This window comes from Tauraco erythrolophus, chromosome Z (genome assembly GCF_009769465.1).
Source record: "Tauraco erythrolophus isolate bTauEry1 chromosome Z, bTauEry1.pri, whole genome shotgun sequence".
Taxonomy (NCBI): domain Eukaryota; kingdom Metazoa; phylum Chordata; class Aves; order Musophagiformes; family Musophagidae; genus Tauraco; species Tauraco erythrolophus.
The window spans coordinates 54,630,961-54,775,139 of record NC_141496.1 but is presented as its reverse complement, the minus strand read 5'-3'; the positions used below and the strand labels follow the sequence as shown (position 1 = coordinate 54,775,139).

Genomic DNA, 144,179 nt, shown 5'->3' with positions numbered 1-144,179 from the left:
TCTAATATAAATGTGTTGCTATTTCCATTCTGCTGTGCTTGATTTTCAGTATTAAAGTGTTCCTATGATTCATTAATACCATGTCTAAAATATATTCCAGCTAAAATGTTTAGGAATACTTTCATGATATATGTTAGTTTATACAGCCATATCTTGAACATGAGAATAGTAACTACTTAGTCTCGAGGCGTGTAAAGATCCAAGAGAAATTACCCACAGTACCTGTAACTGGAGTTCTCTTAAAGGTCATAACCCTCTATAGATCCACACTTACCCTTCTTCCTCCTCTTGGGACTTGGAATACATTAGGCTTAGGATGGATTGTTTAGTTCTCTTTAGACCGTAAAGAAACTGATGAAGAATAAGTCACATGGTGCTCTCTGTAAGGCTTGTACATAACTTAGAATATATAAGTCAGCCTGACAGATGGCCAGAAATAAGCTTTCCAGCAATGTGATTCAAATATTGTACTAAAAGTAATCATGATCTTCAAGTTATTTCAGTTATGTAAAAGAAGTTTAATTTGTTTCTATTCTTATAGCATCTACCAATACTCTTCTTTTAAGGATATGAGAGTTGGCTTGGCTAATAAACAATACCACTATCTTTGGCTGAAGTATCGAACAAACAAAAAACCCCCAGAAAATATTCTTCTTGTTTTTTAATGAAAGTATTGCAATAAAAATTGCTGTAGAATCTTCTGGTTCTCAATTATGACAATGATGCAACACTTTAGTTACCATCCCAGATGGGGCTTTCATGCGTTCTATGCAAAAGATTGCTACTTTACCTGATGTCTCCAATATTGAGTGCATGAATGTAAAGGGCTGGTTTGAAGTTACAGCTGTCAGTATAGATAGCAGTTGCTATATTATTACTCTGATTTCATCCTGAATATATAAAAACGCCTACTTTTTCACAAAGATTTTTCCCTTCTTTGTTATACTTTCAGTTATTTATTTCAGCATCACATAGTATTAAAATGCTTCCATAGAAAAGGTCACTCTTTTTCCTTTCAAAACATTTCTTTGCAGTTTCTGTTCCCAGAGGTATACATAGAATCAACAATCGATAAGAGAACATCACATAACACTCTGACTTACCTTTGAGGAATATCATTTAGGTCAACACATTTTATCAGGGAAAGACTTTTGCAGCCAATCATTTTCCTTTTAATGACATTTTCTAATCACTAGGTAAATTTTCCTTGAATAGCAATAATACAGCTCAGTTACTCAGTTTGATGCATTTTAACGGGAAAAAAAAAACACTTAAAGACTTCATTCTGATAAATCCTTTTTCCTGATTGCAACCTATTTTTTATGAATTGACGTGCTCCCTTGTTAGAATTCTAGGCATTCCTGAAAAGGATAGAGACTTGGTATCCCAAAGGATGGCTTAGTAAGTTTCCACTGCACCGTATAACCAGCAAAACACTAACAGAACCCTAATAGTGGTATCCTGGATTCTCTTACCATCTCTGAAATCTTTAGTGGAGAAAGCCAAATCCATACAGTTCTGCTATTTAAGATCAAATATATATTTTTAAAAACACTGTTCAAAGTTCAGGAAGGCTTTCTGTTGATCATGATGACTCATCTTTCAAAGCTGTCACAAAATAGCATAGAAAAGCTTCTTCAAAAGGCATGGTCATGTGTTGCTCTGAACAAGGTCACTGCTCATAGGCCACTGTCAAAACCAAATCTAAATGCCACATAAAATAGTTAACCTTATCATTTTCTCAATTTGCTGGAAGACGTAGAAGAAACAGAACAAACTGTGATTTTGGAATCGTTCGTTGTGAGGACATGTGTAGAGGTTATTGATTTCTATGTAATAAGAAAAAATAATTTTAAAATATGCATTCATCAATCACTGTCATACTTGGCAATCTCTGTAATCTACCTCCTGCTTTCCAACGTGGTATGGACAAGTATTGCTCTCCATGGAGGCATATATGAAAGCCGTTTAAGAGAAGAATAATCTTTGCAAACTATCTGCTCAGTTTCTGTACTGTAGACAAAAAACTTTGTTGAAATAACATCATATTTGTACAGTGCATCATGCCCTCAAAACTCTGATGACACCAGCTGTGAGGTTGTACATCCAGTCATATGCATCATCATAGAATCATAGAATGGTTTGGGTTGGAAAGGACCTTAAAGATCATCTAGTTCCAGCCCTCCCATCCACTAGATCAGGTTGCTCAAAACCTCATCCAACCTGGCCTTGAACACTTCCAGGGATTGGGCAGCCACAACTTCTCTGGGCAACCTGTGCCAGTGTCTCACCACTCTCACAGTGAAGAATTTCTTCCTTAGATCTAATCTAAATCTACCCTCTTTCAGTTTAAAGTCATTGCCCTTTGTCCTATCACTACACGCCCTTGTAAAAAGTCCCTCTCCAGCTTTCCTGTAGGCCCCCTTTAAGAACTGGAAGGCTGCAATAAGATCACCCCGGAACCTTCTCTTGTCCGGGCTGAGCAGCCCCTACTCTCTCAGCCTGTCTTCATAGCAGAGGTGCTCCAGCCCTCGGATCATCTTTGTGGCCCTCCTCTCGACCTGCTCCAGCAGCTTCGTATCCTTCTGATGCTGGAGGCCCCAGAACTGAACGCAGTACTGCAGGTGGGGTGTTATGAGAGCAGAGTAGAGGGGCAGAATCCCCTCCCTCGACCTGCTGGCCACGCTTCTTTGGATGCAGCCCAGGATATGGTTGGCTTTCTGGGCTGCCAGTGCGCATTGCCGGCTCATGTTGAGCTTCTCATCCACCAGCACTCCCAAGTCCTCTCCTTCCGGGCTGCTCTCAACCCATTCTCCACCCAGCATGTACTTGTGCTTGGGATTGCCCCAACCCGTGTGCAGGACTTTGCACTTGGCCTTGTTGAACTTCATGAGGTTGTCACAGGCCCACCTCTCCAGCCTGTCAAGGTCCCTCTGGATGACATCCCTTCCCTCCACTGTATCCACAACACCACACAGCTTGGTGTCATCTGCAAACTTGCTGAGGGTGCACTCAATCCCACTGTCCATGTCGCCAACAAAGATGTTACATATCACCGGCCCCAGTAGTGACCCCTGAGGAACACCACTCGTCACTGGCCTCCACTTGGACATTGAACCATTGACCACAACTCTTTGAGTGCGACCATCCAGCCAGTTTCTTATCTGCCAAGTATTCTGTCTGACAAATCCATGTCTCTATAATTTAGAGACAAGGATGTCATGTGGGACAGTGTCAAATGCGTTGCACGAGGCCAGGTAGATGATGTCAGTTGCTGTTCCCTTATCCACCAACATTGTAACCCCGTTGTAGAAAGCCATCAGATTTGTAAGGCATGATTTTCCCTTATTGAAACCATGTTGGCTGTCACCTATTACCTATTTATTTTCCATGTGCCTTAGTATAGTTTCCAGGAGCATTGGCATACTTTTCATAGGTTCATCTTATTATTCAATGCAGAAAAAGAAAGCATAGTCAATATTTTATTTGCTCTTCATTATTCAGAGCATAGTCCTGTGCTTAGGATTCATCCTTCACACTTTCCATTGCATTAAAAAAAGGTTAATTGCCTGATGAGCATTTCTATGCCAGTTACAAGCTTATGTAAAGAATGTAAAGAAACTCTAACATGGAGTGTTTTATTTGCTTCATTTATTTCAGTTTTTCTCACATAGCGTGTAGTCACTTAGTGGAAGAAAAGATTAAAGATGCTGGGTACAGCAAACAGGAAGAACAACAGTCATCAACACTTTGTTATGCAGTAGGACAGATAAGAGAGGGGATGGCTGGGGCTGAAAATAATGTAGGTTTAGTTCTGGAAGGTCAGCTGGTGCTGTCCTTGTGAAGGAGTTTCACAGAGGAACAAGATCACCCAAGCAGCACAGAGCACCAGCGGGAGATCACATACCCAGATGTAACTCCAAATCTTCACTTCGTGACTTGGTACTCCACTGAGCCTGTGTTGTGCTAAGCGTAGTCTAGAGAAGCCTAAAAGTTACTGTAGGTACTTGATCTCGAGTAAAATTTTACTGCTGGATAAACTTACTTTCCTGCTTTTTTTTTTTTTTTAATTGTGAAAACTTGCTCAGAGACTTTGTATTGTGGTGTCTTTGTGCCAGGACATCAAGGCTCCTTGCAGATATGAAAGAGCCCAAGATGCTCACCCAGTGGCTGGTAAGCTGCTAGGCAAAAGTAGAGGGGGTGACTCAAAAAAAATGTACAGAGCAATCAAGCTACAAATAACCTGTGACAACTGATCTGCAACATTTTTTTTTTTTGCTTCAAAAATTATCTTAACAACCCGTTGATAGTATGAGAAAAGACAGCTTACTTGTACCACGGTGACTGAGCTTCCTTTTTTTCAATTCCAGACTGTGCATGCTACAAGTTCAGCACAACGCAGGCCGCACACGTAAACCTTAGTGCTACCATAAAGCATTCTCTGATATATCTAAGTGAGATTAACAGTGCCCTGCTGGTGGTAACTAACACGTCAATTCATGTTTGGGTGCAATATCTAACAAAACACATTTAAAAAAATTAGGAGAGGCACAGGAAACTGTCTAGACCAGAGAAATAGACTTGATGCCATTGCTAGTGCTATCAGGGTCAGTACAGATTTCTTTTATCTGAATTTGGTGGAAATCAGAAGAAAATCACAGGAATCAGTTGAAAAGATCATGGCTACCTAAAAACATTGAGCAAGGAGCCTCTAAGAAGAGATTCAGACATTAGCTGATGTCTTTTGCAAATATGCTTATTGTGAGCATTTCCTTTTGGGAGAAATAGACACCAAAAAATGGATGCATGTTATAACGGACCTCTGGTTAGTCGGATGGCTTCTGCGAGAAGAGGTTTTCCAGACAGACTTTTGGAAGATGCAGAGCTACCACAGGGTCATGATGCTAACTCCCAACCTGACCGGTTACCTGTTAAAGGAAGGATGAGCGAGTGCCTTTTTGTTCCATGATGTGTGCATATGCATTATGATCTGCACTTGGAAACCATATAGAGAAGTGAGAATGCTATGCAGGCTGGTTTTCTGGCCCTGAGTTTGATAATGTACATGTGGAAATTCAAAGCATTTGATCAATTATGTTTGCAGAGAGCTCAAAGGCAGTCTCAAATCCGTCTGAAGAATGAAGAAAGCATGAGAGTAAACCTGATGCACCTTTCTGACTACTCCTCAGTTTAAATCATGTCTCTCCCTTCTGGGAGCTCTTCCAAACTTGTAACTTCTGATGGAGAAAGGCAATTATTCAAGGAGATCAAGCATGGCAAAAGTGGTGACGAGGGAGGAATGTTTCAGCTTTTCTTCACTACTTTTAAACTTTTCTTGTTCTGTGGAGGCAAGCAATGGCAGCATCGTCTCAAAGGAAGGTTTTCTAATACTGGCTGCCTGGGCTATGTTTGTAGAAGTCAGAAAGGAAGCACAGCAAAAAGAAAGAAAGAAAGAAAATGTCTTGAAAGGGTAGGCTTCCCCTCCTCCTTTTACAGGTGCAACTTAAGAAGCAAATACAGAAATTATCTTTTATGTGTGGCAAAAGGCACTCAGTAGCAGAAAAAGGTTTGTCCTGAGTGAAAATGTGCTTCTTTGTGATCAGAGGATGACAAACTGAAAAGAGAGTACAGAATAAATATATCTTTTGAGAGGCGATATTTTCAAAGCACACTCTGTTGGCCATAATGTCTAGGACAAATGGCTCTGGATTTGTACCATGAACAGAATCAGCCTGCAAAGGTGGCAGTGATATGAAACTGACATTGTAAGATATGCTCTCATAAGTGATTCAGTTCTGTTTACAAGATAAATCTTATTTTAATGCAAAGAAATCCACGGACAACCCTATTGTGTTCTAAGGCAATGATGCAAGGGAATCTAAATGATGCAATCTAAATGATGCAAGGGAAAAATGTGTGTCATATTGATAACTTGGTGCTGTGTTAAAGGCCGTTAAAATATTCAACTAAAGGTGGTTGAAAAGTGGCTTGAAAAATGTCACCCTAGACACAATTCTTCGGTTACTCTAGGAACTTTGACATAGTTTGTTTATTGTGGGCAAAGAACATAAGGAAGGCACAATGACAACATCAAATTAATCTTAACATATTTGTGTTAGCATAAAGGACCCCTTGCCCTTCCCCCAACAACATGTCTGCCTCTTCAACTTGGCCTCTTAAAAGACGAACAAAATTACATTTGGTGCATTGCACCTTGTGGAATTAAACAAGCCTAAAGAAAACTGCTCCAGCATCTGTCTTCTTTCAAGCAGATTGTCAACAAGGGGAGGGGGGAAGGGAAGAAGGGGAAACTTTGCAAGGATGTTTTAAACCCTCCAGATAAACTGTCGCTTTGAGCCTTGACAGCTCAAGAACTTGACACATGCGTCTGCTCCCAGGAGGCCGTCCCCTGCACGCTTGGCAAGCTGATCACGGCTGCTGAGCTGTGACGCCACAGAGCTTGCCTGACCTGACATAATGGGCAGCTATTTACTGCAAACAAGGTAGATGGAAGAACATATACTTAAATGATGCTCTGGTGTGAGAAGGAATCCACTAGAGCCCCCAGTCAATCTTCAGTTTTTGGGTTTTTTTTTCTTTCTTCTCCTTTTTCTGGGATCGTTTATTCTTTCCCTGAGGAGCAGGTGACTGTGGCACAGCACTAAGCCTCTCCTCCCTTGATCAATAGAGTGGGTTAAAGAAACAATTGCAGAACAATAAGCAGAAAGAGAAAATGAACTTTGGATAACAACACCATCAGTTTGCTCTGCTCATTTTTCACCTGTTACCAAGAAAAGTGAAAACACAAGCCCCTGGAGAGCCTGCAAGAATGCTGTCAGCTTGATTTTAACGTGCAAGCACGATCACACTTGATTGGTGAAGAGCAGATGTCAAAAGCTAGGGTGAACCCTGCAAATATTGTGTCTATTACATGAATTGAACTGCATCTGGTGCCAAGTACTTCTTGCACGCTACACTTTCATTCACCTGTGAATGTATTAAGGAAGATGTGCCCTACATTTCTGCCTCCCATTGTGGCAAACAAGGTGGCAGGTTCAGGAAAACTCTAGCTTCTTCTTTTAGCATGCCAGCTGCATAGTACAGGCAGCATTCTCCACTGATGTAAAACACTAACAGCATTGATCCCATATGCTGGTTTAAATCAGCTGAAAGAGTCATCATGCTTGGCAAATGCAAGCATACACACAAACATAGTGATTAAACAAAGTTTAGACCTGTATGACATTGGTATAGGTTCAGCAAAAATCCACTGTATGTTTCCTGACCCTTTTTGTTTTTATGATGTTAATAAATTTCATTGTTCTACCTAAATAACTTTGGTTTTTAGAATAATTATCAAGAGATCTGTACAAAAGTTGTTCTTTCATGTATTTACTAAAGAAGATTCTGATTTTACAGCTAATTTTGGTAACTGCTTGCATTCGTATAAGGCCCATTAACTTTAGCATATTTGAATACACATCCAAGCACTTGCCTTGGCTGTGAGTGAAAAAGCAGAAGTGAAGTGGTCTGATGGGCTGCAGTCTTTCAATTCTACAAAACACAGAATTTTATACTGCAGGTGTGCTGATTTCAGAATATTTAACCGAAGACACTATCAAAAGTAATGCACTTCCATTATAATCTCCACATGTATATAGCATTTTATACATGCTGCTCCTTAAAATATTTATTACTACCTTGATGCATTCTTCAGACCTAGATCCTCTGAAGCCTTATTAAAATCTTGAGCTAATGTGCATAATTTAGATTCTAATTATGAAGTAGGAAAGGGCACTATTTACTGATTATCTCTATTAGAAAATCCTCATTACGCAGGCATCTCAATAGTGGATATATTTGAAAAGCCAGATCCCATACCATTTACTGCAAGAGAGCCGAGTCTAGAACCACGTTCACCTGTCCTGTGGACAGGAAACTGAAGAAGTGATGCAGTGGTGGCTTCATACCATAACCTAGAGATATGCCACAAGGCATTATTGATCCCATGGGCAGCTAAGGTACAACTGCTCCAGCCTCCTCTATCTTGACATAAACCCTCTGCTTGTTTTACATCCACAATTTCAGTGGGCATTAGTCAGGATCCCTGTGTATTTTAGGACAAAATTTACCTATGGAAGACCTAAAATGAATAGCACAAAATATCGTAAGTTTATTTGATATGCGCGCATAGATTAGGTGCATTTTTGTGCATGGAAGAGCTGGCCTCTGCAAACACCACACGTCGTACAACCTCATCAAATTAATCTAAAAGATTTTCCATTCCTGTAAATCGACTAGAGGATAAATGGACAAATTTGGCTTTCCACGAACACCAAATACACACTTGCATTTACACACAGACAAAGCAAAACTGAAATACAGTTGTAGATAGATTTGTAGTTATCTAACATGCACCATCATCCATCTGCATGTTGGTATGACATACCTATCATGGGCATCCAAAGGATACTATCAAGTAGTATGCAAATGGTGGTTTGGAAATGCAAAATAGTGTTTGATCAGCAGCTATAGCATATATGACTGACATATAGGGACTGACAGCAGTATGAGATTGTATTCCTCAGTACCATAGAGAAGAATATGTATATTTTTTTATACTGGAAAACATACATTGTTGCCTCTACTTTTGTCACAATTACTGTGATACAACTGAAGCATACACTGAAAGCCCCTTGAATAAACATCATGCTTTTCCATATCCTCTGTGAAGCAAAGTCAGTATACTTCAACATAATAATAAATAACAATGCATGGATTTTTTTCAATAGATGGATGGCGAATTGAATGATGAGCTGTATCATGCATTAGTGAACTTCCCTAAAGGCATCACAGTTCCCGCAAATGGTAGTTTATGGAATACTTTGAGAAAAATTTTGCTTTGAATGAATTTAGTCTTCCTTCCAATTTTTAGCATAAGGATTTCCACTTATCTTCAGGACTTAACTAATTACCATGCATACAAACAAAGAATAACTGAAAAAAATTGTTGTAATGAAGTTTAAGTTAGGATGTTCACCACCTTTACAAGAAATACCACTATTGTCTATTTTTGTTTTCCTGGGTTTTGATTGAAAATAGGATCCATTTCACTATGAAGAGATAGCAGATTCTAAAGCCATAGTCACCAAGCTGTACTGAATTTTATCTTCCTAGCACAGAGGAGTATTTCCAGCTTCATAATGAAACACAGAAAGGTTGTTGACTACAGACTCACCCATTGTTGCCAATGTTTCCCACACTGCCCTAATTACATTGGGAGAATTAGCCAGAAAATTAAAAACATCTGCAGGCGGAAGTCTGTACGTTTGTTTCATACTGTTTGTACTAACACTGTAGAGTTACTTCAGTTTCAGGAATGTTTGAAAATAACTCCCTCACTGTTCATACAAGGGCTGTATAGAACAAAAATCTCCCACAAATATGGAACAAAACATCCACTGACAGATTTTTTCAGTGATGCCAGGCAATACTCCTCCTTTGTATAATGACACAACACATGACAGAAACATAAGTCGATACATATATGATCAAACTTCTGAAGGGTTAATTAGTAAGGTCAACTCTAGGATGACACCAATACTTTCAGAAGTATCTGAAAGGGATCTAAAGGGGAAAAAATAATAATAAAAATTGTTCTATACCCCATTACAATGCTTACACGTACAAAAGACGAAGCTGAAGAATCAACAAGAACAGCAATTCAGCTGCTTGTGCTAAGGTTACGTCAAAGGAGCTGCTCCTTCCCTCATTCGGATGACTTGCTGTTCCTTTCCTCCTCCCTTCCTTACTTGCTCAAGTGTGGTGTCTTTAATGCTTTTACTTGACCTTAGTCTTCCTAATAATAAAAACGGTTTTCCTTTCCATAGATATGCAGACATATACATTTTTATACCAGGAGACTGCACTAGTTGGTAGACAACTCTATTCTTCAATGAAGTGTGAAACTCATGGCTCTCCCTTTGATAGCTACTTGGCACTCTTCAAGCAGGAATGTATTTCTAACTGGGTCTTCCTTTCTCATCAGTTTGCACACTAAAATTACTCATCACAAACATCTATACAGTCTAATTATATGCAGCTTATTACTGGCTTTTGACTGCGACTAGAAATTATAACAAATACTTTATTAGTGACTTTAGAAGTGACCGCAGGTTTGTGCTGATGGGTCTCCACTTTCCAAATGGGCAAACTGTATCAATAGGTACTGAAGAAAAAATTTCTTACTCTTTGACTGAACTGTGAAGATAACTCCCCATTGACATTATTTAATTTTTTTATTATTTGCTTTTGATTATCTACTACTTAATGTGCAAATGTTTCCACCTTTTTTCTAGAGCTATCCGCCCTTGCAGGAGACCTGACTATTTCACATATTGCATGCTGTGCACTATGGCCAAGCACATCAAGGCATCCAAAGGGGAAAGTGCGTGAAGCTTGAAATCAGAGGGAAACAATGGATTCTCATTGTTGCACTTTTCCTGGGGATTTGTGGAAAAACAGGTAAAAGAATTTTGCAGTCTGCAAATGCAAAAAGAGACAGTCTAAAGACTATCACGTCTGCCAGTAAAACTCTTACTCACTTTTGCTGCTGCACAACCAAACAAGTCCTGGCACCAAACTGTTCAAGGCTCAGAGAGGAGAATGACTTCCCACAGCCACCACCATCAAAAGCAGGCTCCATGCTGGCCAGACCCACCCCTCCTGAAATAGCAAGAGCCAATGGGACAACCTCCATCTGGTGTCCTATGGACTTGAGGTCATGATGCTTCCCCAAGTCCAGGTATGAAACATTGCTCCACATCAGAGAGGAGGGCAACAAACCCATGACCAGGCATCATTTCTCATGAGCCAATGTACCACTGGAGCATGTTATGTGAGAAGAGCTGGGCTAGAAATCTAGAGAAAGGAAGTTGTACCTGGCTACAGTTCTGGCTAGAAGAGGTGCCCCCCTTTCCTTGACTCACAGAGAAGAGCAGAGCTGAGTCTCCCTTCCGTGTATTTCCTTTCAGTTAACTTGAACTCCTTCTAGCCAGTTTGACTTTTTGTGGGGATCCTATTCTTATGTGGCTTTCTGCATTGTGAGGAGGAGATAGTGCTTTACTTTGTACTGAGGATTTCCAGAAGGAGCAAGATATCAAGTCCTTTTGTGGCTTTCACTCTAAATTGCCACCATCATACACAATGTCAGTGGTAGAGGAGGAAGTGAATTCAGATCACTTAAACTGGTGACACAACTCTTTTATCACAAGTTGCTAAAGCAAATACTTGTGGGATAGAGCCACCCATGGGAATATTTATTTACGAAAATAAATGACTTGTTTTTCCTGAATTTGCCTGAGTTTTCTTTATGAGACATTGTATTTGGATGAGATCTTTGGGGACAACTTTCTCCAGGAAATACCCCCTCTTATGTTTAGGTCTTAAGCTAGTAATAGGTAATAGGATCCAGAAGATGACAGTGGGATATTTAAAACCAAGTTTCTAATTAGGAGAATAACACATGAAATGTGTTAATCATACCAGTCTAGTACGACAGCAACAGACAATGTATAAATGGAAGAGTATGACTGGTTCAATACTCACTCAACCTGTGTGTTCATAGATGTTACCTATGCTCCCCCTAATGACGATTCACAGGTGTACTTACATTCTTGTGTCAAGGCCTCAGACTTTCTCCTTTAGAAATCTGGACTCTTACAAACTCCCTTTTTAGCCACCTCCTTTGAATGCAGTCCAGAAGCAAGGAACTGACATGGGTGTCTTTTCAGAAAAACTAAGGTTACGATTATGCAATCTATATACTGAGCCAGCTTCGGAGATGACGTCCTTTAGGAAACTGACTGATTGATGTCTGTATTAGCCCAGATCCAGCATCTGCATCCAAAGGCAAAGCTATGCCGGTGTTCCTTCTGTCTCTGCACTTGGTCACGTGCATGTGGGGGCATCTGCTTTGTGCAGGGACTACAGCGTCCTCTGTGGAAAGCTGTGAGGCAGAATAACAAATGTGTACGTGATTTTGTCAGCATCCTCACAGAAAAGCACAGGATAGTTAATACGTTGTACCTTGAATCCAGGAATCACCCACACTTGTATTCTGCAGAGCTGGAAGCCAGCTGCCTAACTGTGGTAACTAACTGTGGGAACCAAAATCTACTGACCTCCTCTATCACCTCATTCAGGCAATTACACTTCCAAGCTGAATTTGGAGATACTTCAAATCTAGAGAAGAGCCAGATCAGCTTTAATTAAACACACTCTTTGAACTGCTGCAAGGAGCCAGTACATCTGGAGGGCTCCAAAAGAAGGGGAAAAAATGGAACAGAAAAGTCAAGGTTGGGACATGGGTGTCCTGAGTAAAAGTCTGTCCAAAGGCAACATCCCTTGCTCGTTCTGTGGTAATCTCCAGCCATAACTGTTGAGTCCTATAGACGTGGTCTTCAGGTTCTTAAACCTTCATCCTGCGTTCTTACTGGCTGCATTTCTACTGCTTACACAAAAGCAGGGTTTATGTTAATACCCAGATACTTAAAAAAAAAAAAAGTGTAGTGATCAGTATCTATCATCTTTCCAACTGCCTTGTCACTACATCAATTAATACAATTGAGCAAAAAATGTCACAAGCCCAGTGGAAAAACCTTTACACAGCCTTTCAGGGGGAAGTTTACTTCCAGCTTTTTTCCCTTGCATTAGCTCCTGTCATCCACAGAACAACAGAACCCAGTGGTGTCAATTATATTTGATTGACTGAGTAAAGCACACACACAAATAAGCGAAAACAATGGACACAAAAATCTATATATGACTCCCCTTGTCAGTGAGAATGCCTGTCTTCTCCATTTTCATGCTGCACGGTGTCCTGCTGCTACAGGCTTAAATGTTTCCTTCAGCCCCCAAACTATCACCAATTAAGTTAGCAGGGTCTTCAAAGGTGTCAAATGACTCCCTGGGCAATTGGCTGTAACTGCTGTTCAATAAATGAGGTCTAATTTATCAGTTTAACTTCACTTTTAAAAACCTAATGTCTCCCGGTAACGTGTGCCATTTGCCCACAGTGTGAAGAGAGGCCTGCCACATCGCATTTTGAAAGTTGTGTGAGCTCTTGTTAGCAATCACACCTTTTTTCTGTCATACCTTTCCTCCCCTTTTGAAAGATGCATTTGAATAAAATACTCTTGAGCGGCACAGACTTGCGCACTATGGTACCTCAATAAACAATTCCTAGAAAAACAAATAGAAAGAATTAAACACAGTTCAGTGCTGGTTTTGGTATAGGAGGGTTTGATTACAGCTTAAAACACACCCCCTCATTACTTTTCCTGAAATCCTTTTACTTTGACCCCACATGGAAACAGTGGAAACTAACTTACTGGGGCTTTTTTGAGTGTTGGAGATGCAGTAAATCTGTGGCCAGCGTAGGAGATGCTCTGGCAGAGGACACACTCTTCAAGGAACAAGGTGCAGGGTAGGGTTGTACCTCACTATGGGCACTCTAAAAGTATCAGGCAGACATAGATCCAAAAGGCCAGAAAAGTAGGATATAAATTTGAGAGATCACTATTAAAATATATAGGCAGAAAACTGTGCCTCAAAGAAAACAGCATGCAAAATATTTATGATTAAAAATTAATTGTTCTGTGATATAATATACTTAATTTGTTTGTGTCCTGGAAGGCAAGTGGATGGAATGAAGAGATGTGGAAAAGCGTGGGTGGAAAAGACAACACAGAATTAGTGGATATAAACTCATGTTGCAGAAAAGTAGTACTTATTTGGGATTCAAAGTTACAATATGCTTTTGATACAGGTAAAGCTTGGGCTAGGAACTAAACTATTGCTTTTCAATATGATGATTAATATATGTTAGGAGTAATGGAAATTCTGATAATGTGAAGCAGCTTTAATTGCTTATTTGAGTAATACTGACACGTTACTTTAATGTTCTTTTTTAATATAGATGCCAAGCTACTCCTGTGAGCAACATAGGATTTGAAATCTACGGAAAAAAACACACATACTACACCACATGCTGGTCACACCATAAGATGGGGATTAATTTATTTTCTGTGTAACTTTCTTAACTTGGCTGCCTCTGTAACACACCTGATCTTAACCTGGAACCATTTTCTTATATAACTTTAGAACCTTAAATCAACATTGAAGTTGGTTACATCATTAATATTAGCATGGCACATAGGAAACATTTTAGACCCTAAGCTTGCAAACAGGGTAAGAAGAAACAGTCTGGCAAAAGCCCAGGACACTGCATTTCCACATTCAGAAAGAAGACACCATTGGAAAAGAGCTCTAAAAGACCCTTGAAAAAAGAAGGTTGAGAAGTAGAGTCTGTGGATGAAAGTGAAAGGGTAGTGCGCAAGTTACATAACTAACAATTACAAATCCGCATATAAAGAGCCGTGTTCTGTAACATCAGAGTGAATCAAAAGAGTATAGGAACTCCACCTCAAAGACACATTGAAGGGACATGAGTAGAGGGGATTGACTTTATAATCCACTCATCTTCCTGGAAATTTTTCTCAATACCTGTAGACTTCATTCTTCTTTAACAGACACTAAAATTTTACACGCCACGTATATCTTCATGAAGTCCCAGCAAGTTTTCATATGATGTTGTTGTACAATATTTCTGGTCTACTATATCATCATTGTTTTTTCTTCTCGTACATGATTGAGGACTATATTTTGATCTATGATCACTGCTCTTTCTCCTTCTCTCTCTCATTTTCAAGTACAAAGCCTCTCACTTGCTGGAGAGATTTTTACCAGTACCTGTGTTATTAATCCAGCAGTTTTTACAATTAAGTTTCCTTTGTTTTTATTACTGTAACCCTTGTTATTTGATTGTTCCTGTAGAACACTCAGACCCCTTTCTGCTGACAGTTCCTGTCAGCTCTGCACCTTGGACAACTGTCACAACTTTTTGTGCAAAATTGCGAAGTAATATCACTCCCCACGGTGACCTCTTAGAAACTCCGCCTGTAGCCTTCGAGCAGGTGTTTAATCTCCTGTTCAAAATAACCTGCTGCCACCTCATTTTTAGCCAGTTACCATCTACTTCACAGTTTTTATGTTAATTTCTACCTTAACTGATTATTTTACATGTTAGAGGGTATCATATGCTTTACTGAAGTCCACGTATATTTGTTTCACCTTCTCTGTGAAATGAATTACCGAAGAATGGTATCGAGCTTTGGGAGAGTAAGTTGCTTGAATCACTTGTTTTCTCCTAGCTGTAAACCACTATTTATGAACTTGCAAAGTTGATTGTGGTATTACAGTTTTCTCATAAACCCTTACTGCCTGACTTGTGAACTTATACACCAGAGCTTTCACAATTTTCAGATAGAGATTATGGAATATGGAACTCAAGGAGTTAAATGTAAATTTGAGTTTTACTTTTGTCTTGGATATGATCCCTTCATTCATTGTCCCTTTGTGTTATGCCAATACCTCCATCCTACATTTTGTTCTTACTAATAAGGAGGAATAAGTCGAAAAAAGAAGATCGTCTGTAGTTTCACTGTGCAGTATTTTCCTGGGTACAATGGAATGCATCTGCCACCAGAGGTTATCTCTGCAGAAGGAAATACAACCCCTAGGTATGTAAAATAGGCAAATGTAGTGCTTTCAGTACAAAGACTGTGATAGAACAGATTCTAGATTTAGTTACAGGCAAGCATGACAATATTAAGCCCCATGTAGTGATTCTAGTTTTTAAAATAAGAGCCACACCCAGGGATAACAAATCTGTGATTACTGTTCCCATTTCTGGGATTAACAAGATAAACAGAAATGTTCTGGCATCGTAAGTATTGCCTCTATAAGTACGTGATCATCCAACAGCTTTGTGGAACTGTAAAGAACCTATGCTGTTGCTCCAGTTAAAGGCTCAAGAGAAGGAACCCTACAACTTAGGTGTTTTAAAAAGAATCCAAAAATAAACCAAATTAAAGGGAAAAAAAGCCTAAATCTAGATTTATCTCAAATCTACTTGTGCTCTGCCTGAACCAGACACAGCTTCCAATTATTCAATGAGCAGCTGAGACGATACTATTCACATTAAAGGTGGGTAATAGAGCTTATACTCATGCTGCCCCTGTAAAACTACATCAGAACGCAGCTGTACAGCATCCAATCTGAAAATTAGTGTGGGAAGTCAAACCCCAGAAAATTTAAAAATAGTAAAGCCAAATAGCTGGTTATTGGAACAACATTAACAAATAGCTATAGGAACTGGAGTATCTGGCTACAAAGTCAATTCGAAATTGAAAAAAAAAAAAGGATATTCAGAAACATCTATGTACAGTGAAGTACTTTTTCATTCCTCACCTCTCTGAATCCTAGACAGGTGGCTGATTAACTTCCTACTGCTTCTTGACAAACTTTTCTCTCCCAGCAATGCCTTGACAGACAGGTGTAGCTCTTCCTTAGTCTCAGGGAGAGAAATGATGCTAGCACGTAACAGCAGACAGTGCAAAGTCTATCTGAAAAACATGACTCATGGAAGCAGAAAACAATGACATGTAAAAAGACAACTTCAGCTTTTTTTTTTTTCCTTCTGCCTACTGTTTATTCAAGTTTTGTTTGGAGCTTGTTTTTCTTCGCTGAGTCTATGATTAAACCTATAATGGTGTTCAGGTGAGATTAGCTCTGCTCAGAGCTGGAGCAAGGCAAGAAACCCTCCTCTGCGTGGTAGGAGAAGAGAGACAGTGTCAGCAGTGACAAGGTAGGCAGTAAACATCTGGGTGAGGAATTAAAACAACTCATAGACTCCGGGTAGTAACAGAAGCCACCATAGCAATGACCTTTCATGAGAAGCTTGAGAGGGCTTACTGGTATTGCCAGTGACACAGCCAGAGTAGAAGTGGTTTATTTAAGAAACACAGGCCCTATCTAGTGCACTTTTCAAAAAACAATTACAACATTAAAGAATTTAGTGGTATTAAGATATTTTTGTTCCTGATTAATCAGAGTCAAAAGATGTGTTGCATTAACAAAGCTGTGCAAAAGAGTTTACAGCTGGGATGATGTTTGCAATGCCTGTGTTCCTAACACGTGAAAAGTGCGATTTTTAAAGTACAATCAGAATAAATAATCGTAAGTTTCTATATAACTGTCACACTCAGCTTAAAGCTATTAGTTAGCACACATGAGGATTTATCCAAATGACATGACCCTTCTGACCTGCTTCCACAGCATATCTTCTCCTCACTTAATGTCCTACCCTGCTTTTCCTCCAGAGCGCTACTGAACTTCCCCCGTTTGACTGTTTTCAGAGATAAGAGAGCACTTTTTTTTCCCAATTAGCCCTATACTCTGTCGATAGCAGCACTTCCGACGACTCTGGCTGTACGTTCTGCACCCACCATTGTTATGTGTCCATTGGTATCACCCCAGTTTCGGTGGTAGCGTTGAGAGAGCTACTGGAAATGACCTTTTTTTAATCAACGCCTACATACCTGTCGTGCTGTGGACTATTGCCCTCTGGAGTTCAAATCTGGGATGAGCGTTTTCTCAACATAAAATGTCATTCCTGCTGAGGCAGAAGACTTGATATTACTTGCCTCTTTTCTCTCCATTCAGTGAGTTTACAACTAAGCAGGGTTTTTTCTGGCTTTCATTCAGCCTGCCTACGTGTATAGAGAGCACAGAAATATTTGCTGCTTGCCAACGCATCTTTGCTTTAGGGCCAAGCCAGCAGTGGAGCTAATCTTGGTTCATTACATCACTAATGCTTATCTCGACTTCAGAACTATTTCAAAGAAGTTTAGAAATCTTCAGCATTTTTGGGCATCGGTGGTTTCTTGTTCCCATACATTGCCATTAATTATGGAAATTACTGTTCCAGCCCCAATAATTAGTCCAAGCTATGATAGGAGAGGGAAAAAAAAAAAAAGATAAGAAACTCACCTAACCTTTTGCAGCAAGCATTTAAAGAAAAATTATAGGAAATCAAGCTGGAAAAAAAGTAAGAACCCCTACAGTTCTACTGTATTCTGTGGGAATTTGACTGTTCAGATCCAGCAGTTTTTGTTAAGAATTCAAAGCTGCTCACACAATTTAATTGGTAAAAGCTCTGGTCTAGAAATACAAATTCAAGAAAGAGTGAGATTTCAGTTACTCATACTTGCCAGTGAAAGAGGGAATAGAAAGGATAAAGTGGAAGGAAAGGAAAATACAAGTAGCAGAGTTTATTATAATGCTTACGCTCAGCCCCGTAGGCTGCTTCTGTGGTTTGCAGAGACTACAAGGGAACACTATGGTCCAGAGGATGAACTGTCACCTGCAGTGGATGTGCCAGTGAAATCAATGGAACACCAAGTCCTTTACACATTTCTTACTGAGATATGGATGTCTGTGATGTGTGCATTATGTTAAGCAGCAGTGAAGTAATGAAACAATACATTTTCCTGCTGTATTTTCCTTGTGTTCAATTTAGTGTAAATGAAGTAGAGTACAGACACAGAAGACTGATAACTGAGACATTTATCAAGGCAAGCTAGGCTTCTGAAAACCCTAAAACTTTCTGCATAAAAATATTTACTGATGGATCCTGGTCTATCACATTTTCCTATGTCTTATGCAATCATGCTCTGTAAGTATGTGTAATGTTTATCTGTCTATTCCCTTATAATAGCATTTGAGCACTTGATTGCACAGAGTTACAGGAGATGCAGGGAGAGTGGTCTGAAAGAGAGTTAAACTCCTCAAGGTTTCATGAAAACAGGTGCCAAGGCAGGGCACGGAGAACTATAAATAATTCGACCGGGGAAATGGCTGTGTCAGACCCTTTTCTTTTTAGACTTCTAAGTAAATCAACCATGAGACACAAATCCATAGGACATCAAACTCCTGAAGTTCCCTTCATCCCCAAATTACCTGTTTTTAAGTAAAAGTTTTGTAGGAAAGTGCCATCCTTAGTCCAGGTTTAGAAATACGCTCAGAATATTCACTTAATACATTCAGAATATGGATACCCAGATTTAGCTGCAGGCTGCCCTCCCAGACCTGGAGACACATCCCTTCTCATTCCTTTCATTGGACCTAGCTATCAGAACTAACTTTCATTTGTTTTGGTTTTGGTAAGACTGGCTGGTAGTGAAATTAGACAACGTGCAGCCTGCACCATCAGGGGTCTGTAGGAGTGTGGGCGTGAGGGAGGTGAAATATCTGACGGTGTTCCTTTGGGAGAACAATTTAGGCAGCAATCCAGCTGCCATTGGCATATGCAAGAAGCTCCACTGAACCAAATGAGACCATTCACAAACAGGCAAGTCAGCAGGACATAGGTGTCTGAACGGCATTGGAAAATCTGTCCATTAAAGCCACTGATAAGGAATATTTCACTTGACAAGAGCAACATAATATAATCCTTGCTTTACCGTTGTGCCTGAATAAAATTGCAGGCGGCCAGTGTTGTTAGTACAGTTCCTAATGAAGATATACAGAGCTCTATTTTTGGAGAGTCTGTAACAGGCCTCGTGACAGCCCATGGAGATTTATACTGCAGGATGTCCTTAGATATCTACTGGTTTCCCTCCCACAAAGGTATTCCACGGTCCTACAGACTTCGTTCTGATGTACCTCAGGAGAGAAGGCTGCTTATTAACTGGTCTAGTGTGAAGTGTTAACTGATGGCCTCGCGTTACATTTTGTCACACATTAAGCTTTATACAGTCACTTAAAAAATCAAATCCATACCTATTTATTCTGAATTCTTTATAGTTATTTTAGCAATACTAACAGGAACATTTCTTGGCTTAACACCAAAAAAATCAGACTTTAAAGAAGCTGAAATACTAATCAATGATTCTTTAGGCTGGCTTGGTTTTTTTACTATATTAAAAAAGTTCTGCAAATGCTTGAATCCCCCAAAGCCTGCTGAAAAAAATGAAATCTTCTTCTCCCAGACCACAGTGTGGTGAAATAAATTAGTATAATGATTTATGTTTACGGTTTTAGTCAATTCTGATAGAGATTATAGAGACAAAATGACAAACTGCCTTAGAGGTAAACTTAAATCATGTCAGCCAATCTTTAGTTTTTCCTTACTCTAATTGCTCCTCTTGTTCATTTATCTTCCTAGGCAATCTTTAGAAGAAATACTAGTTCAATCAGTGCATGTGCAAACCACCAGAGATAAAAAGTTTAGCCTAATTTGTCTCACTAAATTGTAATGCCTCTAGTAAACAAATCTTAGTTTGAAAAGAAACCAAGAAAATCTACATACACGCCCTCCAAAAAATATTTCCTTCCTCTTTGCTACACAGTGTTGCTGATGTTTTATAAACTTTACCTTTTGATGCAAGCAAAACAGAAACATATGCACAATGTGCTTTTGCCGTTACCTGAGGTAGTTGCTTTCAACAATCCATGATAGCTTTGAAGCACAAGTAATTGGCATTATTATCAAAAAGTAAAACAAATAATTAAATGGCAGAATAAAACACCATATTACAACAGTTGTGCAGTATATAATCAAAAGAGATTAATTTTACTTTCTTATTCTATGATTTTGAAGCCAATAGAGTTTTGCTGCTTACAGCATGCAGAATTTCTTAACTTCATGTAGCTTTATTGCTGTTAATCTTATCTTCCTCTCACTCAAGTGAACAGTTTTGCCACTCACTTTGAGAGAAGTAGGTTCAATCCATTAAGCTCTGCTTCCACAAATGTATATCCTTTTTCAGCGGAAGTGCTTGGCATGAAAAAATATGCAAACGTGTGAATCTTTACAGAATAGATGCATAAGACAATGAATGATCACTGGATTGAAAGCATCCCTGCTATAAATTAATTCAAATCATTCATTTGATTTCTGGAAAGTTAAGATTCCTGAATGCAGACTGCATCTTCTGAAAAAATCCGCAGCTCTTATTCTCCAACAGCATGCAGTGGCTCATTTTTAGAGGACTATTTCAATGGCTACACTTTGTCGCCTTTGTAAAGAGTCCTATCAATGGGACAAATCTCATTAAAGGGAATTTTGCCCTTATAAGGTTCTCAGGATTCAGACTTTCTGGGCATCTCAGATTAGAATCTGATTTCCAGAGCTAGCTTTTCAAAATACACGTGTGTGTCATTACTTGTATAACTAATCCCAACAACTTGAATCAGACCATACATGTGAGAAAATGAGCATATATTTTCAAAAGCTTGCAGAATTGGGCCCTAATCCTTCATTTTTTGCAAATCATCAGGATCCCATCAGATTTTATGTCTAGCAATTTTTGTTATATATCACTGCATAAAGCTTGATCCTGTGGCTCATGCTCTACAGGGAGGAGAGACATTTTTAAACAAAAAATTACAGCAGTATCTATAATAAAGTCGTTGGCTGAGATATCTTGTTATTAGACAGCACGCTTGCCAAATACATATGCACTGGGTGGAAAATATGCTTTCTTTCTAATTAAGAAATTAGAGAGTAAAGATAAAAGTAGAGCATCTCCATTTCTGGACAACAGAGACATAACTCATGTCAGACGCTGCAATTCTTATCACTTTCTCATTATGCACATTTATCATGGTCATTCATCTACTTATCAGGTCTGCATGATGGTACAAACATCAAAAAAGCACAAACAGCCATATGACCTCTAAAGAAGCATGACTTTGGGCCTGACCTTTGAAAATATATCAAAAATACATCATGTGCTGTCTCATAGACAGCAAAAGGTTAGAACTTTAAAGATTAAAGACAAGCCTGCAGTATATATACATAAAATCTCTATTATCAACATATTTTTCATGGCCTATGTTTCTTTTTGGCTGTCCTACATTTCTCATTGCCCTGCCTGGGGACTTAGTTTCTCAAATGTTTTAAATCGCCACGGTTCCCTACTAAAGCTAGTTGCAGCTGTGCCAGTTCACACAAACTGAGGATCACGCCCACCCTCACTTCTGAAAAAGAGTTGGTCTGGTCTGCATCCTGTTGTTCCAGGGCTTTAAAAAGACCTGACTATGCTCTTATGTATTGTCTCTGCACATCTGGGAACAGCACAACTACACCAGTGAGAAATCAGAAGCAGGTCCTCTTCACGTCACCTCAACACTGGTGGACGCACAACTGGCTTTTTCTTTTTTTTTTTTTTGTGTGTGTCTTGCAGAGTCTTTACACAGAGGCTTGTAGCCTGACTACAGGATGATGTGATAAAAAATAAAGGTTTCTCTCTTTTAACTTTGTCAAGTGATAGCACATTCAATGAATCAGAACAATATCATCTAAGAAAACCTAACTCCACTCCCAGAGCACGTCAACAGGCTGATTTTTATAGCTCTTCTTTGTAAGGATGGCTGTCAGAAGAGCAATACGTACAGTATAATTAGGAAATACCACTCTGAGACATGTTGACTGCTGTTACTGGAAACTGGTGCAAAACAGAGCAAGCTGGTGTCCTTGCATCCATCTCATATACCCTTTCGCCATCCCCTGGGGGATATTAAAGGTGAATGAGGGCAGCCTGCCTCCTTATCCTGTAAGGTACAGTGAAGACAACACTGCATAGTAGAAATGACTGTAACAGATAACTGCCCGCCCCCTCTGGAGATGGTCCTCACATCTCCTCAGGGTCTCATCTTGGGAGCTGGCAGCCAAAAGAGCGTGCTGGGTACAGGTGGTTCACATGGGCACCCAGGAACTTTCTCATATGTTGTTTCTGAGTACCTTTGTGCAAGTTTATCTGAATGAGAAATTAAAAACAGAATACCTCCCAACGCTTCCTCTTCCCATGAAATTAAAAAAATATGAGCAAGGCACTTGACATGCACCCAGACTCTATTTTCAGTACAAACAAGGACACACAGTGGTTATGGGACTTCAGACATGTTACTTTAGCTTTCTAGGTGTGAATTACAGAGGGTTGAACTGGGAGTGGAAAACAATCTATGCAGCCTTTTTGTGAGCTGCTTAAGAACAGATCAGAACTTTACAAGATAATAGGTAATTTAAATTGTATGATGAATAGTTGATTTAGTTTATTCAAAAAAATGTCTGCCTACCTACTGCTTTTGCTGTAACTGCCGTATGACTTGACATGCTGTGTCATACCTTCACTGAATGGCTTCAGCATCATACTCATATTGAGCACCTGAAAAACTATATGGAGCTGGGAGATGATCAGACAAGGGCAGGCAAGAACCCAGCCTTCAGCACTGCTCTAAGTCCCAGGCACTGCAGAAATACATGCATCCTGGCTGCTTTAATGGTAAACAAAGCAGTTGCACTAGTACTTAGCTATATGGATGGTGGTGGTTGTGGTTCTACAAGCAACAGTTCCAGATGAGAACAAAGCCAGTGGGAGCTGCAGCTTAGATTTGTGCCACTTTGATGGGGTCACCTGAAGGCTCAATTTGACACTAAACATACAGCTTACACTAAACATTAGCGTCCCTAATACCCATGCTGAGGGCCGTTAAATGATATGGGATGTCTGACCCATAAAGGAGAGACAAGGATGAAACAACCAACTTGAAGAAAGAAAGATGGCAAAGTAGTGGTCTTGGAAATCACCAAGAAAGGGTAGAGAAAGCCCTTTCTCGTTGATCTGAGATTCACAGGACAGGACTTGTCGACATCCAGTTTATCAGTTTATCAGTTTAACAGTGCTGCCCTGCAGGAACAGTCTTTCTGTGAAAGGCCATATTCAACCTCCAGAGTTATTAAAATGCAGACCATTTTCCTGAGAGTGACAGCAAAAGTCTACATAACACTGATCATACTTTTGCTGTGGGATGTTCACCAGGATGTGACTATAATGCGTGTAAAATAGGCCACCAATGACCTGCCTGAGAATAAGGCTATCAGTGGCAAGAGAAGGTGCACTACAAAAAACCCATGCGAAAGAATATCTGTGTTTCTGTCACTGACCCCTTGAGCCCACTCAGCCCATAGCTCCCATTTTCAGTGAACTCTTGCTGAAGCTCTGCAAGGATTTACAACTTTAGCACAGGATAATCAATTCCAATACTGAAGCACTGAAACTATCCAAACAAAAACAAACTGACAGTCACAAAGAGATAAGGTGCATATTTGAAAGCTGTACACTGAAGTTACCAGAACCAGATAGAGTAGTGGCATTGCATCACCAAGCAGAGTTAAAACGCACGGGCAGAAGACAGATAACTAATGGAAAGAGCAGAAGCAGATTAAAACTGAAAGAAGACAGGCTAACCATCACTGTTTCACAGACTGAAGGCTGGGCAAACTGTTAAAGACGCTGATCCTTTTACGCTACTCCACATGTGCATATGATGATCCCGAAGCCTAGGGGGGAAAAAACAAAACATCCCTACACTGCTGAAATTATAATGCAGCAGTAAGTTTTCCTCTTTGCCCATGTTTTTTAAGTTTTGGCTATATTGCCAGAGCATATCACGTTCAGTCTATTGAATTTTACAGAAAACACTGAGCAGCTTAACAGAAAAGTCCGATAAATTATGCACAACATATTCTGAGGAAGTTTAATGAAGAAAAGTATGCTTTAACGTTTAATTCAAAGCAGTTTTTAAAGGAAGACTTATGGTCCCAAATGCCTTTAAGTGGGTCTTTCAGTCTCAGAATGGAAAATATAATGCAATATGATTGCATAATCTGACTTCAGTGGTGGTATTAGGAAGACCTGCTGGTATTAAATATGAAACCTTTTGTGAATGTCAAATCTAATTTTTGGGGATTCATTTACTACTATATTTGCACTACTGCAAGGCATAGGTTGCATTTCTGAGTTTTCTATTCCTAAGAAATTTACCTTTCCGGAAGGTTAGGCCTCAGGATAATCTAACTTGTCATTAAGAGGATAGTCTTATAAGTAATCAATTAAAAAAGGAAGAGAGTGAAAACTGCCTGGTAACAGACTTGTTTCATAGACATGCAAAACAGGACAACTGAAATAAACTAGTATCTCCTGCAGCTTTGTACAGCAGTAAAACTAACTGTACAAGAAGATGCACATACTGAGGAAAGGTTCACGATTGTTCTAGGAAGATCATTGGCAACATTTAATAAATCAGAACAAGATCTGTTTCAGTATAAAAATTTAAACACACAAAATTAACACCTAGAGATTGCTATAGGAATATATAAAACATAGAATTTAAAAATAAGTGCTGTCTTGATCAGTGACGGAAGCCCTCAGTTGTTGCGGGCTGCAAAATGGCTTAAGCAGTATAGACAAAGCATCATGGGGCAATAGATCACAGTAATAACATTTGCAATAAACAATAACAGAACAAAGCAGACATCTATAAAAATCCCATGAGGAATTTGCCTTATCCATAATTTTTCTTTACATTTGAGAAACTGTGTCAGGAAAGGCCATTACAGCCAATGGCACCAATTAATTTCTGCAACTTTTAATGACATCTTTCTGGGTAAAAACCTCAGATAATACCCCAGGCTCATGATTGATAGAAGCCTGTGTTTGATTTGTACCAGACTGTTGATTTTTTTAGTATTTTTAAAGAGTCCCAGTGCAGCCAATCAAGCAATCAACATGAAATACTCAGATCTTCTCTTGTAAAGTACAAGAAAATACAAAGACAATGGGACTTTCTTTGTAGTGTTGACAGAGTATTGGTGATTTTATTTCAGTAGCTCTCCAGGTGATGGATTACACGAATTTTTATTCCAGAAGAAAATGATAGTCAAAAAAGAAATCTTTGAATCTCATGCCATTCTGGATATTATTTTACCCTTAAAAGGAGAGTTGCAATGCAGAGGAAATAAAACCAATTGATTCTGAGGGGTGAAATATAAGAATATACTGATTTCATGTCTGGTTTTCTGGTCTTCAGCTAACCAACGGGTTTCAAGCATATGATAAAATCTCTCACAGATAAACATTTGGAGAATTTAGAAAATGCAAACACAATTCCCTCTTTTTTTCAGAGGAGTTTAGGAACATCATTCTCCTATACTTTGAGATCAATTGCAGAATTAAACAGAGACTGAAAACAGAGATAAGTAGCTCTATTTCTCTCTCTGACGAGCTTCCTACACCCATCAGAATGAATCCTGATGGGATTCGCCATCAGGGTCCCCGTCTCTGTAGCACTTCAGACATATAGAACCACTGTGATATTAAAATAAATAAATAAATAGAGAAATACACAAATAAATAAATAGATAAATAAATAAATGAATGAATGAATGAATGAAATCCTTCAGTGAAGCCAGGGAAAATCATGTATTCGTGGATTAATTCTACAGTGCAACTGGGCACGCAGGAACAACATTCATGCAGGTATCTCTGTCTGTGAGTTCGAGCCCTGGGGGGTGGGTGACACATGGATATCACAGCGTGTAGCACGGACCAAAACTCAGCAGTGAAAGTGACGGGGGCTCGTGTGCTTAGCTACCTGCTGAGCATGAGATGCTGTAATCACCTCGTGCCATTCTCATGGATAGCCGGGATACGTCGGACAGTCCCGTGAACTCTGGTTTATTGCGCTGGCGTCATCCCGCACGCCTGGTAAAGGGCCGTGGAGAGAAGCTGTTGCTTAGCTGCAGATCTCATACCCTCGTAAGAGTGCCAGTGGAAATTAGACTCCCAATCTCCGAGACTTTTGATGGAGGCTTGGATGCGCGTCCTGCACAACTGCTCAGGCACTTCCCTGAGTCTGCGGTGACCTGTCTGTGCCTGTTGGTGCCTGCCTCTGCATGCCTTTTTAATTGCTCTAGATGGGATGCGTATCCGCATGGAGACTACGCCACAGGATGATTTTTCTGAGGCTTAGCTCTCAGGACAGCCTAACAGCAACTTTTCTAGTTACAAACTCAAATTACTGAGATTAGTGGCTTTGACATTTGATGATTGTTAATGGTATGTAAATAAGCAATGGGAGAATGGGTTTCATACATGAAACTGCTTTGAAGGGCTCCAATAAGATATATTTAAGTGATTTATTTGAAATATTTTCTGAATGCAAGATAGTTTTGAAATATTATAAATAAGAAGACAAGTACCATCTAAATTTGATCTTCTAATGAGCAGCGAATAACAGATCAGAGTAATGATCCTTGCTGCGTTGTGTTTCTCAAGATTAATACTGTTACCTTGTGAGGTGATAGTTATTTTATTCCCTTCTTGCTGCTGATTAAGAACCTGAACTGTCGGTGCAAATGGTAATAAGCTATTTAGCTAAGTGCTCTCACCTGGCTTGTACCAGCTCACGGAAATGGGCTAATCCTAGCCAATTTAGTACATTAGTGGGGAGTTCAGAACTGTAAATCCTATGAAGCTGATATATCTCATTCCCTCCGAGCTTTGTATACACAGTTTTAGAATTACCCCTCTTTTAAAAGACCTCTCTGCTACATTATCCTGATTTTAATCAGAACTCCAAAGCTCTTGCAAATGAAAATACCTCTCACCAAACTCTAACTTTCTTTTACTGTGCTAGTTCATAAAAACAAAGGAATCTTGTCCATCAGTCCTTCTCTGCCTTAAAAAAAAAGTTGCAGTCATCTCTCCATGAGCAAGCAAATATTTCCATGTTTCCCTTGGACAAAATAATTTACTCTGACAGTCTTATAGTGACTACTTCTTTCATTCTAGGAAATCCTTGCTATATTATGTATTATAGGGTTCATATCTGTTACCATTGCCTACCATATGGTTATCATGTAATGATGGTTGCACTAAAGGTTAAAATTTGACTCTTCTAATATGTATTCTGCAAGAATCTTCAAGTCCTTCTTATCCCAAGGATTGCTCCTCTCGATTCCTTAGCGCCATCTCTTTGAAGAATAATTATCTACCATAGAAAAATAGTGTCTGCTCTCGTGTAGATCTGATACAACAAATTCCAAGACTAGGAGCATTAAAAAATAATTATGTTTAATTTTATTGGCACAGCTACTGAAAAGAACAGCTGAGGAACTGCAGTGCAGATATTAATTACTGTGTAAAGATCAGGAAAGAGATTTTGGAAAAAATGCCACGAGATTTTGGATGCAAGCATCCTATTTTTCCCCCCTGCTGCCTTTGTGAACTACTGGGAATACTCAAAATAAAAAGTGAAATATGTCATGGATGACTCAAGTAAGCATGCGTTTGTTTTGTGAAAAGACGGGTGTTTCATCCCAGAGCCTAATTCAGTAGATTTATCTGCTACAATTACAGCGCTTTGATCACTCCAGAATAGGTGGTGTAGTGCGGGGTGTAGCTGTCCTTTTCCAATTCACTCTCCTTATCAGGATACATGTCTGTTGATTTGTGGGAAGCTGGCTGTTTTTCGTTCCTGACAAACTCCAGTGATTAAAATGTAGTGGCTTGCTCTTGTTCCCCTGATAAAGGTGACAGCTGCAGAGTTTCCAGTGTTAGTGGATATGGTCCATGCAGATTGCTTTTTAATGAAAGCAATATATTATCTTACCTAGAGACCCTGCAGCCTTACCTTGTTAATGTATTCTGGCTTGGCACCACATTCATCTATAAATTAGTTGTATTAAACACGCTTCTTACTATTTATCCAGTCTCTAAAGAGTTAGGGTTTTTTTTTAGTTTATTTTGTTTGCAACTTCACTTCGCACCTCCTCCAGCCCCAGCAGCATCGTACACACAATGAACAGTAACGCAGATTTTTCATAAAAATATCTAGCATTAAGTAACATAGTCACAGACACCTCCATACTTGATGACTTGATAATCCTTCACATTTAGACATTAAAATATGAACTAAAGGCTATGGAATCAGCAACACTTGATTATACAAGTTATACAAGTTATATCTGCAAAGGTTTTCCCCTTCACTGCAATTTTAAAATAAAAACGAAATAACTTATGAAACAAAACATTTAACAACAACATAAAACAAGGTTGAGCTAAACAAAGTTGTGTTTCAATTTTTGTAGCCATATCTCTTTCAAATTGCCTGAAATAAGGCAGATTGAAAATTCCAGCTGCATTTTATCCTTTAACAAAATCTTGCAGGTCTCCAGAACACTCAAATGCCAAATTAATTATCACCATGAATGGTCTGTTCTTCAGATACAAGCAGTGCCTTCACTGTCAATGATTTATATTACTTCCACCAACCTTCATCTTGAACTAAATTTCAAAAAAGGACTGGAATATCACTTAGGGACTAACTTTTACTCTTCTTGTACTAGAAGAATTTTTCTAGCAAAAGATAAATATTTTAACTCAATTTCTCTCATAAAATGTACATGAAAGTATGGAAGTTTAATTGCATTCCTGTTGTTTATTCCTAAATTATCATGAGAATTTAGTACATTGATATAATTCAAAGGTGATCATTACATTATTCTTAAAGATCTATTATATCTATCATAATAATCATAAAAAAGTTTCAATAATCCAGAAATATGTACATGTGAGATACTAACTACTTTGAAAATGTTTTATAAATCTTAAAAATTAAATATGCTACAGTCAGTACAAAGACTTTTTCAGTGGAAGATATTCTGCATCTTGTACTTGAAACATCAGAATTTAACTCCTTTAGAGCGCCTGTGTGTCTCTGCTCCATTTGTATCTTTGTTAACAATGCATGTACAGTAGGAGAGATAAGTAAGGGATTAGTAAAGGATTAAAGGAAAGCCTTTAGTTTACATATGCTCTGAATACTGCCTCTGCAGTTAATTTTTTGAATTTTTACATTTTGTCAGAAAGATAACAAAATACCATACCTGTTTACTTCCTCCATCTGAACTAGCACCCTGCTTGTCTTCTCATTTCCTTAGAAGTTGCTCTTTGACTGTCTAGGTGTTTTATAAAAGTAAGAATACTCCTTAATTTCTCTTAGCAGCAGCTTTGATGCTAAAAAAATTGTGTTACTTTCTTTTCTGTCTTGCTTTTGTTCGCATTGTAAATTTTAAAGTCACCTGGACCTGTGAAGTTTTCTTGTTTCAAGGGAATAAGCAGTCATCTATTGGTTGAATACCTAGCACCCATTGAGCTGGTGACTGCAGAGATAAAGACGGAGGAAGAAAGCATGTAAACCTGTAGTTCTGAGTAGGGCCATCAAGCCTTCTGGTCGCTTAACCCGGAAATACCAATTCGCAGCTTGGGTGGGAACTGCACTTTCTCATGCTCCCTTTTCTCTGGCAAAGTTTGTTTCTAAAGATAGGTTAACTTTTCCTCCCTGACAAATATGTGAGATGTAATAAAGGTGTAAGCACACCTCATGCAATGTTGTACTAATTATCTCACATTCCCTCCAAAGCTCTTTGAAATCAACAAAAAGGCTCCAGCTTCCTAAGTTGTTTCAGACACGTGTGTTTGTTCCCTGTCAATAGAGGTAATTTTATTTTTGTTTTCTTTCTTTTCTTTATAACTATCTAAAGTCCTGATTATATTGTGTTGACATCTGAATCATATGTATAGTAAATAACTGAGGTCATAATTAGAGATTTAGCGCTTTAGCTGATAAATTAATATCGTGGGTGAAGTTGAGTCCCTACAGAAGCCAGTTTGATTTTTGTTCTTGCCAGAAGCAGGACCATGAATTCACACAGGTACAAAACTGAAGAGCACCAATTTAAGGCTGTGTTTATGCCCTCTGTAGGGATCTAAGAAGGCTGCCGGCATGTTCTATACATCGCCATTCAACCCCTTAGGACTCAAGCTGATTATCTGAATGAGTGCCTGTCTTAGCAGAATTGGTTCTAATAAAGGGGAAAACATTTGACATGAAATTTTGTTTTAAGCATTGGGTACCCTTACAAGATGGTTCTCTCTACTTCGTATAATAGTATTAGCATCACTGTCATTGCATTGCCGTATATTGTGGCGAGTTCGTGATAAATTATGTATTTCATTACAGTAAATTCTTATTTTTTGATGGTTTTCACAAATAAAAACCTCAGTAACTGATCAGTGAAAAAGCTTGCAAAATTATTTATTATGAAATGTAAAATTTGATACCCATGTAGAAAGAGATCCAATGAAGTACCTGCATTCTCATCTCACTAGGAGATATCACGGACCATGATTAACTTAGTTTTCTACATCTTGCCTTTGTTATGCGTACATAGCCCCTTGAACACACAGCCTTGAATGCTTAAGACGTATTCCATCCCCTTTTCTTTCATCAGGTGCAACTCAGGGGCACAAAGCCGCCAAATGAAACAAAAACCTCTGAATCTCCCCAGCTTGCAGCAGCATCCTGTGCAGCAGGGAAAGGCCATAGCCAGGCTCTGTATCATTTCTGTTCTTGGTCCCAGATAAAGCTAGAAAGGTGAGGAGGAAACGCGATGCAGCAAAGACAGATGATATGACTCCACCATCAGGAGAGAGAAGGGAGAAGTAGAAGAGCTCAAAAGGAAGAAAAAGAATTTTCATTTTGTCCTCATTAATCTTTTAGACAACAGTACAGATCCACAAAACGTATGCAAGCAAACCCACAGAGTGCTGATTGCAGCATTTGTTCTTCATATATAAGCAACCATTGCTTTGCAAATTGGTTCCTTCGATATATTTTCCCATAAATAATCTGTTTAAAGCAAACATTAGATACACTCTATGGGTTGTTCTCCACTATCTTTTTTTTTATATCACTGTTGCACAAAGAGATTTTGATTGACAAAATAACATCCTGGTATTAAACAGGCAGAAATGCCATCTCATAAATCACAACAGAAAGAAAAGAGATTATCAAACAACTAAATAATGCAACCCACAGCAAAACATACCAGTAAATCATACAAACCAGGGTAAATTAGATAACACTGTCCATATACAATTACACCAGTTGGCTCCCACGACAGCCTTTAAATGTGACATGTTATTTGACATGTATGCAATTAGGGCTTAAAATCAATTTTTTTCTATTCCATTTAAAATAAAAAATGTACTGTTTCCAAATCAAATGCTACCTTTTTAGTCAAGATGGACAAGAAGTAATATCAGCTTATCAGCAGCATCTCAGCAGCATAATGCAAGCCAGCAAAGGATGATTTTCTAGTACACTATGAAAGACCAGATCCCAGGTCATTACTGCACACTATTTACACTCATTTATTATTCCAACTTTTTTTTTTCCACAGGACCTCTTGTAAAACCAGGATCCACTGAAAAGCGAAAACTCTAATGCACATTATATTGATGACACGGGAAGTATCCAAGAGAATTTAGCTCTTTCCAGGTAGTCATGCAGTGTGACAGAACCGCAGCATTTCTAGTGTACATTCCCATGAGAAAGTGACTGAAGGGACATCCTGGTACAACACTGACCACAGAGCTAGGAAGAGGGACATTGCCGATGTGATGTTTCAAGGCTGTGAGAGTCACATATCTACTCTGCCACTGTTCTTTCATCAGAAGACTCAGAGCAGCAGTGCTTCCTTACCTGACACAGATAAGCATTGGACGCGTTGACTGGTTTCAGTGAAAGTTTGAGCCCTAAGGTCACTGGAAATTTGTTCAGTCTTACAGCATCGCTGGCTGATAATTGCTAGCCTGAGTCCCAGCCTCTTTGTCCTTTTTGACTACTCACTGACATATGGGCACATCAAATGACTCCAATGCACTACGCTGACAGATGGGGTGACATGAAATGGCCAAAAGGTCACATAGGCACACAGGTGCAAGCAAATAATCTAGATTCCTGGATTTTCCTTACTTTCACCTCTTCTCTCTCTCCAGCCCTTCTCTCTGCTCTCAGGTTCATAGCCAGCTGCATGGCCCTCCCAAAGGAACTCCCTTCCCTCCCCATGAGCTGCTCCTCCTCCTTGTGACTCCACTTCTGCCACAACTGCCCAGACACTCTCCATCTAGGGAGAGGGAGGCAGACATACACACTTGCAAAAGAAAGGAGCTGACAGTAGTTTGAGCAGACGAGAAACATGCAAAACTCAGGGATCTGCAAAGATTCCTGGGCTCCAAGGAGCCACAAACCCAGTGTCAGCTCTTAATCTCTGTGGAACTGATGTTCCTTGTCATGGGGGAATGTGAAGACTCCAGCTGGTCCTAAGCAAGTTCAGCTTGATGCTGACTTGTGATGCCTTCCCAGAGGTGGACTTGCCACACGACTCTGGGGAAGATAGGTAGGTTTCATTTCAAATTCTAGATTTGTCTTCTGTTTCACACACTTTTTCCTGACTTTTCCTCCCTAGCGGTCATAAAAAGCTAGTATCTTCCTGTTGGCTTCTCACTGTTTATCCAAAACAGGTTGTCATGACAGATGGACAGTGCTGACAGCTTGAGGACTCCATGTGAAGCGTTATTGCATGCTCAACATCTTTGCTCAACATCTTTCTCTCTTCTCCATGTGTTTGGCAAAGAAACAAACCTTTCTGACCTTCTGATCCTCAAAAGAGCAAGGTGACAAAATTAATCACTTTTTTTTTTTTTTAATTTCCAGGTTATTTCCCTTACGCTTAAAAAGTTACACTTCATGACGATCAATTACGCAGTGGCTTTGATGTTTCTTGTGAATTTTCTTGTAGGGAAAAAATTGCTCGGAAATGCATGCTAATAATAGCTTTTAAATAATAAAATGACTACTTAAAAACTATGAAAAAGAATTATTTCCTTTATGCATAAAACCTCTAAATTGATACTAAACAGGATTATGTAACCTGCTGTTTTTATACTTTCTTTTCCTTCACAGTCTATCTGCTGTTCAGACACTTTAAAAACAGCAATAAGGAAGTACTGTACAATTTCCACACAAATTATTTTCCAGGTCATCATGAAAATTCAGCCCCATTTGAGGAATTGATCTAATTTATTACATTGCACCTGAAGACAGAACACCCCAAGAAGTGAGACGGCTGTACAAGGTAGAATCCCAGGGAAAGGATAAACATGACAAGTAAATAAAAATTGGTTTTGTTTCCATTCTCTGTTCCTTTCCTTTCTGTTTCTGTCTTGTCTCTGAACTGTAGGTGTTACATCAAGGATTGATTGCCTTTTATGTTATGGTATATAGTTCTTGCTTAATAAATAGAAATGGAATAAGTTTGAATTTTACATGAAAACAACTCCTCACTCTTTTATTCCTGTAGAGAACATGAAACCTCAGGAAATAATAATTATTAAACCAAACCTTTCTGCAGTGGTAGCTGTAATCATGATTGTACTTCATGACAGGGTCTTACAATGAGGTTCCCTCTTGAATACTTCTGTGCACTATCCCGTTGGCATTAATGCTGTGCTTTTGAATCAGGCCCAGAGATAAGGTGAATTGTGGTGACGAGTACTAAATCAATTCTTCACAGCCTAGCCTTTAATCCTATGTGTGGTCAAAAAAACACTGCCTTGATAGTGAAAACTCATTCTGTAGTTGTTATCAGTTTCATCCAATACACAATATGGAAAGGAAAAACATTCTGGAAAGTCCTCTGCTCATGTTCTTGACTCACGATGGATGCAAACACGTGCTGTTCTAAATTACTTTCCTGGAAAATCAGACAGGATGGAGAGTATGACGCTCTTTGTGGTTGATTTTCCTGAACATAAAGGAAGCCATTCACTCTCACTGGACTTCTTTTCTTTTTGAGACCTGCCCATTCCAAGAACATGCAAGACCAAACTGTGCCTTGATAAAAGGAACAAACCCATCAGATGTGCCTGTACTGGTTACCCGGGCGTGACGGGGAAGAGCATTTTTTTCGAGTTGCCTGTTGCGGGGAAGGAGGATTGCTGCAGGGAAGGGAAGAAGGGCACAGCTGCCCGCAGTGACGTTTCTCACGGGTTGCTGACTTCATTGTTAGTTTTGCGAAGGGCCGCGCGGAGAAGAGCGTGGCCAGCACCGTCTCCCACGTCACAGAAACGCTTCCGCGCGTCCTTTAGCTCAGGGACAGCAGCTGGAAAATTTTATGTCCTTCTGCCGCTTCGTTCCCTTCCCGCCCGCAGGCTACAAAACAAGCCGGCGAGCGGGAAGGATGCGGGGCCGCACCGGGACCGGAGCGGGGCATCCCCGCCGCCGCCGCGGGCTGGGCTGGGCGGGGGGGGGCGGCAGGAGCTCCTGCGGCTCCTGACCCCTCCTGCGCTTCAGGGGGCTCGGGGCTGTATGGGGGGGTGGTTCCCGGCGGACCGGGACGTCTCCGCAAGCCGCCTGCGCGGAGTGGCACGCGCCTGGCTTCAGCGGAGGAGGAGGAGAGGCGGGAGTCGGTGGTCCGCTGCCTCACTGCGGGGCAAGGGCCCCCTCTGCTGCCTTTCTCGAGGAAATGAGTTTTCAGAGGAAAAATAGGCTTCTTTTTGTTTGATTGGTTGGAGTTTGGTTTGGGTTGGTGGTGGTTTTTTGCGTGTTTTGTTTGTTTGTTTGTTTGTTTTGTTTTGTTGTGTTTTATTTTGTTTTGTTTTTCGGTCGGCTCCGGTGCCCTGGGACACGGAGGTGTTGTTTGTTTCAGGGTGAGTGTTAAAACCTAGCATCTCTCCTGGTGGAGGGATGCCGACAGGAAGGGTTTGTAGCTCTTCTTCCTAGCGAGGCTGTGTGGGAAGAAAGAGATGATTAGGTCACGTCAACAAGCATTTTTCTCCACCTGTGCCCGTTGCTACCTGGCCATGCTGTGATCTCAAGTTATGTTATGTTATGTTATGTGAGACAACTGGTCATTTTTCTCCCCCCGCTGCTTCCAATGCCTGGATGGGAAAACATGGTAGGGGACTCATCCTGTGTGGGTGGTCCTTTACCCTAGCCAGTGCTGTGAGAAAGTGGTCAGATTTACAGCCATTATTTATGACGTTAGCAGTAAGTTGATATACCATGCAATCAATACACAATTCATTTTCATATCTGGAGGCAGACAGAAGGGCAAAACTCAGCAATCATCCTCCCAGCCCTGCAGTGATAAACGGCTGTGTGGCAGTTCTGCTTATAAAACACTCCTGGTGTGCCATGTAAAAGATCAGGTCATCTACTTCATGCATGAGAAGGGCCACTGATCTTACTACAGTAAGGTAATTCTGGGCAAGCCTACCTCCTCTGTTGTGATTGCTACTGTATTTACTTACTGCGTAACACAGCTTCTTGCTGAACATCCTTGCTTTTCTATTGTCCTTTGACAAGTTTACCTGCTTCCAGTCTCTGTCTGGGCGTCTCATTGCTTGTTGCTACAGTCAAGAAAACTGAAGAAAATTACATAGGAGCTCAGATAAGCTCTTAGCAAGTACTAGAAATGCATCCACTTTTCCTCTTTGAGTTTACCAATCCGATGTGCAGCTGCAGGCAGCCTCTGCTGTAGGAAGGGTTGAGCTCAGAGACTGACAGGAAACAGAGGTGTGTAATACCAAATAGCAAAAGAGCAAAAGCAGAGAGAATCCAAACTTGGATAAAGTAAACATCATCACCTTACAGATTATCTTCACCTTCCTGCCTTCTAAGGTCTACTTGAAATGTTCTCTGGCTTTTCCCAAGTGTTTCATTTAAGACTGATGCCTTCATAGAACCACAATAACCCTAACTGGAGGGACAGCCTCATCTGAATAAAGGTAAGCCAAACAGGTTCGTGGGGGCTTGCAGTCAGTGCACAAGCAGTAGCAGAGCTAAGGAGCTATTGTAAGAGAAGTCGTTACCATTCCCACGTCTTTTTTTAGGTAGCAACGAAAGATAAAAGATATTTTAGATCCGATCAGGTGTAGTAAATACTTGGGTTACCACGTGCTAGTGTAAAAACCAGCCTTAAGAATCCCATGCTCCTCCAAGCTGGTTCCTCTATCTAAAAAGTGGCTGCGCGCTGATTATTCTGGCTAGCAGAAGAAATCAAACCAGGACACCACCTTTTCCTCTGCCTGGCTACAAAAGCTGCATTCCTACCTGAAAGGGGACTGTTTTTTTCCAAAGAACAGGTTTTCTCTGTCACAGACAATAGAAACAACCTGCTCCTACAGATTCGGTCCTATGCTTTGAAGTGCTCTCATAAAGATGACAATTTGGATGGCATTTGTCCCTCAAAAAGACTTAAAGCGGAAAAGCAAGTGCATCTCCAGCAGAGGCCAGTGGATATTTCAAAATAAAACAGCTTCTCAAAATATGTGCCAAATGCCGTTTCAGAGACTTGTTTCTAGGAGCGCTCCCAGCACTCACTCGCACCAGACACAGGTATCCGCACGTGGTACCTCCCCTCAGTGCCTTGTTCTTCATCATTTCGCAGTCCTCTCTGCTGATGTGTTTCTTTTTCTGCAGTTCTGCTTCACTCTTTCTCTTCTGACACCGAGTTTTGTATTTGTCAGTGCATAAATAGGACCAGGATTGTGAAAATATTCTGCTTGGCAGCTGGACTTGGCAGTTCCAATCAATTAGGACTATTAGTCATGACAGGATGGAGAAGGCAGCCCAGGCCCAGGGCGTATAAATGTTCTCAGGGCCCAAAAATGCTCTTGGCTGCCCAAGCCCCAAGCGATTCAGCCTCCTTAAAGTACTCTGTTTTCCAGTGTGCTTGCGCTGGTCTGGGGTGATTTACCTCATACTTCTGGGGTGAGTGGGACCTCAAGAATCGTTTCTGTGATGCTGACAAGGCATCTACTTACCTTGGGTCCTAAGGATGAGCAGCAGAGATATAGGAGGTGGTTGACAGGTCTCTGGTGAACAGACCCTGTGGATGTGGATGGGCAACCTGAGGCATGTGGTGGGAGAAAAGCTGCAAAAGTGCCCAGCTTCCTGCACTTACACTGTGCTTATGGTCAGTCTTCACAAAAGTAATGAAGGTGGCACTTCTATCCCAACTTCATCTGCAACCCTGCCCAGCCCAGTCAAGCCATGGACAAAAAGTCCCATGAGAAATACATTAAAACAAAGAAACACTAGTGATGATCCAGCCAACAGCTTGCCCTTTCCTACTGACTAATCACTGAACAATTCTGAGAACTGATTTTAGGGGCCTGTAGTGTGCCAGTGCAACATGTGGTAGATTAATATTAGCTGTTCCTCAGAACTGTGCTAGCATCTGCCTCACAAGTGAATTACAATTGAGATAACTTACCTACTGTTTGCTTACACGCTTTCTACAGGTTCAGCCACAAGGAAAAAATGGTGTTTCCAACAGCTATCTGTCTAGCTACAGCTGAGGCAATGCATACATGCATTGCAACATCGTGTTACGTTAGTTCATCTCAGCAGTCTCACAGAGCACAGAGAGAGTCCAGGACCAAAAATAACTCATTACCACCGTAGATATGGGTTCCTTGGTTTGACGTGGCAGCAAATGCACCTTGTGAAACACAGGTTCGATTTCTCCCACATGGGCTGCCTGACCTGATACCAGCTCTAGCATCCAGCTTTCAGAAATAGTTCTGGGTACAGCAGACTGTGGTAGTGATTAAGGCAAGGACAGAACAGCTCAAATTCATCAGCTGGCTTAAAACAGGGTACAGTTTTGAATTTAACGTGGGCTATGGTCAATGAGAAAAAGAATTCTTTGTCCCAGCTCAGCCTATACTGCACTTTGTGGATACCCAGGTGCACCACAAACTGTATACTGTACACACACAGCTGTGTGTGTTGTACACACGTACTAATAGCTGATCCGTTCTATCAGATTTTAAAACATTAGTTTAGGAAAACCCTTTTGCTGGAAACGGTGCTCTGGTTCCAGCAGCACTCTTATTTTACTGAATTGATGGTTCAGATGCTGTTCTTGTGGGCAGATTAGTCTCAGGCTATGAGGACAGCCAGACATGACTGTATCCTGATCTTCTCTGCTCCATTTATCAGTCTGGTCGTTTCAGGCAGTCCTTCTCCAGTTTTCAATATGGTTCCTAGACTTTCCACATCCTAACAAACCCAGGACCAAAATTATAATCACAGAATCCAGGCAACAGGTTCAGATCATCTCTCAGATTAACCTAAATGGGGATCCATCCTCTTGGTTGTTAACTGCAGGCTGTCTTATAAGCATCTTCTGTTAAAAATCATAACAGACTTATTCACTGGAGTGAGGTATTTTCCCAGTTTTGCTTCTTGCCCAAAAAAAGCATGCTTTAAATGAACGTTTTTTTCCTCTGTCATTATAAGACCTGTAAGACCTTCTCTTACTTTTTTCCTCCTGTCAAGGAACTCTACTTTGTTTTCCTATACTATGAGTATTCATGTTCTCTGTTAGCCCCTGCTTAAGCTCCGCTAAACCCTGGATTTCTTACTTGCCCAACAAATATATGGGTCTCATTTAGCTTTCACAGTAACCAAAACTGAAATTATTGATTACCTGTTTCCTTCAGGACACATTGTTAAACTGCTTCACTTCCAAACCAGAGAGACTGCACACAGCAGAAAATCCCCCTGAAAATGTAAAAAGGTCAATGGTGCATTTGATGACATGAGTGCTTATGAAGCCACATAATTCATCATTTGTTACTACAGAACTTGTTCTTAGGGGGATTAGCATTTGCCAATAAATATACCATATGCTGGATTCTGTATGGAGATTTTTTAAGCTACCTTACTAAGTCATTAAGGATCTCCCATGACAACTATGACTAAAATGGGCCAAACTCACCAGGGTTCCCTAGACCAGTGAAGCATGCGGGTTAAAGGATGAAGTCATGTCTCACTCGTGTACCAATTCTTCAGTGCGATGTTTACAATTAAATAGTTTGCTTGTGACTTTTCTTTTGGGAAGAGCTATTACTCCTCTGTAAGGACATGGACTTAACCCTTTCTTCCCTCCAGAAGGAAAGGAAAGGAGAAAGAATATAGGTGAAGGCACAGAAGGATTTGAGCAGCAATCAGTGACTGATGTGGTTTAGATTCCAACAAGAACCACGGAAATGGAAGAAGGAGTAGTTTCCTATTACTAGTGAATTGTAACTTCTTTTTTAAATAAAAATATTTTTTTTTAACTCAAAAGACAAAAAAAATAAATAAAACAGTGGGAGCTGGTGTCTCCTAGGAAAGGCTCCTGTGTTCCACTTTCATGCTGTCATGGTCTTTCCTTAACAAAGTTGCCTGAAACTGCAGAGAGAGAAAATGGGCTTTCCAGCGACTGCAGCAGGAAGCTCTGTGAGCCAGACACAGGCATGAGCTCACTCGTGGTCTGCAGCAGCCTATACCAACCAGCTAAGAAAATCTTTTTGCAGATGGTGAGAAAGCATCAAATTTCTTCTTTGGATCTCAGCTATCTTCCTGACTCCCGGGCCAGAATAGTTAATATCTCTGTTGCCTCCCATCAGCCTCTCCTGTGTTATGCTCTGCCAGTAAAAGAAACAATGGCTCTTTAAAACATACAACCTGTCTTTGTGCGTGTGCAGACTCAAACACTGACGCCAAAACGTGTTTGCTTTTGATATAAAAACATTATATATACACACCCAACACTGCATGTGCTTAACTAAAACCTAAATCCCATCACTGGAGACAAATTCTTTGAAGAGCTAAGAATGACTGGGAGCAGGTCCACCACATGTGAGAAACTCTGAGGATCTCTGGAGGTGAAAGACATTACATAATTGTAAACACTGGGAAAAATTCCCAGTATAGCGGAAAATTAATGACAAATTTCCCAGGGAACTTCATTAGAAAGAATATTTGTCTTGTATGACATAGTACAGATAACTAGGTTTTATCAAGATGGATATCGTGTAAATAACCAAATAAAAGAGGAAAGAAATGATGAAATAAAAACAATAGCAGTGTATATTTTCTAAAGTGGTTGTAAAATGTATGCTCGAAATAGATATAACGTTAGGCTTTTGCCATCTTGAAAAGCTTTTTGTCCTGTTTAAGTTTCTGTTTGCAGAAACAGTGAGCTATCCTGGTGCAAACCATGCTATACTAGCACAGAAACTTACAGTTCAGGTATTATTGATATGAATGCGTGTACTACTTGTAAAAACATATATGGCTTCTTTTTTTACCCGCTGGCAGAAATTTGGCAAATCTGAGAGGAAACAGAATAAGAGAAGAACAGTACGTGTCTGCTTATCTGTTTAAGCCTATTCTTAAATGTGAAAAATTTTCAATAAAGCCAAATCCAAGCAATTAACAACCAAGTAATCCTGTTGGCCTGACCAATCCAGAAAAGGCATTATTTCAATGCTACAAAAGAAATGGTTCATAAAACTGGCATATGGGACACTTTTCCCAAACTAAATTTAAAACAGTTGCAATAGCCAAAATGAACCAAAGCCAGAGGCATTTGTGAAGGCAGTGTTCTGAACAGAACAAAATGAGCTATCTGGTTAACAAGATTTTTTTTTGTGTTTCCACGCTGTGGAAGCTACTGTGTCTTTCTTTTTTCTCTCCTATACTTTAAATAACTCTTCGTGTCACTGTGTTTGAATAGATGAAAGTTGTAGGATACCTGGTAATTTAAAATGAGTGCTGTCTAAGCGATCTGTTCCTCCTGCAATCATGGGTAGCATACAGAAGAAACGGTAGATTTTCTGTGGGTGTTTTGGAGTACAGAGTACTTGAGAGTCAACATTATCTTGACCATTACAATATGGTTCTGCTCTGAGAAACATCAGGAAAATGACAATGAATGGGCTTTCAGCAAAAAAGAGTGTCTGACAGCCTGACTACTTACAAATCAGCGAGTTGCCAATTTTTAGTTTCCTATCAATAAGGTAAGACAGAAAGCAGAACGGAGACGTTTAGCCAGATAGGCAGTTAGCAAATCCAACTTCTTGAGAGTAGAGGATGTTGATTAGCTGTGGTAGCTGCGAGAAGCCATCTCATCCAGCTAATTATGATGTCTCTGAGATCTGCAGGTGTATTGCCTGGAGCAGTACCATGATTTTTGGCTGCCAGTTTTTTTTTTTGTTGTTGTTTTTGTGTTTGGTTTTTTTTTTTTTTTTTTTTTTTTTTTTTTTTCCCCCAGCATTCATTGCTGCAGCCACTGTAGACTTCTAAATCATTATTTTGGCTGGTGAAGCAGGGAAGGCTTGAGTTCATCATCCACAGGCTGATCTCACTGCTCGGCAGGTGTCAGGCCCTGGCGCCCAAGCAGAGATGATCTCTGCTGTCTTTTCAGCCATGCTGTAATACAGGCTAATTACAAGCACTGCGGTTATAAAAGAGAATGCATTTTTCCACCTAGTATTCTGGCCACCAAAATATGCATTATTATTAACAAGTCTTGAAACAATCAAGTATCAATGTAGATACACCCTTTTTAATAACAACAGGTTTCCTCTGGTTTGAAGCTGAGGTCTCAAACACCCTTCATCTCTCAACAAGGCTGTGCTCCAACAAAGCACATATGCACGCGCTTCTGTGTTGATTTGTTCAAACCATTCATGTTTGCCTGAGTATTGCATTAACTTAGAATAATAATAGTAAAAAAAGAGTACTCGTGAATCTGCCTTTGTTCAGGAATATTTTTGTCCTCAGCTGTCACAAAGTTACTCTTCCCTCTCTCATCATATGCACACCCACTCTAAGGAAAACATAGCAAAAGTAGAAAACTCATGATTATGATGCATACCTATCACGGTTTTGGAAAACTGTATAATCTTGCACTTACCTTTGCCCTGAGCATTGCTTGCCACTTTCAGAGCTGTCCTGCAATGCCACATGCTCTGTCTCCCTCTGGTGACCATTGAGGCCAGATGGCAGCGAGCATCTCCATGCTGCCCTGGTTTGTCTGTTGCTCTGTGTTCTACACACAGGATACTGTTCATTTTCCACTTGAAATCCGAATGATTGTAAGTGAACAATGTCTACCTTCTTCCCCACAAACCTTAATTTTTAACAGCTTGGTCCCTGCAATAATCATCTTGATGACAGTTTGCTGAAATATGTTCCTATAATACTTTAATGCCAGAAGCTGGAGACCCCATTAAAGAGCTATGCTCTAAAACCTGGAGCACGCTGCACTTGAAGTGGCACAAAAAAAGCATGTGAAACTAGTACTCTAAGGATAGTTGCTGATTGGGTGATCATACCATTGACTTATGATTTTGCAGTTAACTGGGTTTCAGATATAATTTCAACGCATACAGTTTTAACTTCTAAAAAGTTTATACATAAAATCTTTCCAAACTGATGTTGAATCAAGTTCTAAATATATCAATAGGAAAATTTTGGCTCCTAAAAAGGCTTTTATCTGAAATATTTCTTAAACAGCTCCCTGGTGCCTTGCACAGCATACATTCACTGCTTTGAAGTTGCCATTATTCTGAACATATGTTTGACTGACATATGTTCTGCTATGTAAATGTATGTGAGGAGCACAAAATGCCAGAGAAAACCTGTGAGTTTAACAGGCAGCTGCCAAGTTATATCTTTATACCTAAGTGACATCTTAAATTCTTCTAATGTATGTGTACCTCTACATATACATATATATATACATATAAAAGAATAACTATCTGTCTATCCATTCATCTAGAGGACAAGGGTAGAAGTGACAAATTGTTGTCTGTTAGAAATGGATTTCTTCTGTTTCTGGACTCCTGTTCTTTCTCTGCTTTCAGAATACGTTCATTCTATTCCAGTATCTGACTTAGTCCAAGAGATGACGACTTCCAACAGCTTCAAAAGGTGCAGTTACAGGAGAAGCATGAAGTGGCCTCTTGACTGCCAAGCACTTCTCTAAGAGACAGCAATGGAGATCTCCACGTGGCTTAGCTTCATTAAGCTTTCTTAACCAACATCAAATTCTCTTCCCCTTAATCTCTGCTGGATTTGGCCTGGTCCTTGTTTTAAAGGCTGTTCAGAGCAGATAACACACTTGTTAAACATACCCAGATTCTGACCTAAAAATTTTATATTGAAGTAAAAATCTCTCCTCCCTTTCTATTGAAAAAGGCTGGAAAGGGATGAATAACAGCTCCCTAAAGACACCTACTATTTTTTATGTGGCCAATTTCTTTACCTAAGGAAACTAGAAATTAAAACAGAATGAGTGTCACTACTTTGCCAGTAGTGAATTTTTATCAATAAAACCTCAAAATAAATTGGAACATACATAAGCATTTGAACCCCAGATGGATCTTTTGTCTATATAACTCTGCCTAATGAAATATGTGCATATTTTATGTTTGTTGTAAAAGTATAATAAAAAGCAAAGGAGGAGAATGCCTGGTTTTTTTTTTCATTGCTACAGCATGAAAAGGATTTGCTTGCTGTTTCTTTTACTTTGGAGTCTGTTGCAGTGTTTACTTAGCTTGTTCATGTGAAGACAGCAAAAGCTTTCAGTGTGGAATTTTTTTGTGAGTATTCTTTATATATAGAGTCTTTTAATGCTCTGAAGTACTCTTTAAAGTACTTCCCTTCAGCGCCATCAGGTTTGTGAAGACACAGAACACTTCTACTGAAAACTGGAAAATTATCTCCAGTGCTGTCACTGGACACTGGATGTCACTGAATGGCAATTTTCCATCATAGAATCACAGATTATCATCAATATGGTTGACTCTTTTCTAACTACTTCATAGTGTAGATAGAAAATACCTTCAGAAAAGCAACTTAGGAGAGGTTGTCCAGGAACTCAGGAACTTGTCAGGCAGACACTTTAAAGCCAGTGAGACATCCAAGTGACTTTTAGGTGAGAACAGTCAGCACTTTCCACACAGCACTGCTCGTACTTTGCTTAAAAGCAATGTATTTAAAATTATTTCTTGCAAAAAGATTCCCAGGAAAAATAAGCGATCTAGAAATTATAGGCTATAGATTTTGAGCATAATTCTTTCTTCTGTTAAGATTTTATGGAGTCAAAGTACAATTGTAAACTGTAACATCATCCATAAGGGTTTGGTCCTTTAAAAGGTATTCTCGTTATCAAGTGTATAAGAAAGTGATTAATACAAATGCAGCTGCCTCAGTCACTGTTTTGGGGCGTAAATCTTCACTCTAAGATAAAACTATTGTCTCCTCTAGGAGAACTGTCAGGCATCATGCTCCAGGAAACTTGGAAAGATCTTGGCCGATTTATCTACCTGGTCCTGCCCAAGGACCTGGAATGACACAGACAGAACCAGCATCCTATTGTGTATTGCCAAGTGAGATCTTCTTGAGCAATATCAGTGAATCAACCTCTGACACTAGCAGTAAACAGAGCAGTGCAGCGAGTCCTCTGCAGAACAAGGTACCCAAGAGAGAGAGCAGTACCTGTAACAGATTTACTCAATGGCATCTTACAAATATTTCCCTCTGAAAAACGGGAAAAGGCTCACCAACAGCCTGTTTTACACGTGTGCTCTCTCAGCACCGCTCTTAATTTCTGCACAGGTCTTGCTCCCATTACTGCTAAAGCAGGCAGCTGCATAGGGCACCAGCACTGCTGGCACTTCACCGATGTCAGGGCAGTGGAAACGGTGGTGACTATTGCTAAGTGAGAGGCAGGAGTACTTTTGGCAGTAGCTGTTTGTGAAGATGCAACTCTCCTGCCCTCTTTTCCTGCCAGGACTTGGCAGCAGCAGCAGCAAGTCTGGCTTTCAAGAGCCCTTCACCAGTGCACCCTTTTCATGCCAAGATCTCAACCCTTTGTCACTGGAACAGCAAAAGTAACTTTTCCTGTGCTACTGGGACAAGCTACATTTAGCTTGTTGATATCTCTAGGATGTTTTTCAATGCATATCTCCAGCAAGGGAAAGACAGAATTCATGTTTGAGCAACAGAGAAGGGAGCTGAGGGCTAAGTATAGGATGAGGATCACTCCCAGGATTGTCACTCTCTCATCCCACACTTACTCTACTAGCTCGCTTGGGCAGTGACAGCTTTTCTTCTCCAAAATGGGCATTTTTAGTTGTTGCTGGAGTCTGTTCTCTTTCACTAAGCCTAGACTGATCACTAACTCCCAGTAAGTCACCTCCTCTTTTCTCCTGTGCCACTACTGCAGGTACAATGAAATCTGAGGATCCTGTAAAAGAACCTATTCTTTAAGTTCAAAAACCTGGCACCTCATGAAAACTGGCCTTGCATTGAGTAAAAGGATTTTTTTCTGGTTTCTCAGTGGGCCAGAACCTTATTTTAGAAGCTGCCAAAATTTGGGCAGTCATATTCAAGGAAGCTTAAAGTTATGCAACCTATTAGATTCCTTAGCAAAGCTGTATGTGGATATTATTTGATCAATATTTTCAGATAATAAATGCCATATCGTAGACCTCTGGCAGAATTGTTTTTGACAGTGCTCTAAAAGCCACAAGTTGTAAAGACCTCAAGAGTTTTCTCTCTTAAGCTGATACTGCCACATCTGAATCACAGACCCATTAAAAGAGAGCAGCCTGAAAGGGATCCCAGGACGTCATCCAAGTTCAAGTACCTGACCCATGGCATTTCTGACGGTTGTTGCTGGTATGTCATTTCTGACAGTTGTTTCTCACACCTGTTCTTAAAATCCTCCAATTACGACTCTCTCACATCTTCCCCAGGCTATTGATTCCACTGCTATCATTACTTGTGGAAAGTGTTGCTAACACGTAACCTTCATCCCCTCTGCTACAGTTCTATGTTTACTGCTTCTTGTTCTACCCATGGCAGACAACATGCAGAGCAACAAGGAGGGGTGTTTATTCCCATCGTCCTGTGTGGTTGTGTACTGGGAGACAGTTGTCTTGTCTTTGTCACTTGCATTTTTTTTTTTTTCCATTAAGTAACTTCTTTTCAGTGTTTCCTTATCTCTTTGCACTTGTGCACTTTCGTGTTTCATTATTTACTATATTTCTAGGTTTGCTGTCCATATCCACAGCTGAGAAGAAAAATGTAGAGATTCTTTTCTTCTGCTGCACATCCATACAAGCACACACAGACACATATGTGTATGGCAGGGCCACAGCTTTTTGCGTTGCAAAACCCAAGTTGGTCCCTGTTCTGCAGTTTTTTGAGGTTCTATAGATATCTGTAGAACATCTACATGCAAGTTCATGTTCACTTCTACACAGGAAGGAAGGTAAACTCCTTTCAAGCCTCTTCCCTTCCCTTCCTGACCCACATGGTTTTATTTTGTCTTTTCTTGGAGCAGTATTGCTGACTGACACAAGAGATACGTAAAAGCTAGCTCTTTGTTCTAGCAGCCTCAGGATTTCTTATCAGTTTCCCAAATATACCCAGAATAATCATTTCCTTTCCTGCCATATGCTGCTTGCCAGTAAGCGCATTGGCAAAACACCTAGCAGTTAGAGTGGGAAAGGAAGTGGCTGTGCAGATGTCAAAGACAAAGAGTAATGTTTTCTTCAGGAAACAGATGGCTTGAGCTAGTATTTATAGCTGTCCATATATGTTAGACAAAAGCAGTCCATGTTACAAAATCTAGAGTATCTGGAAAACTGGTAATGCATTATTAAATGCGTGCAAGGAGGATGGATGGTGGACGCTGTGTGCGTAGCACCCCTTTTTTTATTTCTAAGAAGTTGCACAGCATGTTAAAAACCTACCTGATTTCTCCTGGCTGCAGTCTCTGATACTTGGGCCAAAGTTACATATTGACTGGTCAATATGACGAAGAAAAGACGGGTACAAACAGTGGGCAGTATGTCTGGTGTATGCAAGAAGGTGGTATGGCAGTGATACTGTGCAGAGGCAGGGGATGAACTGCTGGTTATCCAGTGCTTGGGATTTTTCACTTGGGCAGTTTATACTCAACATAGTTCTGTGCTTTGCAGGCATTTTGGTTACAGGGTATACATTTGTTGATATACTTAGTTTTCATGCACAAATGTGTACTTACTTACAACCTCAAAATGCATAAACAGAGTAACAAGGTTATACAAAAGTTAATTATGGAACAGGCTATTCTTGGGTACAGTTGATGTACAGTTAGAAGTTTCTGAACTTACAATAAGAAATGTAATATAATTTGAGAAATTATTCCTATAATGTCATTGAGAAATCATTTCATGACAATTACGCCTTGAAGTTTGACGATACAAATGCAGAGAACTATGTTTTTAACAGACTGTTCTGTCAAATTTTCATCAAGTAGGTTTTTAAAAGCCTAAGAAATATTTCAAGGGTACTAGGAGCTGAATCTTAGTCTACATGCAGATAAGAGTTATCTCACCATGAGGTCCATTCACTAATCCATTAATTCATACCTAGCATATGATGTGCTGACATTTTTACTTTAGTTTTGACTGTGTTGCATGGCCATATTCTGACATTGCTGTAATGGTAAGTGATGAAACATTCAACAAATCAGCTCTCAGAGAACATGTTTCTGAGACAGTTACCATTTTGTTATAAATAAGTGGATGTTGGAGTATTTTTTTTACTGTTGGAGTATTTTTTTTACTGTTGGCGCTGTCAGTTGTATTTTGTTATGCCATTGATCTTACATCAGCTTGATGTTAAGAAAAGGTATCTGAATGACAGTTACAGTGAAATGAATATTAAATCTAAACTGTTTGTCTAACTTGTCTCCTTCCTCCACCGACTATGCCGACTATAGCTATTTTATTCATTAGTAGCCTAATAAACCAATGTATTTGCCCACTAATATGGAGACTGAAAGGCAAATAAATAAAGTGCTCTTCTAATGCAGGACAAAGCGTAGCTCACCATTTTGCTGATGAAATAAATATCATCCTTGCAGTTTTGATACTGCATGTATCCTTACGCTGCCCATCTCAAATACCTGAAACAAACAAATGACTCACCCAGCCATAAAAAAACAAGGCTCCAGGCAAACGATTTTAATTCTTCAAAAGAGGAGAGCCAGAGATTACATGAAATTGGGAACTGACTGCTGCTTTCCAATATGCTATTTATCATCTTTGGTACAGAACTACAGGACAAATACAGAGAGGTCTTGTTCTGACATCTTTGGGAGTGACAGAACATGAAAAGCCATTCTTCGTATCTGTGGCATCCATACATATAGTTTTATGAGGACACATATTGGCTCTGTAGCAAATGACTTCACTACCTTCTTTTGATCAGGAATTTCCGACTGGACAGGGGAGGAACTTTTCTGCCAAGAGTTGTAATCAAAAGGGGTTTATGCTCCTGTTAAAAGCTTTGGTTAACTGATATTTTCTGAAGATGTTTGCTGGAAAATCCCTGATCAGCTCTTCTGCCTCTGGGAAATGCTTATGCTTTGCTGACAGAAGTCTGACTTAGACTCATGCCAGGAGGGATCTGCCTGGAGGACTATAAACCAAACAGAAGGAGTTACGGCACCTGGATTCCATAGCTACTAAGGATACAAATATGCAGAGTACACACTTCAGCCAGCTGAAGATCACAGAATCAGCATTTCTCTAATAGGCATGACATCAGAGTGTACCACGTGTAGACTTTGGGGCCCTAGGTAGGAGAGAAACTACAAATTAGGAAAAATAAAATCAGCAGTTTATACAACATGAGTTCACCTTCTGCAGAGACAAAACTCTCCAGGCGCTACTTTTCATGCTTACATCAACTTGGCCTCTCTTTTGCACTAGCCAGCCCCAAAACTGTGTTCTGCCCCAGTGTGCTCAGGAATCGCAGACAGCCATATGAACAGCGTCTGTAGCTCTTGCTTGAAACACCCAGCCCTCCCCAGCTGTATTCAATCATCCAGTTATCTGGGATGGGAGTCTTTGACACAACATCAATTACCTAGCAGATATCTTTAACCACAGACCCTGAACATCTTCTGGCATCCCAATCCTATCTCATTTAGTAATCTCTATTGCCCTCCGATACTTGCATAATTTGATTCACTGTGCTGTATGAGCATATACTCTGTAGAAATTGCCACCCATCAGGGAGCAGGTGACTTTTAAATCCTCAGTCTTCAGAACAGACAATTTCTTTTTTTTCCAGGATTTGACAATACTTACACCTTGGTCTGTTTTAAATCCTTTCACAGAAGTTCAGTTTTATCCCCTGCTTCAGCTAGATGCTACAGATAGCTACGGCAGACTTGACACGTCTCCAGTCAGTCAGGATCACCCTGCAGGATTGCTCTTCTGCCATTCACACGACCATAGTCAACACTCTTCACACTCTCAAAAACATGAATTGCCAATTTGTTTCAAGCCCATCTACCAGACACAGGATCTCTCCTTTTTCTACTCTCTTTCAGCCCTCTGGCAATTGCAGCCCATGTGTCTCTTCTCACTTTGCATTCAGACTTTTCATCCACGCACAGATGACAGGAGGCCCAGTTAGAGGTATTGCTGTTTCTGGCTGACAGATATTTTTGGAGGTTTGGTTGTTTCTTTAAACAACACAGCTCAGGTCAGCTAGAGTGCTAGGTTTATTACTTTAGTTCAAAAATCAAAGTCTTGCCAAGTGACAGATAAGAACTCTGGAAAGAAACTCAGAATTTAATTTCTGTAAGTGCATGCTTTTATTATTTCTATTTGTGGGCTTTTTTGCTGATCTCTCAGTTGGCTTCATTTTACCAAGTAGTAGTCTGTGCTTATCCAAAGCCTATAAGCAGGCTGCCTGGGGCATTCAGTCATCTTGGTCCATGGCGGTTGTATGGCCAAACATGACATCACTCTGAAAAAGTGACCCAAAGAAAGACATTTATCTCACTTAATTACAGGCATTCAAATACTAAGTATTACTACCTCAGCTTACCCTGTAGTAAGTAGGAAGAGACTGGTACTCCTGTAAATGAGATATCTATAATAAGCAGGATTAATCACATTCAGGAAGTCCCTCTCTCTTCTCACTGACCATAAAGGAAGCCCAATGGTCAAGATGAACACAGCAGAAAACAAAGAAAGCAACTTCATTGTACTTAATCAAACCCCTCTTGGGTGTCCACATTATTTACTTACTAGTTCCACAATCAAAGGAATTTAATTTGCATAACCTCATAATTCTTATGTTCCTGACTGCTGCAGGAAGGTTGGAACTAGATGATCTTTAAAGGTCCCTTCCAACCCAAACCACTGTATGATTATACGATTGCGATAAAAAATTTATTTGGCAAACACCCTATGACCTCCCTATGTTCTATTAGAGCAGCCAGTAAAATAAATCCTCATGTATTTGGATCTTTCTCATCGAACTGTAGCAGTCTTCAAAAGGAAATAGATCAATATAATCAAAATAAAGCAAGTATATACATACATATTTGATATAAATACATGTCTCAAGTAAAGCTTGCCTAGCAGCGTGCTTTTGGATGTCGTGCTGTGTGACACGCTTGCACAATGTACTCATAGTTTACCAGAAATGAAGTGAATTCAGTAAGAGATTGGATTTTGTCTGAGAGGTTCAAAGAGTATTCAATAAAAGGATCACGACAGCTGTGAGAGAATATGGACTATGTCTTAGCAGATCACTCAATAATTTGAACAGAGCTGAGCACATTGCCAGTGTTTGGCAAGTAACAATAAATAGTAATTTAAAATTGCATTTATGCTTTCTTTTTATTTCTGCACATTTTAAAGCTGAAAAGGGAGCACTAAACATTAAAGCAATTCTTGACTCAACTGATTGACTGAACTGAAATCCTGGTACTGGAACGTTGTCTCATCAAATGAACACCAAAAAGACCAATAAAACACTTATAGCTCAAAAGATGAAACAGTGAAATATGAGAAGTATCTGCACTCCGTGTGTCCTATTAACACTGTCTTTATTTCCTTTTTACAAAAAATAGAAATAACAACAGACAAAACATATAAAAAAAAAACAAACGCTTTTGCCTTGGTCTCACTGAGTAGCTGAGTAGGCAGTCCCGGCTGAAACTTTGACAGTATATGCCATTGACAAAGGGAAATAAAGATACATGACAATATATCCATGCAAGACACAAAGTACAAAATGTGTTCTGTGGCCCAACAAACATTTTGGAGGTTGCCTGTGTCATAACAATTTTCAAACTGTTACTTTTGCACACCCATGCCTTTCCACAGCACAGCTTACAAACAAGTTACATATACACATATATCATAAAAAAGTTTTGTATATGGTCTAACTGCTACAAATTAAGGCATCCTAACAGCTGCTGTTTTGCTGGTGAGGGACATGTCTCTATTAGTGTTTCAAAAGGATATACTTCAGGTATTTCAAACAAAGTGAGACATCATGAGATGTGGTTTAGAGGAATAATTCCTGCAGCTCTGGATCTTCAGTACTTTTTTGACTGTTGAATTTCTGGCTTTTCCTATTGATGTCATCATGCCTGGAGAGAAAAAGAGGAAAATTACTCGTGATAACACTAACAATAAGGAGGGATTTGCCTTGTGTTTGTTTACCCTGTTTTATTCCATTTGCAAGTACTGAACTCTGAATTAATCTTTCTCTCTGGGCTTATTTCTCTAGATATGTACTACACAAAATATTCTTACTGACTCTCTTGTAGCTCCTATTCTGAAATCAAAACTGGAAACCAATGGGATGATTTTAAGTCACAGCATTAATTAGTACTCTGTCATAATGTTCTGGTAATAACAGACAAAATATCAAAAAATTCCTCCTCCTTTAGAGAAAATTACTATATAACAAAAAGATCCACTACAACAAACATTAGACATACCCTGTTTGTTTCTGATTCTACCTGCAAGGGAATCATTGCATCCCATTAATAATCACCAAAGAGAAATAAACACTTTGAGAAGGTGATTCATTGGACTTTATGTGTCCCCGTAAAGAAGAGGGTGGCAAAGTCCATAGGAAAAATGGCAAGCAGTAATTCTCTTTCTGACATGGGGCCTATATCTCTTTTAACGTTGCAATTTGGTCAAAATGTAAATTCAAATAATTATAATTTCATTAGATACACAGATAAGTATAATTTCTCTATAGTGTGTCTTCATTTGCGCACTACGTAAACTTAAATTATACAAAGAAATATTTAGAAGTCTAACTATTGTGTATGAGACTTAAATGACAGCTTGCCAATTAAAGTAGAAAAATTAAAAATTAAATATTTATAACACTCAGTTTCTTCAGTTCCTTTCATATGTCCTTGTTCTGAATCTCCAGTATCCTTCTCTTCAATTAACCTTCCAGCTGCAGGATTTTTGGTTAAGGATCCAGCCCACAGCAATTTTCCAACAGGTTAAAAGGCTCATTTTTAATTACTATTGCCTAACATTAAAACTCCTACAATACAATAATGACGAGCTGGTTTGTTGCTGCAAAGGACAGATGGAAGCAGCAGGTTAAAAATCCGTAGCAAAGGGCAAGAGTGTGTGTATAAAAAGTTTGCCTTAAACTCACATATTTGTGAGCCTGATTCTTGTAAACCGGAATAGCTTTATTCCAGTCTACAAGTACTAAATATCCCCAAGAGACTGGTACTTAGGATGCTTAGACAACCTTGTGGTTACTTCAGGATTTAACAGAAGGTGACCTTCTTAGGGACCACAGGTCTGGATCCTAATACAAGAGCATGATGGATTCTTTTATTTTAAAATCCCCTTCATTCATCTGAATTACTGTTGCCACATACCCAAACCAAGAGCAAAAGACACAGAAATGAGCTAGAGGAGGCACGATTTGTAGCACTGAATTTGAGGAGGTAATGAGGAGCATGTAACTTTTTGCCATAACTACTTTTTGGCACTTAACATGCATTGCTGTTATCAACAGGATGTTTAGTGTCAACCATGGCGCTTTATCAAAGGATGCTTTCTAAACTAAGATAATTTGCATCAATTAACTACTGCATTAGCTTAGACTTGCTGTGCTGAAATACCCTGAGGGTGAGACCCCACGCAGAGGCTCACCAGGCACTCCAAAGGCTCCATTTTGCAGCTCTACAGTTGCACTGTGACCTCAAAGAGGATAATTTTTAGCTAATGTAGATGTCTCTAGGTGACAATGCTGAACAGACATGCCTTTCACAAATGTGCCTGCTGGCTTGAAGGAAACGTATTACCAATATTATTAATTACTAACCAAATTTCTAGTATCTTCTGGTGCCTGTGTCACCACAGAAATACTCAACATCCCCTCATGCAACAGGCACTGATGTATGATCCTAACAGTTCACAACAGAACAATTGTAAATTGTCTGGGACAAGGCCTAAATTACTTTCATATTGATTTTATACTGTACTGGTTTGGATCGTAACTGTTTTATTAGACGTACAGATAAGTATCATTTTCCTAGAGTATATATTTGAAGTTTTAATTTATCCAGCACTAGGTCTGGCAGTGGGATGTCTGTTAGGTTAGATCCACTCACTATTTTAGAAGCATGCCCAGTTTACTATCTCACAGAAACCTGATGGTGTATTCTGCTGATTGCCCCTGACGTATGAAGCAATTTTTGCTGTTGATAGCTGCAGCTAACACAGGGCTTCGCATTGATATGGTGAGTTAGTGCTTACTGTAATGTACTGCAGATCTCAGATGATTTAAAGTGTGGGAAAGAACCATTCATTGGCATACATGTAAGATGGAAAAAACTACAAGCATTTGCTTGGAGTCGTAATACACAAGAAACCAGTCAATCCTTCCAAAAGGGGAAAAAAATATCCCAAACCATCCCCGCACATCCAAAATTTACTCTAGGGCCTTAAAAAAACCCCAGAATGTATAAAATTTTAAAAGGACGCTAGAAAATTTAATACAATCTTCTACCGCTAAGCTGTGAGCAATCTGAAAAAGTAAACTACAAAGCCTTGATGTACTTGAGTATTTTGAACGGAAAAATATGACAACCGAAACAAACAAGCTGAAGAAAAAGAAATTGGAAACTGGTGGACACAAACGTCACCTGACTGAAGGTAGGTTTTGTATAATGACTTCAGATTTCAGAAGATGCTAATAAATTCCACTATATAAGAGTCTAGAGTTAAAATTGGTTTGGGACTGTGTCCAGAAATATAATCCCCATCTACAAAGGTTAAAAGCACCAAAGACTGCACTGTCTTCCAGAAAGCTTCTTTTTCAAAGTAGCTCTGAAATGGTAATCACATAGTCTCCCCAGACCATCCAGGGAAAATTCAGACAGTGTCCAGAGGCTTGTAGTGCACGTGATGCTAAGGTTCTTCTATTATTTAAATTTCACAGGCTACAGGGCAGCATGCAGTGGAATAATAACAGGCACCCATTTTGCCATTCAAAAATCACAACACACACTACAAGTCATCACAAAGGCTGGCTTAGAAGCTCTGAGAGCCTTCAGGTCCTCGTTCTGATTTCTGGAAAGCACAAAACATCGTCCATTCTTGTGTGATTTTTGGAAATCTCACACCACAGGCTCTGGCACTTATTTTGTCCAATTCTGTCCTAATTCGTGGGTACAGTAACCGCCTCCTCAAGCTGCGTCCCTACTGCACTCTGCTTCTTGTGTCCCACTCTGGTTTTCTGCATGTCCACTGCCATAAAGGCAGCTTCAGGACACGGTACCTGGATCAGCAGTGCCTGCAGGGATGGTCACAAGTTCAGGCCCAACCTTCACCCTCCCACCAGTCAACTCTGCAGCGGCAATTGGACCATCCCTGTCTCTCGCTGCTTCTGGGGAAATGCCACACTGCCAGGGATTTCTCACATAAAAGCATTTACATGAGGCAGTATCAAAGTACAACAGGCTACATGTGGGAGATGGCTCTAACGTCAGGGTGAGGTTGATGGTTTTATATTTCTCCACGGTCTGTACAGGCAGCTGGGTGTTTTGACTGGAGGCTGCCCACTGATGCTCCTTCAAACGACTGCTGTGCAGGCAGTTTTGTGCACTGGAATTTCCCTCTTTGTTTTCAGGAGATAATGAAACCTCTTGGAAACCTTACAGCTTTGTTTCTGGTTTCACATACACTGTGCCAATCACTTCACAACAAGATTCTTATTTCTGTTACAGAACCTGAGTTTTTAAGTATGGGAAGGTCCTGGCACTAGAAAGCAAGCGAAAAATGTATTAGGCATTTAGAAAAGAGTAACTTGAAAGTAAATTAGGGTCCTGAACTGCAGAATGACTAATTAATAATTTTCCTAGAAATGTCTTCAAAGGTATAACGTTAGTGTGAATAGCAATTGTTTCCAGGCCTAATGAGAGGATTTCCATCTCAGTTTAACAGAAAAAATTATAATCACGAGAATCTGGGAATGTTGAGTTGAATAAAGACAGGTGATTTTTTTTACAAAGCATTTGCTTATAAAATGAACACATTTCATCAAATGCTGTTTTTTCCAACATGTCTTTATGGACCTGGGCTCTATCTGTCTGAACAGTCCCGATGGAAAACGTCTAAATTAAAGAGTTTGAACACAGTAAAAGTTATCAGACTTTTAAAAAACAGATTTAACTTCAAAGTCTGAGGGAGAGTAAGAAAAACATGAAAATAGGAGAGCACTGGACTTAAAGTACAACATTCTGCCTCATGTTCTCTGTACTCTCCATGTAGAGATGAACTGTGGTGTTTTTGCTCTCCTCATGAGAGGAAATTTAATTTCCATTCTCATCTGGTACTTGACTTTCATTCAACAGAGGCTGAATACTCAGCCAAAGTGCGCTATACTCCCTGGTGGATTTACGAGCATGAATACTTTCTACACTGGCTTGGAACTGAAATCCTGTAGTCAGTTCAACAGTGACATCAGCAGAAATCCATCATAAATTTCTGCTTTTCTAGGAATTTAGAGGTTCATCTGTTCGCCTGTTTCCCTTCTTATGCTTCCATCAATTCCAGTATTTCAGTCATGAATAATGCTAGCAAACACATGCAATTCGAGAAAACAAACCAACAAAGATGCTAAACATCACCATGCATAAGCACATACCAAGCATAGTTATACAGAAGTTCTTCATTCAGCGTGCTAGAAGAAAGACTGGTGTAGCTGCAGTAAGGACCCTAAGGAAGTACAACATTATATCAGTTAAAGACATGCACTGAGCTTACCACATGCATAACACAAAAGTCGATCAAAACATGCAGTCAAATAGCCACAACAACATTTCAACAGATTTCTGTTTGATTTAGTAAACAAGGCTGAATCTGTCACCTCTTTGAGCTGCGTGCTGTGGTCCTTTGGGCTGGTATGCAAACATATTCTTTCCACAGTTTTGATGCTGGCAACATTAACATGCAAACACGGCCTTTTGACAGACAACATGCATTTCACAGTGCAAGCGTCGATACTGTTAGCATTACCTCATCCAACTCTTCAAATTTCTTAGGGAACTATGAAAACTGCTCATGACCTTGCAATCTAGCAGAATATCTTTGAAGACAGACTGTCTTTTCCTCTGTCACTATAAAATCTGAATCACTCTTTGGAAAAAAGTTGCCATTGTGTTATGAAAATGCTTCTATGTTACATTGGCTCTTCGACCAGATGATGCATGTCTTTAAAGGCTCAAATCAGTCGTTCATACTATGATTCCTAGTAAACTTTAATAAATGCAGTCCCACTTCAATTTAGCCTTTTAGGTCTCCTTTAGATTTCTTATTTTATTTCACATTCTGCTATAGCACTGCTGTTCTAGCAGTACTCACTTATATGGACTGCTCACTGTTTCCCAGTTCTCTCTTTCCACTGTTTCTTTTCCATACTCGTTTTGCCTCCTCTATGCCTAAGATTTTCCTGTGTTTTTCTCCCATTACCTTGTCATACTTTTTACAGTATATAATTCACTATTCCTGCTCCTCTTGGCTTACTTTATGGTCTTTTTTTTCATCTTAAAATTATTCTTTTGCCTCATGTCTTTCCATCCACCCCTTCCCTCCCACCTTGTCTTTCACAGAGGATTAAATCATCTACCATTCCCTCTCACTCAACTCTTTATTGTATCTCCAGATGCTCACAGTTCTTCTCTCTGCTCCACAAACACACTGCACTCACAGTATTTCCTACCTCTGTCTCTTTCATCCAGTACCTTTTCCTTTCTCTTGGGAGACTACATTTGTTCAAAGTATTTCCTCCTTTCCTTTAAACAAGAGACCCAGCCTCCTAACTGGAGACCCCCCTTTTTCTCTTGGGATCCCAGAAAGGGCACTCATGTTGACTGCAGAGAGGGGATGATCTGGATCCAGTACATTTTGCTACAGACCAACCGTACGGTCTGTCACGAGAAGACTGTGTGCTTTCAGGGAAGGATGGGCAAAGAAGGATGAGTATGGGCAGCTTCAACACCTCGGCGATGGCTGTAGCTCCCATAGAAGCAGGACGAACCGCTTCTGTTATTTTTCCTCTTTATATTCTACCACTTATTTGTATCCTGTTGGCTTCATCAGTCTTAGCTAAGAGACAGGACAGGGCTAGTTCTTCAGCTATTTACTCCTCCAAAATCCCATGGATTCAAGCATGACATTCTCGTAGGACTTGTTGCTCAGAGCAACATCAAACATCATTTCCAGGTGAGTCACATCTCTGTGGACAGTTTTCAACACAGAATATGTGAACCACGTGCACTAAGAGCACGGACTCTCTATACAAACAATACCTGCCACTCTTTGGGAAAAAAATCCAAAATTAAAACAGTGGATGGGTTTTCTACAGGTCAAATACAGTGAAGTATTTATGTGCATCCTTTTGCTATAGAAACGCAGGAAGAAGAGGCTGTCAAACTTATTCATTACTTAAAGAGACAAGAGAAAAAAAAGGCCCTTCCTCCTCTCAGTGTACTCACTGGCTTATTTCTTCCTTTTGTGAGAGCAGCTGGATTTCCCTTGTTGTCTGCTGTCTTCCTTCCTAATGAGGTAAAAGGCAGCGTCGATGAGGTTTTCATCAGATTTGCTGTTTGACAGTTGTTGTTGTTATTTTGGTTGCCACTAAGCGTCTCCATTATGGACCGGAAGGTTCCAAAAGGCCTTCTCAGCTGGTCCCCCGACGGCTCCCCGGAGCCAGGTGGAGCTCGCACAAGTCCTTTGCCCCGGTCTTTATCCTTTTCCTCATTTAGTTCTGACTCTGCTAGCTCCACCTGCACCACAGGCTCCTCAAAAGTCACTCGGAGTTTCAAATTTTGGGAGGTTCTGCGCTTTGAAGAGGGAGACTTGAGAGCACTCTTAGGGCTGGTGGCAACCTTTTGAGCAGCGGCACTGTCCGCGCTGGATGGAGAGTTGTCTCCACAAAACTGGCTCTGAGGCACAGTGCCGGGCTGATACGGGGATTCGTTATCCGGATCGCTGCTCTCTGAAGTAGGGGAAGGACTGTGGCCTTCCACAGACTTGGATGCCCTGATACCAAAAGGGAAGCGGCGTCCTGCAGCAGAAGTGTGTTTCTTAATCATCAGGTGCAAACTTTCGGTGGTCTCCACACTCTCCACTATGGGCTGAGGCCTCGGTTTGTCAGTTCTTTTCACAGGGGTGTTCTTATGGTCCTCAGAATTAGCTGAGTCTGTGTCAGACTCGCTGAGTGACCGCTGCATCAGTTGCCTCAGTCTGGCTAACTTCAGCTCCCTTTTCTCTGGCAAAATCTTCTTCACGTTCTTGGAGGATGCATGAGCATCCTGAAATTCCAAAGTCAGCTTTTCCTGCATACAGACATTTTCAGAGATTTCCTTCCCCAACAACTGGCGCAAGATTTTATCTGAGTCCTCATCTTTTATCTTGGCTCGAGTGCGACTAGAAGTTCCCAAGCTGCCAAGAATCTGAATCCCATCTTGGGCGTTCAATTTACTTTTTGGTGGAGATAATTCATCTGCTTCAGATGGTTTCCACTGGGGTTTGCCAGAAGCAGGAGATGACGGCGAGCTTCAACAAAAAAAGAGGAGGAAATATCACAGCCAAATTAATGCACATATAAAATGTGAAACTGCCATTTCCAGTGTACAGGTCTGTCACAGCTTTTTGTTACTTATGCTCTTCATTACTACTCACACGGAATTCGCTACTACGATGCCACAGTGAAGATTATGCAGAGAAGGATGTAACCCTGCTTCCTCTCCTAAATAGGATTTGAGTCTCTTCACTTTCTCTTACAAAGAAAACTCCTTAAAGTCGAAACTTAGAATGGTTATTTCAAGGCCAAAGATGAATTTCTCAGGAAAACTTTAGAGAAACTAGTGTTTCCTATTTGTAAGAGTTGACATGTTTTAAAAGGCAAAAAAATCCTGCAAGGCCAAATGCCTACTATCCAAGTCATATTATAATACAAAAGTAGCTTATTCTAAATACTGTGAAAGTACCAGCTCTCTGCATAGCAACAATTTCATATATCTAAACTTCACCTGGTATTAATAATAGCCATATACGACCTCATAAAAAGTCAGGGCCATTTGCACTCAAAACCTTCTCAGATATGAAATACTGAAAAGCATAAGAAAGGCGACATTAATTAATTTCAATACTATTAGAACAATAAATTAAATTTAGAACTCCAAATGCCATATAGCAAGGAAACAGCAATCTCAAGCAAGTCTGGTTTGCAAAGAATGTAAATTACAGAGACTGTTTCTTTCCTCGTGACATATGCCAGAGCTCATAATTCTCCACATGCTTATTTTAAAACACTTTTCCTCTAAGCAAGGGTAAGGTGGCAAAACTAACAGTAGTGTGAGGCAATGAATTCATAAATCTAATTTCTTTTTCGCAAATAACTTCTACTCCGGTGAGTCCATAGTTCTCACAGTGTACAAAATTCACAGGCCTATACTAGTCACCTCATTTTAAATTAATTTTGGACTTTAATGTCTTGAGGCAAACTGAAACAGACACTCAAGAACATGCAGGTATCTACAATAGTCATTCCTAGTAAAAGGGATAGGTTCTCTTCGATCTGCTGCTGTGTCCTTGGATGATAACATCCACAGTTGAGTTCTAGCTGGAAGGAAAAGTAGTAGCCAACTATGAAATAAAATTTTAAATAATAGAGCATAATTTTCAAACTTGTTCACTTAACTAAAACAATGTTGAAAACTACCATTTTACAGGAATAATGAATGATGAGAGATCTGCTCTCACCTGATCTTATCTTATACTTGAAGTAAAATATTCCTGGAGCTCACCAGTACTCAGAGTCCACTTGGAAAGATCAGTCAGCAAAAATCACAGAAACCAAATGAACTGGAAGACAGCATTTGGTCCTGTTGTCCCTGCTGAGCTGTCAGACAGGGAAGACAAAGACCATGAGTCTGAAAAAAAGGACAAAATAACTCTTTCCAGTGTGGTTTTCTATTTCAGCAGGAGTTTGGAATTTATGGCCCTTTCCCAGCTGAAGTTCCGTTACACAAATGCACCTCCAATCCTAATGTCTCTGTTATCTACTTCTGCAACTACTTGCACTTGTATGAAATACTGACAGGTTAAATTCAGCGACACGGAGCATTTGTCCAGAAAAGTGTCATTCTGTGAGAATGGAAAAAAGGCAGTCATGGATCCTATGAGTTCATATTTGATGACTCAAAGCTTTGAGCATCAATGCCTGCAAAAGTTTTTAGGCTAGCTTTATACTCGAACATATATGTAGCTCCCTAACAACTCTTAAACAAGGATATATTGTCTGTAAATGTCTTGCAGAGAGGAAACTGAATTGGAAGATAATAATAAACTGAGTCCTATTTGCATCTGAGTTACTTAGTTCCTTTCAAAGTCTTCTTGAGATTTCTATTGGAGGGAAGTCATGTGCTTGCTTGACTTGCATGCATCACACTGGAGGTCTATGGTAGAAGTCAGAGAGATATGTTAGCAGACTCTAGATCCACTCCTCTGCCTTTACTTTCCTCCTCTTTAATGTTAGTCAGTTTGTGTCTATTTCTGGGACTTCTGACAGCATAGGTAAACAATACATAAAATTTCTGGAGTTTTGACTTTTTATACAAGCTACTGCAGGGAAAAGATTTAATGAATGTAAGGAGCCTTATTAATCTGAAAGCAGGTTTTGTTGGTAACTGGCTTTATGAATAACAGCTGGCAGTAATGTGCAGTAGACCACCACAAGGTCAAAATTTACAACTTTCCTAGGGGTTTCTAGGATTCTCTGCTATTCATCTAACACAAAATATATTCTATTCCACTGTAAATCTGATTTTCACTCTGTTGGGAAACAGGGACTATTAATTTCATACTCAAAATTTCCAATATTTATACAACATTATACACTGTCAAATTCTAGAAGCTCAGCTTCAAGCCCATGAAGTAAAAGAAACATTTACTTTAGCCAAACACATCTATTAGGCCAGGTCACAGCTTCTCCTGATAACTGATGTACCATGAAACTGTGCAAATCCAGTCTACACCACAATTCCAGTCACCTTACCTTGGGGATATGGGCAGTGATTTGTCCTCTGATCGCTGGGCTTCTAAAAGCTGCTGGAGTTGGTTCTGTAAAGTCACACGTTCCACTGTTTGCCTGCAAGAAAAGGTAAGTGTTTACCTTGAATTTTAAAAAGTTGTCAGCGCTTGTTCAACTTTGTAGTCAAAAGAGAAGCCCTCTTCACCTATACTTTACACAGTAAATAAAGAAAGAAATTATAAGTACTAGCATAAACAGAGGATTTGTACTTGTCTCAGAATCCTTGTGGACATTTTGTGATTGCTCACTGTATAGGACCACCTGAGAGATGCTTACCTGTCAGAGATTATTCATTATACTTCATATAAGGACAAGTGTGGGATCATAAGCAGCAGTTCATTGGGACTGAATGACTCACAGAAAATAATAGTCCAGAAACAAGATATGGCAGCGCAAATTTAGGGCCACTTGCTTCTTACTTGTTTGTGTAAAGGAAGAGGAAAGGGACAGATTAAGAAGTCACTTCCTGTATTTGCTTGATAGCTTTTAGTCTGCTAAAAGACAGCTCAGACAACTGCTTTCTCCTTTTCTATCTGCCAATGAACTCATCAAGGAGCCTTTGCCCATGGGGAAGGGCTGGTCCACAACGGAGCGAATTGCCCAGGGAGGTGGTTGAGTTCCCATCCCTGGATGTGTTTAAGAAAAGGGTGGATGAACTACTTAGGGATATGGTTTAATGGGGGATTAGGGACGGTTGGGCTGGATGATCTCTAAGGTCTTTTCCAACCTAGAAATCTATGAATCTAAGAAGTATGATCTCTGTGTATTCAGGGAAGTAGGGCAAAGCACATGTGCTTGCTGCCTAACGTTACCAAAGGTCCTACCAGTGCTCTGCACACACCTTACACTCAGTAGTGCTGTACCTACTCCAGTCTATCACTTTCAGTGTGGTGTTGGGATCTACACTGCTTTGTACCTAACTTTAGAGACCAATATTTAAACAATTGTAATAGTAGATATAAATCATTAGTAATATGAAAGTGACATCCATACTAGAAACTCCATTTACCATAGAACTTCAATAACAATCTCTGTTGTTCTGCCACATACTTATTTCCGTTGGAAGGACTCATTTGAACAAGATAACCTGCAAACTTTCAAGCAGTTCTACTAAAATGAAGGAATAGATCAATTTGCCACAAAAAGTTCTTCTCCCTCTCCCTGCTCCCATCCAATTTAGACTTTAAATTCTAACATCAAAACACCCCTTTAGCTTGTCGACCACCACAGATAACATTCCATCTTGTGCAGTGACCTGTAAGTTCCAGTGCCTCTAAACACTGCACAGAAAGCATTGTTGGGAAACTACTCGAAAAACAAGAGACTGCATATATGCTATCTTTCACTTCGAATACAATTGGTACATTTGCTTTTATTCCCTGGTCCTGATCAAATGACCATGTCAAAATGACTATTTATCTGCTTCTCCCAGGCTCTGCTTTTGTTGATGTAGAAGTAATATGGTTTTAGTACTTTTATTCTTATTGGATTTGCAGAACTAACACAGTTCTCCAACAGTGAGCTGGATTCTTTCCTAGCTCACATACCATTAGCAGAAGAGTTAGCTGAGTTTCAAATGCAGTCTTTATAACTGGCAATGTCAAAGTCAGAAAGAATCCAGATGACTTTTTAGACTAAAGGTTGTACATGCAGGGCTGGCAGAAAACAAACGTTTTACTTTTAACATATCAGAGAGGATCTGAAAAGGGCTACAGAAATGAAGGTGGGATTTTGACATATTGCCTCGCCATCACATCTTACAGTACATCCATGCTTTATGTAGATCTTTTCTTCTTCTAATTTTCCATCTTCCTTCCTCTTGCCTACACACTTCCTTAGACTATTTTAAAATTACTCCTACTATCTGTCAACATTGGCTTATATTGCAAATCCCCAGATACTCTCTTCTAAGAGCCATGGAAATTTTCATTTGAGATTAGATTGTGATGCAATTTATCTGTTTTATTTGCCTTTTATGCTTTCTTCAACTTCTGTTTCTGAATACCTAACTAACACAGCTAACAGGTTCTTATGCCTTTAGCTTTAATTGATATCTCTGACACCTCTTCTGCTGAGTTAATGTTCTCATTCCACTTAAACACTTCATCATGCTAAAAGAATTAAAGTTTCCTCCATTTTCACAGTTTAACTACTTAGTAAATAGCTCACAGAAACCCACATATCTTGCCAGCGCTATCCCTAAAGATACATAACATACACATATATATCTAAGATAACATTGAAAACAAGGGATCTCAACTTCTTGGAAGAGCAATATTGCTAAGTATTAAAACCAGACTGTCTTAGGAGACAAGATCACTGTAGCTTCAGGGGTAAGAGGGTCTACTTATTTTATAGTATTTAATGCCCAAATTCTGAGAGTCTTAGCTTAGTCAATGTTCCTACTAAGCAATACATAAAGAACCCTTCTGTGTCTACTTAGACAATTGTGGACTCCAGCTACCTCCTAATGAAATCAGGGAGCTCAGTAACCAAGTAGGGAACAGGCTGAGGCACTGCGCTTTACTGAAGCATCTTTCATAGTATGTTGCCTATTGCTTCATTTTGTTTCAAATAAAACAGGAATAGCAACTCTACAAAGCAGAAAATAAAAAAAACCCCACAAAAACCACAAAGCAGTAACTTGCACACACTTTACCATACCACTACTACAATAATTTTTTATTTAGCTATTTTTACAGCTATTCCTATAAAATTTCAGGAACATCTTGGATTTTGTTTACTGAACACAGAAAAGTGGCGGCAACGGAGGATATTGAACCACCTTCTCATCTTCATCTTTTGACTCATGGTTTATTTTGATCATTGCCTTGCCAGAGATTTTGGCTTGATAGTGTATCAAAAAAGATGAGCAAGTGTCTCATTCATTAATTGCTTTGCATATCCAGGTTCACAAATGTAGGACAGTGCAGCCCTTTGGGAATGCAGGTAGAATGGTCTGTCATCAAACAGCATTGTAAAAGAAGTCTACGGAAGCATTAATTTTATATCATTAGTTCTGACTTGGTCTCTTCAGGTCAGGAAGGCTCAAATAGTTCCAGTCATTACTGTTAATGTCATCAGTGCTAGAAACCATGACGTTCAAGGCACGGTTGGATGAGGCCCTGAGCAACCTGATCTAGTTGGAGATATCCCTGTTCCTTGCAGGGGGGTTGGACTTGATGGCCTTTGAAGGTCCCTTCCAGCCCTAACGATTCTATGATTCTATGATTCTATTTGTGCAGGTAGGAATTTTCTACACTGGTAACTAAGGGTTTTTTTAGCCAGATTAAATCAGTGAGGGAATAACTAAGATTATAAGACCTATGGAGACCTCAGGAAGGTCTCCTAAGCCTGAAAGCTAATATTTTCTATAGACTTTGTGAGAAAATTTTGTGACTATCTTAAGCATTTTGTTTAGTCCCTAAAGTCCTGTATTTGTCATCTGAGCTGGTTTGGATCAAAGAACTGCAAGATGTGAGACTCCATCAAAATGTCATTTTATTGTTTTAGTTTTCTGCCTTCTTTTCAGGAATGACTCCAAAGAGTGTGATGGATTGGGGTTAGTTCTCTCTAGAACTGCTCTGTGTTGCCTTGATGACTAGAAGAGCTCATAAAAAGAGACCATAAGACAGCACTTGCTTTTCTGGTTTAGGACCTTTGAAGATGATATGTCTTGCTAGGTGCTCATCTAAGACAGTTTCTGTGCCATTGTTCTTCTTGCACAATATCAACCATCCCAGTCTTCCTGTGGTTGGGGACATACAGTGTTATCAGAGAGAGACTCTTATCCCTGGCTAATAAGTCATCCAATTCTAAAGAAGATTGCATGATCAGCTCATATTTACAGCAGCTGAGGTAAGTATGGGAAGCAGGTAAGGGCTTTCTGTGTTGATACTGACCATTCAAGTAATCCATCATGATACAGTCAGAACTCCTCTGCCTCTAGAACAATGTCCATTAAGACCAGCAGAAGCAGGTAGAGAAAATACAGAAAAGCCAGCCCAGCTGCCCAAGTTGGACTTTTTCCTGTGTAACACCCGTTTGAAGTGACTTAGACTGTAAATTGGACTTCCATCGGTTGCCATCTGATGCTTTCTGGCTCTTCAGAGGTGCTGTAGCAAATGAATTCTTTTGCTATGCTAGAGGTAAGGCCCCAGGCATGTACTTTGTCCCATCCTTGGATTTTTATGCCAGATGGGGCTGCAAAATGGTGAGATTCTTCTTCCATCATCCCCTCTGGCTCTTGAGCATGGGCCTCTGAATGCGGTCCATTGCTTCTGTCAGAGCCACTCACGCCCTGAGGCTTGCAGCCCAAATAGCCATGCAGAAGCTGTTCTTCCAAGCAGAAAATAGAATATTTTGCTGCCTCAGTAAACTGCAACAGGGTTGCACAAGAGACTCACATCAATTTGTAGAAGAGGAAGAAAAGGCTGCTGCTGCACTTACTGGAGCTAAATCTGAAGCCTGAAAAAATAGGCTGCTGAAGGGAAGCAGATTTAACATGAGCTGAGACAAGTAAAGGAATCCATCAGGAGCCAGATAAGAATAATTTAAATTACCTCCTATCCATGCAGTCTGTGAGATGACAAGGGAGATACCTGGAAAAGTGTTAATGCTTTTGTCAGGAAAGTCAGAACTAGATGGTTTCTGTGGGGGTAAACAGCCTGCTGATCGACCTAATAAATCTTTCTTTTCCTTATGAGAGGTAACTCTTATATCAAGTACTGAGTGAGCACTGAAGAGAACTGAAACACAGAGAATCTGTGATTGTCATTGCTACTTCCTGGTGTGTGGGTTTTTTTTCCTGCTGAGTTATGGGGAAAATAAATTTCATTGTATATTGAGGTGAGACAAGTGCTAATGCAGGCTGCTCAGGAAATACCCTAGTTTCTGTTTTTTTCGTTTATATCAGCTCAGCTGATTTTTATATTTTAGTATTTCTCAGCAAATGAACCAACTACAAAATACCTGATACTTTGAAATGTGCAGTGAACAGCGTCAAGACCGTAAAATAATGAAAACTGTGGAAATCACAATATTTAGTTCACTTTGAATTTATGAAAGCATAAATGTAAAAGACGAATGAAGATATCACAAAGAGAAAATGCCTTTACAATATAAAAATTAGAGGTAAAAACATAAAAATAAGCATACTTCAAAATGCAGGCAGATATTCTGTAATGACAGAGAGGACTGCTACTATATACTCATTTTGCTGTAAAAACAGTGCAAAATACATACCTGATCATAACAAAAGGGTGAATTAACCATATAGAGTATTTTTACCCTTATTTTCAAGACATCAAGTTTGAAACTAAGAATTGTATCACTGTGTTGGCCCCAGCTGGCAGCCAAGCACCCACACAGTTTGTCTCTCACTCTTCCTATCCCTCAGTGCAATGGGTGCAGAAAATAGGAGGAATAGAGGCAAAAAAGCTCCTTGATCAAGATAAAGACAGCGAGATCACTTACCAATTACTGTCATGGGCCAGAGACTCAGCTCGGGGAATTTAACTTAATTCATTGCCAATTAGCCTAAATATTTCATTATTGATTCAAGTATTGGGAAACAAAAAAGGACAGACATTTAAAACACCTATTCTCCCCTCTTCCAGGCTCAACTTCACTCCCAGGCTCATTTGGACTCCAAGACCCTTTTCTCTCCCATTCTCAGGCTTCACTCCAGACACCTCTCTTCCCCCTTGTCGTCGCTGCAGGTTACACTCAGTCTTTTCAGTAAAGCAATGAGCAGTACAGGTCAGGGTCCCTGTGCAGCAGTTTCTCTCTGCTGCTCCTTCCTTCTCACTTTTTCCTGTGCTCTAGTGTGAGTCTTTTACAGGCTGCAGTCCACTCAGGGAAGCACTGTCTCTGGTGTTGTCTTATCCATGATTTGCAGTCCTTGCAAGGGGTGTTCCTGTTCTAGCATGGGTACTCCATGGGCCATAGCCCCTTTGGAGGCGTGCCCGCCCCACCATGGTGCACCTCCTGCTCCTCTGATCTAGCTATTCTCTCTGCTTGTCACTCTTCTGTTCCTGTTCCCTTCTCCTCTCTGGAATTTTCTGTCCTTTCTCAAATACGTTTTCACAGAGGTGTCACCAACTTGGATGATGGGCTTAGCTGTTTCCTGCAGTGGGTCTGTTGCAGAGCTGTCTGGAACCAGTTGTGTCCGGCAAAGGGCAGCCCCTCACCTGTTCTGACAGAGGCCACCCCTGCAGCTCCCCTGCTAACAGAGCCTTGCAATTTATACGCACTACAATTACCAACATGCTGCTTGCACAAAATGATATGGTCTCCTCTAAACATAGGATTGTCAAAAGCCATTTTCAGGGCTTGTGGTAGCTGACAAGCTCTTGATCATGTACCTAAGTCGGAACAATGTTAGATCAGTGCTGATGGTTTCTAAGAGTTTTATCCTACGATCCTATTGACATGGTAAGTTACAGTAGCTGCATCTACAATAAAAGCAAGCAATTGCATAAATTCATGTTTCAAAATAACATGCTTTTTACAGAAAGTTTATTAAAAACCATACTGAAATACTGAAACCCGCTTCTACAAAGAAAAACCAGAACATAAGATATTTCCTGAGTAGCCACTGTGGGTTTTGGTGACCTTCCAAATCCAAAAAAACCCCTCCAACTACTGTTTCCATTATTCCTCCCAACATCAACACCCAGCACTGCAACTAGGAAGAGCCACTCACTGTATATAAAAGTATGCTATGCGAATAGAAATTATGATCAGCAATGATGTGACCCCAAGATATGCAAAGGGAAAAAAGGAATTGGATCGCTTCATATGTATCCTTTTCCACACCCATTCACTTCATCTTATGTTCACAGCAAACTGCCACAAAAAGAACAGCTGAAAAACTGCGTTGCTAAAGGTGAAGGGGCAAATGCTTGAAAGTACAAAAGAGTGGGGAAATAAGGTAGAAATATGACTTGAAAATATCATATATAAGAAGCAGAAAACAAACACGGCTAATTAATTGAAGGTAAAGTAAGATATGGTTTAAGAATGATTCCTCTGCTGAGAATGAAACACTTACTCCTTCAGTTGCTTAGTTAGCTTGACAACCTGAGAGGCCAATGACATACAAGTCTCCACAACCACTAAGTAGCGGGAACACATGGTGTGCCCATGTCGCTCAGCACTTTGTGAGGGTTTCTCTCCCACGTGGTTTTGCATGGTGACGTTTGCTCCATATTCAACTAATGTCTGTAAAAACACAAGAGGAAACACTGACATTTATAAGCGTAAATCTCTGCTGTGACTTCTGGTCAACCACAAGAATGTCTGGATGAAAAGTACTCCTGAATAAAATGCTTGAAAATGTTGGTCTAAGCCAATAATTTCTAAAAATCGATCACTGATAAATCTGTATGCAGCCTGAACTCAAAACACATACCACTAAAATCTGTCACTCAGGTGCAAAGATAACACAGAAGTTTGAACTGTGGTTCAGAAGAACTGTAAAAAGACTATAGACTTCCTTCCTCTTCCCTTGCAGTTCTACTTAATTAATTTGTTTTCATTTGTTTGCAGAGCATAGCGTGACTTGTAGCGCTCATACAGTGAGAAGGACCACCAAATGAAACCAAAGGACTAGCATTTAGGCACCTATTGACTCTCCCCTGAGCCACAGTAATAAACATTTCCAGAAGCACCTGTTTATGCACTGCTAAACATTGTGCTAACTTTGCACATGGAAGACCTAGAAAAGAAAACACAAGCAAGTGTAACTCAAAGGACATCTGTGCTAGATAACATCGGGATCCAGGGCAGCGTGAACACATTGCTAGCCAGTTTATAGAGGGTGAGGATGAGCTGTAACGGCTTACCAGCTTTGGTAACTGGTGTTGTTGGGATCTTCACACTGCAAGGCATTGCAGCACACCCTTAGAATCTGATTTTAGGAACATCTTTGCTGCAATATTTGCTGACTCCTTTTGTGGTTTAGCTCTCAGTTTCCTACCACAGCAGAATCCCTGGGTTTAAAACACTTAATGCAGCAGTCTCAATGTCCCAATTCCTCAGCCAAGTGATGTTTGGATATGAATCATAGAATCATAGAATCATAGAATGATTAGGGCTGGAAGGGACCTTCAAAGGTCATCTAGTCCAACCCCCCTGCAAGGAACAGGGATATCTCCAACTAGATCAGGTTGCTCAGGGCCTCGTCCAACCTGACCTTGAACGTCTCCAGGGATGGAGCATCCACCACCTCTCTGGGCAACCTGTTCCAGTGTTCTACAACTCTCATGGTAAAAAATTTTTTCCTAATATCCAATCTGAATCTACCTCCCTCTATTTTAAAACCATTACCCCTTGTCCTATCACAACAGGCCGTCCTGAACAGCCTCTCCCCATCTTTCTTGTAGGCCCCCTTGAGGTACCGGAAGACCGCTATAAGGTCACCCCGGAGCCTCCTCTTCTCCAGGCTGAACAGCCCCAACTCTTTCAGCCTGTCCTCATAGGAAAGGTGCTCCAGCCCTCTTATCATCTTCGTGGCCCTCCTCTGGACCCTCTCCAACTGGTCCATGTCCTTCTTATGTTGGGGGCTCCAGAACCGGACGCAGTACTCCAGGTGAGGTCTCACGAGGGCAGAGTAGAGGGGGAGAATCACCTCTCTCAACCTGCTGGCCACGCTCCTCTTGATGCAGCCCAGGATGCGGTTGGCCTTCTGGGCCGCAAGAGTACATTGCCGGCTCATATTGAGCTTCTCGTCCACCAGTACTCCCAAGTCCTTCTCCTTAGGGCTGCTCTCGATCCATTCACCACCCAGTCTGTATTTGTGCCTGGGATTGCCATGACCCAGATGTAGGACCTTGCATTTGGCCTGGTTGAACTTCATGAGGTTGACACGGGCCCAGCTCTCCAGCCTGTCGAGGTCCCTCTGGATGGCATCCCTCCCTTCCGGTGTGTCGACGGCACCACACAGCTTGGTGTCATCGGCGAACTTGCTGAGGGTGCACTCCACGCCACTGTCCACGTCACCGACAAAGATGTTGAAGAGGGCCGGGCCCAACACGGACCCCTGAGGGACGCCACTCGTGACCGGTCTCCACTTGGACATCGAGCCGTTGACCACTACTCTCTGAGTGCGGCCATTGAGCCAATTCCTTATCCACCGAGTGGTCCATCCATCAAACCCATGCCTCTCTAGTTTAGAGAGAAGAATGTCGTGCAGGACAGTGTCAAAAGCTTTGCACAAGTCCAGGTAGATGATATCTGTTGGTCGACCCTTGTCCACCGATGCTGTCACCCCATCATAAAAGGCCACCAAGTTGGTCAGGCATGATCTGCCTTTGGTGAAGCCATGTTGGCTGTCATCCACCACCTCCTTGCTCTCCATGTGCCTTAGCATGGTTGCCAGGAGAATCTGCTCCATGACCTTGCCAGGCACAGAGGTGAGGCTGACCGGCCTGTAGTTGGCCGGGTCCTCCTTGTTCCCCTTTTTAAAAATGGGGGTTATGTTCCCTCTCTTCTGGTGATCGGGGACCTCGCCAGACCACCACGACTTCTCAAATACAATGGCCAGTGGCTTGGCAACTTCATCTGCCAGTTTCCTCAGGACCCGCGGATGGATCTCATCAGGTCCCATGGACTTGTGCACCTTCAAGTTCCTCAGATGTTCCCGAACCTGCTCTTCAAGTACAGTGGGCCATGGTTCATCCTCACAGTCCCTGCTAGTTCTTTCCACAGCTTGGGTGGTAAGACAAGAGGCTTGTCTTGTCATTTCATACATGAAATGTATGGCAGATATTTTCCAACAACTTTTTTAGGTCAGACAGACACAAATTTCTTTTGCAGAAATAAATCTGTACATTGACTCTTTCAATCTGGTTGTTTTTTTTTTAATGCTGAAAGAAGTCTCATTGCTTTGTACTTGCTTGGTTACGCTCTATTTTCTTTTAATGAGATGCTCAAATACATGCCAGCTTTTAGTCTTTAAACAAGGGCTACTACTCTGATATATACTCTTGTGTTACTCACAATACTAGTGGAGAACCCTAGCTTGTTGCTGGAGAACTGTCCAGGTTGTGAGCACGAGATTTGAGTTACCTCTGGGATTGGAATACAGAGTGTTGTAAGGGCAAAAGAAGTTCTGTCAAGCTGACCTGAAGACATCCAATAAACAAAGCAAGAATTGAGACCAAACCTTCATTCTTTCTGATCTGTTTGTGATAATCAGTGTTATGCACCATTTGCTTTACTGGAGAGCCTAGAATAGGATCTAAATGTTTTCAGCAATGTTCAGACACGCGTTGCTCATAGCACTTTGGAACAACTTCTGAGCAAAACCATAATGCGTTCAAAACAAGAGCGTCATTAACATTACACATACACATGCAGAAGAGGAATTGCATGGCTGAGCTCTTGGTTAGCTTACCCAAGCAGAGCTGGTAAGCCACCAAGGATGGGAGTGGCCTTGTTGACTTAGAACTACAGGCACAGAGACCTCTACATCTGCTGACAGAAAACAGGAATGGTGGTCTGTCTGGTCTGCTAAATTAATATGGAAAGAAAACTTACGAACGGTCTTGCACTGCATCTCATGTGAATAAATTTGGTATAATTTGCCAATAAAGAAAATCAAGAAGAGAGAATTATGACCCTGCAGAAAGCAAACTCATAGTTTGGAATGCAATAGGAGTTTCACCTGCTCATAAACACAGTGAATGAGAAGGCTGGGGAATCACTGACACCCTGTGATCTTCCATCTTTTGTACTGTTACTTACAATCTCCCTGCCTCCTTTATCGCTTCTTTCTTTTCACCAGATGATTCACTGCACATTGTTTTAAATTAGACTATAAGCTTACTGGGTACAGGGCTTATTTCGTTTCACAGCACAGTAAAACATCAAATGCACTTACTTAGGACTGTGAGGTGTTAATGAAGTGACATTGCTAACGTGAATTTTTGTTGTCATTAGATATTTTCATGATTTATTTCTCATGGCCTCACTTCAACACAAAACACTTGTTGAGTTGTATATTTATGTACAATGAAATAGTCCTGAGAATCCTAAGCCATTTATTAATGGTCATCCTTCATGGGGAAAGCAGGGCTATTCTCCTTTTGGTTCAGCTTTATCCATGAAAACAGCCTGCAGATGTCACCACTCTGTTCAAAATAATCTGCTCTCATTTCTCCTTCAAAGGCATTGAGCATCTTGATGAGGCACTGTTGAGTTAGCAGCCCTAAGCACACACTCTACCATAACAGTGCTCCTCACTAGTAAATCATACACATTTCTTCTAAGCACTTTTTTCCAACTGATCATAGCAATTATCTACAAAACAATAATAAACCCACTAGATTTAGCACATACATGATGATTTGTTTATTTTGTTCTCATAAGAGTTTGTACAGGGTACATTCCTGGCATCTTTAAAAGAAAGACATGGACCATCAATGAGAAAATGTAAAGATACTCATGTCCTCCAAATCTATTTGACTGTGTTTTTTTCAAGTCTATTCATTCAGCTCAGCTGTCACCTGTTTTTCTTTTTTTTATTGCATGAGACTCTCAAACTGGCTTTTATGGAGTTATGTTTTCTCTGTGTCCAGATTAGTTTAAATAGACTGCTATAATAATAATAAGCAGCTATGCATCTGTAGACTGTACTTCTTTTAGGATTGAACTAACACAAATTTGCATTTGCAATGGTCTAAGAGGTACTGTGGATCAGTTCACATGTGACAACAGGATTAACATGTTTACTGATATATATCTGAGTCCTTAGACTGAGAATTACTGCTCTTTTTAGACATGTTTTCCTCCCCTACTTGACCTGATCACTTTGATTTCTGTTTCTTGCCTTTCTTCCATGTGGTTATCTACTGTTCTCCAATGACTAATTTGTTTCTCAAATACCTTTCTGCAACCTCCTGAAAAAATTTTATTATTATTTCTTCTCCAAACAGCTTTCACTCAAAGCGATGACAACACCAAATGCGATTAACAGTTCTAGTAACTTTGATGGTCAGAAGGTACATCTGCAATTCAAGGCAAAGTTGAGACACTTCACCTAGCCATCCAGTTCAACCCTACAGGGTTTTTTTGTATGTTTACATCGAACACTGCTACTGTACAGGGTATCCAAACTTGTTTATTCAGATCTGGCTCCCAAAAGCACTGTAGCTGTGTAAGCCTTCTCAGCAGGACAAATTACCCTTTTCAGCAACCAAATACAACAGAACTATGTTGCTTTCAACGGCCAAGCTGATTAATTGAGAATTAGTTAGAAATCATCATCATGTTGCGTTGTTTAGCATAGATATATTTGAAGATTACAAGTCTGGAAAGGATGGTTTACTCAAGGTGGAAATCCTTCAACAGAGAAGAAACTTATCTGCTAGACCTCCCTTAAGCCAGACAACTATGACTATTCACTGGAAAAAGGAACAGAAGGAAAATATTGGAATAGTAAGAAGAGTACGCATATCAACACTGGTTGCCCTTTTGTAACATAAAAACGTATACACTAGTTGCTTATTATAAGCAGTATAATCATGCTTTCTTCTTGCATTATCACAGTTACTTTAGGCTAACGACAGCATAATTGAGAACAAAATAAAAAAATAAAGCTTTTTGGTATTTCAGTCTGAGTCTTACTGGTTTAAAGTTCTTCGTTCTGGTATATGTTAACGTATCAATAATTATTCCCACTTTTAAGATCTTCCACAATAATTTTAAAGGTGGTTGTCATTCAAGTTTGATATAAACAGTTTTCTGATATAGCTGTCACACTACCTGTATGCATCCTAGGTAGCCATGTTGAGCAGCTATGTGGACAGCAGTATTTCCATCCTGGTCAACTTCATCCAGTGAAATCCCTTGTTCTTGCATAAACTGAAGAAGCCACAGAAGGATTTTCTCCTATGGGGAGGGGGAAAGAGATGTTACAAAAGATAAGAAATAATGAAAAGCTCTATCTACTAGAGGAATACAGGTACCAGCCTCTGTAACTAATGCTGTCCAATAATTCCTTGTTTTCAGTATATCTTAACTTTGTCGGACTTGGCGTATCATGGGTCTGTCTCTGTTGTTTGGTGCTTTTTTTTTTCAAAGAAATAGGCTAAAATATTTTATTTGTTTTATAAAAAGACATAAGAGGAAACATATGAATACTGTAACACATTCGGAGGAATTGTACATTAAAAAGCACACGTCTGTATGTTGTTTTTATTATCTTCCATTGATATCTATCATGTGTTAAACTGGCTAGGAGCTGTAGTTCAAAAGAGCTTTGTACATTCTGGTGTCGGTGCAGCAAACACCAATGCATAGACTTAACCTGCAGCACTTCAGTAGCTTCAGTGATACGCAAGTACATAATTGCCCACAGTTAGGTATGCGGGTCTGTAAGAGCGACGTGTACCCAATTAAAAAAGTACTGAAAGCATGTCTGGAACTCTGAGCAGTAATCAGGTAGGAAAGAGAAAGATTAAAAATGCGGAAAGGAAGTTCTAGCTAGGAACCTTGGCGATAAATTTCTTTTTTTTGGTATAAAAACACTACAGAAATTGAAATGGAAATGGATCCTCAGACTCTTTTAGGTCTTCTCCAAACGATTTTCGGTCATTCAGGCACCTGGATCTTTGCTTACTACTTCAGAGGGCTAGTCTACTGGAACTTATCTTCTTCATATTTCCACTTTAACAGCAGTTTTGTTTTTATTACAGAGTGAAAGGATAGGTATTTTCACTTCTCCTTGGCTGAATGCCCAATACAGCTGACAGCCAGCATGGAGAGATGACTTCAGATCACATATCCCTTTCAAAATACTTTCGAGAAATTTCTTGAGATGCCTGTGGTGTTGGCCAGCAGTGAAGAAGCATTACAGTACTCCTATGAATTGCCCTTACGTTATAATAATTAAAAGAAAAATATTTTAGCAAAGGTCCTCTACAGCACTGGAAGACAACTACAGCTTTGAAATTATGTATTTCTTTGGAACATAATAGGGACCAGAATGTTAAGCATGTTCTATAATTTTATGATCGCAATCAGTATGGAGCAAATGATGCTTTCTAGTCATTTATCTTATCAACAGAGAAATCAAGTGCCTGGACAGCTAAATGTAATCATCTGTATTTAGGAATGTCTGTGTATCAAGTGATCACAGTCACAAAGTCAGAGGCTTGCTCAAACAGTTTGTGTTTCTCTCAAATGACTATGTTTTTTAACAAATGTATCTTTCACAAAAAAAAAAAAAAAGAAAACAAGTATTTTCTTCACTTACACCTAAGAAAAAATAAAACATCATATATCAAAATATATCACTTGAGTAACACCTTATGTATTTGGAAGAAAAGTGTTCTTAGGTTTATAATCATCAACACATTTTTTTTCAGACAAAATGAAGGATAATAAGAAAATTCATGAGATTAAGATAACAAAAAATCATCACATATTTGTTATGTAAGAGGAACTGATAAATACTGATGAATTATTCAGTATATCTGATTATTTTAAGACCTACGATGGTCTTATGTTGTAGCAGTGGGGTTAACATCCTTCTGGTATATTCTAGATCTACAATAATTCAAACCTCCCTAAAACAAGATTCTGTGAAAATCTCACAATACGCAATTTCTGTTTTGGGACAGGTGGCAGACTTTGGCTCCATCAGCCGACTTTTGGAGCAGAAAGAACAACTAACAAAGACCATTTAAACCATTAAACGGACTACAAAAGGAAGGATTAGCATGACAAAGAGTACTGATTCTACAGCTAATCCTAACCCCATCACTTGATATTAATTAAATAATCTGCCCTTCCCAGTATCCCTTCACATTAGAGGAGTAGGAATGAGTGAAAACAACACATTATGCTTGGAAAAATGACATTAGACAAGAAGGCAAACATCCTGAGGTGCAAAAAGGTGTTTCATTAGGCATTTGGGTATCTCAATGTCACACACTCTTCCCCACTGTGCTCTCCAGCCCTACACAACTACCAAGCGGTGCACAGAACCCCTCCTAAATCCTGAGTCATGCTACAGCTCTGGTTCCACGAAGCCTCCCTAGACTCTCTGGAGCTCAGAAGCAACAAACCCTCAGCATTCCCCACCCTCTGCTTCTTACCTGTGCGGTCCATGCTATCACAGCATTGTGTTGAAAAGAAATTACAGCCCTGTGAAGCTCTTAATCAGGACCTACTATGTGCACCTAGGACTGCACTACCATCTCTTTCCTGTCATGTGGTGACTGTGCCAGACACAGTTGGCACACAATCTGCCATGTACCCATCACTCATGCCTGACATAGAGAGGCAGGCCTGACAACAATCATGGTTGCTTCTTGCATAATCCCATGCTTAAAGAAGCCCTTGCTAGTAGATATGTTGACCAGACTACAGGTTGACCTTAAGGTCTTCTCTTCCATCAGTTGAACTGATGTTGTCCCTCTGTCATCAGACAAATACAATATTGTTGAGATGTCTTTGGAGTCAGGCTATGACTGTGGTTTGATGATCTTTAACATAGGAGCTTTGCTACAAATTCCTTTTGGTGCCCATTCTAAATGACATTTATTGAAGAAAATTATGGTGTGCATGCCTAATGCCTGGGGAAACAATGGAAGGACTGACTCTTTTAGAAAGTGATTCAGTAACAGGTCTTTCTTGTAAAAATATTACTCTTGTAATTCTGCCAAGACCAGTGTTTACATGGATTATCTCTCTTGTAAGTAATGGTAAAATAAATTAAAGCTCCGAGGATAGCGCCAACTACGCATCTGAATTTCTCAAAGTTTCTTTCTTCTTAACAGAGTCGGGTAAGAGAGTCTGGCATCCCTTCAGCCTCAACATTCCCTCATGTTTGCAAGATGTTTGAATTATGAAATGGATTATGAAAAAAAAGATAACTGACATTACATTTGAACTTTCTTTGGCACTCAGCTAGCTAAGAAAATTTGGCAGCAATTTATATATCACCTTTTTAAATTTCATGGGTGGCTGATTGTAGCTGGTGTTTCTTAACTGGTGGAGCTTCCGTCTCACTCTGAAAAGAATCTAGATAAAGGGTGCCAGATCTGTTCCTGGCCAGTAGACAGCATAGCTCACTGAAGAAACCCAGAGCTTCACTGGATATAGTTTTATAAATATCTTTACAGATGAGGGCAAAATTACGCTAATCAATTGAAGATACGAATGTAAGTTCACATGAAACTTCCTCTTCCAAAATTTTTCTTCCCAGTAGCAAACATGCCTTTCTCAAATCCAGTTCTGATCTGGCTCCCAGCCTCCCTGTATTCAGTGCTAGGTTTACAGGCCAAACTTGCTACGGAAAGCAGGATACAATCAATGAGTACATCCAGAATGGTCCTAACTTGCACCAGTAACATCTGCATAGTAGGTGAGTGGAGAAAAGGCGATGAAGGTCTTTGCACAGCACAAAACCAAGGATGTCTGTGTGCCTATGGAAACAGCAAGAAAAGGGTAGCCTTCTAGCTCCATAGCCTTCCAAACCTGCCCTCTCTCTTTCCTTCCCCCTCCAGTAAATTCATACTTGGACAGAATCAGTTAACAGCAGAAACATGCCACAATAATCGCACGGCATTGAATGAGACAACCACACTCATACAGGAAAAAAAAAAGATAAATTTTCTTAGTGGTTATGTTTTGCTTATTCTCTCTTAACAAGTAAGAGGAAAAAAGCATTAGCAAAACACCAGTGGGTTTTCTGCATTTAGCCTTAATGTCTGTTGAAGAAACTGGGTGATAAAGTGGCCCATCTGCCAAAGAGGTTAGAGAAGAATAACAGATCTCTATTCCTTGTGTAATAGATCCTAGAGAAGGTCCTTTGAAGAGAGGTTATTGCAAGGTCTACTCAGGAAAAAAGAATTTGTGGGAAGAGAATGTGGTGTAATTAAGTGATACATGTTTCCCCAGACATTAGCAAAGCACTGAAATGCTGTACTTCTGTGGTTTCTCATCATTAGATTTATAGATAAGTTAGGTGTGGAACAGGATTGGTTTACAACATATTTTTATATGTAATTCTCAATAAACTGGCTAGCGCTAGACAGATTATGTTCAAGTTTCACCATACTTCACTGCCAATATACTAAATTTCTAAATTGTCACAATTTGCCAAAATTTTTTGAGATTAGTCTCTCCTGGAAAGAGAATGTGAACTATTCCAAAATGTTTGACAATTTTCTGATGTGTCCTAGGGATCATGACAGCTAAGCTCCCTAGATGTTCTTAGGATTGATAGGTTGGCCTAATATGCCAGCTAATCTTCTAGAAACTACTTAAAGCTTAAAAGAAAGACTTAAAGGGGAAAATACTGAAAAAAATACACAGATTTAGTGGGAAAATATTTTGGTATATTTGAACTAATTAAGGACATCTGTTATTAAAAGCCACACAATGATAGGGATGATTTAAATTTAAATTCTTGTATGAGCATCTAAATAATCTATTTGAAAAAGTAAATGAAAGTCATACCTGGCCATAGCAACCTGCATAATGAATAAGGCTTGGGTGGTCTTTTGAGCAACTTAATTCTGCAATAGCTTCTGTTTCACTCACCATCCACCGAACGCACTCCAGCTGACCATTCTAAAGAAATAACAGAAAATAATGAAATTCCAGCTGTTTCAGTTCTAAACACATCTACAAAAAGGGAAAAGCTTATGAGAATTATTAAAATGTTGTTAAATTCCAGTTTGTTTGAAAATATGTTCTTTTATCTGCTCTCACGTAATTCACTTGTTTATCTTGCTGTCCTGGATCAATAAGAGTTTGCCTATTGATTATAGTGAAGTGGCAATGCGAAAATGTGCCGTGGTTCAGCCCAGCTGGCTCAGCCACCACTCAGCTGCTCGTTCACTCCTCCCCTCAGTGCAGTGGAGAGGAGAAAAATGTAAGAAAAAGGCTGAGGGTCGGTATGAAAACGGAGAGGGATCACCCATTGACCATGGCCCCGGGCAAAACAGACTCCGCGTGGGGACAGATCAATTCAATTTATTAAGAGTTACTTGAGAGGATAAAGAGAAACAAAGCCAGATCTTAAAAACAACACCTCCCACCTCCCCTCCCTTCCCTTCTTCCCAGCTCTACCTCCTCTCCCAGCGGCGCAGGGGACTGGGAATGGAGGGTACAGGTCAGTTTGTTACACATTATTTCTGCCGCTCCTTTCTTAACGGAGGAGGACTCCTTATGCTCTTTTCCCCTGCTCCAATGGATCCCCTACTCACGAGGCAGTCCACAGAATTCTCCAGAGTGAGTTTTTCCTGCAGGATGCAATCCTGACCCATCAGATTGCTCCAGTGTGGGCTTTTACCACAGTCACGGATTCTTAGGGAGCTGTCACCCGCTCCGGCGTGGATCGTCCCACGGACTTTAGATGCATCTCTACTTTGTCGTGCGTCTCATTCTCCATAACCTTCCTCATGCTCAGGCATCTTTGCTCCAGTGCGGGCTTCTCCACGGGCTGCAAGTGGGTCTCTGCTCCATCGTGTCTGTCCTGGCTGCAGGGGGGCTGCCTGCAGTCTCACCACTGGTTGCAGGGGAAACTCATCTCCGGCACACCTCATCCCATTCCATCTTCACTGACCTGGTGTCGGTGTGGCCGTTTCAGATCTTAGTCCTCTCTGTATGAACTCAGCCTAGAGGCACGCTGGCAGTGGGGCACTTCCGAGCTCTCCGAGCTGCACCGCCATGGACATCTTCAGCTGCAGGTCCAAACCAACGTTTCGGACTCCTTTGTCCCTGTCTTAAATGGGGAATTTGCAAAGGTGCTGATTGGCTCGACCCTGGCCTGAGAGGGGTGGGGGCCCAACTTGACCAGAGATCTGTCCGACTGGCTTTGGAGCCTGGTAAGTTACAGGGGGTGAATCCCCTCTCCTGCTACCAAAACCGTTTCACATAAACCCACCACAAAATGACAGTCAAGTAGTATTACATACATAATCTGGCCCCTACCCTCAGATTGTTCAGAGCAAACCCGTTGTTCTATTTCCATCAATTGTACAGCAAGGCTCAATATTAAATGAGATCATTTGCTGGAACAGAGTGAACAGTCTCCCTACAAACTCAAGTCTTCATTGATTACTAATTAAATGAATGCTTCCTAAGTTATGTATATAATATCTGAACACCTAATCCTCATTGATTAGGACCTATCTGTAATCATAGAATCATAGATTGGTTTGGGTTGGAAAGGACTTTAAAGATCATCTAGTTCCAACCCCCCTGCCATGGGGATGAATACCTTCCACTAGATGAGGTTGCTCACAGCCCCATCCAACCTGGCCTTGAACACTTCCAGGGATGGGGCAGCCATAACTTCTCTGGGAAATCTGGTCCAGTGCCTCACCATCCTCATAGTGAAGGATTTCTTCCTTATATCTAATAAAAACCTACCCTCCTTCAGTTTAAATCCATTACCCCTTGTCTTATTACTACAGGTCCTTGTGAAAAGTTCTTCTCCAGCTTTCTTATGGGCTGTGTTTAGGCACTGGAAGGCTGATAGAAGGTATTCCTGGAGCGTTCTTTTCTCCAGACTGAACAATCCCAACTTGCTCAGCCTGTTTTCATAGGAGAGGTGCTCCAGGTCTCTCATCTTTGTGGCCCTCCTCTGTACCTTCTCCAACAGTTCTATGTCCTTCTTGTGTTGGGGGCCCCAGAGCCGAATGCAGTGCTCCTAGTGGGGTCTCACAAGAGCGGAGATTAGGGGCAGAATCACCTCCCTCAACCCCTGAAGAATGTCACTCATCACTGGTCTCCACTCAACATCAAGCCATTGACCACAACTCTTTGAGTGTGACCATCCAGCCAATTTCTTTTCCACCAAGTGGTCCATCAGTCAAATCCATGCCTCTCCAATTAAGAGACAAGGATGTCGTGTGGGACAGTGTCAAATGCTTTGCACAAGTCCAGGTAGATGATGTGAGTTGCTTTTCTCTTACCCACCAAAATTGTAATCCCGTCATTAGAAGGCGATCAAATTTGTCAGGCACAATTTGACCTTAGTGAAACCATGTTGACTGTCACCAATCACCTCTTCATTTTCCATGTGCCTTAGCATAGTTGCCAGGAGGATCTGATCCATGATCTTGCCAGGCATAGAGGTGAGACTGACTGGCCTACAGTTTCGTGGGTCTTCCCTTTTTCCCTTTTGGGAAATGTGGGCTATATTGCCCCTTTTCCAGTCGGTGGGAACTTCACCGGACTACCACGACTTCTCAAATATGATGGATAGTGGCTTAGCAACTTCATCCACCAGTTCCCTCAGGACCCACAGACGCACCTCATCTGGTCCCATAAACTTGTGCACCTTCAGGTTCTTTAGATGGTCTCGAACCTAATCTTCTTGTACAGTGGGCAGTTCTTCATTTTCCCAGTTCCTGCCTTTGCCTTCTGTGTCTTGGGCGGTGCTGCTAGAGCACTTGCCAGTGAAGACCGTGGCAAAGAAGTCATTGAGTACCTCAGCCTTCTCCATATCCTGCATAAACAGATCTCCTCTTTCTTTCCAGAGAGGACCCACATTTTGCCCAGTCCTCCTTTTATTACTGATGTACCTATAAGAGCTTTTCTTGTTGCCTTTGATGTCCCTGACCATATTGAATTCTATCAGACCTTTGGCCTTCCTAACCTGATCCCTGGCTGCTCGGACAATTTCTCTGTATTCCTCCCAGGCTACCTGCCCTTGCTTCCAACCTTTGCAGGATTCCCTTTTGTGCTTGAGTTTGTCCAGGAGCTCTTTGCCTCCTGGCATTTCTGCCTGCCTTCCTCCTTGTTGAGATGCATCACTCTTCAGCTTGGAGGAGGTGATCCTTGAATATTGACCAGCTCTCTTGGGCCCCTCTTCCCTACAGGGCTTTATCTCGTGGTGGTACTCTACCAAGAAGATCTGTGAAGAGGCCAGAGTCTGGTCTCCTAAAGTCTAGGGTGGTGAGCTTGCTGTGCACCCTCCTCACAACCCTAAGGGTCTTGAACTCCACCAGTGCATGGTCACTATAGCCAATTGAGCTTGGGTTCAACTCCCCTTGAGCTTCACATTCCCCACCAGCAGTTTCTTGTCGGTAAGAACAAAGTCCAGCATAGCATCTGACCTCATTGTTAGTTTCTTTATGACTTGGAGTAGGAAGTTATCATCAATGCATTCCAGGAACGTCCTGGATTGCTTATGCCCCTCCAACAGATATCGGGGTGGTTGAAGTCCTCCATGAGGGCCAGGGCTCATGAACATGAAACTGCTCTTATCTCTCTATAGAGGGCCTCATCTGCTTCGTCTTCCTGGTCAGGTGGCCTGTAGCAGACCTCCACTACAATGTCACCTGTCCCTGCCCTCCCTTTAATCCTGACCCATAAGGTCTCAGTCAGCTTTTTGTCCATCTCCAGGCACTGCTCCATGCAATCCAGCTTGTCACTGACATAGAGGGTGACACCTCCTCCTTGTCTCCCCTGACTGTCCTTCCTAAAGAGTCTGTATCCTTCTATTCAAACATTCCAGTCATAGGATTCATCCCTCCACGTCTCTGTAATGCCAATAAGATCATAGCCCTACAGGTGTGCACACACCTGTAAGTCCTTTTGTTTATTCCCCATGCTACGTGTGTTTGCATAGAGGCATTTAGGTTGGGCCCTGATGAAGCTGACTTACTGGCTGGAGGGGCTGGAATTCCTTTCTGCTGCTCTTCAGGTGCTCGCAGCTTGTCTTGATCAAGCTTGATATTATCCCCCTCCCACTTCAAATCTAGCTTAAAGCCCTGTCAATGAGCCCTGCTAGTTCATAAGCAAAGACCATCTTCACTGTTGGAGAAAGGTGAATCCTATCTGGCATCAGCAAGCCTGGTGCCATGTAGGCCATCCCATTATTAAAAAACCCAAAACTGTGGCAGTGACACCAGCCACAGAGTCATGCATTAATAGACTGAGTGGATCTGTTTCTTCCAATGCTGCTGCCGGCAACTGGAAGGAGAGAGGAAAAGATACTTGTGCTCCAGATTCCCTTACCAACTGTCCCAGGGCCCTGAAGTTTCTTGATCGCCCTTGGACTATGCCTTGTGGCTTCATCGGCACCCACATGGAGGAGCAGTAATGGCTAACAATCCAATAGTAACAGATACTGTACATAGACAACCAAGACAGTTCTTGCCCTGAACACCTTTTACAGTCCATTCTCAAGATTCACGCTGCTATGCATGCTCCTAGTATTTGGCAAGTTACTATGAAGTGGGCTGAAGATGCTGTGAAAGCAGATGAACGCTTTCTTCAGAGTATGCTTGTAGCCCAGTGTAAAGGCAAGAGTTTTTAGCAGCTTCTCTTGCTGCAGCCCCTTTTCAGTGAAGGTAACTTGGTAAATGCAGTTTGGCATGACCTATGCTCCAGCCCACTCTTACTTCATTTTTCAACTCTCATGTTCATAAAGGCCATTATATTCTTTGTATCTGAAACAAGTATTTCAATTGCTCAGTCAAAACCTCACACAGGTCAACATAATAACAGAAAAAGCTGTTTGTGTGCGTAAAATGGAAAAAGTTACCATGAGAAAGAAAAAAATATCAATTTCAAGCTTCAGTTTTACTTTTATAAAACAAGAAGAATGTTATAAATATTAACCCATTTAAAATCATATGGGAGAAAGAAAAATTGGAATAAAATTACTTTGATATTTGTCTTATTCCTTCCATACATAATGTATGTATAAAAACAGAAAAATGCACACCATCTTACTTTACTTGTTTTCCTCTATTTCTTTCAATTTCAGTAATGAAGTAAAACAATGAAACTACTTGTATTCTTTTTATTACACTAGAAAAAGCCTCCTCACCATATTAGGGTTCAAATATTAGTATGCTTGACTAACTAAAAATTTTTTATTTTGTTTTCCTTTGTATCACGACTGAGTAAAATATTTTTGTGCTTTTAAAATTAAGGTGAAGAATTAGTAAAATAAAGTACTGCTAAATAAGATAATTCTGCTAATGAGAAAATGATTTCTCCATAGTTAGTTAAAATTAACTATCAATATGACAGTGCAAGTTGCCATAACATACTGTCCCATTTTTGTTCTCTAGCTCATAACTCAAGGTCAGAAAGAGGTCTTGAATCGAAAGAATTAGTTTTAATTAATTCATTCCTTACTGGGAAATGTTACGCATCATCTCTAAATTGTTGAAACTCTTTATCACGGAAATTTCCATTCCTGCATACAAGTTTTGTTCCATTCTGCTAGTTATCTTTCTTGTGGAACATAGGTGCACGTCCCACAAGATGTAACATTATGGAAGTTACAACGGCATAAAGTAAGAGCAGTAAGTACAAAGTCCATGCTATTAGTGTGCAAAAACACTGGGAGTAAGGATCAAGAGCTACAAAGTTTAGTCATGCCAAAGTACTTTAAGACTCTTAGAAAATTTTGCAATGATCCAGGACAAGTTTAGCCACACAGGTCATCATTAGAAACACTTGGGCCTGAGGACCCTCACTTGCACGCAGAATTCCATTACATTTACACACTTTTCTGTGAATGTCAAAGCATGCTCAAGTATTACGGAAACTGAAGGAATCAATTATTTAAAAAGTCAACCTTTCTGGAGAAAAAGACAAAAGTTTTATTGGCTTATAAACACATTATCTACCTAGGTTGAACAAAATAAGAAAGAAAATTATTTCCAACTAAACTTGTAGGACTTTAAATTGTCAGACTGTAACTATTCAATTTGAACATGCGTCAAGGTATTGAAGCTAAATACCTCACTTTTATAACAGCATTTCATCAGTACAACTAGACATCAGTTTAATTTTGTATTCATATGGCTTGTCACAGAAAAATAATAAAAAAAAACAAACCCTGAAACCTGCACCAGTGCCTTAGGTCATAGAAATGATGTCTCAAAGATGCAAACCTGCAGGCTGGAATCTACCAGTCCTCTATCAGTTTCTAAAGTTTTCCCAAGAAGCAAATAACAATAAAATCCTGGAAGAAACAGAAACTCTTGTCTTATACTTCACCCTTTCCTTTTTTATTCTTAAGGTACTTAGTGGCTAAAATGAATGGCATTCAACCATTCGATCCCACTTTCTAAAGAAACAGAATCAGTGCGACTAAATTATCAGTCTTCTGGTACACTGCTATGTTTTATTTTACTGCAGCAACACCAATAATTTTAACATTTTCTGACATAATAGGTTTTCCTGTAAGCTTTCACATGAATTTTTGCAGTTTCTCACAGGTTGTTCCGTAACATGTACATTTTAACTTGGATGCGGCTGTTCTAGATAATCAAGAAGTTTCACCTCCAGATGGAGATCGGAGTTTTTTTATGCTTTGTAAATGTGTTCTCACACTTGCCTTATACCTGTATTTGTAAAAAACCAAGAAACTGTTATGCTCTCTAGAAAGAAACAACTGAGTCTGAGTTAAATGAAAGTTCCTTAAAATATAAAATTTTTTTTAGAGTCAGTTAACTGATTTAAAAATGAATGTATATGCATTGACAACAGTGTATAAAACGTCAGTGCTATACAGCCAATATTGTACTCTGCATAGCAATCCGTTTTTATTTGCTTATGTGGTAGCAGACAAGAGTTCTTTTCACTCTCACTTAACAAAATGCTTGAAAGATAGCATCTTACTGGATGTATTACTGCCATCACAGGAAGAAACTTAATGACCTTTATATCCCATTGGAGTAGAGATAGAGACTGTTACCTTTATTGCTAATCCAGCTGGAGTTAGCTGCTCAATGTTTCGTTCATTCAAACAGTCTTCACCCATCAAAGAAGTGAGATGCTGCAGACATTCTGCATGTCCCTTTGATGCTGCTACATGCAACAGATTGTTGTCACATTCATCATGGATCTTATCCAGATTATCTGCTGCTAAATGTGGCTGTCAAAAAAGGCATTATGTTATAACTAAGGATAAAAAGATACACAGAACATTAAGCCTCATAGCCCAAGACAGAAGTCAAATATAAAGATGTTTCCCCATGGGCATATTATTTTATAACTCAAACTCGGGAGCTTTTCACTTCACTATGTAGAGCCTGGCTACTATTAGCAGAAGGATGCTCGCTGGCTTGATTCACTGCGTAGTTTCTCTCCTTCTCATGCAACTGTCATACAACAGCACAAAATCTTGGGTAGATTTAAGTCTTTGTAGCAGTTTGATCAATGAACTAGCTGCCAAAATATCCATATTTTCATAATTTCTGTCTATTTTGTGTTTGGTTTCTCTCTTTTTTCTTTCTTTTTTTTTTTTTTTTATTGTATTGATGAGTAATTGAATAGAAAACATCCACGACTCCTAAAAAAGTTCCTGATCAGTTTTGCTTGTCACAAAAGTGGCAGCCTGTGTTAAGCACAATCTAAAATGTAGTTAAAACACATGACAGAAGATTTTCATTTCATAGCTTGTTTCCATGAAAAAAACTTGGAATTTTACCTGAAGTACTACACAAGCATGACCTAATACATTATTTCTGCCCAAGTCTAATTTTGAGACAAAACAATTGGATTGAGAAACTCCAGAAGGAAAATGGAAGAAGGAAGACAGAATTAACATATAGATTTTCTTTCCACCTACCTACCTATGATGACCTCTTTTTTTCCCCCAATTCCTATTTTAGGGTGAATTTAATTTGCTTTCATTTCTTATTGAGCAATCTAATATTCTTTTCTGCCTCTGTCTAGTCATTGAATATCTGCCTTTGTTCTTGCTGCTACTTTAATAGCGTGTCTTTGTGCTTGAGCTAGACTAGTAAATAGAGAAGCTAAACAAAAATCTAACAAAAACAGTTCTTAGATATACACTGTGCCTCCACCAGCCACTCTGAGTGGAGATCACATGCTCTGCATCATTGTGTTAACTTGCATCTAGTTACTTTGGAAACCGTCATTGCTAGTGCCTGATGACAGTATTAGAATTTACTGAAAAACTTCATATGGGTCAGAGGCCAATGAGGCTTTAGAGAAAGCTCCTGCCTGAGAATGCTGCTGCAACAAGGCAGCGTAAACACTCCTGAATAATAATCAGAATACAACAGAAGCCCCTCTGTTCCCATCATCAGCCTCTAAATAACAACTGAGGTAAACCAGCAATAATTGAACAAAGTGACCCACAAATGTTGTGAAAGGCAAAACTCAATTAAGATTTAAATTCACTATTTAAGTGTTCTCAACATACCTTCTATATGATTGCAGTGTACTGCACAAACTAGCAATCTTGGCCACATTTACATAAACCCAGTATCTTGGTTTTGCTACATTCTTGATTTAAAGATTAAGACTTTCCGTTTGGAAGCCCTTACGCTCAGTTTTTAAGGAGCAAATGAGATAAAAAGGGTAGCGGTTCAAAACACGCACTTCATCACCTTTGCTGGTTTAACAAACCACATCACAGATTGCCCTTATTCTATATGTTTTATGAAAAAGTTGATACTTACCAGTAAAGATATTTGGCCTTCCTTTACAATGTTTAAGATGCTCTTAATTTTTTTCACCTCTTCGCTCCTCTCTTCGGGGCCCTCTGCACTGCTCCAGTTCATACTCAATTCCTCTAGCTGCTTGCTTTCTGCCACCGCTGTCTGCAGGTGGAAAGTCCTCAGGTGGCAGTTTGGCATAGTCTTCTCAGTTTTGTGAGCGTGAGGATCAACAAATGTCCTGCTGAGGAAGCCCTTGCCCTGGGCTTCAGATTCATGGACTGAGCTACACTTAACTAAAGGCTGGGAAAGCTCTAATTCTTCTGTTAAATGCTTGTGCTGATCAAAGACAATGGGCTGTGTTTTTCTCAGCTGAGAGCCTTTCACAGGAGACAGCACACAGAACTGCGTCCCGCCAGCAGGCGAGCTCTCTGCATTCCCTGCAGAGCAGGTCTTGCCACTAAGACCATTCACTGTTGAACATACACCCAAAAGTTTTTTCTCAGGAGCTACCTTTGTAAAAGGAACAAGCTGCTGGCTTGATTTGATGTAAGGCACATCCAAAATTTCATCCATATCCAGGTCATAGTGCTCCAGCTCCCCAAGCAGAACAGTGGGTTCGATGTTTTTACTTTTAAGGCTCTCTTCTTCTCCTGGGCTCTGGTCATCATTTGGAGGTGCAGATTGAGAATCACTGCCTTTCTGGTATTCTCCCTTCTGGTTCTTCTGGTCATCACTTTCATTGTTCTCAGAGCTTTCTGGCTGGTGCTTTAATGGGGAAACCCTCTTCACTGGTCTGAATTTATTGCACGCATCTGCAATTCCTGTTGGTTTTTGTGCATTTCCGATAAGACTTGAGACTCCACAGTTCCAGCTGCTGCTGGAAACTAGAGAAATAGAGGAATGTGATTTAGAAGTGATTACTACCAGACATGGGATGTGATATAGCATGCTTTAAAGATTTACCTGGCCAAACACCAGAAACAAGAGTTACATGATAACATGGTACATGCATATCTAAGAAGATTTGATGGCATTTCCATCAAAACAGTTGAAGAATTTGACATTCCAGAAAAGAAACTTTCTTCAAACAAGACATACATTGCAATGACTTACAAATAAAGTAGTTTTAACCAAGTAATGGACATCAATAAGAGTCTAGCAGCGTTTATCGTGGTCCTGCCTAACTACGCTGGTTTGCACTCTGCTTTTTTTTTATTGCATGGAGATGCATCACAGGAGCAGGATGATTTTCTGGGTGGTCAACAAAAGGGTTAGTCAACACTTTTTTAGTAGATTTGTTTTAACAACAGTAACAATTTTTAATGCCTGTTATCTCTGGGACATGTACTTTTCAATGCCTGTTATCTCTGGGACATGTACTTTTCATACAAGAATTGGAAATTCATATGAACAGAAACTGTTCAGCCTGGAGAAGAGAAAGGTCAGGAGGAATCCTATCCTTGTGTACAATTACGTGATGGAAGCAACAAAGAATGGGGAGAGAGGCTCTTCTCCATGATGCCCACTGACAGGACAAGGGGCTATGAGCGTGAAGTGATACACATGAAATTCAAACTGAACACAAGAAAATGCTTTTTACTGTGACGCTGGTCAAACACCGGCACAAGTTTCCCAGAGACATTGTGCAGTCTCCATCTGTGGAGATACTCAAAATCCAACTGGACACAGTCCTCGGGCCATTGGACTAGATGATCTCAAGTGGTCCCTGCAACCTGAACAATTTTGTGATTCTCTGATCTCAAGATTAAACCTTTTCCACTTTCCTTCTGTACGTTGGGCTTCTCTGTCAAACTTTCCATGTCTTTTATACGCGTATCCTTTATACAAATATATGCAAACATACACATACATATATAGAACTCTGGACCTTCCAGACCATTATTTAGGTGCACTGCAGGATATGGAGTTTGACCAGTAAATCTGTCTTGGAGAGAAGAAAGTGAGCTCAAGGCACCTGAACTCTTAATCCTACTGACCTTGAACTCAATCCTGCTGAACCTGCATTCTTTCACAGTCACAGTTGGTGATATTTATGATCTCCATAATCAGTGGAACTCTGGCAGAGTTTTCCTTATTTTTTTATTCAGCTGAAGGACAACACTAAAACCACTAAAGCCTTTAGGCAGTTTCTATGCCCCTCTCAATGTACACGAAGAGTTAATGCATTCTGAAAGCCAAGAATATTGTTTAAACAAAGCAGATTTATTACACATGCTAACTGCATATCAATGGGATCTAATTTGTGGTCAAAACACACAATTTGCCATGAACACCTTCCTAAGGAAATGGATATATACACTTTCAGTGCAACATTAATGCCTGAAAGATTAGTATAGTTAGTAGTTACGGATGTCTGAAAATTACCTTAATACTTTTGGAAGCGCTTAAGAACACATTTCCGAAGAAGAAATAAAAACAATAACAATCAAAAGGCATGTAACTTAGTGGGCCAATACAAAGAACGCACTGTACTGACTTATTTATGTATTGTATAAGATTCTAGGTTCAAAGGCCTACACTTTTATGTTGGTTTTATTTACATGTGACATTTTTTCCAAGTGATACAGGGAAATGGATACCATATGTTTCCCAGCTGTTTTGTTCTGACAGGAACTATTAAGCACTCAGTATGGAAATGAATTCTGTCTGATTTTTATGAAAACACTGCTTTCAACACAGGGGTCTAGACAGAGGAAAAGGTTTTGTTTGTCGTCACTTTACTTAAGCTTACATTTATTTTGTTGCTTGGCTTTCTCCATTTTCTAGCCTTAATAACACACATTTACATAAACCACTGATAATAAAATTGTAAAATCGGACACTCTGAAGAAGCAACAACCTTTGTTACAAATCTGGCTTGGATCATTGTATTCCTCTTTGCTTTCATTATAGTTAGAGCGGAGCAAGGTACTTGCATGTTTTCACTGTTTTAATTTCCAACATCTCTTTACAAACACTGTTTATCCAGAAAACAAACCAAGAACATTTAGCAATGTATTTTACTGGCTTAAGAACTTCTTCACTTAACTGGGATGATGAATTTACATTGCATTTAATAAAGGATTAGAATATAGCATTTAACCATGCAGCAGCACGGAAGTAAGTCAGTCAAACTGGTAGACACAATCCTTTGTGCTATTTTCTACTCGGGTGTTGTACAGGCTGCATCAGTGCTTAGGCAATTACGGCATGGTTTCCCCGTACACAACACTGAAACCACAGGCCAGAGTGGACCAAGGCATGGCTTGAATCTCTTCTGTTCTGTTTTCAAATGCTTGTTCCCTGAAGAAGCAAAAGCAAGCACTCCTATGTCCTCCAACAGCACAGCAGAGCTATCTGAGTAGTCGTCAACAGCTGCTTCACAGGAAAAGCCTCTTGCTTATCTCTACATACTTATGAAATCAGGCAGGGGCCATCAAAAGTCTGGGTCAAATAAATACTGTTTGATTCTTTTATAAACAATAGTAAAGGATGGTCTGAGCTTAAGGCAGCGGACTAGAATGCGGAGCAGCTAACTTGATTCCAGAATCAAACAAATAACTCTGGTATAATCTTGGATAAGCCATATCTCTTCTGTGCACCAGCATCTTGAATGTAAAAAGGAGACCACAAATTTTTTTTCAACTAGGCTGTCAAAATGATTTCTTTAACTTTTTCACTAATATGAGAGATTTGGACAATCCCATCGTTGTATTGCTGAAGTAAAAATAGAGAGGAACACAAAAATGGGGAGACTTCATTCGCATCAGTAAAGAAGCGCCATGCTGTCTGAGAGACCTGAGATGCCAAAGCATTTCCTTGGCACTAAAGAAAACACTATCTGATGAAAATCTGCATGGGTCAAATTTGCAAAAGTATTTCTTCATCATATATTGTGCTCTGTGCTCTTCTTGAGGAAGAGAAGATGCAAAATGTGAATAAAGAGGTCTGTAGGCTTGTTTATAGTTTCACTTCTTTGTTAATTTATAGATTTCCTAGAACAACTAAGGGCCAATTATCAGAAAAGGAGACAATAAGGAAGCAACTTCTCTTGTAATTTAATCACTTCTTCAGATTTTATTTTAAGAATCAAAATTTACCTTGAACTTTCTAAAAAAGATCCTTATAACATGTTTCCAATTGGAAGCATGTGTACACTTCAGAGTATTTTTCAACATCCTCTGTATCTAGGGCATGGGGAGGTGGGAAGGGGGACTTTTATCCAGTATATGAGCATCTGTAGAATTATAGGGTAACGACATGAGTTTTGTCCAACCATCAAGACTACCTCATGCATGGATGAAACTGCATCAGAATGCCTTTAAATTGACCTGAGTATAATGAAAATAACAAAGAACTCAGCTTTTACTTCAGTTCTATAAGGAAACTACTACTGAAATTCATTGTTGGTATGCATGCAAGAGCCTGTCTTCCTGGCATACGGGTACTGTAACATTCTTTAAATGATGATGGCTTCATGAAGTTTACAGCACTGGTGACACAAAAAGGAGGTGGCAAAAGGTTGTGTATCACACATTAGCACCATTACAAAACAAACTGAACATACTGCAGAGTGGTACTTGTTGCTATGCCAGATTTTAATGAACCCTGAATTACTGACATTTAAAGAGCACTGACTGACTGAGGAAATAGTCAAAACTCCTAACAGTGTGTTTCTGTCATCATCACCATGGACTCATTTAGGTTTACACTTTGACCCATGTTCCGTAGTCATGAATGCTGCTGTTGAACAGCTGGGACATGCAACAGGCAGCGGTGCAGGCAAGCAGGAAAATGAACGTAAAGATCTGAGTCATTTGCATATCAGTTGGCAATTGAGTCCATGTTGCTCTACTAGGTGACTTGACATCTACATGCCGGTTTAACAAGAATGAAAAAGTATCAGTTCACTACTGTTTTCCACAGGTGGCAACCAGTGATCATTATTGCTATGATACATCTCTCAATTAAATCCTTGAACCTTCTCAGCTTGCCATCACTGTTCCTTCTCAGGATGGAGAGCAGTATCTTATAGTCAACTGTGTTGAAGTCACTGTTCAAGAGAAAAACTGGATAACTTCCTTTTATCCAAACAGTTATCAGTCAACAATGCCATTAATGATTCCGCCTAAGAACCTGGCTTGTATCCAGACATTGCTAACTCTGTCTGTATTTCAACTTTTGTTTTCTATGAACTCCATACCGGTGCCATCACAAACCGCAGTAAAACTGTGAATAATGGAACATGCTACTTGGGCCCTGGAGCTGATAGTCCTGGACTATGGTCAGACTATCTGCTGATCTTATCATGCCAAACAGATCTTTCAATGGTCTATGAACCCCTGACGTTGAATAACAGTTATTTCTTGCTGACAAAGAAGTGGGAGCACTATGGTTGCTTCCCTAATAACACTTGCCCGAAGTAACTCGGTTGCAATGTTCTTTATTGCAGCAAACATTTGGCGAATAGGCCCTTGAGCAATCTGGTGTAACTGGAACCGCGCTGAGCACAGGGAGATGGACAAGATGGCCTTCAGAGATGCCTTCTGACTTAAGTCATGATATGATGAAAATGTAATCACCCTGAAAGAATGACGCCTGCCTGGAGGCAGTAGCAGAACTGGAAACAAAGTGCAAAACTGACAAAGAGACAAGAAAGAAAAAAGCCCGCTGTCTGGGGACTTTTATCTCAAGACTTTGTCAGCATGTACTTGGAAACTCCCAGTACACAATACTGGGAGGTATTCTCTGGTCTTGCTGTCAACACAACTGGAAGCTTCTTTATCATGTAGGCTTCAATTATTTACTCTCTAAAAAGGGTAAAGAGGAGGACCTTGGGAACTACTGACCAGTCAGCCACACCTCTGTGGCTAGGAAGATCATGGAACAGGTCCTCCTGGAAGCTGTGTGAAGGCATATTGGTGACAGAGACGTGAGTAAAGTCAGCCAATATGGCTTCACAAAGGGAAAATCATGCCTGACTAATCTTAGTGGCCTTCTACGATGGAGTGACTGTAACAGTGGACAGGGGAAGAGCTACTGATGTCATCTACCTTAACTTTTGTAAGGCCTTCGACAAAGTCCCTCACAACATTCTTGCCTCTGATTTGGAGAGATAGGCTTGATGGATGGAATATTTAATGGAAAAGGAATTGGCTGGATGGCCACGGCCAAGGAGGTGCAGTCAACAGCCCAATGTCCAAATGGAGATTAGTAATGAGTGGAGTTCCTCAGAGGTTTGTATTGGGGACTGGTACTGTTCAATATCTTTATTAATGACATAGACAGTGGGATTGAGTACACCCTCAAAAAACTTGCATATGACACCAAGTTGAGTGGCGCAGCTGGTTCACTTGAGGGAATGGATGCTACTCAGAAGGACCTTGACCAGGCCTCAGGGAGTGGGCCCGTGCAAATCTCATAAAGTTCAACAAGGCCAAGTTCAGGGTCTTGCATCCCTATAATGACAGTGTTGAGACAGTGGAACTGATTGCCCAGAAAAGCTGTGGATGCCCCATCCCTGGAAGTGTTCAAAGATCAAGCTGGATGGGGCTTTGAGCAACCTGATCTAGCGAAAGATGTCCCTGCCTATGGCAGGGTGATTGGACTAGTTTGGATTGGACTAGATCTTTGACGGTCCCTTCAAACCAAAGCCATTCTGGGTTTCTATGATTTTATCAATCAGAACAAACTCTATTAGGTTGACTACATTGCTACCAATGGATGAAGGCATTCAAATGACTTTCCTTCATTTGAAACTTCCTTTAAGACTCCACTTACTGTGGAGTTTACTCCACTTTCCATCATCATCATTAAAGAAGCCTGAGATTAGCATTGACAACTGCCCGTACCTATTAAATATTTTTTTAATGCAGTATTTCACCATATTGCTCAACTACTATATAATCATTTGGGGTCCTGCAGTAAGTATATACAGTTTCACACTGGGAGTTTTACTGTCCTCTGGAAGAAATGCCCGAGCTTCTTCCTTGTGATATGACTGCAGTAAAGACTATTGAATCAATTCAGACTTGTGCTCATTCCAGGTCCGTTTAGAGCACCATGATTCTGACTCTGCATACAGACACAGAGGTGTTGACTACACTAGGGAAACTTTTAGAAAATTTCTCATGGTTGTTAACATCAATTTATCTCCAACATTGGCAGCAATATTGGGGGTCCAAGACATGGAGGAAGGGATGTCCCTCACCTATCAATGGATAACCAAAACCAGTTCTGAATATCTATTTACTGTTTTATTAATATCACTGAAATAATATTTAACAATTTTAACTGAAGGTGGCACTGTTTTACAGTTTTAATATATTAATAATGTCCACAAGTACGTTTTAGGGTTCTTTAATGTCAGCTCTATATTATGAGAATCTGAATTAAAGAAGAACCCTGCAAAGATAAGAACAGAGGGTTTGTTCCCATTTAAGTGGAATTTGAAGCCACTCTAAAGAAGATAGAAAGGGCAAACAAGGTAAATAATAATTCGTCTTTTTAAATAACAGTGCATCTTTTCCAGGTAATTCAAACGTTAATGTGAGTCCCAGTGAATGCATAAGTTTTCTTATCTTGCCTTGAGGAAGAGTCATAGAATCATAGAATCATAGAATCATAGAATGGTTTGGGTTGGAAGGGATCTTAAAGATCATCTAGTTCCAACTCCCCTGCCACAGAACACTATAAAAGCAGTCATTTCTAAAGTAAAGAATATAGAAGAGGCAAAAAAAATTTCCAAAGTAATAAACTGGTTTGCCCTTGTCCAGACTGATGTAAGGATGTAAAAGGGAGGTGGCAAGTAAAGTTCTATCAAGAATCAGAAGTGGTCATTCTGGCACAAAATGTGTAAAATAGGAAGAGGACATGAAAACTAGGCAGGAAAAGGACTTATGCATGGCTATCAGAAGTGTCACTGCATACTAATAATCACTTTTTTCTGAGAAAATTCTTCAGTATTCTACCAAGGAATTATCCAATCAATACTGTATTGTTTCAGACATAGTTACATGGGAGGTATTTGGAGCACAACAGACTCTGTGAATTTAATGCCATATAACACTGCCTCCTAATCAAATATTACTCAAATTTCTCTTATAGCTAAAAAACTACCAAGAGCTTGAGACAGAAATTGTGTGCAACTTTATATTTTCATATTTATTTCTTTTTCTGAAAGAGGAAACTAATCTTCTGAAGAATTTTGTGAATGACAGTTACTTTGGGAATGAATAAAGCAGGACAACAGCTGGAGATTAAAGATGAACTCACTTTTATCAACCTGTGAATAAAGATCTAGAGTAGGATATTGTCCTCATTTGAGACATACATTTAATGACAACCAAAAGTCATTGTAGTTGACAGAATATACTTCAACAACAATACGGCTCAGTGAAGCGTGTTGAACACAGACGTCTTGAACCATTTGCTCAAGTGGCCTTAGAAAATCTGCCCAGAGAGAAAGCAACCAATTTCATGCTTAATAATAAAAGCATAAAGGACTGATTCCTGTTTCAATTCATCACTCTACATTAGACAATGCCGGAAATCAATGAGCAGGCTGGCTAACACTTCATTTCAGACAAATGAGTTAGCTAGATCCATTTTTAAATGACACTCTTTAATTTTCTATCTTTGAAGAAGAACAATGCCCATCTTAGTCATTATTACGCTAGCTATAAAGATCATATCTTGAAGCGTGATGGTAGAAAAACAATTACCCTTCACAACTCTTTATTGTGTATAAACCAGGATTTGCCCTATACCTTTTCTCCCTGAATTCAGGGAGGAAAAACTACACATAGGGAAATCCTTTCTCAGATTTTCTAATCTCTCTTTTTCCAAAAGAACAAGTAATCTGAGCAAAAGTTACAGGCAGGCAGCAACAGTTAAAAAACCCCTAAAATCTGTTGAAGATCTATGTGAAATGCTTGAGAAAGCACACTGTCCGGTAAACATTGGTATGTTTGCCTAGGATTAAAAGTGCTTAGAGTAATTTGAAAACAATACAACCAAACACTTTCATACGTTACTAACATATTATTCAATGTTCACATGAAATTGGGAAAGAAAATGGGATTTAAAGGGCTATTTACTGAACTTATCTGTGAACAATGAATACTAAGACTTCCATAATATCAGCCATATGATTAAAAATTGTAATTCCATAAAGAGGAACCGTCTGGCTTAAAGCTGTTCTAACAATCTTGTTGGCTAAAATGATTGTCTGCATTTTTAAGTATAAAGTTGAATCTTACTTTCTCTATACTTATATAGAGAAAATATATATACTTATATACTTTTGTCTTAACTATCTTAGCAAACTACATATTTTTCTGAGACAAAGCTGACAGAGAATTATTTTTTTAATTATTAAGGTCCTGACATATCTAATCCTATGGCTAACATGTTTAACTTTTACTTCTTTTGAAAAATAATTCTTGGCTAGTTCTACTTCCACATTCTTCTCTGTTTTAAAGAAGAAATACAACCTCTAACTGAGCAGGAGTCAGTATGAGGTAGAAAGCTGGATCAGCTCTTTGTAAAACTACTGAGTTTTTCTATGTGTAATTAGTTAAATTGCCAATAGAATACAGATATAAAATAGCATGAATGTCAAGCCTACTAATAAAATAGCATGAATGTCAGGCCTACTAAAAATTTGAGATACAGTCTATCTTCATCAAAAATAGCACATAGCAACAATAATTTCCAGAACGTTTTTTTAATGGTCTACAATATGACAAAGGCAAGAGACTGCATCAAAAGCAACTCTGAAAAATTAACACATAGAATCACAGAATGGTTTGAGTTGGAAGGGATCTTAAAGATCGCCTAGTTCCAACCCCCCTGCCATGGGCAGGGACACCTTCTACTAGATCATGTTGCTCAAAGCCCCATCCAACCTGGCCTTGAACACTTCCAGGGATGGGGCAGCAACAGCTTCTCTGGGCAACCTGTTCCAGTGCCTCACCACCCTCAATGTAAAAAATTTCTTCCTTATATCTAATCTAAATCTGCCCTTTTTCAGTTTAAAGCCATTACCCCTTGTCCTACCACTACATGCCCTTGTCAAAAGTCCCTCTCCAGCTTTCCTATAGGTCCCTTTTAGGTACTGGAAGGCTGCTGTAAGATTTCCCTTACACAATGTTGACGGATGCAGCTCTGCTGATCATTCAAGATACTTCAGATATTGAAGTCTCTACAGAGATGTTAAGTGACACTTTCCTGTTCAGTACTATATGTTTACTCTATGATTAAGCAGAGTAAAAATAAAATAGATTTTAGTACTATTTCCAATTCACCAAAACTCATAAGTGATAAGGAGAGAAAAAATAGATTTTGGTACTCTTTCCAGTTTGCTAATACTATTATCAGTGCTAAAGACTTCTTTTTAGGCTCAAGACTTTTAAACAAAGCTGTGAACTAACTTCCACTGGCAGACTCCCCAGTGCTACTACTGTCTTCCAGCAATGCCTGTACTTGCTTCTGTCAACCCCTTTTCAAGGCAACAGATGAGTGCAGATGTAATTAAAATCATCATAGAAAAACGTCCGACTGCAGAAGCGACCATGAAACAACAGAGCTACGCACTGATTTGTCAATATCCCATGGTCTTAAGGAAGAGCTCAAAACCAGTGCTTCATCCTTGCTATTGGTCTGCATTTTACATTAAGACTACTATCTGAATTTTAAAAACAATATACTTTTCTTCCTGAAAACAGATATCGATGCTGCCACTGTAGGTGAGGAGTCCTCATGAACAGACCACTCAGTACAATATATCTTAGGGACTATTATTGCACTCCTTCTCTGGTTCACCTTGCTCTTGCAGCAGCTGAGCAAACAATGGCTTTAACTCTTATGACAAGACGAGATAATGTCCTGCTGCCACATGATCAGCTGCTAATAATGACAGTGGTGGGGAGAAAACAGGGCAGGGAAGGGGACGTTGAAGAGATGAGGTGGGTACTGGGTGGGGAATGAAGGACATGACAATGAGGGGCAGTGAATGGTAGGAAGGAGAATGGTGAGGAGAATGGGAGGAATGAGGGGATGACTGGCAAGGAGAATGGCAGGGAAGAATGAGGAGTAGAAGGAGGGAAGAAATGGGGAAGAAAGAGGGAAGAAAGAGGGAAGGAGGAATAAGGGAAGAATGGAGGGAAGAATGGTGGGGAGAAATTGGGTGAGAATGGGAGAATGGGGAGAGAGAGGTGTGAATGAGAGTAAGAAAAGGTAAGAAGGAGGGAAGGAGAGGGGATGAAGGGGGAAGGAGAGCGGACAAAAAGGGAAGAAGGGAGGAAGAAAGAGATGAGGAAGGAGGGAAGAAGGACTAAGAAGATAGGAAGAAGAGAGAAGAAGAGGGGTGGGAGTGAGACAGGGCAAGGACAGAAGGGTGTAATGGGGGAGGATGGGGAGGATGGCAGGAATATGGAGGATGAATGGCAGAGGATAGAGGATGACAGGGGGAAGATTGGAGTAGAATGAGACAAGGCAAATTGAGGGGGGTGAATCAGGGGTCCTCTCCCTTTCCACTTCTTCCCTGCCTCTGCTTGCAGTGGGTAATACTGTGAGTGCAGTCACTGCTGTGCCCTGTGCGGGCAGTGACATGGCAAGCGGGTATGGTAAGCAGAGCTTTGCCTCCCTTTATTGCCAGGCGTAGCGGCATACAGCTGTGATGACCTGGCCTTTAATGACTTCGATTGAAGAAGTAGCTGTCAGAAAGTTTCAACTTAGTTACACACCTTGGAAACTCACAACTCTCTGAAAGGAAACACAGAAAGTTGCCAAAGTATAGCACAGCTGTTAAAGCCTTCTACTGTCCCACAAATTCCAGGTCTCTCATTTCTGTTGCAAAAGTATTTGATGAAACAACGTTAATGAAAGTTGAATTAAAGCATCAGAAAGCCCAATAAACTTTTCATAGCTCAACAAAAATGCTCCTCTCCCCAATTCATTTGTCTTCCATCAGGAAGAGAAAAACAAAAGGGATTAATCTCATTTACAGAGTGAAAAACAACACTGAATGTACTTTTTGTCAGGGGGGCAGGGGGAAGGTCTCCAGCTGGTTCTCATCTATATGCCATGATTCTTCATTTAGTTTACACTATTAAACTCAAAAACTTGGCTTTAATCTTAACTATTACAGTATGCCTTAGAGTAGATTCTATCATGTAGCATCCTTGATACAGTTTAAGACTCTGGCAAAACATCATCCCTCAAACTAGTCGTGGCCATATGGGTAGTAAATGTATCCAACATTTTTTCATTGGCGCCTACATTATTACGTCTTGTCACCAATGGTTTCTCGGGTTTTCAAGTAAATTGTTGCATATACTGTGGTTTGGAGCTGCTGAGATGAAGCCCTACATTTATCTGTATACAGCCAAATCCTTTTTTGGAACTTTTTTTCCTTCTAATGAACTAACATCTGTTGAAAAAAAAAAGTCATGTTTCCAGAAAGCTGTACAAAAATGAGAGAAAACAAAACAACAGAGCACTGCCAAGAAGCTATTGTTGCCAAGTTGTACATGACAAAAAGCAGCCTAGAAAACGATGGGTGGACAGAAATAGGCATCATACCTGATCTGTCTTCATTTTGTGAATCACACCTTCTACATAATTCTGGGATGGTCTTGAGAGAAGTTACAGAATACTGTAAAAAAGGAAAAAATGTATATGAAGTAATTCATTAAGAAAGACAAAAAGTAAGACTTTCAAGATGTCCTGATGTCAAGGGACGCAGCCTAAATCTACCAACCCAAGGGTACATCCTGCAGTCTGATGGTCTTCTCAAATTGCATGAGAAAAGCAGATGGCATCTGATTTTGTGTCCTACCTTCAGGGATATTAAACTGACTTTCAAAGCTACAGCAAAGCACTCCTCCACCTCAGGTTTCTGCTTCCCACAGTTCACCATTATTCAAGTCACAAATACGTTCTATATATCCATCCTTTCCATGGGATGCAAGATACAACAAAGGTGAGAATAGATATAGGCTTCACAGTGAACATCGAGCGTCTCACTTTGCCCACCTGGGCATCTACTAAGGTCATTATACTGCAAGATACTTCATGCTTAAAAAGTAGAACTGAAGCTTTCACAAACAAATAAGTAATGCAGAATATTTGCACCTTAGAGATCTGACTTCAGAGAGGGATGTGTGTACATAAGCCTATCAGACGACAGGCTCATTTCTCTAACTTAAGCCTTATTAAAGCAAACTTGCATTATTACTTTGATGTGACAGGATACCTCTGATATTAATCAGTATGTTATTCTCTGAATTCAGTATTAAAAAGGAAAAATCCAGGGATGACATATGTATCTTACTAAACAGAAATCTTTTTCTTATAAACTTGTGGAATTTCCTTGGTAAGACACATGATACAGTGTTATAAAACTACACATTCTGACATACAGAAATTAAGTTACTTAATAGCAAGCCTTCCTTAATTAAATGCTTAAATGTTACAGGAATCTTCACTTAAACAAATGAAAATCATTATGTCTGTGAAAGATCAATGGCTTTGCTTGTATTAAAAAAACTATTAAAACCAGTATTTTGGAAAGTAAAACAGAAAAAAGCATTTAGGATTAGCACAACTGAAAATTTTTAAAGAATACATAAACACCATATGTTCTCAAAGAAACAGATATTTTTAGCTGGTGTGCTATTGACCAATGAAGCAAAACAACTACATATCAGACCACATGAGCTTTCCACACAAAAGACAAATGGTCAAACATTGTCCTGTTCTTTGCTGACAGTTTGTCATTCAAAGTTTGATGTGCTTCTAATGCACAGCTGGCAATCTACTTCAAAATAATCTGAAGTTGACCTCACGTGACCAATTGCAGAAGTAATTTACTTGTCTGGTGCAAGTTTAAGACTGTTGCTCAATTGAATGTAGTTACTTTATTAAGCCTCAAAAACCTCCCATGCCTTACTTTTTCCCTTGCTGATCTGATTCGGGGACGTATTAAGAAAATTCAGCTACAAGAAGAATCTCTTATAAGTATTCCCAGGATCAACACTGAACTTATTAATTAAAACGTGTAGCAGCACTCCACAGAACTACCCAGTGACTCCAATCCTCATCAAACAAAGGAGTCATCTATAAGGCTGTGACTGCTTCAGGATGTGACAGCCCAAAGCAACAAAGAGCAGAAGAAAAGAGACAGGGAGAAAGATACTAATAAATACAAATTAATACAAGTTAAACACACACATGCATAAACACCATGTGCTATGCTTCACTCTAGTTATTGTTTAATAAAGATTGAGCTGTTAAGCTATACATCTTGGTATTTCAGCACTAAGACTCAGAAGGCAATGTTGAACTGGTCTAGTAAGATTCTTAAGAGGATCCAAGGAACAAGTCTCCAAGGAATATGGTAGCTTCATAAGGCCAGCTGGTGCAGTTTAAACTATTACACAGTTTGTAATTCAATTAGAATGAGGCCTTTTGTATTCCATTGCTATGTGTTTCGTCAGGCAACCTTAAAAACAGAAAGCCATTCTTCTTTTTGTCTCTTTTCCTGCTCTTTCCTGGAAAAACAGATTTTCTTTCTGTTTCAATATTGCACTAAAATATATACAATTACCACCTCCCACCACCAAAAATCTAGTAAATGCTATAAATTTGATTACACATTTTAATCATACTGGTTTGATTTCATTAACGGATTTCCTCCCACTCACCTCTGTCCTCAAAAAAGACTTCTGCACATTTACATTTTTGCCATCTGCATTTTGTGGTCAAGATGTGGGGAACTGGCTTTTGGTCCAGGAACCAACAAAAATAACTGTTTAAAGTGGACCTTTCCCAGCCATAAGCACAATCCACTGCCAGCTCTTCCCTCTAGAACTACTATCTCTCATACTGTAGCTCCAGTTCTGACTGTCGGTACTGTTTGTTATCTTTTCTTCAACCAAAAATTTTAAGGCTATTAGCAGTATCACAGAAGGACAGCAAAAGAGGTTGAGATTGCAACCCTTCCCTGAAACAGAATTTTAGACTTAACGCTCATTCAATGGCATTTAAAATTCATTATTTCTCACTTTTCATTCAATAATTTTAAATTGGTTTACATACAAAATTCAACATCATTTCTCAAATTTCACTATTAGAATAACCAAGTCAACCAGAGTTGAGGACCATGCCCAAAGGTATATGTGACAATGTGAGAGCTAAGCACATCAGATCACTTCACTACTCAATGGTTACTGTGACCTTTGGTATTTAATCAAAATGTGTTGTGGTTGACGGAGAAATTCAGTAACAAAACTAAAGGCTTCTTCCCAGGATAATGCATGTAATGGCATTTTTGATTGCTGTTTGAGCTTTAGGTTCTTTTTCTGCATTTAAGTCATGCCTATGTCCAACCTGAAATCATGAATTCCAGTAAACACCGAAAGAACTTTGTAAGATGGAAGAACAGTATCAATAGCAAAGAAGAGACAACAAGCAGTAACAAGTATTCCATGCAAATGCAAGATATTCTCATTTTTCTTCAACAGACCTTATTAATTCTGGGGAAAATGGCACCTTCCTTATCTTACAAAACATTTGTTCATTATGTAAAACTGCACTACGTCATTTGAATTAATGCAAATGTTAACCTCTTAAAATTCACACGGTTTTCAATTTTCAATGCAATGATTTTTAAACTAAACATACGAGAAAAAGACCCTTCAATCTCTAGTAAGGGTGTTCTGTGCTGTGCCACTTGTCTGCCACTTGCAGACTCACTTAGTGCCTGAGAAGTATCAGAAAGAAGATATACTGGATCATGAGTAGTGGCATAGAAATGTTTACATAAAACAGTAAAACAATTCTACATTCAAAAGAAAGAGCTGTTTTTTAACATTCTATTGTGGAGAATAGCTTTAATGTCTCCTGAAATGGAGTCAAAGGGGAAAGTTGGACACATAGTGTGACTCTCAGACCATGTAATCAGAACCATGACACCTCCAAAACACTGAGGACCATGTCTTACTCCAATTGGAGTCTGTGTCAAAACTCAACAAATTCACCTCCACTAGATCAAGACACCAGTGACTCTGTCCTGCTTCTAAATGCATAGCTCCTTTTCACTTAGATAGAGAAAACAGACACCTTCCTTCATTATTTCTTCCTTCAGGCTAAAGGCAGTAGCTTAAAGGAAAGGAGTGAATAGAGGCAAGTCTACTCTTGGGGTGGCAGGCAAACCCCTCCTTGCCCACCTCACCTTCTCAGGTGCCTCTGTACAACAGGTATGAGGCTCTGCATGTGGAAGGCCAGTCAATGGATTCTGTGGATGATCGTCCATCTACAAGCAGAGGTGTTGCCAGGGTCAGAAAGGATTACCCCCTGCAACATGACCACTTTCAAGAGGAAGAAAAGATGGGTTATAGTTGCAGGCAACTTTTCAGGGTAACAGAAGGTTCAATAGCCAGACAGATAGTCCTCTTAGGGAAATCTGCTGCCTCTCTGAGCCCTGGATTACGGACATCGCCAGGACAGTTTCTATCCTGGTATGGGCCTTGGACTGTTAGTTGTTACTGCTCGTCCATTTGGGTACTGATGAAGTTGCAAGGCATAGTCCGAAGGTGATCAAAAGAGACTTCAGGGCCCTGGGACAGTTGGTAAGGGAATCTGGAGCACAGGTTATTTTTGTCTCTCTCCTTCCAGTTGCCGACAGCGGCATTGGAAGAAACAGATCCACTCAGTCTATTAACGCATGACTCTGTGGCTGGTGTCACTGCCGCAGTTTTGGGTTTTTTGATAATGGGATGGCCTACATGGCACCAGGCTTGCTGATGCCAGATGGGATTCACCTTTCTCAAACGGTGAAGATGGTCTGTGCTTATGAACTAGCAGGGCTCATTGACAGGGCTTTAAGCTAGACTTGATATGGGAGGGGGACAATATCAACCTTGATCAAGACAAGCTGCGAGCACCTGAAGTGCAGCAGAAAGGAATTCCAGCTCCTCCAGCCAGTAAGTCAGCTTCATCAGGGCCCAACCTAAATGCCTCTACGCAAACGCACGTAGCATGGGGAATAAACAAAAGGACTTACAGGTGTGTGCACGCCTGCAGGGCTATGATCTTATTGGCATCACAGAGACGTGGAGGGATGAATCTTATGACTGGAGTGTTTGAATAGAAGGATACAGACTCTTTAGGAAGGACAGGCAGGGAAGATGAATAGGAAGTATTGTCCTCTATGTCAGTGACCAGTTGGAGTGCATGGAGCTCTGCCTGGCGATGGATGAGGAGCCGACAAGAGCTTATGGGTCAGGATTAAAGGGAAGGCAGGGACAGGTGACATTGTAGTGGAGGTCTGCTACAGGCCACCTGAGCAGGAAGACCAAGCAGATGAGGCTCTTTATGGACACATAGGAGTAGCTTCATTTTCATGAGCCCTGGTCCTCAGGGGGACTTCAACCACCCCGATATGTGTTGGAGGGACAACACAGCAGGGTATAAGCAATCCAGAAGGTGATAGAGGAACGAATGGAGAAAGGTGCTATGCTGGACCTTGTTCTTACCAACAAGGAAGGGCTGGTGGGGAATGTGAAGCTTAAGGGCAGCCAATGACCATGAAATGGTGGAGTTCAAGATCCTTAGGGAGCTGAGAAGGGCACACAGCAAGCTCACCACCCTAGACTTTAGGAGAGCAGACTTTGGCCTCTTCATGGATCTGCTTGGTAGAGTACCATGCGATAAAGCCCTGTAGGGAAGCGGGGCCCAAGAGAGCTGGTCAACATTCAAGGATTACCTCTTCCAAGCTCAGAAGTGATGTATCTCAGCAAGGAGGAAGTCAGGCAGAAATGCCAGGAGGCCCGCCTGGATGCACAAGGAGCTCCTGGACAAACTCAAGCACAAAAGAGAAGCCGGCAAAGAGAAGAAGCAATGACAGGTAGCCTGGGGGGAATACAGAGAAATTGTCTGAGCAGCCAGGGATCAGGTTAGGAAGGCCAAAGCCTTGATGTAATTCAATCTGGCCAGGGACATCAAAGGCAACAAGAAAAGCCTTTACAGGCTTTATAGGTACATCAGTGACAAAAGAAGGAAAAATGTGGGCCCTCTCTGAAAAGAAACAGGAGACCTGGTTACCTAGGATATGAAGAAGGCTGAGGTACTCAATGACTTCTTTGCCTCAGTCTTCACTGGCAAGTGCTCTAGCCGCACTGCCCAAATCACAGAAGGCAAAGGCAGGGACTGGGAGAATGAAGAACCACCCACTGCACAAGAAGATCAGGTCTTGAAGGTGCACAAGTCCATGAGACCTGATGAGGTGTATCTGTAGGTCCTGAGGGAACTGGCAAATCAAGTCACTAAGCCACTATCCATCATATTTCAGAAGTTGTGGTAGTCCGGTGAAGTTCTCACCAACTGGAAAAGGTCAATATAGCCCACGTTTCCCAAAAGGGAAAAAGGGAAGACCTGGGAAACTACAGGCTAGTCAGTCTCACCTCTATGCCTGGCAAGATCATGGATCAGATCCTCCTGGCAACTATGCTAAGGCACATGGAAAATGAGGAGGTGATTGGTGAGAGTCAACATGGCTTCACTAAAGGCAAATTGTGTCTGCCAAATCTGGTAGCCTTCTATGATGGGGTTACAGCGTTGGTGGATAAGGGAAGAGCAACTGACATCGTCTACCTGGACTTGTGCAAAGCATTTGACACTGTCCTGAATGACATCCTTGTCTCTTAATTAGAGAGACATGGATTTGACCAACAGAATACTCAATAGATAAGAATTGGCTGGATGGTCACACTCAAAGAGTTGCGGTCAATGACTCGATGTTGAGTGGAGACCAGTGATGAGTGGTGTTCCTCAGGGATCAGTATTAGGTCTGATGCTGTTTAAGATCTTTGTTAGTGACAGATACTGGGATTGAGTGAATCCTTAGCAAGTTTGCTGACAGCATCAAGCTGTGTGGTGTGGTCAACACGCTGGAGAAAAGGGATGCCATCCAGAGGGACCTTGACAGGTGTGAGAGGTGGGTCTTGCAAATCTCATAGAGTTCAACAAGGCCAAGTGCAAGATCCTGCACATGGGTCAGGGCAATCCCAAGCACAAGTAAAGGCTGAGTGAAGAATGGATTAAGAACAGCCCTGAGGAGAAGGATTTAGATGTGTTGGTTGATGAGAAGCTCAACAGGAGCCAGCAATGTACACGTGAAGCCCATAAAACCAACCGCATCCTGGGCTGCATCAAAAGAAGCATGGCCATCAGGTCAAGGGAGGTGTTTCTGCCCCTCTACTCTGCTCTCGTGAGACTCCAGCCAGAGTACTGCGTTTAGCTCTGGGGCCCCCAACAGAAGAAGGACATAGACCTGCTGGAGAGGGTTCAGAGAAGGGCCACAAAGATGTTCCGAGCTGGAGCACCTCTCCTCTTGCTTCAATGTCTGCTTGCTCTCATACTCCTGTGCTGTGGGCAGGGTAAACATGCCCAACCTGTTCATTATTTGATGCTTATCTGATATGCCTTCTATGATTTGCATAGTGTTAAATATCACAGATCTACTGCACCAACTGATGATAAGATTAAAAATGTGATCCATAGTATCTCCAGTGTCACCCAAATTGGGAGATCATCTACGCTGATTTTTGCACAAGAGTAAGTGTGGAGGCAGGGTAACATTATTCATTCAAAATATGGAAAAAGACTTGGGAGTGCTGGTTGATGAGAAGCTCAACATGAGCTGGCAATGTGCGCTTGCAGCCCAGAAAGCCAACTGTATCCTGGGCTGCATCCAAAGAAGTGTGGCCGGCAGGTTGAGGGAGTTGATTCTGCCCCTCTACTCTGCTCTTGTGAGACCCCACCTGGAATACTGTGTTCAGCTCTGGAGTCCCCAACACAAGAAGGACATGGAGCTGTTGGAGTTCCAGAGGAGGGCCACGAAAATGATCCAAGGTTGAGCGCCTCTCCTATGAAGACAGGCTGTTCAGCCTGGAGACGACTCTGGGGAGGCCTTCTTGCAGTCTTCTAGTACCTAAAAGCCACCCATAAGAAAGCTGGAGAAGAACTTTTTACAAGGTCATAAAGTGATAGGAAAAGGTGCGATGGCTTTAAACTGGAAGAGGGTAGATTTCAACTAGATTTAAGGAAAAAATTCTTCACTCTGAGGGTAGAGAAGCACTGGACCAGGTTGCCCAGAGAAGTTGTGGATGCCCCATCCCTGGAGGTGGTCAAAGCCAGGTTGTATGAGGCTTTGAGTAACCTGGTCTACTGGAAGGTGTCCCTGCCAATGGCAGTGAGGTTGAAACTAGATGATCTCTAAGGTCCCTTCCAACCCGAGCCATTCTATGATTACATGATTATAGCTAATTTGTTTCTAGGTATTTTTGTTACTGTAAGCCATTTAACACTCTCATTTCAGTTTATTTGCTACAGTGGAAAATAAACTTCTTCATTACTCTTCAAATCCCATTAAATTAATACCTTTATATTACATTTGCTTAATCATTTATAACTGCATAATAGCACCCTTTTTCCTAGACATTTATTTGAGAATAGTAAGCTACATCAAGAAAAAGTAGAGCGACAATACTTGGCCTAAGGTTGCAGAAAATTTTTCTCATTAGTAATGTCAATTTAAGCAGCTCCAGAGCAAAAAAGTGGAGGAAAGAGATTTTGCTGGCACAGTAGTTGTGAGAAATAACACTCATTAAAAATAATAAAAAACCCCAACTTCTTACTTACTAATCAGCATCTTTGGAGTACTGAATAGGTTATTCATGCAATGTACTTTTTATAGCATCTTATATATGCATTTCATAGGTTATTCTTCCTTTTAACTTTAAACATCTGTATAGACACTAACACTGTTAAAAGTACAAAATGACTGTTTGAATTTAACACTTTCTATGAACATTTTAGTGGTCATCTGCATTTTGTTTCATTCTGAAAAGGGAAAGGAGGGAAAAAAAGAGAATTTTATCAATGAGTTCATCAGCTGGGTGGGGAAATAAACCAACCCGCTGCAGTAAGTGACTGTGCCTGCACAGCTATGTAGGATCCTCCATGCTGAGCCCTGAAGTCCTGGTCGCTGGGTAGGCAAAGTCTGGCTGTGTGCCGCCTGTACAACTGTGTGAGCCTGAGGGGTGATCCAGCGCTTTCCACAGCCAAGGAAGGGTGACAGCATACTCAAAAGGTGCTCCATGTTAAGTAACTGGAAGGCCAAGAGATCAGCCATACTCCTGACCATACATAGTTTACATCTGCCCTGTCAGGTGAGGATTAACATGAAGAAGTTCTTCAAGCTCTTTCAAAATACCTGACAATTCAACAGCTGATTAATTACGTGTGAATTCACTTTAAAATTAGACCCAGTCCTGCACTGGCACTACTGAGCCAAGCTTTTATTCATACAAAGCTATTTGAATGATCAGAGGAATAATCTATACACTCAAGCCAAAATAGTTTACAAATATCTAGCACCAGGAGCTCTGGTTATGACTAGGTCATTTGGTATTATTTCTGTAAACCAAGAAATGAAATAGTGTTAATTTGCACAGTTTGCCAATGCAATAGAAATCCTGCATTTTGATTAAGGCATTAGAAAATCTTCAGGTAATCACAACAATAGCGTGTGACTTACAAGCAGGAATAAATTTGTGGGCAAAATCAAGAGTACTAAAGGAAAAAAGAGGAAAGTTTAAAACATACTTATAATTTTATAATGTATCTATAATTTAATGCAACTTATAGGTCATAATTTTTTTTCTTCCTTTCTGAGAGTAGTTATTCATGAAAAATAAATGCAAATATTCAGTTTAGTTGCTTAATGTCATTGCAGACAGAATAGCAAGACTCCCAGAAACCTATTCTGCTGTCTAAACTACACTCAGATATAGTGTACCAGATGGATCTGGAATAGTACCATCTTAGTTTGCAAAATAAGCATCGTATTTGCATTCCAGGGTCCTAAGGGAATTGATAGATGTAGTTGCTAAGCCCCTCTCAGTCATTTTTGAAAGTCATGGCAGTCAGGTAAAGTTTGTAATGACTGGAGAAATAGGAATAGCACATCAATTTTCAACAAGGGTAAAAAGGAGGACCCTGGGAACTACTAACCAGCCAGCCTTACCTCCGTGCCCAGAAAGACTGTGGAACAGATCCTCCTGGAAGTTATGATGAAACATACAGATGACAGAGAGGCGAGTAGAGACAGCCAATATGGCTTCACAAAGGGCAAATCGTGCCTCACTAATCTAGTGGCCTTCTACGATGGAGTGATAAGAGCTACAGATGTCATCTACTTCAACTTCTGTAAGGCCTTTGACATGGTCCCACACAACATCCTTGCCTCTAATTTGGAGAGATATGGGTTTGATGGATGGATGGTAAGACGGATAAGGAATTGGCCATATCCAACAAGTTACAGCCAATGGCTCAGTCTCCAAGTGGAAACCAGTAATGAGTGGTGTCCCTCAAGGGTGCATACCGGAACCAACACTATTTAATATCTTCCTCAACGACATAGACAGTGGGACTGAGTGCATTCTCTGAAAGTTTTCATATGACACCAAGCTGAGTGGTGCAGTTGATTCGCTTGAGGAAAGAGATGTCTTCCAGAGGGTCCTTGACAGGCTTCAAGAAGTAGGTCCATGCAAATCTCATAAAATTCAACAAGGGCAAGGTCCAGCACCTGGGTCAGGACAACTGCCACTATCAACACAGACAACTGCCAGAATCAATATGGACTAAGGGCTTGAGAGCAGTCCTGTACAGAAGAACCTGTGGATCCTGGTGGATAAAAAATTGGATGTAAGCTGGCACCACACACTTGCAGACCAGAAAGCCAAGCATATCCTGGACTGCATAAAAAGAAGAATGGCCAGCAGGGCAAGAGAGGTGATTCTCTCCCTCAACTCCACTCTCGGGAGTCCTCAAGCGGAGTACTGCATCCTGGTCTCGAGCCTCCAGTACAAGAAAGACACGGTCCTGTTGAGTGGGTCTAGAGGAAGGCCACAAAAACGGTCAGAGGACTGGAAAACCTCTGTTATGAAGAAAGGCGGAGACAATTGGGGTTGTTCAGCCTGAAGAAGAGAAGGCTGCAGGGAGACCTTTCAATATGTAAAGGGGGCTTATAAGAAAGATAAAAATGGTTTACCAAGGCCTGTAGTGACAGGAGACAAGGGGCTACTGAAAAAAGGTCAATTTAAATTGAATATAAGAAATATTTTACAACGAGGGTGGTGACACACTGGAACAGGTTGCCCAGAGAACTGGTGGATGCCCATCCTTGACAACTGTATTGGGTTTACGTGGCAAACTAGTGGGAGAGTCTGCAGAGATGGTTTCTGTGAGGACAGAGATAGTTCCAGTTGATTCCAAGATGGACCCGTGGCTGGCCAAAGCTGAGCCCATCAGTGAGGTTGGTAGTGCCTCTGAGATAACATATTTAAGAAAGGGTAAAAAACCCTGCACAACAGCAGCTGGGAGAGAGGAGTGAGAGAAACAACTGTGCAGACACCAAGGTCAGTGAAGAAGGAGGGGGAGGAGATGTTCCAGGCATTGGAGTAGAGATTCCCCTGTAGCCCATGGAGAAGACCATGGTGGAGCAGATATCCACTCTGCAGCCCATGAAGGACCTCACATCAGAGCAGGTGGATGTGCCCTGAAGAAACCTGTAGTCTATGGAGAGGAGCCCACACAGGAGCAGGTTTTCTGGCAGGATCTGTGACTTCATAGGGGACCCATGCTGGAGCAGTTCATTCCTGACTGCACCCTGTGGAAAGGACCCATGCTGGACCAGTTCTTGAAGAACTGCAGCCCATGGGAAGGACTCACTTTGGGCCAGTTTGTGAAGGTCAGTATCCCATTGGAAGGACCCCATGCTGGAGCAGGAAAACATTGTGAGGAGGAAGGAGTGGCAGAGACAAAGCATTATGAACTGACCACAACCCCTACTCCTCCCATCCCCCTGGAAGTTATGAGTGAAGTGAGTCTGGGAAGAAGGGAGGGGTGAGGGGAAGTTGTTTCTAGATTTGTTCTTATTTCTCATTATCCTACACTCTTTGATTGGCAATAAATTAAATAACATTGGCAAGCCTAGTCTGTCTTGCCTGTGACAGTAATTGGTGCGCAATCTCTCTGTCCTTATCTTGACCCATGAGCTTTTTGTCATATTTTTCTCCCCATCTTGTTGATGGAAGGAGAGTGATAGAGCCCTTCCTTGGTGGTCAGCCAAGGTCAACCCACCACAACGGGGCTTTGAGCAACCTGATCTACTGAAAGGTGTCCCTGCAACCAAAACCATACTATAAGTCTATGATTTTGGAGACATGCACAATTTCATTTTGTTATGCACAAATGCAATGTAAACAAAACAAAACAAAAAAAAGAAACCAAACCCACTTGCATACCTTTTTGCCTTTTAAAACAAATTCCTGTCTATTTTCTATGTCTATTACATTTTAATCATTTTGTCTGAAATGATCTACAAGGGTCTAGACTACGCACAGTGGCTTTCTAACTCAGGTACATTTATAAGTGCATCATTTTAACAACCTTCTTGCTGCCATTATTTTTAGTCAGTACTTTTCTGCACTGGATTAGAACCAGAGGGCTAACAGGAACAGTATAAATTGCTAATGCTGATGCTGTGCAGCTGCTCTTTCCACAGCAGGCTAATGATAAAATGTGAAGGTCAGGTATCTCTAAATTGTATATGGTGAGATACGAGTAGAGCAGTAGAATAAGCATGAATTCTCTTGTTAATCTGGATTCTGGCAACAAATCCTTTGTTCTCTTACCTGCTAAAGCAGGGAGTAAAACTGCTACCTCTATAATTTGTGCTGGTTTCTTATTCAAGGTTTAGAACAGCCTATTAAAACAGGCAGCCTGAGCTGCTCAGCGGAAAAGTGAGTAACCTAACCCACCAGTATGCAGCAATAGCCACAATGGGAGAGACATGGAGAGGTTACATCTATTATGTTTTACAGTTTTACAGAACTGAGTATAGAAACAGATACCAGGACATGATCTAGCATATAACAGTAATAGAGAAAGTTGCCCAGAATAAGGTATTTACTCAAGATTGGCTCATTATCTTGTAATATTTTGGGCATTTGCCATACTCCTCTTTAATAAAAAATCAACATTACAATAGGTAAAAATAAAATCCTCTCCAAAAGGAATCTGTCTGTGAATAAAGCATCTGGAATGTTTTAAAACGAATCAAGAGTCCCAAATGTTAAAGGGAAAACCAGGCCTTTTGTGGAAAAACAAAAAACCAAAACAAACCAAAACCAAAACCAAACTAAAACAAAACAAACTCACACAAAAAAAAACCCCAACTATAAAATTGTGAAAAAAATGCACGATGATGGCGGTACACTTTCTTTGATCTGAAAATTGGATCAGTAATTTTCTTACAGTGGATTTAATTTGTGTATTCAAGTCTATTGTTAATCAGACATTCAACATATTAGCAACTCTATTACACAAAAAGCAGAAAGACTGGCAGTAGGAGTATTATTATGAGTAACAGAATATATTCTGTTGACATGGGTTGACATGGGTAAAGCAACGGATGTCATTTTCCTGGACTTGTGCAAGGCGTTTGACACTGTCCCACATGACATCCTTGTCTCTAAAATGGAGAGACACGGATTTGACAGATGGACCACTCAGTGGATAATGAACTGGCTGTATGGTTGCACTCAAAGAGTTGTGGTCAATGGTTCAATGTCTACATGGAGACCAGTGTCAAGCGGTGTCCCTCAGGGGTCTGTTCTGGGTCCAGTGCTGTTCAACATCTTTGTCAGCGACATGGATGACGGCATTGAGTGCACCCTCAGTAAGTTTGCCGATGACACCAAGTTGTGTGGTGCCGTGGACTCACTTGAGGGAAGAGATGCCATCCAGAGGGACCTTGCTAGGCTTGAGAAATGGGCCAGTGCAAACTGCATGAGCTTCAACAAGTCAAAATGCAAGGTCCTTCAGCTGGGTCGGGCCAATCCTAGGCACAAATACAAACTGGGCACAGAGTGGGTTGAGAGTAGCCCTGAAGAGAAGGATTTGGCGGTGTTTATAGATGAGAAGCTCAACACGAGCCGGCAGTGCACTCATGCAGCCCAGAAGGCCAACCACATCCTGGGATGTATCGAGAGAAGCGTGGTCAGCAGGTCAAGAGACGTGATTCTCCCCCTCTACTCTGCTCTTGTGAGACCCCACCTCGAATACTGCGTCCAGTTCTGGTGTTCCACTATAAGAGAGACATAGATTTGTTGGAGCGTGTTCAGAGGAGGGCCACAAAGATGATCCAGGGGCTGGAGCACCTCTGCTACGAGGACAGGTTGCGGGAGCTGGGATTGTTCAGCCTTGAAAAGAGAAGACTTCAGGGGCACCTAATAGCTGCCTTCCAATACCTGAATGGAACTTACAGGAAGGCTGGGGAGGGACTTTTTATGAGAGTGTCCACTGATAGGACAAGGGGAAATGGGTTTAAGTTGAAGGAGAACAGATTTAGATTAGATTTTAGGAAGAAATTCTTCAGTACGAGGATGGTGAGACTTTGGAATGGATTGGCCAGAGAAGTCATGGATGCCCCCTCCCTGGAGGTGTTCAAGGCCAGGTTGGACAGAGCCTTGAGTAGCCTGATCTAGTTGAGAAGCGTCCCTGCCCATGACAGGGAGGTTAGATTAGGTGATCTCTAAGGCCCCTTCCAGCCTATGCCACTCTATGATTCTATGATATTGTACCAATGCTTCCAGTATGAACCACTAACAATGTTGATGAACAGTATTTTTGCTTTCAATTACACCTGTAGTTGTTTTAGTTGTGACATTAAGGCTCAGTGCTGCCTAGGAATCCCTGGAAGTCCTGCATCTTTCTGTACTCTACCACATCACAGGCAGCTACATCACACCTACTGAAAAAAATCTTGCTGTATTTAGAGACAGCTGCTGGTGGAAAGGGCAGAGTAAAAACTTACATGAAAAAGGAGCAATTCAGAGGTGAGAGAGGGAAGTTTTTTTTACAACTGAAATACATTCAATTAAAAGAAAGATAAGCTTGTTATTTTGATGTCTAAGGCTGCTAGCATCAGAAAGCATATAACTCATTCAAGACAACACAGTAGATAAGCAACCCAGAAATAAAACTAGTGTATTAATTTGTTTTGCAAGTTATTTTTATTACCTGAAGGAGACGAATCAAGTTTTCCTTCCCAGTTTATTAGACGTTTGCCTTACAAAACACCTTATTTTATTCTAGATTCAACCTATTTAAAAATTCATATAGATGAGGTAAAAGAAGTGGGGTTTCTAACAATAGCATTGTTTGTTATATCAGGATTGAGATATCTAAGATTGTCTCAACTTGAGCAAACAGAATAAGACTTGTACTTACCGATATATCATCACTAAAATCTATTTCATCCAAATCAAGGTATTCAGGGGCTTCCATTATTCTTCTATGGACATTTTGGGTGAGTCAGCATAGTGGTAAAGACCTAATTAAGAAAAGATAAATAGATTATATACTAAAGAGTCAAAACCACACAGAAATGGTTTAATATAGTTGTTAGACTACTGAAAACATTTAACTTGCATAGTGAAGTCTTTCACAACTGAATCCTGAAAGGTAAACATGATAAACATATCATGAAGAAGCTATTTCAATCTTTAGGGAGAATAGCTAAGTGGTATTTGAACTGGAAGTCAAAAATGCTTGGTTCAACATCACTTAGTCTTTCCAGAAGTTCAACACAGGTATAAAGACCTAAGTTGTTGAGCACCTTCATGATCCCGCAACCATAGCTGCGCTAATGACATCTCTTCTCTAAAGGACGTTACTACTTTACAGGCCTGAACACAGCAACTTCTGTTACTATAGTTTTCCGCTGCTCAAGAAGGCAGAAAAGAACTGAGACTCATGCTATGCACAGACAACAAAATCCTGTCACACCTTATGTCCACTTCTCCATGCAAGCAGACTAACACACAATGCTGTCAGTGCTTTACAGATGGATGATTTATCTCTCCTCAGCTGCAAGGGTACTTCTCCCAGAACAGTAACCAAAGCAAAACCAGAATTACAACAATGTACACCGATTATCAGAGCCTTAACCATTTCCTCAGAGCAAGGGAAAAAGAAGAGAAAACCCTCTTGCAAAGTAAGAAATTTGGCTGGAAAATTCAATATGTAATTCTGAATAAATTGGAGCTTAAACAGTCAGAAGATCAAAGACAATAAATCTCTTACTACTTTCTTTATCCTAACTAGAACAAAGGTGTGCATTATCACTACAGACAAGTACAACAGTACTTTACAGAAGTGAAAGTGGAAAAGGAAGCTATTTTAATGGAAGCTGAAAAAGAAAACTGATAATGCATTTTTAAATAATGTGAGGCACTACATAAGTGTTAAGTATTATTATGGAAGGAAATTAAATCCTTCTAGTACTTGCACATAACAAAAGGAAATGCCTGAAGGAAAAAATAATACAAGCCCAGTTTATTCATAGGACAACTGCCAAGAAATATGTTTATGAATAATGAATTCAGATGTGTAGGTCTAAATAAAATCACTATGTGAAACATTCATATGCTGTTAAGAATGTCCTAGGATAAGGGGGTTGAATAAAATGCTTTTCTGCAGGTGTTATACTTATTGGCAAACAAAACCTCAGTCATTAATCTCCTTCAGAGCACCCCACCCAAGCACAAAGCTGATCTTAAGACACTTGTTCTTGAAAAGTTAGAAGAAGAACCAAGAGGCAAATCTAAAGTTTTAAGCTTAAAGAGCTAGAAAAGGAAATTTTTATTTCTCACCAAGTTACTGAAGGTAAAGGACTATTCAGCATCATTTTCTCTTTAAATTTAAAAAAAAAAAGCAGCATAAATTTTATTTAAAGTATTAGGATGTTTCTGCTCCTTGCAATATCAGCAGGAAGGAACTCCTGGGAAGGAGAAACTGGAGAGGAAGGCAGCATGTAACAACAACCTCACCTATCTGTTACTGCTCCTCACTGTGGCTGAGTGAAGTAGTGTTAAAGGAGCGATGGCTACAGAAAGGTAAAAAAAGTATAAAGACCTCAGTCCAAATTGATAGGAGGAAACAGAAATGGCTATAATCTGAAACCGATCAGAAGCTTTTCATTTTGCACAATTCCCAAATGTTGTTTATTCTTAGACAGAAACACGACAATCAGCAAAATCATTGCAATGAAAGAAACTAGCTGTTGTGAAAAAGCGTGATACATTAAAGTCTACAGAATTTTTCCACACTAGATATGTTGCTTTCTTAACAGAAACATAGAATTTCAGCATATTTTTTTAAGGTTTGTGCTTTAACGTGTTGCATTTGAGTGACATTACAACTTACTTGTGGCAAAGTGTACTGTCACTGTATTGGGTTTGCATGGCAAGGTTTTGTTATCAGGGGGATTACAGGGGTGGCTTCTGTGAGAAGACGTCAGAAGCTGCTTCTGTCTCTGATAGACCCAATGCCAGCTGGCTCTAAGACGGACCTGCTGCTGGCCAAAGCTGAGCCAACCAGTGACAGTGGTAGCACCTCTGTGATAATATAGTTAGGAGGGGGGAAAAACTGCTGCACAACAGCAGCTGAGAGAGAGGAGTGAGAATATGTGAGACAAGCAGCCCTGCAGACAACAGAGAAGGAGGGGGAGGAGGTGTTCCATGTGCTGGAGCAGAGATTCCCTTGCAGCCCCTGGTGAAGACCATGGTGAGGCAGGCTGTCCCCATGCAGCCCTTGGAGGCCTACAGTGGAGCACAGATCTATCTGCAGCCCAAGGAGAATCCCACGTCCTAGCAGGAGTATGCACCTGAAGGAGACTGTGACCCCATGGGAAGTCTGTGCTGGAGCAGGCACCTGGCAGGACCTGTGACCCTGTGGAGAGCAGTCATGCTGGAGCAGGTTTGCTGGCAGGAGCTGTGACCCCATAGGGGACTCACACTGGAGCAGTCTGTTTCGGAAGGACTGCACCCTGTGGACAGGACCCACGCTGGAGCAGTTCATGGAGAACTGCAGCCTGTGGGAAGGACTCATGTTGGAGAAATTTGTGGAGGACTGTGTCCCATCGGGGACCCCATGTTGGAGCAGGGGAAGAGCAAGAGGAGGAAGGAGCATCAGAGACAAGGTGTGATAAGCTGAACGCAACCATCATTCCCTTCGCCCTATGCTGCTCAGCGAGGAGGAGGTAGAGAAGTCAGGAATAAAGAAGTGAAGTTGAACTTGGGAAGGGTGAGGTGGGGGCAAGTTGGTTTTGTGTTTGTTTCTCACTATCCTACTCTGTTTTTAATTGGCAACAAATAAAATTAATTTTCCCCAAGTTGAGTCTATTTTGCCTGCAATGCTAACTGATGAGCGACCTCCCCTCTTGATCTTGACCCATGAACTTTTTAATCTTATTTTCTCCCCATGTCCAGTTCAGGAGAGGGAATAAGAGAGCAGCAGGGTGAGCATCTGACAGCCAGCCAAAGTCACCCCATCAAGTGTCCCTCCACAGAAGTAAAGATGAGTCTGTTTATCACTGTGATTATTGATATCAGCTCAATCCAAATTATTAAGTCAGTTTTATACATAAGATAAATAGCAACTGTATACATACTGTCCTACACAAATACAGGATTGGAGAATCTATCCAGTATCATTCCACAAGGTGATACATGTCAGAAGTAAGAATGAGAATTACAAGTTTAAAGATTAAAGACATATGTGGACTGTATCACATATAAATAGCCTAAAAATAAACCAAAGCTTCACTGAGTTTCAGTTATTCACTATAATGAAATGGATTTAAAAAAAAAAAACACCCAGCATGTTTAAAAATCAATGGAAGAGATAAAGCTACCCTACGCATGCCACATAATAAGCCAGAATCAGGAAGTAACCTAAAGACTTTATTTTACAATTAAAAAAAAAAAATTACAAAAAATTGCTGCATTCATCCATGGCTGATGAATGAAATGTATTTCTCATAGACATGTACAAAACTCATCATACCAGTCCACAGTATTGCAACATTACTTCCCCAAAATGCTAACTTCTGTCTTCTCAAAACATAAAGACTATGAAACACACAAAGGTTGAAGTGAAAGTTGGTAACCAAAACAAACACACTTTCTCCATGGAAAACTTTTCTTTCTGAATATAGTGCTCAGTTATATGTAAAGAAAGGGCAAGAAATTCATGCATTCTGTTTGCTAGGAGATTTTCATTTTTTTATTGATGAGGTAAAACTGGACAGAAAATCAGGACAAATACTATGACCAAATTAAGATTCCCCATGACTATACTTAGAGTCTTATTCACGAGGTGCACTTTTTTGATAGAATTTAACATAGTAGAACTATACTATGTGTAATGCAAACCATATGGCAAGGATAGTACTCGGAGTTGTGGTTATTTTGAGACCTTTGCAATGGCTGAATTCAGCCTATTACCAGAAATGTAAACAATCTGAATAGCATTCACAAGCAGATCATAAGTACAATTGGCCAAATTCAAGGTAAAAATAATTGCAACCAAAATTGCAACTGCCAGCGATAGATGACATGGGATGAATAATGTATTTCCAGCATCAACACCAAATCAACACAGATGACTGTCCCTAGCCTGCCAGCAGAAATGTCTGACATGTAACTGATCAATTTTCCTAACTGTATTTTGGAAGCTAGTCATTAAATATTCCACAAAATTTTAACCCAAAAAGGTGCATTTCTTGTCTGGCAATTTAGCTTGCAGAGAGACACATATACACACATATACATTTTATACAGGTAAAAGAAACCTTGTCTGGTCTCAGAATTCACAGCTGAAAGAAGCAAACTGCATAAGCATCATCCATACATGCTCAAGAAAGAGTGTTTTTTATAGTTTCATGCAACAATTCCAACAGGAGAAATCATCCACCTAAAAAGTACCACACAGAAATGTGCTAATCAGAGTAATATTGGTGTAATAATGCATTGCATATGCTCCATTGCAACAGATGCTGAACAGTGATTAGGTTGTAAAATAAAACAAAATAAACAAAAAATTATCCTTCTCCTTTTCAAACAACAGTAACAATCCTTATTGTTTTTCCAAAATATAGATTTTCTCTGCTGTTGCCCTTCTCGGCTAGAAACTGGTTGTCTGAACTCAAATTCTGTAACTGACAAAAATTAGATGAATGACGAAAAAAGCGGGCAAAGAAAGTAATTCCTAGTAAATAAAAATAAAAAAGCAACAAAGTATTAGATACAGGGAACAAATCCATCAACTTCTGCAAACGCTAAAACTCTAGACTGATGGCCTGCATTACCTGCAGGTGAAATGCTTATGTTGTTCACAGATTTCTTTTTTAAGATGGATCAAGCCTTGGATTTGTCTCACTACACAGGCTCAAAAAACACAGTCACACCAGCAGCAATCCCTAGGTGAGGATGAAGAAGGCTCAACATGGGAATGGTAGGAATGCTTTAAAAGCCAGTCCTGCCACTGACTTTGTATTGTGAAGCCAATGGCCATCACCTTATCCAGGCTAATGCAGATCAGGCAAGAACAAGGCCATACAGATGAACATTTGCTGTCTGTCAGTTGAGCGAATGAAGAGGTTGGTACGGCAGGCAGAAAGTTAAGCAAGCATCAGGTTCAGTTTCATGTTCTGTTTGCTCAAGGCAACACTGCGGAGTAGAAAAGCCTAACTGATTTGTAGCGACCCTTTTGCAACAAGGTTGTAGCAAATTTCCGAGGCTTCAGCAAGGAATCTGACGCAGTTATCTCAGCCGAAAACAGTCTCAGTGTTGCATTTGAAAGACTAAATCCAAGAAGGAATACAAGGGAAATGTATTTTATTGAGCCAAACCAGAACAATTAATTGACAATGCATCATTTTAGTTACTTATGGATGCAAAAATAACAAGAACAAAACAATAAAAAGATTTGCTGTCCATTAAGTGTCTACTTCAGTTGTAACTCTAAGAAATCCTGCTAAATGCCACATGAGATTTTATTTTCCACATCTCAGAACTACTTTACAAAAATATTTGGGGATTTACTTAAACTTTCAATCAAATATAAAGTAAATCAGCTGCAAATACTTCTACAGAGGTTGCCAAAAGGCTGCTTCTTCAAGCACAGTTAATATTAAAGATTTAGGCCTTCAAATGCCAGAATGGCATGATGGTTGCTTTTTAATTAGGGGATAAGGTTACATTTACAATTATAGATCTGAGATAAGAAAATAAACATATTGCTTTTTCCTAAGCATCAGAAGCTATGGTAGCTCAAGTCTTTACATCTTTAATTTAAGCACACAGTATGTGTTTCAAGTAATGCTTGAAATCTGGTGTTTGAATTTTTTCCCTAACATCAAGAAATACCAAGAGCACAAAACCAAGTTTCTTCACTTCCAAACAAATAGAACAGTGTAATGCTACATTACGTTAAATCTGTTTAGCATGAAGTGAAAAGCCCAGTTAAAACATACAGTTCAGGAAGGCACATCATCTGTCAGCAGTAGGAAATATCCAGAACTTGGAATGCAGTTCCTCCATCCTTATATTCCACTGTAACAGTGAAGTTCTACCAAAAATTAGTTTGTCCTTGTAAACTTATTTACTACACAGCATAAGGAAAGCACTATAGTGTGTTCAGGAGCACTGCCATAATCAGGGGATATGAGAGCTGCACTATTGGATGAAAGCAAGAAAGCTTGACCACTGGGTCCTAGCAAAGCTAGCCTGGGCTATCGCCACCATCTCTCCAGCTATCACAACTCTTACTGCTTCTTATGCTCCCGGGTGCCTAGATGTGTGTTGTCTCATACTAAAGACCACATGTTTTTTGAGACAGGTATTGTGCAGTCACTCTACATTTGTCTGGCTTTTCACATAGCCTGTGTCCTTGTCTACTAACAGAGCTCTGTGGTAAAGGAGTAATCTAGCTAAGTAATAAAATTGATGTGAATACACTGCAATAGACTCTAGAAGAGGTATATTTGAAGCTTTGCAGGAGATCCTCAGGGCAACTGAAAATCTTTATTCACCAAATACAGATGGTACCTCTGCAGGTGATAAACGCGGAACACACAGAGAAACCATCAAAGATACAAAAAGTTTGCCATTTCAGCTTTTTAGAACAGAACAGAACACAATACAATACAATACAATATTTCAGTTGGAAGGGACCTACAATGATCATCTAGTCATGAGCAATACTTTAAATTTAATATTATACATACATGCACTCTTAGAAGACCCCAGCTTCTCATTCATATTTACATTTTCTTCATTATCTCTAAAGGGGAAATTACTTGGATATAATCAATAAATATTCAAGCATATGACTTTGAGAATGTAAGGAGGCTGATTTGCTTTCCAAGCATATTACTTTATCTTCATTCAAATAAAAAGACAACCTGACATATAGCTAGACTACGTCGACACTTCTAAGTCATAAAAGGGTTTGTGACACTATAATGCAGTCTGAAGTGCATTGTACAACCAATTTTTGTTACCTTCTAGGGATCCCAAAGTGTTTTTTTCTAATTATGTGAAATAACATTTTTTCTACTACTTGTCATGCTCAGTGTCTGGATTGTCTCTTACTGACTGAGCACCTCTCTTGTACTACTTTGTTTTATTTACTTTTCTTCCTCCTGTGTAAGCCAAGAAAAATATATCATGCAAAGGAAATTATCTGTCCAGTCAAATTTAAAATATAAAAAAAAACAAAAGAAAGGCTCAATAGGAGCAGGAAGAGATTTTAAAGAATACAGATGAATTTTAGATAACAATTCATTGTGAAAAAAAAAAAAAAAGAAAAATTAACAGTGAGACTGAAAAATGATGTGATTTATTTCAGTGAAGGAATGAATTCTGAGACCAAGATTACCTTATCCCTTATCATATTTATTCAGAAGTTTTCCTGAGTTTAAAAGTTCACAGCAGCAATTCATAATAGTATGATACTTCTAAAGCAAGTCAAAATAAAAGCACTGCTTTTAATCATCACACAAGTACCATCAGTGCACAAGCTACACTGATAGGACAGGAAGAATGAATGCAGCAAAGTACAACAACTTTCCAAGATCAAAATAAGCTATTTTTTAAATTTAACTTCAGAAGAACTCTGCATTCTAGACATGCAGAAACAATCTACCTGCAGCTCTCAGGAGGCACAAATACTGAGCCCAGTTGTGTTCCTAATGAAGTCAATGCACATTCAGCACTGGTTTTAGATAAAAACAAATGTATTTGTTTCTGGCCAAACATAATTGGCTTGCTCCTAATCCTCTACCTACACCTCAAGATCACACGTTCATCCATATCGCTTGGATATAAAGCAATCCTATGGAGTCTTGAGGGAGACGATTTTGAGTAAGTCATGTGGAGTAGGTAATAGTGTGTGGTTCACCTACTCTATCTTCTACTTCTACGAACTGCATGGAATATTCATCACAACTTTAGCATCAAGTATTTTTAACAACTGCAATGACTGACACTATGTAGTGTGTAAGTAACGTATATCAGGATGCACAGAGTGAAGATAAAGTATGCTTGTTAAGACACAGTTCCTCAAGCTTGTTGTTTTTTTTTTTTTTTTTAGCACTCTGAATAGTACTCCGCATAACCCATGGCAAAAGCAAAGTGTTACTCCAAGGATGACATCTGAGCTCCACTAACGTACAAGCAACCTTGGCCATTAATACCTGTGTGTCTAAGATGTCACCCACTTTAAGGCAAGGAGTGTCTATTTGGCTGTTAGCAAGTACCTCCTTCTTGCTTTTCTAAACACTACTCCATTTAGTGATCTCATGAATAACTATTACGTTTAATATTAGAAGAGAGTGATTCTACTTCTTCATTCCCAAAAGAAAACAGCAGCCTAAGAAAAAGAAATAAATATTCAGGCTACTGAGTGATCTGTCTAACCAAAGAGTTGTTTTTACTGTAACACAACTTGAAAGACATCTGCTCACTGCAAGCCATCCCAGATTTCTCATAATAAAACTATCCTTTCCACCCCATGGTTTTATATTTCCTTCAAGACTCAAACATAAAGAAAACTGGACTTCAACCATTCAACCCAAATACAGGCACTCGAGCATTCTGGAATAGGGCCTAGAAAAATAAATTCGTTTGTTTCAATTAGCCTTGAAGGAGAAACCTTTGGAGTTGGAAATTAATAGCTGTTATTTTAAAAATGAAACAGCATATGTGATTCAATCACTGTACAAAAGCTAATGCACTGTCTGCTCAACTTTAAGGACAGGATCAAAACAAGTAAGAGGTCAACTGATGTGTTGAAAAAGAGATATTTTATTGGCTATATTTGATTAATTTATGTTTTTAATCCCTTTGAACTACTACAAGGCTATTTGCTCTTATTATGAAATACTCTACAGTCATGCAACACTAATATGCTTACTTCATTGTGTCTAGCTTATATGGCAACTGGTTCAGACGTTTCACACCAGCTCACTCCTATGGGCTTTAGGACTCACTGACATGCAGATCAAAATCAGGTCAAACAACTCCCCTCTGTAAATGACATATGTACACGTATGTGTAAATGGAGGGAAAGAACGGACAGAAATCTCACTGGAACACACAGCGAGAATATATGCTGTTCCACTACTATAAGTTACTTCTGTAATGCCGCTGTTAGTAGTGATCTGGTGACAACAGAGGCCAGAGTAGGACGGTAGCTCTCCCGGACACTGCGTGCACATTTGCAATGGAATATACAGTTGCTGTCTCGGATGCAATCTGCAGCAAAACTGTAAGAAAAGAAGGTGGTAGGATTTACTCCAACTTCTAACATCTCAGCTTTTGCATTAGAAGCGGAACCTGGTCTGGCTCTGACACTTACCCACTCGCGAACTCGTGCTAGTAAGAAAAGCAGTGCTTTAACCGAGGTACCATGCACAGAGGCACAGTTTCTACTGACTCAGTGCTCTGGAGCAGCATCCTTTCCTCTCCCCATGACACGTTGTTATACTTCTCACGCACAGGAACCATAAAGTAACTTTAACCATTAATTCCTATAAGCTTATTACTTATTTAGTAATTTTCCATATAAAAAAGAGATTTTACCTCTGAGGGAAGATAAAATAAAACAATGTTCATTCTTCTCAGCCATTTTTTGTTAAAGGGCATTAAACTAGTCAAGTGTGGAAAATATCCTGTAGTTCTACTTATTTCCACTGCTACTTTCATCCCACTTACCTAAGCTGTTGAGTACTACTTCCTGCCAGCCATTGACCCTATTTGGTCACGATGGCTGCTCCCTTCACTTGTTTAAAAAGGGTCTTTAAATGGTAACGAGCTTCTGCTTCTGCCTTTAAACTGTTCCATGAATATATATTTAACCTCAAGCTATCTTCAGTTACGGCTCATTCTCAAAACAAATTTGTTCAGTCTTCCCACTAAACATTTCCCCATGAAATACACTTGATTTTCTCATATGAAATGTTCCAATGGTTTCAAAAAAATGGACGCTTGAGGTAAACAGTGCACTTACAAGCAGAAATTTTAACAGCAAAGACTGAAATTGAAAAACATTTTTACATCAACAAAAATATATTTTCAGAAAAGTAAAACCAATTTTCTTGAAGGAAAAAGTGAAAACAATTAGCAAATACTTTTTAAACAGCTTTATACATCCTCAGAAGTAACTCATAGATAGATCAACATCATCCCCCAAACTAGCACAGAGTTGCTGAGGCAACAGTATAGAATGTTTTAGGCTGGAAGGGTCCACCTGAGATCATTTAGTCCAATCACTCTGCTCATGCAGGGTGAGTCAGAGCAGGGTAAGCCCAGGACTGTGTCCAGTCAGATTCAGAGTATCTCCAAGGACAGAGACTCCACAATATCTCCAGGCAATCTGTGCCAGTGTTTGACCAGCACAGTAAAAAAGGTGTTTTCTTGTGTTCAGATGGAATATCATGTGTTTCAGCTTGTGCCCATTGCCTCTTGTCCTGTCAGAGGGCACCATGGAGAAGAGCCTTGCTTCCTCTTCTTCATTCTATCCCATCAGGTATTTATACACAGGGGTAAGATTCTCCCGACCCTTCTCCCCTCCAGACTCAATAGCCCCAGCTCTCTCAGCCTCTGTTCATATGAAAGAGGCTCCTGTCCCTTAATCATCTTTGTGTCTCTGTGGTGGACTGCTCCATTAAGCCTATATTTGTCTTGTACTGAGGAGCCCAGCTGTTGGCTCTGGCTTTCTTTGCCACAGAAGCATATTTCTGGCTCATGGTCAGCTTGGTGTACACAAGGACTCCCAGGTCCTGCTCTGTAGAGCTCACTTCCAGCTGGTTGGCTCCCTGCATGTACTGGTGTACGGGGTTGTTCCTTCCCAGATGCAGGACTTTGCATTTCCCTTTGCTGAACTTTGTGTGATTCCTCTCTGCCCAGTCCATCAGCCTGCTCAGATCCCTCTGAATGGCGGCACAACTCCTCTCAGTTTAGTATCATATGCAAACTTAACAAGACTGCACTCTGTTGCATTGTCCAGGTCTGTTTAACTGCTAATATGAAGATTTTAAGCAGTACTGGCACCAGTATTGACCGCTGGGTAGACCACTAGTGACTTGCCACCAATTAGACCCAGCTGCCCAAAGAATTTTGAATCCATCTCCCTGTCCACTTATTTCACTCAATCTTTGTCAGCTTGTCTATAAGAATGTTACGGGAAACAGTGTCAAAAGTCTTAGTAAAAAACATCCGCTGTTCTCCCATCATCCACTAAGCTAGTCATCTAATTATAGAATGCTGTCAGGATGGTTATGCATTGTTTCCCCATCACAAATCCATGCTGACTACTCTAGATTACTTCCTTGCACTTCATGTGTTTGGAAGTGCTTTGCAGAAAGATTCTTTCCATCACCTTACTAGAGACTGAGGTGAGGCTGATCACGTGTTTCTCCCCAGATTTTCCTTCTTGAAGACAGGAGTGACATTTGGTCTCCTCCAGTCTTCAATCACCATGACCTTTCAAAGATAATCAAGAGTACTCACACAATGACATGAGCCATCTCACTCAACACTCAACGAGTGCAGCCTATCAGGCCCCATGGACTCATGTGTGTTCAGATTAAGTTCTTCCTAACCTTGTCCTTCACTTTGTCCTTCTCCTCTTTCCTTGCTTTAGACCTTCCCTCTGATCACAGGTGTGTGGGATTCCTGCAGCTTGTCGTACCAGTAAAGACTGACAGAAGACATTGAGTACCTTGGCCTTTTCTGTGTCCTTTGTCACCAGTTCCCCTGCCTCATTCAGCAGCAGGTTCACGTTTTCACTAGTCTTCCTTTTGTTGTTTATGTACTTGTAGAAGCCTTTTCTGTTACTCTTCACATCCTTTGCCAGATTCAACTCCAGGTCAGCCTTGGCTTTCCTAACCCTATCCATGCAAGGTCAGGCAACAACTCTACACTGCTTTTTGGTCACCTGCTGCTGTTTCCACCTTTTGTACATTTCAGACTGAGTTCAGTCAGGAGCTCCTGTCTCATCCATGCACCAAGCAGGACTGACTCCTGCCACTTTTGCTTGATTTCCTGCTTGTTAGGATGGACTTTTCTTGAACTTGGAGGTGATCCTTGTATATCAACAAGTGTTTTCAGATTTCTCCTCCTTCCAGGCCTGCAACCCACAGGATTCTTCCAAGCAGATCTCTGAAGAGATGTGTGGACTGGTATTGGTGGCTGTGACGTTAATAATGATTTCCTTCTCTAAGCATTTATCTTCTAGTATTTTGCTAGCTTACAAGTTTGTGTGAAACTAAACAAAAGGAAATTTACATTTAAAACACTGGATGTCATAATGATAGTAATGTAAGATATCCAACATTGAGAACTAAACTCAAGGCAGAAATGAGGACTAATTTTGCATTTTACGTACACTTTTACAGGTTGACATGGTTTCAATGCTTTTTTTATTTTAGTGTCCTTATATATTGAAGTATTTAACAAAGAAAACAAAAGAGAGACAATACCATTTAAAGACTTTTTAGAGTGAGCAGAAACAGAAATACCTATCAAAATAATTGTTCGCGTAATCATGATATAAGCAAGCTGCAATTAGGATGTACTTATCGTTTCATTATGCTGCATATTATGACCAAGATATCCTGTTTGTTCTGCCTGTTCAAACAGAAACAAAACAAAACAAAACAAAAAACTATTCATGAAAGCAATTCTTTACAGTGTTTCAAAAGGAAGCTGGAGCTGGTAAACACATGTTCTTATGGGAAATTGCCATAATCCTAACTATATCCCAGCAGGCTCTGAAAATATTTCTCACAAAGTCTCTTTATAAAATCTAGAACATGTGTATGACAGACTATGTTTCACGTCCTTTTAAGGAACTTGCTAGATTAATGAAGAGGAAATTACTCTTGCATTTCCTTTCAAATGTTACCCTTTTGCTACAGGTATTCTGCAATATTTGTTTTCTCTCCTATTTTCATGACTTTCATGATTTCTGCACTTTCATCAATCTGTGAAAGAGGCCATGAAAATTTACATCTAGACCCCTCACTGACAGCATCTTACTGTAGGCTTCTAATGCAATATATTCAACATACAGTTTATTGATAAATGCATTTCATTAAGTTCTTACCATTAAGCTCCTACCATTCTTCCAGGACAATTATCAGAGAAGTCAATACAGTTGCTATTTTTTATGTGGTTGCTAAGAGGCTTTGAAATTGATCTTACAGTTTTTTTATTACTATTGACTGATATGTCAAAAAGAGCACAAACAGATCAACACAGCTCCCTTACTAATTGTCATTCAGCTAAATATCTATAAGCCATTAGGGATATATAAAAGTCACAAATTTCTGGATGAAATTTCATCAACTGACATTGAAGAAAATTTTAAAAAACTTCACCATTTGAAAAATGTAGATCACTCTTTAGAATCTAAAATGGACAGTATGATTTTCTCAGCTATTTTTTCTTTACTACTTCTTTTCTGAGTTTTCATCCTCTTGCAGCAAACAAGGCAATTCTCTTAAAGAAAATGAGATCGCGCTAGACATGGAAACATTCTGAATGCAACCAGAGAAAAAAGCAACAATTATCTTGAACTTCTTATTGTAAATATAGTTCTTTCATATTCCAAATCAGACACCTAGCAATTAGTCTTCCTGAATAGCTCTGTGATCCAGTATCACCTACTGTAATTATCTATTTTTAGCAAAACCAGTCAGAACTCTGCCAGGATTACTGTGTATGTTGTCTCTGAAAGCATGCATCATCTCCTCTCTCAACTGCTATTTTTTGCAGAACTGTTTACCAGACAGATTTCATAGATTTCATAGATTTCTAGGTTGGAAAAGACCTTAGAGATCATCCAGTCCAACTGTCCCTAATCTCCCATTAAACCATGTCCCTAAGTAGTTCATCCACCCTATTCTTAAACACATCCAGGAATGGGGACTCAACCACCTCCCTGGGCAGCCTATTCCAGTGGCTGACAACCCTTTCAGAGAAGAACTACTTTCTAACATCCAACCTGAATCTCCCCTGACTAAGCTTATACCCATTTCCTCTTGTTCTATCACCCATCACTAATGTAAAGAGCCCTTCCCCCACCTCCCCACCATCCCTTCTCAAGTATTTGTAGGCTGTAATCAGGTCTCCCCTCAGCCTCCTCTTCTCCAGGCTAAACAGCCCCAACTCCCTCAGCCGCTCCCCATAAGTTTTATTTTCCAGCCCCTTGACCAGTTTAGTCGCCCTTCTTTGGACTCGCTCCAGGAGCTCAATATGTCTCTTAAAGTGAGGGGCCCAAAACTGGACACAATATTCCAGGTGCGGCCTCACCAGTGCCGAGTAGAGGGGCAGGATCACTTCCATATTCCTGCTGATGAACAGGAACAGGGTGATGAACAGGCATGCCTCATTGTCTTCCACTCATTGGAGCAATACTGACCTTCATGATTTGTGCAAGTTTAAATTATGTGTTTAATTTAGCACAGATAAGGAAAGGGGGTGGGTGCACTTCTGACTTGTGTAATTTACTACATTTGTGAAAAGTGGACGCAGAATTCCCCAATTCTGATTTACCAGTATTTTCCTCTCACTAACACTTACTCTGTATTGGTAGAAATACCTGCAGAAAATGCAGGACAGAGAAAGGAAAAATCAGGCCTTTAAGGAACACACAGAAACTTATAACTGATGCCCTCCGGGCTGAAGTATCACAGACGGTAAGATTAGTTTTTAAACCAGTGTGCTTTTCTCTACCACATGCAAAAATATTGCAATAGTATTTTTAACTTTTTGGATGTCAGTTTGCCACAATGACTTGCTACTACAGTTGGAAACCAGACCACAGATGTCCTACCGCTGAAGTTTAAATCTATCTCTTGGGTTTGACTCCACGCTATAAATTACTAAAACAAACAGAAAAACTTTTCATTTGCACTTCTGTGACTTTCCGTCCAGGACTTTACTCTCCAGGCAACCAGTCAGACTCCCCTGCTCCATTACATGCGACTCTCTAAAAGCCCAAGATTTTAAGTGCTCTGCCTAAAGGACTGTAGCTACTTCTGTGGGTGTCACTGTTAATTAAGGACACATGGAAAGGAAATGAAGGAGCCAAAAAGCAGCCTTGTTGTCTGGAAAAACACCAGAATACATGGACATGGGTGACAACAGTAGGAAAAATCAGAGCTGGATAACAGGAAATGTTTGCAGCTGAGAGAAACAGTGTAGTGCCTCTTGTTCAAGCATCTGAAGAAGCTGAATGACACAAAAATCAGCCTCAAATGAGTGAAAAGTGCAGGCAATCACCTTGAAGTTTCAAAAGTAACAGAAAAATGAAAATATTAACAGTGATGAGCCTATCGAAACTGTTAAAATTACATTTTTTATTTTCTTTTTATATATTCTACTCAAACTTCACTGAACCAGAAGGCATTCATAAAGTTATCAAACCGTGAAGTGAGCTAGGCAATGAGAACTAGTAAGTTTAGTAGCTAAAGATGATCAAAGAGGGCCTGATGATAAACCAGAACGGGACAACAGAGATACACTTAGGTATTGACTGATTTATAACTAAGTTTTTTACTCAGTGGTAGCTTCATTTTTGCCCCACACCAACTTCATTTCTGTTCAAGACGACAATAAATCATGCCTAAAGCAGATGGTTCTGATCTCTGGTAACTATTAACTAATATCTAATTCTGATTCCTAGCCCTTCGCTTTCACAAGTGAAATTATGCAACCATATCACTTAAGATGACCTCTGAAAGGGAATGTAATTTAAGATACAGAAACTGTATGCCTGAGCTGCTTATCAGACCAAGAGAAGGACTGAGCTGTCACTATTGAGCTATCATCTTCATTTCCAGTCCCCCTAACTCCTCCACCTCCACTGTAATAGCCTGTACTGCACTCTTGAACTCTAAGTCATGACTATTGGGCCCACCAGGAACAGCTGTTACATTTAGTACAATCTGTTGACAGGGATTATAGAAAGAATGTATGGCCAAATACCACAATCTCTGTTATTTCACTAAAAATTATAACAACCAACATTTCTACTCCTAGTTCTAGAAGGGTGTAAAAGAATAAAATTAGAAACTGGGAACACATCTATTTACTGAGGAAAAAAAAACTTGAGAACATTTGGCAGACAGCAGCTTAGCTTCACAAGCAAATATTTAGTTATCCGCAACTGACAAGTAAGCAGAAACACTGATTGGCTAGATTTGGTTTAAAAATCTGCACAAGTAATTTAGCATCAATGTTATAATGTTTAGTTTTTAAGTAAACAATATTGTCATAGGAAAGCTTGTGCTTGTGGATAGTAGCACTATAATTTCTAGTTTTATTAACGTAATTTTCTGCATTTATAAAGCACATCATCAGTCTTGGCACGTGACCAAGTTACAAGTGCAGTCACTTTACTGGGAATAAATGCAGTTGGCTAGGCAGTGTTGTAAGACTGTTATTCCATTTTTCCAACAAAGGAGTATTTCTTTTACTGCCTCTCTTTCTCACACGCATATACCATGAAACAAGCAACAACACTCCAGGTAGGATCTGTCCCAGTTCCAGGAAGAATAGACAGCTTTAATACTGTCCAGAACAAATCAGTGTCAGTTGCAACTGTTAAAGAGATTATTCCTTTAAACCAGCTCCAATCTTTTCTATTCACATGTTGCAATGAAAAGGGGCATTACATCTGGTGAGCAGGGAAGAACAAGGATTTCCGGGTTCATATATCCTACAATACAGAAGAAAGTGTTGCCAATCCCGCAATTTGCATTGTAGAATTCTGTCAAAGTTGGGAACCTTATGTGGTCCAGGAAGCTCATATGGTGTTTGAATTATACACGTGATTCACTGATCTTTATCATAGCTGTATAGTCTCAAAAAGAACTCTGGATTGCAATATCAGTTCAGTACTTGGCTGCTACTGACGAATATGATCTTAAGTTGCACGTTATCTAGCAAATCTATCTTCCAAGAAGTAAATTCTTGCTACTCAAAAGTCAGTTGTAACTCTTATGAATGGTCTCAGAAGATGAGAAGTGATGTCTTACAATTCCAGAAGAACCCTGGCTGGGCAAAGAAAAGAGTGCATTGTTTGCAGTTGTCAGAGTCCTCTGCAAACTGGTGATTCAGGCTCACATAAAATATGAATGTTCCTTATGCCATCATCATCATCAGTTCTTTTTTGTGAATAGCTGTGATATCACAGTAAAACCTTATGTGACCTACAGCACAGATACTGTGCTGAATAGGCAGCTAGTTAATCAGACACATAAATTTTACAACTTTACTGCATTAAAAACAATATTGAGTTTAGAGAAAGCACAATAACAGGTAAGCGAATTCCGAATCTTCCTGAAATCCTGCATCTGACAGTCTCCAATCTCATAGCCGAGTTCTCACAGTTCTGACCGTTCGGCTGTTAAAACACTCAAAGATCTAACACAGTCACAACTGCAGATAAGCAGCTGAGTTCTGTAGCAGTACTGCTCTTTGTGGATTTGCAGAAACACATGCAGAGCCATAAGAAGCACTGGAGAGTCACACAAAGAAACTACTAAGCAGCTTATGGGAGAGTTTTGACAAGAGATTAGGCGCATCTCTGGAACTGTAAATGGTAAAGACAATAATCTCTTCTCTAACTGGTAGATTCAAATAGTCCATCACCTAAACACTTACAAATCCACATTCTTCCATGTAAGATGACTCAACCTTCCATTTGCCTGCAAGTTAGTTAAGGCTTGCATAAATTCTCCAAAAATGTAGCAAGATCTTTTAAGCAGTAATTTCCATGCTGAGAAAAGTGGATCTAAGTCAGATGCAAGTAAAATCTTTCAGAATCAGCTGGCAGTCTCACTAGGACAGAAAATACACCATTGTGTACTTCTGTATATAAGGAAACCAAGAGTGCATATAACAAGCAATTCTACAGAATATCACGCTCTATCTACTTTACTACAGAACCAAAAATTCAGATTTACACTGAACAACCAGACAGGATTTGCTGTTAATGTATCTGAAATTCACCTATCCATGTGAAAACCAGCCAGTTTTCAAAACTGAACTTAGAGGAAGGTATTTTAACCCCCAGAAGTTGTGACATATGTACACTTTCCGGTTCAGAAATCTGAAAACCTCTCTGTGAGTCTAGAAAAGAGCAAGCACTGATTATCCTCCCACTTTCACCAAGGAATGACGTAACAGTTCTGGCATCGACTGTGCTGGCTCCAAATCACCACCTCTCTCAGCCAGGACAGGGTGCCTTAGAGTACTCCACAGGGTGTGAGTGAGGGATACAAAAGAAAAGTCACTATCTCTTTCTTAATGTACACTAAATTCAGTTGTCAAAGCAATAAAGAAGACTTCTTTCCGCAGAATTGTGCAGAATGGTGACTAAACACAGCATTGGTGATTTTTTCACTTTCTCAATTTTATGGAAGCAATTTCCCTCAAAGAAGGCTATTTATTATGTTGTCATCCTGGAGGCCCATGTCTAGAAAAATTGTAATCTGCAAATATTTTTAAAAGATTTTGTAAGTGCTGTAATTTTTCAAGCATCCTGTTTGGTTTAAACCACTCCATTTACGGGAAAAGAATTTTTGTGTCTGTTGGTCCTGGTGAAACTCGCATTTTTCATGTTGCAGCTGGAGATCTAAAATACACTTAGGGAACATTATATTACACCATACCTGTAGTTAAAGCATCATTTTCACTTTCTCTTCTATCACAGCAATCAATCTTAACATGTTTTTAAAATTAAAAAAAAGCAGAAAAAAAACCCACTTTTCTTAATTTGGATTCCAACCTGTTTCAAGAGCCAAAATTACAGCAATAGATTGATACTGTAATATTTTCTTATGGAGATTCTAATAAGATCAAATTTATGATTAATCACACTGCACTAACCCCATAATCAAAACAACCTCTGAAATATCAAGATCTCAGCAATATGTAAAAAGCAGCTCTGTTAAAGTCTATGAAAGGGCTTTTTCCTTTGCTTATTGAAATGGTGAAAAAATATAAAGGATATAGTATCAATGAATGGACTAAAACAATACAAAAAAACCTGAACCAAAAGAAAAAAAAAAATTACATATCCTATCAAGCTATGAATAAGACTAAATTAGACCCGAAGCCCAATCTGGAACAATCAGTAATAAAAAAAAACCCATGCACAACAGTGGGAAATCTGCCATTGACATATTTTGGAGCACTGAACGTACAAAGCCTCAAGGTTAAATTGCTCAGCTAGTAACTAGTTCATTGCACCTTTTTTGTGCTTTAAAAATATTTTCTTAAGCAGAAGTCTTCAAATACATTTGAGTATGGGTAACTTAATGCTAACATGAAGCTCAGGTAAAAATAATACATTCACACGCAGATCAGGAGATTGTGTATGACATAACTTTCCATGGAAAATGACGATTGAGCAGAAACATCAAGAATTAACAACTCTGTTCTTCAGTCATTTTAGAAATATGAAATCTGACCAGAAAAGCTTGCTTAACAAAGTAAGCTTAAAAGAGAGTCATCTTTTTTCTCTACTTCCTACAAAATTCCAGGAAAAAAAGCCACTTCTACTCTAAAGCGTGACTCCTTGGAGAAAACGCACATACGATATCTGCAATTACTAGGAAAAGCCCACTGCAAATTGAATTTATGACTTTACAAGTGAAAATACAGGAGCTGAACTAACAAAATCAGGTTGAGTGTTGATTTTTTTTATAACTACCTCTCATATCGGTATATTCTATGGCAGAAATAAATTTTATTTCACGTTACCTATCTGTTTTATTTTAAATACCAATGGCAATGCAGGAAGTTCATAAATGTGAATCCTCAGGAGGCTTACCCGCATCACTGAGAACAGTAAAATGAATGGTTACCTATCTGCAGTCTGAACTTTGAGATGGATACAAGCAAATTGCGAATGTGCATTTTTCAAATGGTTGCACCCATGATTTTCTCTCACGATTGTTGGCAGAAATTAATAACACTTTTTAATGCAGAGATTCAACAATCACAAATACAGAGACTATGTATGGGTATATAGCCATCTTCTGTGCATACCTAATACTAAAGCTATAGGTTGTCATGTGGTTTTAATACTAAAACACCAAATAATTTATAATGCAGAACTGTAAAATATATATAGAACACTGCATCAATCATGTACAAGTACTAGTGCTGTTCAACATTTCTGTAAATCCTCCATTAAACTTAGATTTGAGACTGAACCAAAGACTTATACGGATCAATTCATGGTTGCTTGGAACACTGAAAGAGAGACATAAAATGCTGTGCTATTTTATGTCAAGATTATTTGCAGTTCACTTCATTATTTCAAAGAATACTAGCGACTGAAATACTGTGCACTCCAAATTAAAGTCAGTGCATATTCCTTTTCTTTAATTTAGGAGGCAACTACTAAATGACAATTGGGAGATCAGCTGACAGGACTCCTAAATTATTTGACACAATCAGTACACTGCTAATGTAAGCAAAGAAAGAGCAGAGCCTTGTGCAGCTCTTCAGTAACATTGTCAAATAAAAAGGAATTAACTATTTGAATACTAACGATGTCTTGCTTTGCATCTCCACATTCCCATCAAGCCTTGCAATGTCGCATAAGCTATTAGTCAAGACAACCACCACATCTCATTCTGTATGAAAAACACACAGAAAAACTAAAATTCAACTGTTACACCCTAAACAGTGGCTGAAAGTGTAAAGCCCATGAGTCACCTAAAACTACTTCATAGTAACGTAAAACTTTACCAAAGTAAAGAAACACCACGTGAGAAAGTGTGTGTGAGTGTACACACTGTCCTTGTGTTTACTTGAGTAAGACTTCAGAGACATTCATTTTTAGGAGAATTAAACATAACATTCAGGAAATTAACGGTTACGTGTCATTCCAAATCAACTTGAGGAGAAAAAGATGCACGCGAATATGCATGGTATTTTGCTTTAACAACAGTTTACCCCAGGTATCATTTGAAAAGTGCTGTGCCATAAAAGTGTTCACAACTTCTAAAGTCTTTTGGCAAAGGTAATGAATATTCAACATCTGCAGGGCTGTTACAAGTTCATGAACTACAGAAATAAAAAAGATGCCGTGTGTTGGTAGCATAGTTCTTGCGTAAAAATCCAAAAATAATACATCCTAGTAACGGCATCCATAAGGAAACAGATACTTGGCCCTGAAGTAAGACAGAGCAGCAAAAGGGCTTATGGCAACTACCACTGCTAATGTAGGCTCCAGCACTGACGTTAGGATGAAATCAAGCATAGCAGAGCTCAGCCTTTCCAAACCATGCGTTGGTTTGGAGGAAGGTGGGGTATTGTGTGTCAATGTCTTTAATAAAGCAGATGTGACTCATTGCACTCTCATTTAAAATCAGAAACTGAGGTCTCTCCTTTTTCCACTGAATCAATGGCAGCAGCACTGGGGGCAGTAGCACTGGGCCAGCGATTCTTCATAAGTTTCTGCTCTCAGTACAGTCAGCTCAATTAAATCATAGCATCTGACACCACAGTTTTGTGACACAGTGCTCAAAGCCTGTCTCCTTAATGCCATGCAACACTCTTATTCACCTGATCTTCTGCAGTGGCACTGAACAGAGAAAAATGTGGAATTAATTTAATCAGTATATCATCTCCATAAATCTTCCTAATCTGCTTTTTTCATTGAAGAACACATTTAATTTATAACTGTTGTTTCAATAAACCAAGTAATTTGAGATATCTTTGCTCAATATATTTTGAATGCTGAAAGCATCTGTTAGGTCATGTTCATTTTTGGGCAGTTTTTATTATTACTTTTAGGATGAGAAAAAGGCATTTTTCAAACACTTCTCTGTCTCTTTCATTTTCTCATTTAAATTCCTCAACCTGAATTCAATACTCATCCATTAGAATTTCAACACCTTGTAGTCTCATAGTGGTCTGTTCAATTACTTTTAGAAATATCCTGGGAAAGAACTAATGCCAAACAGTACTCTCTTAAGTTTGCAACATTCGAATGTTGTATTTGAAGTTAGAAATTTACAACTTGCCTCATTTACATTCGCCTGCCAAAATATATATCCTGTATTTAGTCCCATGATGATTTTTTGCTTCATGTGAGCTTTAATTATAAATTCAAGGGAAAACTCCTATGTAAGTAACACTCCCTGCAAGGGTCACACTATGTCAAGTGTATCCACCATTTGTGCGAAGTCTATGTGCTGCCCTGCTCACACGGGGAAGGCCTGTTTTCTCCACAACTAGGGCCAAACCATTTTCCTATTCTGCCCTCCACCTGCACTCTCTTTCTTCCTCTTTTTTAACTTTTGGATGATCAACTCTTCTGTCTCATCCTTTGCACAATGAAAGTCACCAGGACATTCAATGGCTAAACTCTAACAAACTGTAACACTCCAAATTTCAAAGTGAAACTTCCCATCGATGCAAAGCGGACTTTACTCATGGTCAGGATCTGGAGCACTGCTGGGTAATCAGCATTACACTTCCATGTAGTACGTGAGCCAATCTTAGGCAGGGCACATTATACAAAGCATATATCTGCATATAAAACCCAAACCTTGAACTCAAAAACTCATTCGCAAGAACTCACTCTCCTTGTCACTCAGATCAGCCCACTTTCATTTGAGACTACTTAATGAATCACACAAATTTCACTGTATGCCTATATTACAGGTATTTACTTTTAAAGCAAACAAATACTATTAAAAAGCATTTAACAATTTTACTGCAAATATTAACTTTTCTCATAATTAGCAATGACACTTGACCATTAGCATCTACGGAAATATCTTTATTTTGATAAAATTAGAGGACAAAAACTTGACAATTTTTCATAACTTATTACCCAGACATAGCCGATAATGTTGTTTGCAAAAATTCTTAGTATTTAAACAGTGTAAACTAATGTAAATTTAAGCATTGTCAAACAAGAACTTCTTATTTCAGTTAAAGTTTGGTGGAAACAGGAATATTCATTGAAGAACAGCTAAATTATTCTTGAGAGACAGCTACGCCCCTGAGATCACAATGCAGTCTTCTGAAACTGTCATTATTTTTTCATTTGAGAAATCATGAATAGACTACAGCTACACTTCTGCAGCTGCACAATTCTATTCTACGTAGAAGACTGCTATCCAATACTATTTGTTTTAAATAATACAAGCAGCAGATATGATCCAATATTAGCGCTCAGTTGTACAGATACTAGCGCTCCAACAAAAGTGAGGGATGAGATGATAGCAGAAACGTCAACTATAGAAGTAGTAATATTATTTCAAGCTGTAATTTTGTAGTGTCCTCTTTCAGAGATTTCTAAAACTCTTCACAAGAATTGAATTACATCTTTGAAACTATGTTAAAGAAATAAACTCACTGCATTTCAAGCTACAACGTTACAAACTTTATGCATGGAGACATTCATTTGCCTGTAGATTTTGATACAGGCAACTAAGTGTAACTGAAGTGTAACTGAAGCATCACACTTTGATGTTTTACAAAAGGATATCTTACCTCAAGAAGGGCACAGCCAAAGGCAGCTATTTCCATTTCTTGATTTCCCCCATCCAGCATTTAGCTAGTCTAAATCTGATCTATTTTAGTCTGTCTAAGCCTTATAATGAATTGAAGACCATTTATATCTTTACTGCTTTTTCAAGGATAGTCATCAGCACTGTCCAAGTGTTTCACAAACATTAATTCATTCACAATCTCCATTACGAGATGAGAAAGTATTATTATCCTCATCCAGAAATTGGAAACAGAGACAAAGAGACTTATGGGAAGGCACAGAATAACACAGCAGAAGGGCCAGCATCTGAAACAGCACATGGGAGCACCCGCCTATCTGTCCGTATCTCTAGACTGTATGGATCGCTGCCAGAAGTAGGAGACAGCTCTCACTGCAGTTCATTTCTTCTACACATCAGCTACCAAAAAACTCAATGTAGTCAACCTAAACGTGAAAGCATACAGCTTTCATGGCTACCTGATGATTGGGGTTTCACAGGCTAGTCAGTGTTGTCCTGTCTCTTCTTTTTGCAGTGTTTCACAGAATCGTGGAACAGTTGAGGCTGGAAAGGACCTCTGGAGGTCATCTGGTTCAAACTCCATGCTCAAGCAGCATCTGCTTGATCCAGTTGCCCAGGACTGCCTCTGGGCAGCTTCTCAATATCTCCAAGGATGGAGACTCCATAACCTCTCTGGGCAACCTGTGCCAGTGCTCAGTCACCCTCATAGCAAAAAAATGTTTCCTGATGTTCAGAAGGAACCTTCTGTGTTTCAGTTTGTGCTGTCCAATGCAGCCCAGGATATCATTCACTGCCTTTACCAAAAGGGCATGATGCTGGCTTGTGTTGAACCTGGAGTCCACCAGGACCCCTAGGTCCCTTTCTGCCAAGCTGCTTTCCAGCTGGGTGGCCCCCAACATATATTGGGGTGTGGGGGTTGTTCCCTCCCAGGTGCAGGGCTTTGCACTTCAGTGCAGTCACTTGAGGTTACTGTCAGTTCACTTCTCCAGTCTGTTGAGCTCCCTCTGGTTGGGAGGTATCACCCACTCCTCCCGGTTTTCCGTCACCTGCAAACTTGCTGAGGGTGCACTCTGCCCCATCATCCAGATCATTAACGACAGTGTTAAACAAGACTGGACTCAGATATAACCCTTGAAGTACACTGCTAGTCACTGGTCTCCAACTAGACTTTGTTCCATTGGTCACGACCCTCTGGACCTGGTCATACAGGCAGTTTTCAATCCATCTCACTGCCTGCTCATCCAGTCTGTACATAAACAGCTTCTTTGTGAGGATCTTATGGGAGACAGTGCTAAAGGCCTCACTGAAGCCTAGGTAGACATCATCTACTGCCCTCCCCTCATCTACCAGGCTAGACATTTCATCATAGAAGTCTATTGAGTTGGTCAAGCATGACTTCCCTCCCTCCTATGCTACTACTGATGATTTTCTTATCCTTCATGAGCCTGGAAATGGTTTCCAGGATTAGCATCTTCCCAGGGACTGAAGAGAGGCTGGCCAGCCTGTAGTTCCCTAGATTTTCTTTCTTGTCCTTCTTGAAGATGAGGGTGACATTTGGTTTCCTCTAGACTTCAGGTACTTCTCCCAGTCATCATGATTGATCAAATACTATTGAGAGTGGCCTCACAATGACATATGCCAGCTCCCTCTGCACTTGTGGGCGCATCCTATGAGAGCCCATGGATTTACATATGTCCTGTTTGCTGAAGTATATCCTGTCCTGATCCTCTTTCACCAGGGGTACATCTTCCTTGTTCCAACCTTCTCTACATGAAGGCCAGTATTACTAGTAAAGACTGAGACAAATAAGGCATTCAATACTTCCACCTTTTCCATGTCCTGTGTGAACAGGTCCTGCTACCGTTTCTTTAGCCCATTATCTGTGTGCCTTCCAGCTCCATTAGCAAATGAGCCAAGGATATTTGCTAAATACCCCTGATCACCATGCAATCTGCCAAAAAGGGGAAGAATGAGGACAGCAAGAAATGGCTCTCCTGTTTTTTAAATTAAAAGCACCTGACTTCATAACCATCACAAATCTTTTAACTATTCATGTAATTTCCAATGATGGCTTTTTTTTCAAAGAGCTTCAACCAAAAGAAGACACTGAGTTCTCCACTTCCTGCATATGATGAGCTATCTGGGTCGTGGCAATCCCAGGCATAAATACAGACTGGGTGGTGATTGGATCGAGAGCAGCCCTGAGGAGAAGGACTTGGGAGTACTGGTGGACGAGAAGCTCGATATGAGCCGGCAATGTGCTCTTGCGGCCCAGAAGGCCAACCGCGTCCTGGGCTGCATCAAGAGGAGCGTGGCCAGCAGGTCGAGGGAGGTGATTCTCCCCCTCTACTCTGCCCTCGTGAGACCTCACTTGGAGTACTGCGTCCAGTTCTGGAGTCCCCAACATAAGAAGGACATGGACCAGTTGGAGAGGGTCCAGAGGAGGGCCACGAAGATGATAAGAGGGCTGGAGCACCTTTCCTATGAGGACAGGCTGAAAGAGTTGGGGCTGTTCAGCCTGGAGAAGAGGAGGCTCCGGGGTGACCTTATAGCGGTCTTCCAGTACCTCAAGGGGGCCTACAGGAAAGATGGGGAGAGGCTGTTCAGGAGGGCCAGTTATGATAGGACAAGGGGTAATGGTTTTAAAATAGAGGGAGGTAGGTTCAGGTTGGATATTAGGAAAAAATTTTTTACTATGAGAGTGGTAGAACACTGGAACAGGTTGCCCAGAGAGGTGGTGGATGCTCCATCCCTGGAGACGTTCAAGGCCAGGTTGGACAAGGCCCTGAGCAACCTGATCTAGTTGGAGATATCCCTGTTCCTTGCAGGGGGGTTGGACTAGATGACCTTTGAAGGTCCCTTCCAGCCCTAACCATTCTATGATTCTATGATTCTATGATTCTATCTGTGTTGAGCACAGTCCTGTGGAAAGGCTCCCCTAGCATTATGCAGGATCACTGAGGGGTCTGAGGAAGACTAAGTACACCATGGGAGACACACTCAGTCTCTAGCATCTTCAAACTATGAAGGTGCTGAAGCTGTTCAGGACAAGGATGAATCTTTTCCATAATGAAAAATATTGGGCACTGTTAGATCTCCATAATACAAAAAGATGTTGCTATTGACAATTCGGCTACTGCAGTTCCATAATATATTTTCTTATCATTTTATAGGTGAATAAGTGAAAAAGGGTTAGATAATTCATTCAAGACCATGTGAATAATCGATAGATAATTTATTAGAGATGATTGTTAGATAATTTATTCAAGACCTGATGCTAGAACTAGGCTTAGCTGGTATATGCTTGCATTCTTGTACTCCATACAGTGCACCGAGCCTGTTCTTTTGCCTAGGAAAAGTGTCAAGGACAGTCATAAGAAATACTTTTTTTTTTTTTTTTTTTTAAAGAACTGCTTATGGAAAGATGAGAGAATATTTTATTTATTTCACTTTAACCACTTATCTAGAAACAAAGTATTTCCTTGGCAGATAAGTAAGCTGCAACATCCCACCAGGCTGAAAGGCTCAGCTTCACCTTACTCCCCTCCAGCGTGTCTCATGTCACAGAAACATGTGCCTCGTTAGAGGCCATTTTGTATTCCTCTTTGTTTGACAGTACTCGCTTTTATGTGAAATATTTTTATGGCATGAAAAAAGTTTGCGTGAATTCATCTTTTTAAGTCCTAACTTCAATTTTCAAGCCATGTTTTCTCCCATGTCTTTGTTAAATAGCATGAAAATTTCACAGTAAAAGTAGTGGGTATTCAACAGATCTTTTCAGTCTATATCCTTAGATACAGATCTGTTTTGCTGTCTTCTGCAGTTTCAGTTGGTTGGTTGGTTGGGTTTTTTTAATAAGGAAGGGAAAGCCTATTTCTGAATAAAAATACTAAAATCTGATGTGCAAGCATACTTGTTGTCAAACTTTACGCTTACAACATGGTACCTTTATAAGAAGCATGCTTCATTGACAAGACTGTGGAGTAACTTAACAGTCTGACTGACAAAGCAAAAATAACTCTTACTACATCTATTTAAAAAAAAAAAAACACAAAAAACCCCAATAAAACCACAAAACCCAAACCAAAACAAGAAACTCTTAGCAGTGCAGGGCTCTTCCTTGAAATGTTCAAAAAACATAGGCATTACTTCTCTTTACATATTCATTTCCTTTTAGTAAATTTGTACTGTTTTTTATATATGATAAGCCCCTTACTGTCATTGCTGATATTTTTCATATAATTTCCCAACTTTATTAAAAGGATTCAACACTTTCATAAAGAATATTTTTAAATGCTAACTTTCTAACATTGCTCCATCAACCTGGTCTCTCATCTGGATTTTAATAGTTGCAAAAACGTGTGGCCTGGATCTGGAAGTTCTTTAAGGCTGAGTTTAACAATCAAACTTGGAATAGAGACTATAAAATGAATTTTTGGAGTGGAAAATTGCCAGAAGTCTCTCCTACACTCCGCTGCCCTTTCTATAATTCCTTACAGAGTGGAATTAAATTGTGACATAAACGACTAAACTCAGTGGAAAAGAAAACTAGAATGTTTCAGTACAAGGAATTAAGGGATGCATGCCCAGATGCAGAGCATCCACTGACAACATTGTAGGGAAGCAGTGGGCATGCAGTGGTGAATTTATGTCAGCATGTGTAGGAGTATCCATGGTAGTGCTAATCTAGATAGAACAGCTAAAAATAGCAGTGAAGGCAGATGAAAGCAGACTTCAGCATGGCTTAACAATCTGTCCAGAAGGCTTGGACAGCCCTCTCTTAAGTGTAGGCT

At 40.1% G+C, this 144,179-nt stretch overlaps 1 protein-coding gene across 1 annotated transcript; it reads right to left on the bottom strand.

Annotated features, from left to right (window-relative positions):
• Positions 1 to 51,873: 51,873 nt before the first annotated feature.
• Positions 51,874 to 115,778, bottom strand: SNCAIP (synuclein alpha interacting protein). Its single transcript, XM_086629322.1, has 11 exons — positions 115,722 to 115,778; positions 100,944 to 101,016; positions 88,380 to 89,242; positions 86,645 to 86,824; positions 79,429 to 79,542; positions 74,725 to 74,850; positions 69,011 to 69,180; positions 61,921 to 62,013; positions 58,355 to 59,417; positions 56,506 to 56,576; positions 51,874 to 51,958 (listed from the first exon to the last, which is right to left on the bottom strand). Exons 1-11 carry the CDS (start codon positions 115,776 to 115,778, stop codon positions 51,874 to 51,876), a joined length of 2,895 nt encoding a protein of 964 aa, XP_086485448.1.
• Positions 115,779 to 144,179: the final 28,401 nt, after the last annotated feature.

Excerpts from the sequence above, each read along its gene's own strand:
- SNCAIP (XM_086629322.1), bottom strand. The coding sequence starts at position 115,778 with ATGGAAGCCCCTGAATACCTTGATTTGGATGAAATAGATTTTAGTGAT. Across the intron at positions 101,017-115,721 it reads ATTTTAGTGATGATATATCG|TATTCTGTAACTTCTCTCAA; the intron begins GTAAGTACAAGT and ends CCTTTTTTACAG. Across the intron at positions 62,014-69,010 it reads CTAACTAAGCAACTGAAGGA|GCAAACAGTGGAACGTGTGA; the intron begins GTAAGTGTTTCA and ends CTTTTCTTGCAG.